At 42.7% G+C, this 103227-nt stretch overlaps 1 protein-coding gene across 5 annotated transcripts; it reads left to right on the top strand.

Moving 5' to 3' along the window:
* Positions 1-224: 224 nt before the first annotated feature.
* Positions 225-103027, top strand: srcin1a (SRC kinase signaling inhibitor 1a). Of its 5 annotated transcripts, none has more exons than XM_051073981.1 (21): positions 225-323; positions 3524-3637; positions 61186-61535; positions 67791-67817; positions 76255-76450; positions 77725-78020; positions 79634-80457; positions 80880-80981; positions 81399-81526; positions 83336-83356; positions 84130-84290; positions 87704-87879; positions 88847-88977; positions 89303-89450; positions 90278-90584; positions 90698-90959; positions 91307-91446; positions 91652-91807; positions 93818-94726; positions 96546-96683; positions 102130-103027. In XM_051073981.1, exons 3-21 carry the CDS (start codon positions 61209-61211, stop codon positions 102133-102135), a joined length of 4455 nt encoding a protein of 1484 aa, XP_050929938.1. In that variant the 5' UTR covers positions 225-323; positions 3524-3637; positions 61186-61208; the 3' UTR covers positions 102136-103027. The 5 variants fall into 5 exon arrangements, with proteins under 5 accessions (XP_050929938.1, XP_050929937.1, XP_050929941.1 ...); XM_051073980.1 differs by lacking the exons at positions 225-323; positions 3524-3637 and adding exons at positions 4689-5196; positions 60186-60215; XM_051073984.1 differs by lacking the exons at positions 225-323; positions 3524-3637; positions 93818-94726 and adding exons at positions 4689-5196; positions 60186-60215.
* The last annotated feature ends 200 nt before the right edge of the window (positions 103028-103227 follow it).

Here is a 103227-nt window from a genome sequence, read left to right as displayed (position 1 = left end):
TAATTCTGCATAATGATTACTGTTACTTTCAGTACTTCGTATATTTGGCTGCAAATATTTTTTACTGCAGCAGAATTTACATTACGTTTTCTGTGTTTATCTTTATTTGACCTGACAGTCGGTACACGCTGCGACATGTATCAAGCGCACCTTTTTAACTGATGCGGTCAGACAAACACCTGTGTCAGAATGGGATTTTTACAGAGGAAATGAACGTCTCTCCGAGATGCTTCGCTTCCCAGGTCAGTGTCTGGGTTCTTCCACGTGTCACCCGTCGGCCCAACGCTCCTTCAAGCCAAAAGGCGAAATACTCACGACGTAAGGTAATAATCAAGCGTCTCCTGCAAATGCCAATATCGATTTTGGGATTTTAAGAATTAAAATTAATTGATCGTTCAAATAAACATGGCGAATAATCAGAAAATCGAGCAGTGCATAGAGGAAGAAGAATTCAGATCCAAACAGTACTACAGCAGGAAAACTCAACTACAAGTAAAACTCCTGCATTCAAAAACTTACCTAAGCAGAAGTACAAGATTGGTCAGCAACTTCTACTTTTAATTATTCAAAGAGTTCACTGTGCAGCCAAATGGCCTTGTCAGTGATATTATGCATTACATTATTGGATGCATAAAATTGTAAGCAGCATTTTAATGTTGTAACTGGTTAAGGTGGAGCTAATTTTGACTACTGAAGGACCATATTATATAAATGAATCATATATTTTGATTTCATTTTAATCTACAACTTGTACCTAGATGGATGTAAAGTAAATAGCAAAGCAGTAAAGGGGACATTGTTTTCCTCTGATGATGTGAATTCCATCCAGTAATAAAACTTAACATAAACAACCAAGTGTGTAAACAGAATAGGCAGTCAATCAGAACAGCCTCAGATTTGTACATAAGTACAACACTTGTGTAAATCTACTCAGGTACATTTCACCACTGTTTATATGTTGTTGCATTTGTTTTGTTTTGGTTGCTCAAAAGGTCACTGCAAACGCAGGGTTGTCTTACACACAGCTGAGCAACAGCTGTATTCTGTGCTAGGTTTGCAAAAAATCCAGCGCTGTCACCGCTTATATCTTATATCTTGAGCTTATATCTGTGTTCTCATGTTCATCTGCTGCTTATCAACACATTTTCTAATTATGTGCTACATAGCTGGTGTTGTAGCCAGCAATGGGCAGCTGATACCCACTACTCACGTACAGTAAAAGAAGCTTGCAGTGTGTTTCCCTTGTACCTTGGTAAGAGGTGCCTTCAAAGAAATGGCCACGCAGCAGACTCTGGCCCACACATAGCAGATTCCGCACAATAGCTGGTGTCAGACTCTGTATCTAATCCGGTTTTTGGCAGACGGTTATTATTGTTCTTTGTGAGTTGGCGGACTGAAAGTGGTTCAGTGGTTCCAATAAACATTTTTCTCTATTCTTTCCACTAGAAGCAGGGTCATAAGTGCATTAGCTGTGGTAATAGTGCTGGATTTTTGCAAAGTTTAAAATGGTGAGATGATTAAATGCTTGTCAGATAACTGGAACAGTCTTGGTTCACTGTGTCATGCAGGCTTAGCGGACATAAAGAGGAGTGATATCAATCATAATGGACATTTAGGCCCATACTTTTACTCTTACTGCTTCTCCCTGTACTCAGAGCATCCTACACACTCCACTGCACTACTCTGACTGAGCTGTGTCATTGGGTAGTGCTCTGAAGGTTACAGCAAGACATATGCAACTGTGTGCATTAGTGCATGCATGTCCAGCATGTTCATGCTGGCTGTGAAGGGAAGGTTGAGAGATGATTGATTTGTCATGACAGTTACCTGACATACAGTACGAACACCTCTGCTCCTGCCGGGCCAGGGTGTCGTGTCTCCCTGCATCAAAGTCACACTGTCATTGACATTCCTCCCCAGCCCCCCCACCCCTAATAACCTGAGAAAGCCAGTTTCCACTGAAGCGAGGGCAGATCTATTGTGCCACAGAATGTGCTGAAGGGTTTCTGGGTCGATGAGCTCGCACATCTGAGATGGAGAGAAGGAAGGAGGACAACCAGGACAAACTGGGTTCCTTTAACTCCTTAGGGACAACCAGAAATTTCTTCCAAGACCATGACTTTAAATCCTGCTAAATGATATTTTAAAAAGCCAGATCGTTCTTAGAACGAGCACCCTGATAATTCACTCTGCAATATGGTCAGCTTCAGAGCCAACAATAAAGCAGCAGATGCCATTTTATTAGAATATGGTGGTGAAGAATGCTCATCAGCTTCACAAAAGCTTACTCAGAAAACTTACTCAGCAAGTTGCACTTCTGTAATGAGCAGCTTCCTTCTCAGGAAAACAAACCCGCAGGCAAAACATACCATTAGCCCTTCCTGATCTCCACTATTGTTTTCTTAAACAATGTATCAGTACTGTGGTAAGCAGTTTCACAAATCATAGCAATTATCTCTATATGGCAATGACAGTGTCCTTTGACTGATAATCCATTAAACCTACCTACTGGTTTGTTTACTTGCTGTACACAGGTATACAACATGAAATATAGCCACACAGCAGTGGTATATAAGGAGTAATAAAAAAAAAAGGCATGTATATTGCCTGTCAAGTGAACATGCTTGGTGTGAGATGTATATCACATTGAAAAAGCCACAACAGGATGTAAATAATATAATCTCAATACAATTTGTATATTGAAATTTATCATATTATAGATAAATGAAATTAATTTTTCTTTTAGTCAACCAGGATCATCTAAACCCGCCACTGGAGTGCTGGTGTAGGATAATACAAGTAATGAATTTAATTTTAGATGTGGGATAAATCCAAATTCAAATACCTGCTATTACTTATAAGTAGTGTGGTGCTGTAGAGCGTATAAGCTGCACCTGTGATGTAATCCCAGGTGTATTTTAGTGATCAGCAAACCTATCAGCCTCCTGCAGACATGTCATTTTGGGCTTTAGGGGAAGTAATATCGCACTTGTTGCCACTTTAAAACTAATTTGATCTCAAAAGTGTTCCAGTCTTGATATGGGATCATTTGCTATAAATAGTAACAAACCCCTACTGGGCAACATAATTCTCCCATCCAGCACCAGCAGTAGTCAGAACAGCATGGCTTTAATTTAGGTCTTTCACTATGTAGTTAAACACATTGTACATTAGTGCGTCCTTGTTCCTCTGCATATATGCGCATTAATGATACTCATTTACATTTTATGCATGTATGATTTCTCTGAATTACATTTAAATCAAATCTCATGCCTCTGAACACTAATTAACTTTTGCATAATGACATCTGTGTACTTATTATTGACAATAAATCAGAACCCATTGTTGTTATGGTGCATGAGGTCATGTTTTTGTGCAGTTGCACACTGGATTTGCTGAATGTGATGACATTTGATCACCAAGCATGTTTGTTTGTGTGGTCTGAAGTAGACACTGACCTCATGGAAGGAGTCTTGTAAACTTCCCTCACCTTAACTTCAAAAATGAATTTGTGCTGTTGCAGGGATTTGTCAGCTCGGTTTTTACCTCAGCTGGACAGGCGCCAGCTGCCAGGCTGATGTATCCTCTCCCTGAAACCGTGAACCGGCCGGACATGACGGACAGGCCAGTGTGCTGCGTAAGTCATGAGCTACCCGACCATACATTATTCATCACTCTCATCGTGGAGAGGCCCTCCATCCTCTTTCATCTCTCCATCTCCTGGCATTTTACTTGTCTCCCTCTCTCTTCTGCTCTTACTTAATTCATCAGCAACCATTAGCTACTAGAACTACTAAGAATAGCCTCACTCTGACAGTTTGACTCTGAATCTCTCTGATCCACAGCACCTGACAGTTTTCTTTGACCTTTCTCTTTGTTCTTGATTTCACTCCATCTGTTTGCTTTTCTCAGTCACTTTTCAGTCATTTTTTGTCCATTGTCCACCATCAGATACAGTATTATAAATGATTGATTTCAGTACGGATCTTGCCTCACTGTGTTTTCATGGGTGTTCTTGAATAGCCAATGTAACGCTTGACTCTGCCCTACTTATGACTGTGATTGTCGGTCACCGGAGTTGATAGTTGCCAGGGTTCAAATGAGTAGTAATTTATGCTTGCGATCAAACACCCAGCAGAGAAGAGCCACAGGCCACAGTGATGCTGAGGTTGCCCTCCTGTGGCATCCTTCCCTGTCAGTCTCACCTTCCTCTGCGCTGTGGTTGCCATGCCAATCCGCTACAACCTCGCCTCGGGCCCAACACGGCTCATCATTAGCTGCTGTTGTCACTAGGGGATATTTCAAGTGTTCTCTCTCGTCTCTCCCTTCCACTCTGTTACTCGCATCACCAGCACCCACCCTCCACCCCACATCCTCCCCCATTCCTGGTACAGTAGATGCTTCGAGCATTTCTCAACCCCCCCCCTCCTCACACCACACCACACACACACACACACACACACACACACCCTGCTGGCTCAGCTGCTGAGCCCCACACAGGACCGTGTCTCTGGACTCCCCTTTATTACCATATCATGAGATGTGCCCTAGGCGTGTAGCAATGCAGCGTGCCGCCTGTGTCTTTAAGAGAGAGAGTATAATGTGTAATGGGGAGGAAATAAGGCATGGAGAGAGCAAGTGTGAGAGAGTGGGTGAGGGAGTGTGAATTTATCATGGGCAAAATTTGTGCTTCATTCTTAGCTGTGTGCTGAGCATCCTTGCACCGGCATGCACAGTCTCCCTACGCTCATACTGTTGAGTACGCCCCTCTCTCTCTCTCTCTCTCTCTCACACACACACACACACACACTCAGGCTCTCCCACCCAACCTCTCCCTTACACACACATACACACACACACACACGTGCTCGCAGTCACACACGCGCAGTGCTGTCAGGAGCGCCACTGCTGGACCACAGCCATCTCACGAAGGAGGTTCCAGCAGAAGGAAGAGAAAGCCAGAGTGAGAGCGAGACAAAGGGAAGGAGGACGGTAGAAGGAGAGGAGCGAATAGGAGCGCGGGGACCGGCACAAGGAAGGAGAGATCCAGCGCTTTGTGAAGAGCAGAAAGCGAGGGACAGGAGGAGGGAGGAGGAGAAAGGAGAGGAAAGAAAAAAAGAGGAGGGGGAACAGGAAACGCGATCACTTTCAGCTGCAGCGGTCCGTGTCGCAGCATGGGCAATGCACCATCCCAAGGCATGTCAACCTTATCTCCATGCATACTTGTGTAGCAGGTATTTTTCTGATTCTGCGTGTTGTGCTACCCAACCAGCTGGCTTGTCCTCCTGTCACACTCTGTGAGAGCAGAGGATGGGGGGTTGGGCTGAGGGCTCGTGGAGAGCGGCAAACGCTTGAGGAGAGCGATGCTGTAAGGTAGCATCAGTTAATGGGTAGTAGGTCAGTAGTGAGATGCCTGGGGGTGGGGGGTGGGTCGGGGGAGAGGCTCGTGGGGATGTTGAAAACAAGGTGCTGGAGGTGCTGGACTGGGTGGAGGCACCATGTGTGGGAGCAGCAAGAAATGGGAGGGAGCTGGTGTAGAGCAGAAGTACCATCAGTGAAGCAGGTGGTGCTGGTGGGTGTGAGCCCGTGTGTATGTGTGTGTGTTTGTGTGTAAGAGAGAGAGAGAGAGAGAGAGAGAGAGAGAGAGGTGACTAGTAAGAGAGATTTTTGTCATGTGTGTAGCTGAGTGCAAAGTGTGAAAGTGTGATTGCATGTTGCAGTTGCCGCTGTCAGCCACATGGACGACCTCTGGGAAGTAAAGCGCTCTGAGGGGTGTGTGTGTTTGTGTGTGAGAGAGAGAGAGACAATAAGATAAGAACCAAAGATGAATAAGACAAATAAAAGAATGTGTTGTATGAAATGATGTGGGGACTAGGCAGATTTGCCTGGAGTGAATGGGGGATGGTATCGCAAATGGATGAGCGGGTGGGTCAACTCCTTTCCTGTGATGCTCTCTATTCCCCTCGGGCCTTTATCTTTCTATTTTTTCTTTTTTTCCAATCCCTTTCTCTCTTTTAATCTCTCTATTTGACTCTCTTTTAAAGTCCCTTTGAAAAAATCCAGTCACAAGCTTTGCTTTGCTTTGAAAATGCTGTGCTTGAAAATGCACTGAAGGTTGGTCTCTGATTCCTGATGAGAGACTGATATATAAATGTCTACATGTGTATGTGTGTAAACTGTATTTCTGCTTACAGTATACTGTATATAAGTGTGTGACACCTGTGTTTTAAGGGGAGAGACTGTGATCTGTAGAGACAAATGAAAAGGAAAGAGTGGAAGGGGTGTGGGGGTTACAGTAAGAAAAGAATTGAGGGGGTATACTTGAGGCATGTTGAAGCAGCCATGGGATTGACAGGCTTCTCTGACAAGTCAACAGGAAAAGTGTCAAGATGCAAAAGGTATGAAGAGAGGGGTGTGGGGGATAGATGCTCACTTTTCACAGAGAAAGGCAGCACCGCACAGCTCAGGGAATTCATCCACCTCCTTTTCCCTCTCCAACTCCTCATTCTCCCTCACCCTTTTACCTCCCTCCTTTTCCTCCTCCCCTCCTCTTCAGCCCCTGCTTGCTTGTCACCCAGGGACAGTCTGGTAGCTTGTGGGGAGAAGGGGACTGAGGCAGGAGGCAGAGGATATGAAAGACTGGGAGAGAATGAAAGGGAGTTCGAAAGAACAAAAGACAAAAAAGGTTGGCTCGTAGACGACAGGTGAGTTGCGATGCTGATGTCTGGCGGCGGAGAACATAATTCTCTTTAACAGTGTTGAGAGTCTAAATAAGGTCATTACTTGGAATGATTGCAGGGGCTCAACAGTGGAATAGCAAACAGCTCTTTAAACTTGTTTGCTTGTGAGCTTGTACGTTTGGTGTAGAATACCGATGCCTTCAACGTGTCAGGTCAGTTTTTGGCTGCTGTGTGAGAGTGACCTTTTGGAAATTCTCATTTCTCCTAGTTGATATCCAAATTCAAATTGTAAGATGCTCTTATCTGTCTCTTTAAACACAGAGGAAATCAGTTTGAGGCTCAGGTGAAGGCAGACTAAAGCTGCAGTGACATGAGACCTTTTACACCAGCCAGAAGTCTGTGTGTGTATTGGATTTTTTTTTTTTTTTTTATCGCTGTAAAGCTTGTCCTTGGAGTTCTGTCTGTAGTCAGTGTCTATTTTAGAGGGATTGACATGGATTAAGCTGAATACTGAGCCATGGGTGTCTTTTATTTAAAAAACAGAAAATAGAGTTGGCTGAATGTTCGAGCAGCGAGTTTCTTTCCTCTAGAAGCAGAACAGTTTTTAAAATTCTCCTGAACAAAAGATTTCCATGTTTAGACCACGCATTATCCAGGGTTGCCATTGCTGTTGGTAGCAATTCAAGACACTAGTTTAACTTAATGCAGCCAAAGACTACTGCTAATTGGGATCCAGCAATTTGCCAGATTAGACTTAGCTTTGCCAAGATGGCCTGTAGAGAAGTATGGCATTTGCATTTTGTAGTCACAGTTTAACTACAGCAAATAGATACATCTTTATAAGCCCATTACAGAGTTGTACCAGTTCACACTGCCAGGCTTAACCATAAAGAATAGATTAAGCAGAGTAGGGCATTAAGCCCAGTATTAGCCCACTGGAAAGCTAATGCATATCGTAGTGTTGCCATTGTGCAGAGACGGCAGATCCTGGTAGCTTTATGCCTCCACGTTATACCTAGTATGCTCAGCTGAGGTTTATGTCAGCGCACATGTCTGTCTATCTGCTGATCCTCTCCGGTGAGGCAAAGCCAGAAGCGTGTCTGCTGAGGGGCCTGCAGTGGCTGAGATGCTGCTATAGCTACTGCACGTTGAAGTGATGTTATACTGTGTGAAAGGAAAATACTGGCAAAGACATGAACGTGGCGAAGGCTGTACATGATGTGGTGAACAATAACACAATGTAAACCCCAGTCCAGAACCATTTGGACTAAGACTGAATGTGACAACCTCTTGTCCACTGAAGCCAACTGCATTTTCTTGCATTACAGTCTGATCGCAGAAAATGTAGAGGATGTTGTCTTGGCATTGCTGCAGACATGTGGGCACACACTCAGTGCAGCTGGGTGGATATTTCGTGGGTGTGTGGATGTGGGAAGATAAACCTTTGTAAACTTTGAATTCAGTCATTTTTTATTATTTTCTGACATTGATAGATTCACTCTTCCATCATTGTCCTACTTAATATCAAACTAATCTAAGCTCTGTGGAGATAGATTTAATGGAAAGAGGCAGATAAATGCTTTTCAGATAGCATAATAGATTTTATTTTCAGACCAGCTGAGCTCCTCTGGTCTGTTTACCATCTTTTCATTTCAAAGGACAATGCTGAGAGCAACAGACAGGTGGACTGTGCCGGGTCACGTCCCCATGTGCCTGTCAGATATTTATCTAACCTGCATGGACAACTTCAAATGATCCACATTACATCCTTTCATTTGTTACGTTTATTTAAGCGCGGATCATATGACAAGTAATAAGAGTTTTTCATAGAAATGCTTATTTGCTAAATCCATAGTTGTTATTGACAGCAGCGTGCAGTCATGTTTGAACCTCAGTATGTTTGTGGAGTCACTGTTTTGTACTTATGCACCTGCTTATTCCCTAGGTCTGTGCAGCACAAAGCCCCATGAATGCCGCTCCGTGATTGGCTGTTGGTGATGCAATGTTTTATGGCAGAGGAGCTGCATGCTTTGAGGGCATTTCCGAAGTAATTGACCCTGCTGGGAATATAGTGTTGCCAGAGTTGTCCTGATGTTAGAAGTAAATCAGAGAAACAAAATAATACAATGAAATACAGGCTTCACACATTCTGGGGCACAACCTCTCGTGCGTAAAACGGGGCTGATGGGGAAATGCCAGACTTCACCGTCCAACCCAGCAGGCTGTTCTGTATGTTAGCCTCGCTTCATGCAGTGTCCTTGTCACAGCAAGCTGTAAATGCACCGGGCTTGAGCTCACATTTGTACAAATATGTGCTTTGCACTAGCACACAGTGGGACAAAGGTATATGTGCAGTGTTTGGGCATTGTACAGCTTTAGTAAAATATAGCAGCTCATGTGAAAAAATGGTTAGTAAAACAGAGCTGAGACTTCAGTCTTCACATTTCACTCAAGAGTCTTGGCATTTTCTCAGGTTTCTCACACTTGGCAAAGATTCTTTAATGTGAACAGAGGTTTCAAGTCAGAAATCAAACTCTTTGTGAAAGGTTTGGCCTTTTACTCCGGGGGTTTGTGGCCGATATGATGAGTCTCTCGCAGCTGCAGTGGTAAGCACACTAGTACGCTCTCAAGGTCATTAATGATTCAAGAGACTGAATATTACATGCATTTATCAAAGATCCTTGTTTTCATGCCACAATTATGTACATGGCAGAGTTTGATATCTGCGCATAATAATGGACTGAATATGAGCAGTCAGGGTTTTTTTTTTTCATATGAAAGAGAGAGATGTACGTATTATAGCAAAATCAGTGCAGTAGTGTTTTAAGCTTAAATAAAATGGAAATCTCCTCTAATCATTAAATTTTGACCATTTCAGAGAAAGATAGATACTGAATTGTTACTGTTAGGAAATCTGTGACCTTATGTCCTCTAAAAGCACACTGGTCACTCTGTTAAATGTTTAAATTATTTGTTCCACTTGTCTGCCATAAAAACACATCAGAATGGTCAAAAATACCATGCTTTGATACATTACTTTTAAAAATCTAAACCTTTATTTGAGGAAAAAAAAACCCTGAAACATTAGGTTTTCTTCATATGAGCAGTTCACGTGAAAAGAGTTTTGTTGTGCCTGTATGTAAATGATTTTACCTCCACCCATGGAGTGGGTGGGTGTAAAAGATGTAATGCTAAAACAATGATGATACAACAAACTGCTGGATCTTTGCCGATATTTATGTCATTGAGCGTATTGAGTATCGGCCATGACACTTGCCCACATTGTGAGGGATACAGATTTTTCAATTTGTGAAAAAAGGATGCTGGTTTGAGATCCGAATTCAGTACACTTATGTCTGACTACTGAGATGGCTGCAGCTGTTGGTTAGAACTCCCAAAAACAACAGAAAATGACAATATAATTCCTCCATAGCAGCATGTACAACTTGATCCTGAAGTGATTACGCAGTGGCTCCAAGAGGGCCAGTATTCATTCTTCATTATTGTCTAGATTTTGCCCCCACTCACAGAGCTCTAGTGGTCACAGTGATCCGCTGGAAAAGTCTTGCTTCCCTAATGTGCTGCTTGAAAGCTCCAGCCTGCGAGTCATAAAAACAACTTGTCGTGTATTAAGGTGTTCTGTTCCAAGACATAACAAAATGGACTCTAAATCAAAAGTAGCTCTCTGCTGGATATTTGAGAGACCAAGTGCTATGGAGTGACTTTGTGCTGGGGCAGGAGAAAAAAGGTTGTTGAAATGTAATAATGAGATTAGCACATCTTGGTTTAAGGAGAAAACTTCAACTTCTCCATTTGCTGGCTATTTGACGCGTTATTAGGTGGTTAAAATGTTCCCTACTAGTAATTACAACACTTCTTCACAGTTTTTGAAGGCAGCATCTGTTTTCTGCTTTGCTGACAGTTGGTACAGTGCAGGTCAACTTGTGAAAATGTAGGAGATAATTAGGTAAATATTCAAAATTGGTGGGCAAAAAAACACAGTTGCTTGGCTTTAGAACTCGACTTTCTTGCAGTAATTAGTGGTCACTTTTTGCCTTCTTTGGATCTTTTAAAAGCTTCTCAGTTGTTGACATTTCAAGTGGAACTGCACCAGTTAAATAGCCAATAGTTAAATGTTATACATTTAACCAGTGTGAGGCTGAGTAGATAATGATAAATGTTTCATTCCTCCTCTCCCTCCACTACTCACCCTGCCTGTGGCAATCAGCACAGACATGATTGACAGCATCCACAGTAATCCTGCTCTCAGTATTTCCAGGATGGTGACATCTTAATCATTTGTATTTACCCAGTGTACTCTTGCTGAATTTACTTATGAGACCTGCCTGTGGGATCTTTTAAGTTGACTGTGAGTATGTGTGTGCATGTAAATTTAGTTTTCAGCTCTGTAATTAACTCAAATAAACACTGATTCACTGGATCAACCTCCTGATTCAGACCTGCTTTACAAGATAACTACTCTCCTAGACTTTTAACCAATATACATATGTCACGGTTTAGTAATGAATTCAATGATTGAGCTTCGTTCAGGTTAATGGAATAGTTTGATACTTTGGGAGATGTGTTAATTTGCATTCTCTACAGCAAATATGAATCTACAGTCAGCCAGTTAGTTCAGTGTTATAAAAAGGGGGAAACTGTCAGCCTGGCTTTGTCTCACTGTAACAAAATCCCCTAAGAGCAGCTCTGAAGCTCACTAATTAACATTTTATTTGCTACTAAATTGGGGTCCTTTCTGCATGCTAACCTAAGCAAAGCTAACTGTCTGCGGGCTCAAGCCACATGTTCAGTGTACAGACACGAGAGTGGTACCAATCTTTTCTTTAACTCTCGCAAGATTTCCCAAAATACTGAACTGTTTTTTAATTTGCACATCATCTTTTTAAAACTTGTTAACAAACAGTTTCTTCCAGTAATTATGGAGCAACATTATCATCCATTTGAAGTTGTGTTTGTCTCCACCTGTTTAATGTTCACTCTGTTCTAACTCTGTTTTTGATCTTGAGGGAAATATTTGACTCTTAAGCTGCTAAATACTCCACTATACTCACCAGCTAGTTTCTACCTGTGTTGGTCTGCTGTTTGGTGCTGAGCAGGTAGTAGACAGTGTGTTTTTAGAGCTTTTTTCCCCACAGAAAATGATGCTATGAGAGCAGTGAGAGTTAACTGCTACGGTAAAGTTTTGGGCCTGACAGCTTAACAATGAGCTGAAACTCACTGTAAAGCTCTGTAAAGCTGAGGGGAGCTGCAGATTTGGGTGCTGATTATCTGTAGGTTCATCATTATCCGTGACAGCTTTCACATTGTCACATCATTTTTACATTGTCATACATTATAAACAATGGGCACATTTTTTTTTTCTTTTAGGCAGAAACAAAAGACCTGCTTCAAAAAGAAGTTTGCATATGAGTCCATTGACATGAATGTTTTGTGTACCAGGACTGTACTTTGTCTGTGCATCTGTACCTTCTAGTACAACTTCTGCACCTCCAAAGCCAAATTAATTCTCCTCTTGAGAAGCAAAGGGGGCTAACATCCAAATGAGCCTCACCTGGTGTTTTGTTGTACCTGAAATAGCAGCATGTATACACTCTGCTTTTAATATTCAGTAGAAATGGGGCACACAGTGTCAGATTCAAATACATCTGCTTCCTCCTTGCACAGGACAGCGGCAGTCTAAACATAGGAGATGCAGATCATGTTGCAGCATTCTCCTTCCCGCAAGGTTGTGTTTTTTTTTTTTTTTTTAAATGTGGACGTGGATGTTTTTGTGGTTATTAAACATTTAGAGCCAGGTGCTTAAAAGAGGTTTAGAGCAAGTTGAGCTGAATCACTTATGAACTCCTGAGTGTAGGATGGAGTGTATTTCATATTGGGGAGAGAATGGTTTAGCTTATATTTCAGATATCTCTGGGCTAAAGACTCATTTTTGGCATCACAAAGAGTGCTGAACTGTGAAGCAACCGAGAGACCTGAAAGAGGAAAAATAGTCACTTTCTAAAAGTTCCCCTAGAAGAAAGAGAGAAGTCAGAGGAAATGTAGTGAGGTGTTAGCGAAGTTCAAGAAGACGAAGCAGCAATAGTCCTCTTTCGTCTCACTTAGACAGTTTCCTCCTACCTTCTCCTCTCATCGCTTCTGATTTTCATTCCTAAGATGCTCAGACAGGAATACAAAGCAGACAGCGCAGGCTCTGATGTTTTTGGGCAGATTAGTCTCCTTCTGCTCCTGACTGGATCCAAATATCCCTCATTTCATTCTGGTCCTGGTCCCAAAAGACTCCCTCACCATCTCCCATTTTGCCCTTCCTTTCTGCTTGGCTCTGCACTACCAGACTAAAGGTTGATTTATCAAACTGCAACGAGAGATTTAGAGTCACTTTGCAAAGCATCAAATATGTTTGCACTGCCTTGGGGCTTGGCTACAATTTAGATTTCCACCCTCACTCTGCCTCAGTCAACATTTAAACCACCATCACATTTACTTTCAGTTGTGTTCTAGTCTCAATCTCTTAAATCGCTGGTTCATTTCGGTATGTCCATATCCTTGTTTGCCTGTTCTGTGCTGCCACTTCTCCATGTGATTGCAAGTCTCTGCAGTAAGAAAGGCTATGCTCTGCTGCAACCTTGTGGATCACTTTTCATTTCCTTCCTCATTTTCCCCACTAGGAGCTACCCTTCTCACAAGGAAACCAATTCCCATGTTATCGCTCACTAATATACATGTAATGACTTGTAACCGGCTGAGAAGCAGATACAGACTTGCATTATCCAGTAAATCCAGCCAAGCTTAAAAAATGATTTTTTTTCTGTAACGGTGGACCACTGCAGTCACAAACATTACATGCAAAATCCATGGATGAGCCCAAACTCACTGTCATAAACTATTAGAGCACTGGGCATGAAAAGGTCAGATCTGTTTTCCCCTGAGACAAACCTGTGTCCCTCTGGTTCGTGCTGATGTGCCTGTGTTTTGTGGCTCCTGATCGATTAGCTGGGTGGCATCCATCTCCTATACATAGTGCATTAAACATGAAACATAGCCAGGGTGCAGCAGAAATGCAAGACAGGCAGGAAAGAGATGAACACTGTTCTGAGATTTTCTTTTGATTATGTGCAGAGAAGGTGTTTTCTGAGCAGCACAGGTGGAAAAGAGACAGGGAGGAAAATCGCTGCACTGAATATGACTGGATGATGTGTTCTTCTGGTTTTGTGCGTAGCCTAGTTATTGTTGCTGGTGGTAGTGACTCACTCATTGGTCATAATTTCAGCAGCAAGGAGAGGAGTTGCCTTCTAATGTTTGACCTTGTTCAATAACAGGAGCTCTGCTGAGGACTGCACACAGAGGTAATCACTGCCAAAGCCAGAGCTCAGCCTATAGGTTATAACAAGGATGTTTGAAGGTTGTCATGGTGTGGATGTGTTCCTTCTGTAAGGCTTGGTTTCACTTTTATATTGTTTCATAACATTTGTTAGGGCTGCAACAAATGATATTTTTTTTTCTTATTTATCATTTCATTCTTTAGTCCATGAAGTGTAAGAAATAACCCAAAAAAATACAAGTTAATTATGAAAAATGTTGTAGCTTAATATCTATAGTCAATAGGATGGTAGATTAATTGACTCTTTCAACACTGTATTTTGAGACTTAAAGTCTCAATATATTCCCATGTTAATGTGGAATAACGTTTATCCAACTTAGCTCAGCATCTTAGCATGCTAACATTTGTTAATTAGGACTTAATACTAAATGCAGCTGAGGCTGATGGGAATGTCATTAGTTTTGGAGTCATTAAATTATAAACCAAATTACTGGCCAGGTTACAAGAAGATGGTGCTAGATGAAAAGTTAAAGGTTCACCAAATTTATAAAAAAACAATCCTGAGGGGAACAGTGTACCAAATGCTGTGGTAAAGCATCTAACAGTTGTTTATACATTTCACTTAAATGTGAACCTCCTGGTGGCGCTAGAGGAAAAGTCACAGCACCAGCAAATTCATTGAAATACATTTTCTGGGGACCATGAATGTTCCAGATTTGTGCCAATCCATCTAGAAGTAAATGGTGAGATATTTCACAGGAAAATTGAAACTTTTGGCCTCTTGTTGGTGTTTTATAGGAAGAGTCAGATGGTCATCATAGGATTCATCCTCTGGGGATCATGAATGTCTGTGCAAAATTTCATATAAATCTGTTGAATAGTTGTTGAGATATTTCAGTGTGAACCAAAGAAGTGGACTGACTGACAGACCTTAACATCCTTGAGGCATTGCAAAAATCATGTATGTACACATGTACTCCTGTAATCATTTGGAAATCAATGCATGCATGCACACAAATGACAGACACCTGACGATTAGAAAGGCTCCTGTGTTTTCCAAGCCCTAAATTTCCTCCCATGGTTACTAGGAAACAAGAGGCTCACAGAGCCAGTTGTGGAGGTGCAGCGAAGAAGCAGACCGACAGCAAGGGGTAACGTGATTATGAGATGTGAGGCTCCAGGGTTAAACGCTATAAAAATGCTAGATGCTGTATGCATTAAAAAGATTACTGTGTCATTCAGTTTGTTGGTATAAGACACCTGTGCACATGCTGCACTCTGTTTTAGATGTAAGCTTTGTTCACTGAGTGAATATATTTCATCGCACGTACACGTAAGCTCACATATTATCTCCCTCGCTTCCCCTGCTCCTACACTCCACAGTCATCCAGAGCATTTCCTTTTGTGTTTTGTATTTGTCCCCTAAAAACATAACTTCAGAGTGTCAGACATTGCAAATTCATGCTATCTCTGTTGTGATAAATGTGTCCACACCCCTAATGACTCTGCTTACCAGTTCTTTCACACTGATAAACAGTGTAGTTAACCTCACTGAGCATGCATGTTGTATCACCCAGCCATACATCAAACAACTGATCTTCCAGCAGGTGTTTGGAAACTAAGTGCAGCAGTCCTGACCTTATAATCTGTCTTTGCGTTGGCACACGCCCATGTGCATGTTTATCTGTATAATGCATGTGTATTTGTTCATTTTTCTGCCTTTATTTTGTTTCTGTGTAGGTAGATCTAGCACAAGCGCTATTATTTCACTCGTTGCAGGGAGGTGGGTGCAGCAGTTTGGCTCTACTCAGCCTGCTCTTTTTGGTTTGGCAGATGTGTTTTTGCTTGGCCAGAAACTGAGGTGGGGGGATTGGCTCATGTTGCAGCTTTCCCCCCTTCTTCATGTTGCCTGTGGGAGCACCACAATGCCAAAGGCCATCATGGTAAAATATCAGCTCCACCTTCTAAATGGCAGCAAGAATCCTGCACTGATGGTTGCAGAGCCGCTGTGAGAAGCTCCAGGGTTTGGCAGCAGGGCTCATCCAGCCCGGCCCACTCCCTCCCACTGAGAAAAAGATGCTCTGGAGATGGAGAGGGGTACACAGATAGGTCGCTGCCTGTCATTCAGACCTCCAGTGCCAAGAATGCATTGATGGATTATGACACAGAGGACCCCCACCCCTCTTACATAAGAGCAGAACACCCAGACTTTGTGGTGGTCATTTCATGTGTTTTTGTGGGGTTTCTTCATCTTTTTGGGGTCATTTCACATCTTTTTTAGTGATGCTCTGCAGATCTGGGCCCAGTAAGCACATTCAGTAATCCAGTAATGTCATTTAAAAAATGAGGGATGGTGCTGGGTGGGTGGTGTCAGAGTTAGGGTCTATGAACATTGTTGTATAAGGTATTTATCATCCATTTATTCTTTATGAGTCTGCTTCCCTGACCATGTGTGACACCCGTTCAGGTCATGCATGCAGGCATTTTCTGGCCATCAGATCATTTTTGCCAGCATCAATCACTGCTCTCTTCAGCACTCACAAGTTTCACTGACACTCACCCTGACTCAAAGCTTCAAATATTCATACCTTCATAGAATTATTAATGCAGCATGCGCTCTGGGGGGAGTTTGTATTTTACAGGTTTCATTAAAAGACATTGTGTTTCTCAGCTGTGGAAAATGCCAGAAAAAGGTTGCTGAGGCCACTGAGGACTTTTCTTTATTGCTTTGTATCTTCCCCAGTGTTGTCTCTGAAATTGCACAGCTGCTTACTTTGTTTTTCTCTCACCTTCTGCGATGTGTCAAGTGCAACTGGAGAACAATGAAAGCACATTTCGAGAGGGGAAGATCATCCTCTGATACAGTTTGAAGCTTTGCTGGGAGAAACGATAATTGTGTGCTTTTCTGTTGACATGTGTTTATATTGCACCGTATACTGTAACATAACAATAACACTTTTGGCTAACTTATATTGCAGACATTGGCATGTAAACATATTTGCTAAAGTAATGCTTTAAAGTGAATAGAGCCCTCTGCAGACATTAGATAGGAGGTGGTTAATAAATGCTGACTCCTGGCTGAGTCCAGCACAAATTGACAAATCCGTTGTAGCTCACTGGGTTATCATTGACTGTCCTGCTGTTTGTCACAGCACAGTGCTTGTTATAATGTAAGCGTATAGATAATCGATGTCAAGTATGGCGATGAAATGTCGAGGACACAAAGTTGCTGTGCCTTTGTAGTTTTGCATCTCCTCACTGAGCATGTGCTGTCTGACTCACTCACACAAACACACACACACACACACAGAGAGAGAGAGAGAGAGAGAGAGAGAGAGAGAGAGAGAGAGAGAGAGAGAGAGAAGGAGATGGAGAGGAGTATCTTTATTTGAAGTTGATCCTTCCTGCATTAGCAGTCTATTCTGGTTTGGTGTGTAAGCACGATAACCACAAACAGTTGTTGTGCAGCATGCAAATGGGGTTCTGTAGGGGAGAGGTCTCACCTTGTGCAGGCAACAAAGATCTTTTTGTGTGTGTTTTACCTGCTTCTCCATGGCACTCAAGTATGTTTGTGTTTGCATAGACTGTAAAATGCTAGGGCAGTAACTAGCAGTAATGATTAGTTGATTAATCAATTAGTCAGTCGGGAGAAAATTGACAACTATTCTGATATTTGATTACTTTTCATGCAAAAATGCCCAATATTCTCTGGTTCCACCTAATGAAATGTAAATATATTTGCTGGTTTTCACCGTTTTGGACTGTAATGACAAAGCAAGACATCTGATAATCACTTGGCAACAGTTTAGATAACTGATTAATCACTTAGGTCATTTTTCAAGCAAAAACATTTCATGGTTTTAGCTTCACATGTGATTGGCCTGTTTCACTGTTTTCTGATGTTTTATAAACCAAATAATGAATTTTGAAAATAATCAACGGATTAATTGATAATGACAATTGCTAATTACTAGTTGCAGCCAAACTGAAGATGTCACCTTATGCTTTAGGACGTTTTATTTGACGTTTTCACGGTTTCCTGATGTTCTATAGACCAAACGTTCATTAATTGATTAATCAATAGGTGTGTCAGTCAATAATGAGAATACTCCTTAGTTGCATGCCCATAAAAAATTCCCAGAGCCTCACGTGATGTTTTCAGATTTCCTCCTTTGACCAACAAACCCTAAAGGTACTCAGTTTCTAATCATATAAAACAGAGGAAAGCTTAAAATCCTCACATCGTAGAAGCTGGAACCAGTGATTGTTTTGGTATTTTTGCTCGATAAATGACTCAAATAGTTTTTATTTCTTCTGCTGATCAACTACTATATTCTTTTCCTCCATATTGGTGCAGATTTTTGCTTGAGCATTTTCTGGTATATTATTTTGCTCGTGCCCCCAAGTGTGAGAGTGTGTGTGGGTATGGGTGTGGGTGTGTGTCCCCCTCTTCTGCTGTTTGTGATAATGACAGCCGGCTGTGTTTGAATGATTCATAGCTGAATACTAATGAGACATGCTGCAGATGTCTTGGAGGAGCCAAGCTGTGCCCTTTAGGTGTCACTCAGCCCTCGGGGATGCTGGTCACCTGCACATCTCGCTCTCACGACTCAAAACTAACAGAAGCTAGAAAATGACAACTGATGCAGCAAGTTCTTAATTTCCTATTTGTTCTTGGGCTTAATTTAACCTTTCCAACTGTGTGTTGTTATGGCAATTTGTGACACTTGCACAATGCATACATGATTGAAAGCAATATGAAGACCAGATTGAAATAGATTAGTCATTTCTGCTGATGCTCTACAAAAGATGAGCTGTCTGGGAAGACAGCACCACGAGATCTTATAGAAGAAGGTCACAGGGAGAAAGAAGCTGAGGGAGGCTAGAGAGCTGTCTAATAACAACAGGGAGCAGCGTTGGCCTTCAAAATGTGCCTTATTGCTCTCTTCCCTCGCTCTTTCTCTCTTCTTTTCTTGTTTAGTCTTCATGGTCAAATATACCTGATGCTGCCTGGGCATAGCATGAGTTGGTATTGATTCCTCTTCCCTCTGCTCTGTCAGTGGGTGTTTGACGCAGGAGTTCAGGGACACATGGGGCTTTGTTGTGCCCCTTTGTTCCTTTTTCCGCAACCTCACTCCGGTCCAGCCTCTCCGTATATCACAGAAATGCCCTATCTCTTCTGTGTGCCGCCCACCTGACCTCAACGCCCTCTGAATGCCGGCCTCGCTGGTGTCACAGTCTGGACCCCACGGGGCCTGCGTGACTTTCCACCAGAGCAGCAGGATGTGCTAAAACCTCAGCAAGGTTTTTAAATGGTGAAGAAAATATCCTAGTTATTGATTCCAGAGCACCTTGGAAATGTATATTAAACAGTTTGAAAACGCAGAAATTCCACAGTGGTCTAATGGAGTTTAAAATGGTTGTCGATACAGTTACTTGAGTTGAGATTAGAGCCAAGAGTAACTATAATATGCTACTTACAGCTATAACCCAGGATATCTAATCACCTCATTCTCAGAGCTTCAAGATGGAGGCTGTAGGTAGTTGTTGAGCACAGCATCGACAGGCAAGCATCACAGTGTATATACAGTTCTGTACTTCATGTGAAGGAAATTAGTGAGGATCTTTGATGGATGGTAATGAAAGTGATGCTTTAGATTTGAAGCTAGTATAATTTATGTTGCTTTAATTTTGCAGCTGAATCAATACTGGATTTTTGAGGTTGATACGTATATTAATATTTTGAGTTTAAGAGGTCATTTAAATTTGATAATTAAAGATTTTTGACCAAATTATGTATTGAGCAATACATTTACAATTTAAAAAATAAACTTGCCAATACTCTGCAGTATGACTGATCTTAACATCTATATGTTGGCTAATAAGGAACAACTAATTATAGCACAGCAATGCCAGATATTTTTCAGATGTTCAGATATTGTCGTATTATATAGTTTGTCCACTAGCAGGCGTTGACAAGTTAATTTGTCAAAAGTTAAGTCAAAAATGTGAATGTAATGGGGTTATGTGAAAAAATTCAAGTTAGAGGGTATATCAGCATATTTTAAAACTTTTGCATATCTGTATCAGCAGATATCAGCTTAGTTAGCTGAATTAAACAAGCTGTGATCTCGCAATAGCGTCTAAGAAATTGTGATGGGACTTATATTTTATAGATAGACTGATTAAGCAATTATTGGTCATTATTTGTCAACCTATATGTGGACTGGGTGCTACAGAGGCTGATTTTATCTGATGCTGGTTTTACTGGTATGGCCCCACTCTCTTAACATACTGTCAAACTTTCTAATCTTTTTTTTTTTTTTTTTTTTTTAATTAATATCATACCAGTCAAGCATCATAATGAATTCCAGTCACTGTTCAAACCCTGCAGACCACTTAAATGGAAGCTGCTGGCGCCAGTCCCCACAGCCTCTGTTCTAAATCAGCCTAAGAGCAATTAAGAGATACTGGGCTGTGACACTTGTATCTTCTTTTCTCAGAGAGTGTGTGTTTTACTGTCTCTGGGAGTTCAAGGGTCGGCTTTTATTCCTCATCTCTTTGCCCCCGTACGGTAACAATTCCTGGCTCTATTGTGCCAAGTCATCCGCCTGGGATGAGAGATGCCTGGGTCTAGTTTTGCACCTGTGCCTCTTTCACAAAGAGCCACGTCTGTCTGTCACTTCCATTATCATAATCATCATACTACACTTTCCTCTCTGACACGTAATCACTTTAATTGGACTGGAGCTGAAAAAGAGGCAATTTTGTGATGGATAGGAGATGAGAGAGGCATTTAGCAGAATTTGTCTGAAAATCCTCTGTTTCCTCTCAAATATATGAATTGGTTTTAGGGGTTATGTCTATGTGTATGTGTGTTTGCATATTATCTTTGGGATTAAGAGGGGTAATTGTCTGTCTTCCTGTAGATTTGACAGCAGGCTTTCGCTGTAGCCATTTTGTGCATGTGTGCAGACAGTGTGACATCAGCCGAGCTGGGGATGTTTCACTGCTCGTTTTTCTCTCACTTATTGCCTGTCACCGGCTTCCAGGGATCTAATTCACTACGCACTACAACTCATGTCACATGACAGAGACATGTTTACTGTAATTCTTAGGTGCCGGTCAGTTCATTTCAGTCACATCTGATTGATTTTAATCACTTTCACTGTCGCACCTTTGGAAACTTTTTGTATTCACCCAACGCTGGAAGAAAAGTAGGTTTGTGGTTACATTACAGCAACATCACTCCGTGTTATTGATCTGCAGCCTTGCTTATTATAGAACAGACAATGGTGCACTATTATTATAACCAAGACATATTGAATAGGACTCTCTGTGCTTCTGTGTGGTTCTGTTATCTGCCTGAAGGATACAATTAAATCTGTACTTTTGAGAGTTCTTGTCCTTAAAATCTCTGCAAAAATCCAGAGCTGATGTTGAGTCTCTGGTTGGTGAAGACCCCCAGAGATATTAGCCTCAGATGTTACCGTATAACTCTACAGTTCATCACGATTTGCATAGACTCTTAGCCCTTAAGGCCCAGCTGTATACACACTGGCCATGGCGCCCTCTGCATTGATTTCAAACTCCGCTTTTCTGGTGGCTTTTGCCCACAAAAGTTAAAGTGATCCTTGATTCCTCAGGACCGTTTCCACTCACCACAGAGAGAAGCAGATATAGATTTGTACTGTCTGGGTTTCTGGCCGCTTTCAGACAATAAGTCTATTCCTCTTGGCAGTGCCCATCGTCTGGTTTGTCCTGCTTTCTCTCCATGGACTCAGCTTTACATAAGCAGGTGTTTGTGTCCTACTGGCTGCTCTCTGCACCAGTCTCCAGGCCTTTTGCTATTAGATTAGCAGATTAGAAAAGCAGTTTAACCGCAAAAAAGTGATACTTGACTGTGTATCACATACTTGACTGTGTGTTTTGTGTGTGTACACGCTGAAAATAATCGCATTGTCACGGAAAGCACCAGGTATTGTGCAGCAGCTTTATCTACATTTTACTGTGTGTGCTTGGTGTTTACCTCATTGTGTCATAATGCATTACATCATCTCCATAAGATTTGACGTGCATATTTGTGTGATTTCCTGCGTACAAATAGTCTGTGTACTGCCAGAATATAAATCTGTGTCAGGAGGAGACTGTTAAACTGAGCATCTTTCTGATGTCGCACATGCACAAACTGTGGACAATGGCGGTGCGCATCTTTGTGGGGCGGAGCAGCTCTTAGCAAGCAATTCTGGTAGCACCTTGGGCCGCTAGCGCTGTCTGCAATCACGCTCCCATTGAGGGCAGCCTTTCATCTCGGGGCCTTTCACAGAAAACCTTTCAGACGGAGAAAGAGAAAGATGGAGAGAGGGAGATCAAGGGAGCGAGAAAGTGCAGAGGAAAGGAGAAGGAAGTGCTTCTGCAGCCCCGAGCGCTCGTCTCCAATCCTGAATTTGAATGGGCATGCTGCTGATGAAGAGCGCAGATGTTGAAAGAATGTATAGTAGCGTATGTGTGTGTGTATTTGTGTGTAAAGAAGAGCAAGAGGTGCTGTCAGTGAAGCTTTCCTATTGTGTGTGCCCACTGTGAAAACTGTCAGCTGGCCTGTTTAGGCCTCTGCTCTATTCTAACTTCAGTGTCTCTTATAAACATAATCGTTGAGGCGTGATGTTGCTATGGGAGGGGAATAAGTGTTGTACCGTTTCAATACAGTACATTACGGTACAGTACAGTACAGCAGAATACAGTACAGTACTGCGATGCATCACTGAGCTGGCTGTAGCTGAGTAAAGCTGTGCAGGTTGAGCTGATGGATAGAGGGTGTTTGCTGGCGGTGCAGGGGGAGGGGGCGTTTGGTGAGGACTACCAGGTGTTCGTATCCGATGGGCGGGCAGTCGGCCAGGTGTGGGTGCTCGGATGCAGGGATCCTGCTGCGGGAGGTAAGCGCATCCAGGCACTGGAATCCATTGCACTTGAGGTTCAACACCAAACACTTCTTTTTGAAAAGCTACCTTTTTTAAATACAATTCTGCCGTTACAGAAACCTCTATCTGAGCCAAGGTTTACACAGCCTGCAGGTTTGAACTATGGGTCGCTCCTGAAATGGCAGCATGGAGTTCAGGAAAACTAGGTGCTTTTTTTTTTTTTTTGAGCCAAAAACTTTCATCTTCCTTTGTTTGCCATCATCAGGTTTGTTAGTTTTTGCTTTGTGTAGCATTTATCTAAAACAAACAACTGGCAAGCTTTGTTGCCTCTCATAAATCATTTAGCCCTACTTTGTCTGCCAAGTGGAGCCTGAGAGAACATTTCACACAGCAGTGTGAAACATTTTTTGCTTTTGGATTCTCTTTGCTCCTGTGCTCATACCCCTCTCTGTCTCTGTCATTACTGTCTGTATGTGTGTGTGTGTGTGTGTGTGTGTGTAAATTTGGTGTGGTCTTTCACGCTCTGGCAGCTTTTCTGTGGAGCTCATTTGATGTCCGCAAGAATAATTTGAGGCTCAAACAGGGGCGAACAGTGGAGATGTTGGTGTGAAAAAGAAAAAAAAAGAATCTGAGCCGTGATTGATCATTGGAGAAGGAATGGGAAAGGGGATGTACAACTTCCTGTTTTCCTCCCTTCCCTTTTAGAGTCATCGTCTGCATCCCTCCCTTTCAAAGGCCAGGATTGTACAGGCAGGGAGGCTAATTAGCCGGCTCCATCCCATTCAAAATGTTCAAAGGGCTTTGAAGTGAATGGAGAAGCAGTGGCTGGAGTAAGGAGTCAGATATCTGGTAGAAAAATGAGAAACCTATTGTATCTTCTTCGATTATCATAATGACAAATGTGAAAGCTGTCACAAGTAGGGAGAAGGGAAAGGACAAACAAATGTCACTTCTTGTACCTCATCCAGTCTCACTACAGTTAGCACCTGTATTGTTGTCAGGTTGCTTCAGTAAGATCAGAATATAGATGTGAATTAACCTCACCTACAGTTCATCCACACAAATGAACATCTGCTAGAGTTTTTAGCTGCTATTTTCTGCATACACAGGAAAGTATGATGGTAATGACTTCCACCTCTGCGGCAAGACAATCAAACGCTGTTAATTAGTTGTGCCACTATAGCACACTCAATCAGAAGGAATTCTTGGCAGCTATGAGCTGTGATAGAGAAAGTCCGGATGTGTGCATGTGTGTGCGCACAGGTTTGTGTGACAGCCCTGACTATTTTGTTAGATGATGATTATGACAATTATTAATCATGATTATCAGCCTTGATGATTAGAGTGGTTGAATTTCATCCTGCACTTTTTGTAGGTTATATCAACAACCTGAGGTATTTTAAAATGAATTATTTATTTAATTGTAATTAATATAGCTGAGAGAATACCCTGAGAGTGGAAACAGGTTTTCTCACATTAACCCAAGTAACCTCCCTGCCACTCAAATGACAGCCTTTTCACAGCAATGTAAAAACCCTGAATTTCCATGACAAAGCATTGTCAGGGCATCAGATGTAGCCGTGGCCTGTTAACTAAGCAGCGAGGAATCCTTTTTCAAAATGATTTTGGAAGAATTAAGGCAACAAACGCTTCAGTTCCCTGTCAGTCATCATCTGGGTGACAGACTGAGAAATGTCCCTTTGTTCGTGAAACAAAGTGAAGCAGGGCAGAGCTAAATGAAAGCGTGATATTTTGCTCCATGTGACAGAAGAAAAAGGGAGAGAGAGGGAGAGAGAGGGAGAGAGATTGGGAGACAGTGGGAGGGATGGCAGGAGTGTGCATGATTGAGATAAGCGACAGATAGATGGGGAGCCAGGCAGAAGTCCTCTCCCACACACTGGGATCCCAGAGATACCTCCCACTGAAACGGTGAAGCACGCTGCAGTTGCACTGTCACGCAAGGACATATGAAGGACACGGACAGAGGGAGAGAAAGAGTGAGGGCGAGAGAGGATGGCTGTACCTCCATGGCAGAGAGCATTCAAACTGACTGAGAGAGAGAAAAAGATAGACCTTTCCCTGCAATCAGTGATACCACAGAAGCTCATGTCCTCCATCATAAAATCCTATTATTGCCCAGTTTAAAGGACGAATTGAGAAGTAATAGCATCCTCTTTTTACTTTTCACAAAAGCACTTTACACCAGCTTTTAAATAAATTCTACTGTACATAGTAATGGATGCTGTGGTTAGTGATGGCTCATAAATATAATTTGGTGTGTCACGCCACAAGGGATGGATAAAACAATGGAAACTAAAAGCATAAATATGAATATCACATAAGAAAGAGGGCCTTTCTCTGCCTTGAGAGCAGATTGATCCTTAACTGTGGTCTGATGATGTTGGACCTCTCTTCCACATGGAAGACCTTCATTCTTTGAGGAATTAGGAGAATGAAAAGCTGTCTTAGTTATGTTTAGATCGGCTCAGACTTTGATTTTAGCTGGAATGTACTAATTGGTATTCAACATGACAATATTCATCTTTGCAGCTGCATTTTGTAATTGGGATTCAGACACTTCAGTGTCAAGCCATTTTTAAAAAATCTTTTATTCACCACCTGCATGCATTTTTCGAGGTCCAAATGCTACTTTGCTAATTTGAATTAAATTGACTGCATAACTTTGTCCATCGTGCACATTTTTATTACAGCAACAGGTGAGAATAGATGTCTGAGGTTCAAACAAATGTTGAACTAAAAACTCATTCATTCTGAAAATGTGGCATCTTTGTAAGCATCTGTTTTTATTTCTTCCTCTTTCTGCCCACCATTCTCTGTCCATTTCCTGCATTACTCTCACCATAATCCCTGTTTAGTGGCTTTTTAGTGATGCTGGTGGTTTTGCTTTAGGGATGGTAAAGTCAGTCTGTCAGTTCAACACTTCTACTTGTATGTCCAAATTGAAATATCTTGACGGTTATTGGGTGGATTATCATGAAATTTGTTACAGACACCCCCAGTGGACAAATCCCACTGTCTTTGCTGATTCCCTGACTTTTCATCTACTTGATCATCTACTTCCCTGTTGAAACAGGATGTTCATACAGTTCATACAGTGGCCTAAAATAGCTACTGTGTGGAGGATAACACCTCTTTATTCAGATAACAATGTGTCCTTTCCTTTGGCACAACTCTAAATTCAAATGTTACATTTACCTGTCCCACAAATGGTACTGCTTTAAAAATAGTTCCCATTTTCAATCATTTTCTTTTCTGGTTTGTAATGAGCATTACTGCCCTATGGGGCTTCTATTATGGCTATAGATTTTAGGCTTGTTATTTCTTTTTCCTGTGTCCCATCCTCCTCCATCTCCACTGCCTTTTCTCAGCGCCGCTCTCCCTTCTCTCTCTTGCATGCCTTGGTAACCGTATCTATGCAGCAAGGTGTGGGTAGGGCCACAGGGGATTTTCTCTGATTGGCATAGATGTTGGCATTTTTTGATCCAGGAACACATTTGACTGTGGACTACAAAGCTGAGTGGTTTTTGCCTGGCACACACCAGTAAGCAAGTTAGCCATGTCTCAGTGGCCTTTATTCCGTGGAGCTGTGCATGAATAAGTCAGCACTCTGCCATGGGTTACTGGCCTAATGAGCCGGTTTCTGCTGGTTTGCATCACACTTCAGTCAGCCTTTTCCCCCTGCAGTGGCACAGGTTGAAGACGCTGGCTAGACTGCGCCCTTGACTTTGCTCCCTCTGACTGGGGAGAATGGGTCCCGTGGGTGGAAGGGCTGAGATATCCCCATCATCCCCACTCCTCACCGAGTGAATCTGGGTCAGACCTTGCGTGACAGACAGCCTGCCGTTATCACCACTCAGACACACAAAAGGGAAAGGCCAAGAGCTGGAAAGTGCTGGAAGGGTGGAGGGAGGGGTTGGTTGAGGGGGGAAGGATAAAGTGCTTTCCTCCTGTTTTCCCTGCGGCAGGGAGACTGGATTGGACCTTCCTCCCATGGGTGCCTGCTCCTGGCTCCCTTTGACACATTCACACTCTGCCATCATCCCTGAAAGTAGAGGAGTAGATGCAGGCATTTACACACATAATAAGATCACAGTGCCAAGCCAGGGGTAGTCAGTAAGGAGATGAGTGTATGATGTCTTGCTTTACTTTCCTGTTGGACTCTCGGAACCGGGTCTTCTTAGGGTTTTGTAAGTGCAGGCTCTCATTTGTTCATTTCTCACTTTAATAGCCTTGACTTGTAGTCATTCTGTGGTTCACTTCATAGGCTGTCATCATCCTGATGCTGAGATGACAAGGGCACGCGCCCCACTCTATTTCCAGACTGTCAACAGATGACAGGGGTCGGGCTCAGACCGAGCTTCGCCTTTCTGTTTCTCACAGTTCTTTTCCCTCAGTGTTCACATCCTCATCCTCTTTTTATTCCACAAATCTGTCTCTCTCACATTTACAAATCTTTCTTTTGATTTCTTCTCCATCACTTTTCAGCCATGCGAAATGTCTCGCCTTTTTACCCTTGCCTCTATTTCCCTCACTCAGTCATTATTAACACTCTGCATGCTCCCTAATTTGTTCTGCCAGTGACACTGATGTGTAGTCAGGTAGAAGAGACAAACAAGGCAAATGTCAAGCCTTTCCCGTGACCTGAAGAATTGCAAGTTGATTATACCCACTTTAGTGTTCCAGGTGAAAACACACAAACGTGCAGACACACAATGTTGTTGCTGTGTGCCTCCTTATTCCAGAGAATGCCCCAATCACATGCATGAATCTCTCGGGTATCCGCTCCATGGCTATAGCTTCTCTGCAGTAACCTGGGAATCAGGTCTCCTGTTTGATATTCAATCAAGGGAACAAGCCTATCAGGGTTCAGCAGAGTCCCATGGAGACCAATGGGATTTATGGAGGCAGATGAGGAATCTCTCGACAGCAGAGAGGAGGATTAAATGTAATAGATGGCAGCATTTGATTGGAGTCCATTAATCCTGACTTGCTGAAGGTCTGGATTGCCAAAAGATGATGAACCTTGAAAGCTACTCATGTTTAAGTTTCATGATAACAGTAAGGTACACAAACATGACTTTTCGGCTACCTTATTTTGTCATGTAATGTGAGGGAGTCACACAAAACACAAATAAATCTCCAAATATCCAGGAACATCTAGGCAGTGGACTTCATATCCAGGGGGACTCTTATGTTTTCTTGTGGTTTGTCAAACAGGATGATCGACAGGTTCACCCCGTTGTTGTTTCAGTTTAGACCAGTAACATGTGGTTTGTTTGAAAGACTGAATTGCAAGTCACAGGCTATTTATGTCAAATCAGAAAAACAGAGCCTCCCTAAAACTGCATGGGACTCGTCATGGGTGGTTAGACTTGAGGAGTCAAATGATTACCTCGACTCCAGGGCTAGGCTACAGCTGAAAGCAGGGTTTTGGGTAAAGGCTGTGAGTTCCTCTTAGATCTGCTGGGCTTAAAGTAATAAATCCACACATCTCCCTTGACAGAGGCCAGGATTACTTGTTCTGTGCCCACCTGTTAACAGGGGAGTGGTTTGCTTTGCTGTTGAGGAGTAACAGGCTGGCATGCTCCGTTTGTGTATTTGTATAAAAGAATTAGAAGTGTCATGAAAGCGAACTAAAACATGATCACTGACATGCACATGAACCTATTTGTTGCTGAGACTCTCTGATATAATAAAAGAAATCCCCTGGGATACAACTGATCTGAGAGCCTGAAACGGTTTCTTAAGAAAAACAGACTCCCTAGTTTGATCTCTGATGTAAGCTTGTGTGAATCAGTGTGCGTGTGTACTGAACTGAATAAGTCTAACTATTCCCTTTCTTCACAATTTTAATGCTACACTGAAGGCTAATGCAGAATACTTCCTATATCAGGCTATTGCAGAGGCATCTTTTACCTCAGCTCAGGGTATCTGCCAATACAGACTCCCAATGAAACACCAATAACTTCTTTTGCACAAGTTTAAAATTTGTATAGCACACTGCGTAAGCTTAATGGGATCATTGTATGTAATGCTGACCCTCAAAAATGTTGTGGTTTCATGGGCTATGCAGCTGCCATGTGGAAACCACAAGAACTGTGATAGGTCAGTTTGGGGTTACTTGTCTGTGTTGTACATGTTTCTTGTGGCAAGAGAAGAGAGGCCCAATATTCTTTTTTCAATAAGACTAATCTCAAATATATTTCATAGCATCCTTGTGGTTTAAGATACCAAACTAAACTGCAAACCCAATGTTTATGAATTAAATACAGTATAATAGACATTTATGGCAGCGCTGCTGAAACACCTTGACAGAAAAGCATGCATCTGGCTTTAATGGCGTAAGAAGTAAATGAGCAGTGGTAATTTGGCTTTGGCTCTTAACTCAGTATGTCAGTCCTGTTGGCTTGTTGAATACCTGGTAGAGCAGAAATGCAGCAACAAAGCTCGAGGCAGCCCTAAGGTCTTCCAGAACATCTTATTTTGACACTGTGGAGCTATCAGAGAGCTCTATAAGGGCCGGAGTGGAAAATGCAAACCGTTTTGTCAGCGGAACATGGTTGTGTTTTGGATTTAGCTCATTTTGTTACAGGCAAAACTGCAGCACTGAAAACTGAAAAAACTTTTTGTCAGCTCTTAATTGCGAGCTGCACTCCTCTGCAGTGAGGCTATGCAGATTTCTCTCCCAGATGGCTGTACTTGTGGCCAGCCACCAGCTGAAGAGACAGAATCTCCACCCACACTCATGGCTTTCTGGAACAGCAGACCTGACCTGCCAGTCCACACGCAAATTTCAAATGCTTTTTTCTCAGGACTCAAGTGCGCACAGAGGTCCTGTACGTACTTCAACATTCAAGGGTAAAGAAAACACCACCTGCACCATACAGCCGGCAGGGCTACCTGTTACAGCAGAGATGGAACAAAATTTCACTTTTCTGTGGTAAGCATACCAATCATAACCCACTACAGACAGTTTGTCGACATGTCCAAGGCTGCCAAATATCACTAAATCCAAGCTCACTGACATTTGCCACCAGGGACCAGGACTTCAGTCAGGAATAACTTGGAACTGTGTGTAGTCTGTGTGAATACATGGAAGTGAATGAATACATGCACTGCTGCCTTCTGCCCTTTTCCGATCTGATCTGGACACTTGAGCAGGTACAGATGTCTCTTGAATGTCCCCCATCTAATTAGACGACCTGAGCAGTCATTAGATTGTCCCTGGGTAACATTTAAAGGGACCATTCATAGATGACATTCTAAGTACAATAGGGTCAAAACAATTCCACGGTTCACAGCCATTGATTAAGAAATATCATTAAAGAGCTAAATGTTTTACAGTTAATGTAATCATAGATCAGGCTGGTGTTGATTAGGTTAACAAATTGGGCGTATGAGATTAAATTAATTTAAAAACATTTCATTCTACAAATCAGACATGTTTAACAATAATCATGTTGTTGTCACAGCCTATTCCAGCTCCCCCACCCCCACACACACAATAGCCAACATATGTTTTTGGGAAACTGACTCATATTTTTGTTAGATATACTGCTGTGAGTGGGTTGATGGTTGACACAGACCCAGGAATGAAGAGCCCAAATTAAATTTCATCAAGGGCCCCCAAAAGGCCTGGGACTGCTCCGTCGAGCAGAGAGGGCACAGCATAAACCCTCCAATATTCTCCATAAAAGACACATTTCTGCCCTCGCAGACAAAATAGAATGAACAATGCTTTCATGTAAAGCACACAAGAGGCGGTTTAGTTTTAAGCCTTTGAATTTTTGCCTGTTTCACTAACGGTAGATTCTCCCCCCTTATCATCGTGTCCTCTGTCTCCCCTTGCCCCCCTGCGGTAACCTCAATCCTCTCTTATGGTACTCTACATTTTTTACATAAGGTATCATCAGATACGGCAGCTCATTACTGCTGATATTTCAACTTGCTGTTTGATACAGATGTCTCTAACTGCAGCCAATTAAATAGCCAATTAGTAGATTCATTAGTGTTACAGTCTCTTTCTCTACACACAGATTATCCCAGTCAACATCTGCACAAAGAATGAACAGAAACTTAACTTTTACAGTGTAAAACTCTTGTCTGGTTGTCTTATTGTCAGCAGAACCTTGTTTTTCCCCCCTCCAAGGACGCCTGGATTTGTGCTGATAAGGTTGAGTAGAACAGTTAAAAAGCTGCTTGCTGAAGCCGTAAAGCCTCTTAAGTAAGAAGCGCTCATAATTTGCCACTCTGGATATATTAATACTACAATGCACCATATCAGTATCGGGGTGGAGGCTAAAGCAATGATGAATGTGTTTAAGTGTGACATAACAGATCAGGAGAGGTGGATGGAGGGTAATGGAGAAGGACAGATTCAGACATACAGTATGGAGGAGCAAGTGCATGTGAATATACACACAAATTCATACACAAAAGCATCAGTGTGGATTTGTGCACTGATTTCCCCCCTCCTCCTGAGTAGTTAAAATTCCTGTCGTCATAGCAGCGGTTTGATGTAGTGGTCCTCTCCTGAATGTGATGGCTGCCAGAGTGAAGGGCAGAATGTTAAGATCCAGAGTACCACAAATTAACAGCTGAAAAGAGGGAGTGACAGAGTGTAGCCGTGACGGTGATGGAGCTCACAGTGCAGTACCACGTAGCCAATAGCCGATCGATATGTCACACAGTCCTGTCTGGCTTCCCGTTCAAAGAGCCGGCCTACTCTCTTTGGATCTCCTTCAGACCTCACTGAGTCTTTGTGTCTTCCACTGCTGAATGCTAATTCGTCCACTGTGCCAGGGGCCCATGTGTGCTCTCTGACGGTCATTAAAAGCTGCTTAGGACGTCACATAACACTGCATTCCATTTTTTTTCTCTCTCTGAACCTTGTTGATGCTAATTTGAATGTGAGTGTTTTTAGTCCTTTTGTGCAACAAAATCTGCATTTTTGATAAACTTTACTGCATTGTGGGGATTTGTGGAGTATTTGTGAAAAATATGGATAAATTTGACTTTCTCAGTAAACTGCAAAGAGAGGCTTTGTCCCATTCACTCTGTGGTAGTTGTAGAAAACACGACGACACCTGTGTGTGGGCGCCCATCCTCTACGCAAGCGTTTAGTGGGTTATTGAAGGATGAAGCCTGCCCTCGTCCTCGTCATAGAACTGGGCGGTCATCAGGGACAGAGGATTGATGGATAGACCTTGAGAGGGCAGCTTCACAGAAGTGCTTACGTAGTACAGCAACATGATTAATGTGGAGCCCTGTCTATATTTGGAAGCGTATGTAACAATGGTGGAGTTTAGTTCTTTTGTGTTGGATAAATAAGGTTCCTTTTTCTTTATACAGCACATTGATTGCTCATTGTGGTTCAAAGAATGACATCCAGGAATTTATTAGTGCTTATTTTAAGGTGTAAAAACCAGCAAACGCTGTATAAAGAAATCAATCGCAAAACTCTGTAACAATTGGATTTTAAAAATACCATTTGCAGTGCAAAGACTCTTTAATCTAACAGTTTGTTTTTCACTTACTTAGAGGGAGTCTGGTGCATAATCAGCAGCTCATTTGTATTTTCTCCCCCTTCTGCACTTTCTGTTAGTGGAATATTCTCTGAATTTTCAACTTTGCAAAGGAAATTCATTTACTACATAGTGTTGTGAATCCTCTTGCAACTGTAAACTTTAAAACCAATCTTGGCTTTGTGGAGACATAAAATGGGAGTCAGAAAATCTTGTTTTTTGTGGTGAAAGTTAGTAAAAACTGATACAGATGTAAGCATGTGAAGTACAGTATGTAGGATACAGATTGTGTTCCGCGTCAATGTAGAGTAAGTTAAATATTATTTCTGTTATGCTATCATTGCTCTTTACAGTCTCTCCTGGAGATGCTTTCAGACCTACATTTTCTTTTAAAATGACAAAATAATCAAACAGCGTGAATCTAGTGCTTCTTCATACAGATTGATTCTCTCAGTGATACACCCAGGATCAAATAATGCGCCTCAGTTGTTTATAAATAGAACAAGCACATTGTGTTTTTCCAAATCTCTCGACTGCTGCTGTTTGCCTGCTTCTCAGAGAATGGTTCATGAGGTTAGGGAATGCTAATAAACAAAAAACCGAGGCCTTCTTACCCTTGGCTTAGCAACGACAGGCATCGTTCACACGTCTTTCTTCATTTGCTTTGCTGTGTGTTGTTGCAGAAGCCCTTAGTTAAGTGAGAGGAAAAGCTGATGGGAATTTCCTTCTGTGAGAGCAGAGTAAACAGACAGCACTGTGATTCACTCGCGGTTGTACATTGTAGCATTTTAAAGAGCTAACATCCCAACATGGCTCTGCTGTCTGTTTTTTGATTCCAGGCGGACAGATCACATCTAATGTTAATGTTACACTGTGGCGCCGGCTCGTCACTGATGGAGAAACTCACCCACACGTGGTGACGAATGCTGACTGACACACATACAGCAGCCAGCCTGGGAAAAAATAAAAGGCAGAAATACAAAAGGTTTTAGAATGTTGGCTTCATCACAGCCTTTCAGAGCGGCTGACTCATTGATGCCACGTCTGACTTGGGTCGTTTGTCACGAGGTGCAGCAGGCGGGGCTGTGGGGCCTCCTGATCACATAACGCTGAGTTATAGCAGCCCCAATAACATTGGATTACTGCAGTGTGGGCCACAGTACAGTCAACAACACCTCTGAGGGATCATCTGAGAGGTACTGAGGGAGAGAGGGTAGATACAAAATCCTAGATCCTGTCAGGGATGAGGGGAGATAAAAAAAAACAGATTAGTGGAAAATACAGAAGAGGGACAAAGTCATTGAGAGAGAACCAAAAGAAGCAGGAGCTGACATACAAGAGTCCTCTGCTTAAAAGTGTAGCAGAGTGTAAAGGGCCATACCCAAGGCAATAATAATGGTGTTTTGTGTGTGTGTGGATAGTTGGGTGTATGTGTGGAAATCCCAGTGAAGGTTGTTCAGGGTCGCTGATGTTCATTCTCCTGCACTGCCTCCAGCTGAGGATCAAAGGAGGGCAAAACTCGGCAAACACATTTTTGAGTTTCTTCTGATTTGGTGTGCTGCCTTCACTCCGTGTCAGCTCAGAGAGTCAGAGACGGCTGGAGCTACAGTATTTCTACACCACTCGCATCGTCAACACTGGGTGCCGACCTAAGGTCAGGCAGAAAATAGTGAAACGTATAAGAAAACTCTTTTTTTTTTTTTTTGTCATTTGTCTCTTCTCCATGATTCAAATCCATTGTGAGTGTGTCAGAGAGATTACCTAAACGATACTCAAGTGTCCTTAAATGAGGCAATCTGGACAGCCCTGCCTATCCATTACTGTTAGCGTCATGATTAGCTTGCAGCCATTTACTCAGCAAATCCATCCATCCTCCCTTTCTTGGCTTTCTTAGCTCTCTTTTCCCTTGCACTTCTGTTGAGCTCCTCTTCCATTTTGTCAGTGTCTAAGTTTTCTAAGACCAGTTCTTATCGGTTGAATGTTTTCTTCAAGCCTCCTCTTATCTTAGGCTCGGGCCTGTGGGGTAGAGAGTTGTCCTGTGTGGCCAAGCCAGGGTATAATGAGACAGATGCTTCTTCCTCAGCAGCCCTATCGCACAGAGATGCCAGCTTCATCCCTCTTCCACCAACTCTTTTTTTATCTTTCCGTGGGACAGACTGTTTACGTGCAGCATCAAAATAAGATCTGGTCCAAAAGGTCACGCTTGTTTTTGCTGTGCTGTCATTACAGCCTTTCTCTCCCTCTCCCCCCCCTCCCTCCCTCCCTCATTCTGTCTCACATCTCGAGATGTTGAAGGCATGGAGTTTGTTGAACCAGAACGAGGCAGCGTTAATTAGCTGCAGTGTGGGAGCAATTCTAGGCAGCAGGCCGATCCCCTCCCACTTAGCCCATAGCTAGACACAAATCACCCCCACACACTCCTGATAGGTATTGCATCTCATCTTTGGCTCCATCAGCCAGCGTGCTGACGCTGCCGTCGCTCTGTGCCCAGTATCAGAATTTCAGATCCTGTCACTACTGGGAGTCTTCTCAAAATCTGAACTGAAAATGAACGCTTTTAACAAACCGTGACGCTAACCAGGAAACTGTACCTGAGTCCCATCTGAATGAGGTGGTTCCAGTTAAACTGTAGCACAGCTTGTGTACAGTCAGAATTTGTATAAGCCACGGCTGCTTTTGAGTGATCCGATCGCGTGTGAAGGAATTTATTTAAATCCCTCAAGTAGCTAAACCCTGTCCACATATTCACTTATAAATACAAAATGTCACAATATAGAAGCATAAGATGCCCTAACTTTTTAAATTTAAGGTCGACACAGATGGTTGCACTCTGTCTGTCGTGACTGCCTGTACAGCGTTGCACATTTTTTCTGCTTAAGCCAAAAAATGGGTATGTTGTTTTCTGGCGATGGAGGTATGCACCAGCATTTTGATGAGAGAAGCATTAGGGAACATGCTATGGATCGAAACAACAGTAAACAGAGAGCAAAGAGCAGAGTAGTCGATGTAGAAGGATGGGAGACATGAACTCAGGTTTAGACTTAAAACAGTGTGAAAAAGCCCTTAGATTCAGTGAATGGAGTGATTAAATCAAATGAACTTTTTTAGCCATGTTCTTTCACTGAGCTGCAGTGACATACCTGTATAAATGGAGGCAACTTTACACAGGATTGCTAGCTTTCCTATATCATGTATTGAAAAGTAGGAGAGCATCCATTCATACATTACAAATTGTACAGCATCTCCCAGGACAAAAACACCCCAAGGCAGAGAGGAAATGTAAGAGGAAGAGGTGTCAAGCGGAGGCAAGATGGTGGGGAAGAAAACAATTTGGAGGGAGATAGATAGAAATGGAAAGATGCAGGACTGTGATAAGTGATGCTGTGTTTAAGAGCTGAGACATAGCGAGCGTTGAGAGGAAGGCGGGTGGGACAGGAGGAGGGAGAAAGGGAGGTGGAGGGACAGTGGAAAGGGCGGGAGAGCTGAGTAAACATCAGGGATGATTGAACGTGATGGAGAGAGGTGGAGACGAGGCCTGTTTTCCAGATGCCTCGTTCGAAAGATAAAGGGAAGGAAGGAGCAGTGGGTTCTCTCTGGGGAAAATGTTCGGAGGAAGGAGAGGAGGAAGTGGGGGAATAGGAATACGGGGTAAACAGGGGGCAAGTAGAGTTCGCTAGTAATACAAGCAGCAAAGAGCTGCAACGGGTGTTAAACAGCTGAAGAGAGACGGACAATATATTGTACCCTTTGTTCCATAACCAATTATGGCCTGTAATGGCCAAATCATTTATTTGCTGATAGAGCATAATTGCACGTCAGAGGGTTTGACTAGTGGTAACTGAGCTAATAAATCTCAGATGATTTACTGCAACCACACAGACACACAAACACACGCATTGCCACACACACTCACTGTGGATCATTTAGTGAACACAAAAAGGAAGGGTGTGTTATCCTATCTACTTGCTGAATCACAATTCCCTCTCTTCTGGAACATTAAGTAAACCTGCAGAGATGCTAATGCAATTACTGCACGCTTGCTCTGTACACAAATCAGAATAATTAAAAGGTCAAAGAGGACACCGTAAGCCATTAATATCTCATCTGTATGTATTTGTAGGTGCTAAATTGCTCTGTGGGTAGAGGGTTGTTTTTCAAAGGTAGAGGATACGCTGTTTTGTTTACTTGTTGTTTACTTGTCCTTGTGAGGCATTAGCTCACTGTGTTAGCTTAAGAATGCACTTTTCCCCCCCCTGTCACTTATCCACACACACTGGCATAAACATACTGTAAGACACACACACACCAAAACACACATCCCACACAACACATACTGTACACGTGCACAGGCTGATGTACAGTTAGTAGTTAAATGTGTGCATGTGTCTCTGCATGTGTCTTTTGCGTGTGAACTCTGTCGGGAGAAAAGCTGCGTGTTCAGCAGTTGTCAAGCCCTATGTGGCCATTGTTAACCTTGCACTGCTCAGCAGGTGCAGCCCTGCATAGGGTAAAATATCTGTGGGTGTCATCCTCTGCTCTTCATTCTACTCTACAGTGAAAGTGGTGGGTGGGCCTTTGTCTCACAATCACACACACTCAGGCTGTGGTTAGACTGCAGATAATGGCAGGTTTTTTAATGACATCCACTTTAATATGTGCTTTTAAACCATATATATATATATATGTACACACAGTAACCAGTGTGTGGCAACGTGACCTCAGTCCAAACAGTCAATCAACATTTCTGCTACTTTAACAAACACTTCAATGTTGCAAATGTTGTTTCGAGAGGGGGGCGGCAGCAATGAGCTGTGAATGAAAAGTGACTGATCCTCTTTAGCATCCGCTCCACTCATAATTTCCGAATTTCTGTCTTTCAACAATAATTAGGTGACCACAGGGATGTCCACAGTCCCCCCTCTGTGCAAAATTGTAATCAAAACTTTATCTGAAGCTAATAAGAGGCTTCAGAAGTCTGAGTCAGACAAATCAAGTGGACATCTTCCAAAGTTGCAGTCTTTTTGGTACTGTCACTCTGCTGCAGCTCTACAGGGAAACACTGTCCGGGGAAAGAAGAAGAAGGAATTTAATATCAAAAAGACTGTAACTTTGGAAGATATAAGGCTGCTGAAGCCTCATATATGCATCAAATATTGTAATACATTTCTGCACAAAACTACAGTCGAATGTGGACTTTTGTCCCCCACCTCTTGCACTGAAAGTTCATAGGAAGGTGTCTTTTGATGGCTAGTATGAAAAGCAGAAATAATACCCATAATTAAAGCCTGTTTCAGTGTTCATATGAGACCTGACTGTGGTTTTGACGGACATGAAAACTGTCCTTTACATGTCCTTTTAAAGGTGCACTTTGGGGATCTTAACCACTAGTAGTACTAAGGTGCAATGTTTTTCCAAATGGCTCTACATGTTGTTTGTATCATGTGTATGCACAAAGACCCACATACACATGACAGACATGTAGCCAGTTTCTTGCTATTTTGCTTATTGACAGTTGGTGGCAGTAACTTGCAAAGAAACAAACAATGCACCAACAAAGGCATAGAAGAAGAAGGCTGCAAGCTGTTAATGTAAATACATTTAATGCCAGAGAATTACATTCAGCAGGTTTGTCAGCCCTCGAGGATACACGCAATGTGTTTCTGGGGAGAAATAACTGCTGACAAAAAAAAATTAATTCTGTGTGATTACGTTTTTGTCCAAATTAATTATTGCAACCAAACTGTAAAAACTAGCCAATTAGTTAATTTTATATTAACATATTAAACATAAGAGTTTTGTTTGATGTTAGTAGTGTGAAAGTGGAACACATCATTACAACATTAATTTGACTATTTTGCAATTTTGCACACATCCACTATGTTATAATATCTGCTAGATTGGAAAATTATAAAATATTAAATGTTAATAAGGTCGCAACCAATGATTATTTCCTTCAATTAATCAGTCATTGACTTTCTCAGTTAATCACTAAGGCTATAAAATATTAGAATATACAGAAAAATGTCTATTTAAAATTCTTAAAACTCAAGGTGTATATATATATTATATATATATATATATATATGTTGTAGATATTATCATTTCAATTTCAAATATATCACACAGCGTAACAAAACAGACAAAAAGTCATGGCCGAGCATTCATTTTGAACCAACCCACACACAGAGAAACACACACTCACTGCAGAGGTTTGTTCTCTACAATACTTTCAGTAGGGGGTCTTCACCCTGAGGGCTTCCTTGACCTCTCGCTGCTTTTCATGAAGGCCGCACAGATCCGGACCAAATCCAACATGTTAATTAAACATTATCGCTATCTCAGAGGAGCACAGAGTAAAGCCTTTCTCCTTCATCCACCTCTGATTTTAACCGTGGTTATTGGTAAGTGTGGTTTCTGAGCTTTTCTGAGTGTTGACGTGGACCTAAGCCCAGGCCGCACTGGTGTTAATTACCGCACCACTCCTCTCGCCTCCCCAGACTGTGATTGGCTGTCTTTATCTGTGCAAGGAAGCACCCTGGGGGCAGTGTGTGTGTACTGTACATACACCACTTTGATGGGGCTCTTTTTATTAGAGCAGGTCGTGATGCAGAGATTGACTATTTTTAATATTCCTTGTGGGCTGTGCGAAGTTATCTCCGCTGGTATAGATTTCAGAGATGGATGAAATTAAATTTAAAGAGTTGTTCTCAGGTTACGTCGAGAGAGGGAGGGAGGGAGATTGGGAGGGAGAAGTGGAGGCAGATGGAGGGGAAGAGGGGGGAGGGTGATGAGTGGAGGATGGGGGAAGTAGGCAGGGAGCGGAGGTGTTGCCGGGGTGACAGGAGAGAAGGATGAAGTGGGACGTGCCAGTGAAGCGTCAGTAATCTGCTGCTCTGGCTAGCTGACAGGATGGGCACACACACACACACACACACACACACACACACACACACACACACACACACACACACACACACACACACTGTCCTGCTCAATCCATGGCCTCCAGCACTCAGCCAGTGTACTCAGGTCCACAGTTAGTGGCCAGCAGGAGGTGGCCAGTCTGCAAGGTGTTTTAGGACCACAGCGAGCCACGTTTTCTCCTCCAAGCCTGGCACGACCACTCAGATCGACATAATGAGGGAAATGGAGAGAGAGAGAGGAGTGAGCGAGACAGACAGCCAGGGACACACAATCAGACAGAGCGAAAAGAGACATGTTCAGAACTGGCAGCCTTACTTCTCTCTCTCTCTCTCCCTCGCTCTCTTGCTTTTTCTGTGTGAGTCTCTCTCTGTGTTTCTTCCCATACTCCTCCTCTCTCCCACCTCTTTCACAATCCTTTTGTCCCTCCCTGCCTTCCCGCTCTTTGATTTTTTATTTTTTTTAAAACACAATATTCTACCTAAGCCAGAGTCCCAGTGAGGTGGCGACGGTTGGGGATGAATGAGGAGATGGGTAGAGGGATGGATTGACCTAGACGAGAGAAAGAGAGTGAGGGATAGAGGGCTGAAGGAGCGCAGATGGAGAATGCTGGGAAACCCTCAGGTGGGCGCTTGAAGTGGTCCCCTCTCCTCCTTTTGTGTGACCCGGTCCCATTTGTTTTTGTCTTTTTTTTCTGTGTCCCCGCTTCCCTCTCCTCACTTTGTTTTAGGGCATCCTTTTTAGCTGCTGCATTTTCTTGAATGCTTGTGGTATTTAATCTAGATAACTTGCAGCACTGAGGGACTCTCTGGATGTGTGTGACAATGCAGTGTGTTTGTGTATTTGTGTGATTGCAGTTGTTGTCATGAGAGTCACGTAGCTCTGCTGTCTGCTTCTGCCTGCCTCCTGTATGTTCAAAGGCTGTGGAGCTCCGTGGCTCCTCCAGGACTCAAGCTGCGGCTGCTGCCGCTGCCTCAATCATGACAAGCTTTTTCACAAACTCTGTCATGGCTTCCCGTGCGCCCTTTGGGACTTTTTAAGTCATTTGTAGCCAGTCAGTTTTGGTTCATTTGATTTCTATTGTTGTGTATTCTGCTGCCATGCTGATTCATATTTGCATGTTTGCGTGAGCGAAAATGTTTTTGCTGCAGTTGAAGCTGATTTGGATTTGCTGTTTGGCTGCTCTGTGAGTTCTGCTCATATATCCCTTATATACCAAGCATGTCAGTTCCCAAGGAGATGTCAGCATGCCAAAATAAAAGCCCTCAGCCAGTCAGTGTTGCAACTCCCTTTTCCAACTATCCCTGTCCTTCTGTTGTCTGCTCATATTTAGTGACAGTGCACGATCCGGGGGAACTAGTTGGATGATGTTACTGGAACAGCTGGGCCAGCTAAACTGGTTATTCTTCATAATTATACCACACTAATGACCTCAGTGACAGGATGTATGTGTGTGTGTGTGTGTGTGTGTAGCCGGGTGACCGTGAAGCTCACAGGACACTGACAAGCGACTGGGACTTCTCTCTCTAGATATTCCTTCATGATAACCTCGGATGAAGAGGACTGGTGAGATGCTAACCCTCCGCCTTCACACTCAGACTCAGCCATATGACAGTAATGAGTGTGTGAATGGGTGTTTTTGTGTGTGTATGTGTCTGTTGGAGTTCTCATTAGCCCACAGGGTTTTGAGTCAATAGAGGCCAACACCTCTCCTCCCCTCTTCTGTTTTTCCCTTCACAGCACACTAAATCTCAAATTAGGGTGAGCATGTATGTGTGTGTATGTAGTATGGAGTCTGTGCAGTGATCCTTGATTTACTACTTGGCCTCCTCATGCTCTCTTGTATTGTTGCTTCTTGAGAAGAATCTTTTTCCCCTGTTAATTAGTCGAGTGAACCTCCAGAGTCTAAACTATTATTTATTCATCATGCCCTCAGTTCGATCTCATCACTGAATAGAGAGTTAATGTCTGTGTGTGTGTGTGTGTGTGCTTGTTTGTGCATTTACGATCAATGCCAGGAGGATACAGGGTTCACAAAGTCAGACCATCTAACACACACACACACACACACACACACACACACACTCACTCTCAGGTGTGCACATTTAGCAAAGCAGCAGCTGCAGAGATTAAAACAAGGCAAACTCTCCCTGCATAAATGAGTTTCCTCATCCACTTCTTGTGAACACACCTACGCTGTTGTCTTCATAAAATGAGTTTAAAGGATTTGAGACAGCTAGAGAATAGACAGTGGGAGATCAAAAGTGAGCAGCTGACACTTGTGGTTGTGCTGGGATTTCTCATGTCTGTGGAGTAGATGCACGTACAGCGTGCCATGTGATGGATCATAAGACAATGTAGGAGTGTGTGACAGAGGAAGCTTGTGTGGCTGTCTTACTTTACTACTACTTTCCTATCGTATCAGATGGCTGATGTTTTTTTTTCTTCAACACATCTTGCCTACAATTATAAGAAATATTTATGGTCTCCAACCAATTCCAGTACAGTCCAGTTTCAATGCAGAGCAGCTGCATGTCACTCAACTCCTGCAACAGCTGCCTCAAGTCTCATGTTTTACCTGTAAGACAAGTTTTGGTGTGTTTGTTCAGCATCTGTGATCTGACAACAGATTTCCACTTGGAGAACTAAAAAGTATGCATCTTAAGATTCACAGTGGAGGGAGGAAGTAGAGGAGATTGCCCCAGATTCTGGTTCAAAAGTAGTTTAACCCACATTGCTGATATTCAGCATTCAGAGCTGAGAGCATCGGAGCAGCAAAAAGAAATGAGTTGTGATTCCACAAACAAAATGCAAGTAAACTGGAGGCAGCCGGAGCTTTACAGATCCTAAATGACCGTGTACTGAACTGAAGTGTTACTGTGTGTGTGGCAATGAAGGTTCACTGCAGCGTTGCTCAGCCTCGCTTCTCTCCAGGCACGGCTCGAACTTGAAACTCAGGATCCGCCCTGTTTGTCACAACTGGGAGGAAGAGAAGCGAGATGCGAGGGTGAAATTGGTCGTGAAGAGAGAGGAGAGACGAGATGATGAAGGACCATGGCAGTAATTCTGAGAGCTCCATCTTACCGCCAAAGTGATGTTTTCTTTTCATATATTCTCTTATTCTTGCAAAGTCGCAGCATCAAGACACGAGAAGTCGACCTCTGGCATTAGCTCTCTGAGGGGATGTGTTCTCTCGGGTGTTCAGGTTATACTTAGAACCTATTACCTCCACTGCTGCACTTGGAAATGTTCTGATACATGATGTTCTCATAAATAGACAGACTGCACACTAAATCACATGAACAACATGTTATACTCTCTTCTTTAGCCATTCGTCCACAAAGAGAGATGAATGTTGGGTGACACTTTGTTTGCCAACAGTGGCGCTTGAGCCCAGTTTCTGTAGTGCCTTTAAACTCACTATCCAACTCTTTGGTCCAGAAAAACTCTGTGTCTATGAACCCACACAAGACTTTATTTGCAAAGAGCTGCTAAATATTAAGTATTAGACATTTCACTTCTTGGTTGGTTTGTCAGCCTGAACATTAAACGGACTAGTCATCTGTTTTTGCCTTCTTGTCTCGGACCAGGTGACTAGTGAAAGTGACCATTTTAAAACCAAATGTATTCTTTTTATAGAATTTATTGTTTAAACCTACAATGACTGATTTTTCTGGCAACTTGGGAGCAATTGAAAATCGCCATATCATCATCTTTTCAAGTTGTTATGGCAAACAGTTGCTCATTTCCTCATCCAGCAGTTACTAAGCAACATTATCATTCATTTGGAGTCATTTTTCTGCCCAAATGATGAACTCTAAATTGTCCAAAGGTGTGAATGTGAGTGTGACTGGTGGTCTCTATGTGTCAGCGTTGTGTCAGCCCGGTGACCCGTTCAGGGTGCACCCTTCCTCTTGCCCAACCCTTCCTCCAGCCCCCAGTGATGCTCTAAAGGATAAATGGTTTAGCTGATGGATGGATCTATATGGATTTTGTCATTTACCAGGGGAAATCAGATATCACTAAACACAGTGACAGTGCTGAGTGAGGTGACCAGATGGAATCATTAAACCAGTCATCAGTAATTATTAGTCAGTTTAAAGCACATGGCTTCAGGTCATGATTGAGCCATAGCTCTGAGCCTCCTTCATTCACTCTCTGTGTTCAGCAACAGCTTTATGTCCTGATGATCTACAGCGTTTGGGGCCAAAGGACCTTGCTGAGGTTAGCAGTGGGTCACTTTGGGGACATAGATTTTTGGAGGATCCAAAGCTGATGATTAGGGAAACTGGATTTGTGGCGCTTGAATTGGTTTGTGTGTGTAGCGGGAGGTGCTGGTAGGAGGGTGACGTGAGGGCAGAGCTGTAGCTACAGGCGCCATCTACAGATGGAAAAAAATGGAGCATTACTACACATCTGCTCCAGTTGGCTGGAGGGTGAGAGGAACAGCAGGTCAGAAACCGAATATAAGCAGATGTCAGCTGGAGACGAGAGCAGTTTTTTTTTTTTTCTAATTAAAGGCAGTGAGTGCCTTGCATTTTTTTAGGCACTGTAAGGAAATAAGAGCAGAGCGAGCCTGAGAGAGACAAAGACGTTGAAGAACATGCCGTGAGTGACTGACAAGCTTTTAAGCGGGAACTCGAAATATCTCAAAAGCATCTAGCGAAGCATGAAGAGCTCTACAGTCAGAACTGGGAGGGAAAGTGAAAAGGCGGCGAAAAAGAAGTGGAGACAGTAAGAGAGAATGGGGGAAGGTTTTGCTTTTGAAATCTTAAAAACAGCCACGTTAAAGGACAGAGTAGCTTTTACAGCATCCGTCAAATTAAGGTCATTTTTGCACACGTGCCAGGCAGCTATGAGGCAAGAGTCAGGCAGTAAATGTTTGTTGACTGCTGACAGATAAAATAGTGCTCTTGTTTTGGGGGGAGATCCGTCTGTTTGTCTCTCTGTCCGTCTTCCGGGAGTTCTCTGGTGAGATTAATGTCCTGCCGTCAAATCCTAGACTCCCTCCTGTCAAACACACGCTCCAAAGCCTATTTATAACCAGACACCCACTCACAAACACTAATGAGTCTCTGGGTGACAAATGGTTTTGGAGGACACCTTGCACACCCCGGCTTCCTCCTCCCTGCACCCACTTCTCCCATCGCTCATCCAGCCCTTGGCCCCAATGCCCAGTTCTTCCTTAAGTTTTTTTTTTTTTTTTTTTGGTTTGTTTGTTTCCCTGTGTGCAAACCACCTCCTGGCCCACTTCTCCCTGCTCTTCCTCCAGTTTTCACTGGGTTTTCAACCCCTTACACCACTGTAAACCATCAATTTGTCTCCTCTTCACCAACCTCTTTTTGCCAGCTTCTGTATTGCCTTTTTCGTCTGTCGCTCTCAAAGTTTCATCCACATCTATCACCCCCCCCCCCCCGCTCTCTCTGCAGCCGCCTTTGTCTCTCAGTCTCCCTCCCCGTCAATCTCCATCTCTTTCTGTCTCTCAGCTAGTTGTGAGTCAGTGGTAGTACTTACAGGATTAGCCATGGGCTGCTCTGCCAAGTGCTCTGGGGCTCTGGGGCAGAACACTTAACAATTGTCAGATTTCAGTTTCATTCATCCAGCAGGTGGCAAGAAGAAAGGGGCGGAACAATCACTGAAATAGAGACATGTCTTGATGTCTCTGTTTATACAAAATGGTGCTGTATTCTCACTTTTTAACATGAGTCCTCCTTTAGCTCCAAAGGCGTGATAGTCAGTCTATGTATCAGTGTCCACAGAGGCAGCTTTCCTGTGGGATAATTGGCAGCATGAGGCCTCGAGACTGAAGGAAAACATCCAGTCCGATAGCCCTTAGGACATCATCATAAATGTCACTTTTACTTTGGTAAATGTTACTCGGTGCCCTGAGTATCAGGGACTGGGAATCATTAGCATGTCTGCATAAATGCCCTGTGGTTATTGATCCCAACTTACAATACAGTATATGACTAAAAATACACTACTAGGCACACTGTGGGAGATATTCTTGTTCATGACTTTCAGCGAGATTAAAAATGCTACAGAGTCAAAAAGTCAATTTTGATCAAATCGTCCTTGAAGTTTGAGTGTCTCTAATGTGTCTCCTGTAAAGTCACATCAGCCAAGGGAACGTATGTTAAATGTTTCGTTGATTCTCTGACAACATTACCAAAGTAAAAGAACAAAGCAGAGTTGCCACAAGAAACATTTGAACTTCTCTCTTTTTTGGTTTGATTGATTTCAAATGCTGCAGTTGAAGAAAAGTGTTGATGTGGTGGCGGCAGCAACATTCACTAATCCTCGTCCTGCTGCAGTAAGCCATTTGGGAGTGGAGCTGAGACATCGAGGATAGTCTTTAAGGGAACAGAGAACTTTGCTGCTCTTTCTTTAACTTTCACCAACTAAAATCGCAATTCATAGCAAAAAAAAAAAAAACCAAACTCCTTTACACGTTTAGGTTTCATTTTCAAGTCAGCACATTAATTTTCATTTAACTGCTCCAAACCTGACCTGCGGTTTGTACTTCTACTCTGTGGGTGGAACAGAGTGTACGCCTGTTTGGTTGTTGTTTATAACACCAGGCTTGTCAGGGGGTTGTTTTTGTTTCTGCAGTGGGCGCTGTGTTGTGTTGGCAGTGACAGCTTGTTAACGTCTAACTCGTCATCTCCTCCTCCTCTTTCGTGCCAACTGGCTGCTCTTCCCTGCTCACCTACAGTACATCACCACAGAAACCCCACGCATCCATCTGTATGGCTGCCCCGCCCCTTCATCCCTCTGCACTCGAACCCAAATGAGATGCTCAAAACACATGCGGCGCCCATGGAGACATGAGATAGAGAGGGAAGGAGGCATGACAGGGAAGAGGAGGAGGAGGGGAAGGGAAGAAGGCAGTGTTGCTTTAAGAGGCCAAAGAATGAGATGATACCCTTAATGCATGTGCACAGAGATCAATGGGCGTGTAATGAGGAAAGGAAAAATCTGCATCCAAACTTAGACACAGACATGATGTGGCATACATTACTGCATGTCCATTAGTGTATAGGCTAATGTGGTTTATAGAAGGACAGCCGATCAGTGATACACCCAAGAGGAGGAAGTGATGGATGAGCCGGATGCGTGTCAAGTCAAGTAGGGTCAAGGTTACACATGAGTACAGTATGTAAAAGGCTTTTCAGAAGCACAAGGGCATGAAATAATGATGCAGAACCCAGAAGATGCAGAATGCCATTATTATAGCACAGTTCTGTAAGTGGAAAACTAAATAAATGATCAATTATTTATCCTGGGAAATGCCTCCCAGATGTCATCTAAACAAGCTCCTCTGCTGCTGTGTGAATCCTTACAACAACAAAACACTTAAAACTTGAAATACAGAAAATAGCCTTTTCCTGTTATTTAGCTGCACAGGGAAAGAAACTGCAGCGTCCACAAAGATCACAACCCTTTGTGTTATTACAGCATTCTCAATAATTCAGTATTTATTGTGGCATGCGTGTACAAGTGCACGGCCCACGTGGACTCATACGACACCAAAAATTTACTGCTGCAGCAGTGAAGCCAGTGATGAACATAACTTACATGACATTAGTGCACTGCACAAAACTTTGTCTCCAGCTCCACAAATAAAGTCTGCTACAGCAAAGCTTCCCTTCCTTCCAGCTCAAGTTTTTTTTCCAGGGGAACTCAACTGAAAAAAGGGCATTTTACTATAAATTGTGGCCCTTAGACCATAAAAAAGAAATATGCTTGGTCTTCAGGCTCACCTTCAGGGAGACCAGTAAAACTGCCTGTTTCTATAGCTAATGGTAGTGTACTAACTTAACTGTTCACACAGAGATCTTTGACTTTTAGTTAAATTCTTCTTCACTTAAGGGTCTATGCTGTAGTTTTTTTTTTCACCAGACACTACTGTATGTTCTTAATTTAGGCTTGTACTGAATATCAACAGGCCATCTTTTTGTATATAGGAGGAACAATTATATATTATACTATATATTATATATTATACTGTTATCAGGGATATGTATTGTTCAATTATATTCAAAGTGGTTCCAGTCTGTTTCAAAGTTGAATCATCTCATTTATGTTTGTTGTATGTTTTGCCCCCAGTGACTAAAACTGATGCAATATTATTATTATAATGTGCTGCCCTGCCATGAACCAACATCTCCCAAAAAGAAAAAAAGAAAAACCACACACACAAAAATACAAGAATGAATCTTTTAATGCACCGTATTACTCACAGTGAATGTAATATACCTGTAGTGGAATTTCTGAGTCTACGGATGGCTTCATACTGGTGTAAAAGTTAAAGTTTTGTGTCTCAGGTAGTGGTGTTTTCTTGCCCTCTCCTCTGTGACAGAGACAAAGAGGCAGGCAGCAGAGGGTGGCAGGAGATGGGAGGCAGAAGGTGAGGTTGCTGTTTTGCAGAGACTCCCAGCAGCCCACTTTGAGATATCCTCCGGGGGGGAATGGTGAAACAAGCAATTACTCTAACACCCCACTAGGGACTGCTGTGTGCCGCTCATCTCCCCCAGTTGTTCCTGGATCACAACAGGTGTGACAAAAACCCTCCCAAACAGGCTGGAAATTGCTCAATATGGGATTTCATCACTGATCCTGTACTGCAGCTTTCACTTTACTTCAAATACAGGTGGTGTCTTTGTATTGGTGACACCGTTTCAACATGTGTATTTTCTGATCTAAGTGTCCTCTTAGATCTGTGTTTTTCTGTTATCACGAAACATGATGTGAACATGAAAGAGATGAGTTTAATTTTGATTCTTGAACTTCACAGCCTTCTACAGTAGAAGCCATTTCCTGCAAGGCAGCCGTAGGAAAATCCACCGCCTAACTCCCATGCTGCGACTCTCCATTTATCTTTTCTCTGATGCCAGTTGACAGAGAGCAGTTTGTACTGTGACACATGACTATCAGCATCATGACACAGATCTGAGCCATGTTGACTCGATAACTCGTAATCTCTGCTGCCCTGCTTGTGCCACATCTGTCACTGGCTGTGTCTCTCACAAACATGCTTGTGCAACCTTTAACTGTGTGCTTGTTGAACAAATGTGCATGTGTGTATGGTGTGTGTAGCAGTGGCAGCTAGCTAACTGCAGCTTGTAAAACAGCTGACCTGTTGCCAAGGCGACCAATCTGAGGTGACAGCCGATGTCATACTCGTCTCGGATAATGACTAGCTGTTTTGATTGATCCCTTTTTATTTCTTTTTCAGTTTCTTGGGGGTAATTTTTTTTTGCCTCTTGCTCTTTTAATTAAAGACAGTTTTGGCAGTAGCATTCCAATTATACTGTCAGGGCAATTCCCATTCAAGAGGAAAATTGCTCATGTTATTCTCGTGATTTGAAGAAAATCAACACTTCTGTCACTGCGTGTGTCTCCCCCTCCAGGTAGCAGACAAGAAAGGCTATAAGAACCCATCTTCTTTTCAAAGAAGCTAAAAAAAAAACCTGTACTGGTGAGGACAACTGTGCCAAAGGAGCAGTGTAACCTTAATATTTTACCTCTAGCAGTTTGGGATTGTTCTGAGGCAATTTGTTGTCCTGATATCATCCCAATACATGCCCTTCAGTTTAACCTTTGCCATTCTCACTGAGGTCTTTGGCCATGTTTCCATGGTCTCAGCTGGTGCTGCATAGTTTTAAGTGCTAATCACCTGGTGCACAGCTACCTCTGCAGCCCATCACACCTGTCACCAACAAACACACCACCTGTGTTGATCAATAACCTCTCTGCGTGCCTATTAGTCAGCTACAGAGGCAGCTATCATCGGCTACTATAATGTTGGGTGTTTTAAAAGTTAAATATCAGGGTCAGTGCATCGATTTCATATCAAATCAGGCAAACCGACATTTGCGAGAGTTAGACACCCATTAAATGATGATGATGTTGCTGAGTGAAATGCAGCCAAATTCTGTGCCAGGGATGCTTTCGTCTCAGCGGCAGATGAACTCCAAACTCATTTTTCTCTGTTTCACTGTTCACAATCGGTTCTGTTTGGCTCGCGGAGCTGAGCACGTCCTCTCTTTAACATTCCTCTTCTCTTTCGCCGCTCTCTCCACCACCCCTGACTACATCTGTTCTGGTAAATCATTTAATCAGCTGATGTAAGTGATGAATGAATCTCAGTATGTAATGCAATTCACCACTTTGATTGATAACCCATGGCCAGAGCCTAACTAATCTGACAGCAGATGTGTTCCTGTGGGAGAGTGCTTGTTAGGTTAGCCTGTTGGCTCTGTCTAGAACGAGAATGGCAGCATGCTAATACTACACGAGGCTTGGCAGCAGGTCTGCCGGGAGTGGAGGCAACAAACTACATGTCAGAGCCAGATCAGTAATCCTGCCCTGTAAAAGAAGTAACCTTAACAGTGCTGCTTCACTAGCAGCTGAGATCCTCTTATTTAACCAGCAGCGATGACAAGATTTACTGCAAATTACACCTCATTACACGATCATTAGGAAACCTTAGGCTCGCAATCTTAGCAGCACAAATCGGGCTTTGGCTTTCACTTTACTGGAATCATATTAGAAAAATAGTAATCTTGTTAAGGGCATTATTTTGGTACTTAAGTGTTTAATTAGAACAACAACAACAACAACAACAACTGGTACTGTAGATGCTGTTCGCAGTTACCTTGCATTTCTACTGGAGTTTAATTCAATAAATAATAGCCAAATTTGGGTGAGGTCTTTAATGTTGGTGGTCAGCCTCTAAAAATTAAGTGAGTATTATCGTTGCTGTTTGGCCTGGTGGATCTGATGAGCTCAGAGCATAGTTGTTATTGGAGGAGGAATTGGATGTAAGTATATTATCTGTAGCTGGACTGTATTATAACAATAGTTTTGTTTATGCCATCTTTTCTTTTTTAGCTCTTGATATAATTTATTTAATCCATTATCCACCCTGTCCGATCGTAGCAGCAAAATAAGACTAGAGAGAAAACGCTTAACTCCTCTGTTCTGTACACATCTTGATTTTTTTATGTTATGTTGTGGCTTTTATTTCACATTATGTCCTCTCATTGTGTATCTGCTGCTTTTTGCCCACAGGAGCATTTTAATAGATTTAGAACTTGAAAGTTGGTTCCTGCAGGACCTTTAAAAAGCCACCCTCACTCTCAAACAGATTTGAGGTTTTGACAGCTCTGGTTTCCTACCGTCAACATGCCTGCAGAGGGCTGTTGTGTAATCAGCCTGATGCTGTCAACATGTTGGCCTCTGGAGGAGGGAAACAGACAGAGGCTATGACCTGTCCAGAACAAGCTTAATGAACCTGCAGTCACTGATGTGCAGCAACATGAAATACCGTCCTATTGTACTTAAATATATTTGTTGCCTGTTTGGATTAACTTTTACTTTACTATGTTTGATACTACGTTTTTGGACTAAAACCCTTTTTATTATTTTAATATTTGGCAAATAACCTAAAAATGGAGCCCCACTGGTTCCATTTATTAAACAATTGATTGGTCTTGGTTCCCAACATTAGCATACTTGCCAGTCTGGAAGAAATGTTGCAAGTTCAGCATCAAACTGCATTCCTTTACTCTCCAAGAGCTGTCATGAGCAGTAGTAAGTAATACTGAATGTTAATTAATGTTTTACCTGTATTTGTGTCACTTTCCATCTGATGAGCATGCTGACCAGCTAGCCCTGGCCTGTCTCATCTTGTAACACCACTTTGCAATAGTGAGCTACTGTAGCATCTAGTCTAACCTCACTATCAATATGAGATGATGAAGAAATAGGATGACCCAGAGTGCATATTCTAACCTTTTGCAAATGCAATTATGGCTGAAGCTCCTGGTAAGCTGTTAATGCTAGTGGTGGCTATGTAGCTACAGCAAAAACTTACATATAGTACCTTTAAAGCTGCAGTGATATATTCTTTTGGTCTCTCAGGGACGGAATAGAAGAGGCTGACAGAAACACAACCCTGTCATATGCCTAGACGTGACAAAACAATTGCATATTTTCACATTAAAGAGACAAGGAGAAATATTAATGTTGCGGCTGAACAGTGAGTCTGAACCATTACGGTAAATTTGTGGGCCATAAAACTAAAACGGTGAACTAAAAGTGGCTAACAAGCTCTGTAGACCTGCAGGGTAGGGTGGTAATTCTCTGTGGGTTCATCAGTGAGTAACCTCTTTCATATGAGTCATTTGATTCATTGTTAATATAAAACATATTGATTCGTGTAACTTTAAGTATGCATTTTAACTACTTTTTATTCCATTTTCCACCATAATTAAGGCTAGACATGCGGGAGCACAGTTCTGCAATGCACACACAAAACAGTGGCACAGTTACGAAAAGATTTATAACTCCCTTACAGCCTTCTTCCTCTGGTGTTGCCCCCTCCTTCATAATAACCCTGCTCATCTCATGAATATGCAGGCGCTCTGTGTATCAGCTCAGATAGAGAAGGCTTCTTAAATCTTCCGTTTATGTCGTCAGATTTTCTTTGCTGCTTAAGCTCCTCGACCAAATTTCACCCCATCAGTCGTATTTCAGTTAGTGGGTGCTCTGCAGCATTTTATGTGCCGACATGCATCTGGATGTCTGCGTGGAAGCGTGTGTGTGTGCATGTGCACTGCTGTTAATAACACAGGGCCTACGGGACAGATAATGACCTATTAGACCTAGGAGATTTAGTATGGAGTCCTTGGCAGCTGTCACAGGGGTATCTCTATTACCAATGACCTCCACCTGAGTGTTTTTCTGCCTTCTTTGTATTCCTCAGTTCCTGCAGCTCCCTCTGTCTGTCAGGCGAGGCAGCGCAGTACAGTAGCTAGAATACCTTTAATATCTACACGTCTCCTTTCAAGTAGGAGCACTTTCCATGTGGTTCAAGTGTGTTCTGAGGGAGATGTGTGAAGATGTGTGAGCGAGATTAAAAGACAGCTGGCAGTTTCTGATTGGGCGAGTGTTTTTATCCACCTGCTGCAGCCACAGTTGGCCTGTTTGCATAATAAAGAGTCACGTTCTCATCCCCTCAGGAAAGACTGGCTTTTCCATCGTTGGTTTGCTTCTGTCCCTCCTATCCCTCTCTCATCCCTCTCTGCAACCACTTTAACTTCTTTGCTCATCAGCAGTAATTTCATCTTAAGAAACAGCTGCTTGTGATGTTTTTGTGTTTTGTTTGGTTCCTACTGTAAATGGGGAAAAACTCTATGATTCAGTAATTCAAAATATTTTCAATAAAAATAATTACAAAATTGTTTCCAATCAAGACAACTGTCTTAAAAAGCTCTATATTTATAAAACACAGTCCATTATTGTCAGAATTCAGTGTGTTCACCTGTGTGTACCACAGGTGATGCTGTTCCCAGTTCCAAAATCAGTCTTCTATGCTTTGTTTTGTTGCTGCTTTCATCACTTGGCTCACTGGCTCAGCAGTGCCCTGCATCGTGCTGCTCTGCTGCATCCATTGAGATTAGCTTGAAGGCACACTGGGCTTTTCTCTCATATTGAAGCAGTACCTCCACCTCTGACAGCTGCAGCCTGAACTAAACGTGTTCAGGTGGATATTTGTGTGTTTTCTGTCTTTCTGTGTGGCTGCGGATTGTTGTTTTCCGTGTGTGAATATTTTGGGGGAGATAACAAGTCCAGTTTGGGTTTTACAGTGTAGGAAAGGGTGAAATAAGGTAGAGATAAACAAATGCAGCATCTCATCTATCAAACCAGGTGTGGTCTGCAGAGCTACCCTCCTGTTGCTGTTCTTCTCCTTGCGTCATTTCACTCTGCTTACAGGAGGTCCACAGTGGTTGCACTTATACTGCAGACAAAAGGACGATGGTGTAGAGTGAGATGGCCCTTAAATTAGAGAACCTGGAACCTAGAAACTTTTTCCCCCCAGCAACGATCTGCCTTGATACTACCATAATAACTCAGCAGCACCAGAGGCTGTTCTGTAACTGACACTGTACTCTGATCTGCATGTGGACAGGGTCTGGCAGGAAGAGACATTTCCAGCAGGGATCAATAAACTATCAGATTAACAATATTACAGTAATAATAATGGATGGCCATTTAGCTTGTACATCTGCAAGTAGTAACAAATATTTGAGCAGTCTGCACATTTCTATGCTCCCTTGTTGTATGTGCCACCCTCTGTAGGCATGTGAATTCCCATTTATTTAGGGTTGATGTTAACATACAATACATGTGGCAATATGCCAAACGTATTACATTTCTCTGCTAGGGGTTGTATTGTCAGCAGCAGCCTCATTCTGATGTTATGGTGACTCAGGCCTGCAGCCCACTCTCTCTGTCATTCATACTCAAAGTGTATAACACCCCCACTTTATTTTATAGGCTACAATATTAACATTTCAGCTAATGGTTAGTACAGGCATGCTGAATAGGAGAAGGTGGCTAAACTCTAAAAATCACAGCTTTCAAGCACCATACAGATTTTTTTAATACAGGTTTTGTAGGGGTTCGGGTCATGCATTTTAGATTAATAGTTGGTTAACCTTGTTCCAAATCACATCCTGCTGTTCCTTCCTTTCAGGTTGCCACTGGTTTCCAGTTGTTGTTTTTGTGTAGTATAAAAATATACTCAAAGAACACTGAAGCCTACTTTTATTCAGTGGACCATCAGGAGGAAGGTCATTTCTCCTTTTATTTTTGTCACAGTTTGGTCATTTTTTCTGAGGTAAGAGAGTGCCAGACTTCAAATCAAACTACACAACATGACAATGTTCCCCATGACAACACTCAAGTCTGCAAATTGCCTTACATAACATTATGACTTGAAATGGCAGCAATTATTGTAAGTATATGTGATTTGCTATAAATAATCATCAAAAAAATCATGCAAAAACACTAGTATAGTGCTGTAAACACTGGATAAAACAGGTGAAGGATAATTTAGGCCACTCTGCATCCCCCTCCATGCAGGTCTTTGACTAAGGCATCTTCCCATTATGAGTGCTGGCACCCTGTGGAGATCTGTGGTTCAGGCTCTGCTGTCAGAGGAGGCGCAGCTCTTTGATGTAGCTCTGTATGCAGGCAGGCATGGATCCTCCACACTATCCAAACATCCTATTTCCCATCTACCATCTCTTAAACCCTATTACCTCAGCCTGTCTCCATCTCACCTCTTATTCAAGGTAGTATCTTCCTCCCCAGTGAGATAAACTGAGCAGCACTGATGTAACGAGGTGTGGCTGGAGCGTCTCCTCCTTCACACCCAGTGGCAGTAGTGTGCTGGCTGACCTGGTTCAACAACAGGCTGTAATTAAGAGGCACTCTCACCTGCTACTGGACTGCTGTTATTCCACAAAAAGACAGCCTGCTTTTACCAGGGTGACAAATGAAACAAAGAGATGCATTATGCTTGCTACCTCCACCTCCCTCCCTCTTCTTGTGTCTGTCTCTGCCACACTTACATATCATCCCCGGAATTTATCCTCCAGTTGAATACACACATTTGTTGTGCACAGCTTCAGATGGTCCCAGAGATGTTACGGTGGAGCCGTAGCATGCTCTAATTGTCTGAGTATGTGCCTTTGTGTATTAACAGACGCTTTTCTGGATCCATATTACTGCTGCAATTTTAACTTGGCTGCTTCCACAGTATTCCCCAGCGTTGCCCAGGGAAACAAAGTTTGTAGGTGGGAGGGTTTGTGGGTAGGAGAGAGACAGATGACGGATAGGCAGGGGAGAGCAATAGGTGAAAAGATGGGCGCGTCACTTCTTATTGTGCATCTTTTAATGATCAAGAAGGCGTTTCCGTCACCTTGTGCGGAGCAACAGATTGTAGTTGTCTCTGTCAGTTTTACATGAGGCTGCTCGGAGCCTTCTGATTGTCTCAGCCTGTTATTACGTCCAGCAGCACAGACACGCAGGCTGACCTCCTTCTGATGGCTGCTTGCTCTCGCCTGCCCAGCCGTCAATTTCACCCCTTTTAACTCTCCTCTCCTGGCACAGCAGTGCCTCACAGATTTTAGAGATTACCTTAATGGAGAGAAGAAAGCAAAATGCACACACCCGCTGGGTTATGTGTCCTTTTACCCGCAGCCTCATAGTTTTAAGTGTATAGCAAGCGCAGCCAGCAAGAACGCTGGGAAGAGCAAGAAAAGAGAGATGGAAACAAAAGTTCCTTTTTTTTTTTTTTAGCTCATAGTCTCTTTTTTGCTGGTTTTTCAATGAAATCCAAATGTCTTCTTTAATATATCCGTGGTAGTAAATTTCAAGGTCTGTGTGAGAGCTTGCAGTCAGTGAGACAAGAGTCACTTGCCAGTCACTTGTCCCTTTTGAAGGATTAGCTATACTAATGTAGCTGGAGTCACTGTTGCAGCAGCATCACAGAGAGTCAACAGCCAGCACAAGAGCTGGTTTCAGTGTGTTAATCTTACAGTCTTTCTAACTATCCTCATACAGCTGCGAGTAATATGGCCCACAGCTGTCATTTTTTAAGGTTTAATGCATGTGCGACTGCAGCCCCCCAGTTGGTTCTTGAGTTGTGACCTGCAGGGTTTTTAGAGGCCTGATTGGTGGTTTTATAGAAGGTTATATTTAATCCTGCCATGCCCCTCTCTCCTTCTAGTTATTTGTTTTAACTGTTCCCACTGGACCGTGTAGAGTTACAATTGCCAACAGCTGTAGGCCTGGCTGATTGGCTTATTTCCTGTTGCCTTAATAGACATGCCGGATTTGCAGTTTGTAGTTCTCACCTACTTCTGCTCGATTTTTTATTTATTTATTTATTTATTTTACCTCCTCCTGCTCTGGTTAATATTCAGCTGGGCTCTCCACCCTTGTGCTGTCACAGCCGGCATCCCACAAGGAGCCCTGCCATGCTTGCAGTAAATTAGGCTGTGTATCAGAGGGAAGAGCTCACCTTCCCTTTCCCAACCATCTGTGTAACAACAGAGCTTCTGGTGAGGACACTGCACTGTCAGAGTAACTTGGACAAAACTAGCTTCTTTAAAAAACACAATTCAACATGGGAGAATAATATTAAGTAGTCACAAGAGTAATCTTTTCCTTTATAGAAAATAGACAAACACAAAAATATAGATGATTGAATGCTTGGATTAACTGCATATGCACAACAGACCACCTGTATGTCAGCTCTCAGCACACACACATCAAAAAGTGCATTTGACCAGATGAACAATATGTTTTAGATACAAAGGTAAAGACATGCACATTGTCACATTAATTTAAAATGAGGAGTGTGCTAAGAGAGCTGTGAGACACACATCACAGTAAATTACATAGTAACAAGGAAACAGTAATGTGTTGGCATTACTAAATTGCCTTTCTTTCATGGCAGGCTTTAGCACCAGAGTTGATTTCTTTAGGTGATTTAAACAGCAGCTCTGAAGTGCAAACACCCTCCAAAGTTGTCTAGACATGATGTTCTGGATAGAAAGTTCTGTTTCAGGGACTTCGTTTTTTTGCTCAATTTAATATCCTTGTGTTTATTTATTTACTGATCCCACTTCATTTCCCTGATGTCTAACAGTGCACAGTCGAGGCTATTCAAATCACAGCTTGAGAAGACCATGTATGCGTCAGAGGGGTGAGACAGACAGCATTCAGTGAGCTGCATTTTAAATAGTGCACTCAAGTAATTACTGTTTCGCAGCCACAAAAATAAACTGTCTGGTGTCTGAGGAACAACTTTAATCAGAATTTTATTTTTATTTAGTGCTGAAACATTTTAGTCAATTAACTGATTAGTTGAGCAAGACAAAAATTACTAAGTAACTTTGATTTGATTTGATTAATTTATTAATTGTTTACACTCATTTATTAAGACAAAATGCCCAAACTATCATATTTCACCTTCTCAGATGTGAATATTGGCTGTTTTATACATATATGATAGTATACTAAAAATGTACAATGGGTATTTTTCACAATTTTCTGACATTTTGAAGACCTGCCAAACTAATTGATGATAAAAATAATAGTTAGTTGCAGCCCTAATACAGACAGTAACAGCAGTTAACACAGTGTTTTCAGAATCCCTTTTTTTTATGTCTGCATCCACTGAAATAATATTTACATGTCTTTTTAGATACTGTATTAATGCAGGGGTAACTCAGGTAGCCTCAGTCTGTATTGTAGCTGTACAGAGCCAATATAGAGTCAACATGTTTGAAGTACCTGTGAATTTAGATGTAGCTTTTAAAGAATCCAGCGCTCTGTTTGCATATGTGCAGTCTGCAGCTTTCTTATCATCTTGGGATACTTGAAGCCTCTCTTATACCTTCCACTCCCTCTGACCCACTTGTTAATATGCCCAAAATAAGAAGCTACTCTGCCTGCCTCTTCCAAATCCATCAAAGCACACGCAATCCACTTTTCCTGATTCTCCATACCGTATGTCTATGCATATGTTGAGCAGCAATTTCTTTCCCTCAGTTGAAAGTCCAGTTCAGCAGGTGACTTTGGAGAGAAAAAAAGTATGCAAGTATGTAGTTCAGGATTTGGCTGTGGTGATACAGAATATCATAATATATATGTGTGTGTTGATAACTGTGGGTGGATTGGCAAATGCATCATGTTAGGGACTGAAATTACCTACATACAGTATATAAATAACCCACTGAAGGCGGTGGTGACTGATGACTCAGAAAGTGAAAAGTTAGGGATGTGGCTCAGCAAAATGAAGGATAGAACTTAATAATTGTGAGGAGAAAGGGAAATTGCTGTTAACTATATTATATGAAATAGTATATTTAAAAAATGCATTTGTCATCTTTGTTGTGCAGGTTCATCTTCAATCTGTGGACCAGTCTTCATTGATGGAAGCAGGTTTTCAGCTTCATCTATTTTGCATAAACCCAGAGAAAGACCAAACTGAGTTGGACAATTTTAATCAGGCTGCATTGGTTGTTAGAAGTTGTTGTTTTTACTCTTTTTTTTTTTTTTTTTGCCTTGCAGTATCTTTTTCTCCATGCAGGTAATTTCTCCTCCCCTGTTTGTCTTGTCTTATCTCTCAATGCCCACCGCAGCGGCTTTTTTTATTCAGTCGGGTTAATGCTCTTGAGTGTACTCTCTATCTGGGCAGTGCAGCCCGGGCCTCATTGGCTGGACTCACAGATCTTATCGTTGTTCTGATTGTGGGCTCCTGTTGTCATTCAAGTCCTCCCATTATTTGGTTGACCAACTGGCTGCACCTTTTCCTCAAGGCTCTGAGTCTTTGTAGTTACAATTTTGCCTGCTGCAGACCCAGACTTTGCTGACAAACATTGCTTTCTTGTGATAAAGGGCTCACCAGAAACCCATCCCATCAAGGCCCTTTTATGTAGGTTTAAATGATGCCGGCGTTACGTGGGCTTGTACAGATTGTTTTGGCTGTCAGTGTTATTGTCTGCCAGCTTATGTGGAAATATATTGGCTGTGAATGACGAATGTAAAGATGAATAACCTGTTCCCATTTTCTATTCTTACTCTCCTGCCCACACAACTTTTATTCCCGCCGTGTTCAAGATGAGGGGCTTTGTGTACAGCTTTGCAAAGTATATTCACAAACTGCACGTTGGAAAGTTTTTGGGCTGTTTTCCAAACCAGTGGTACAAAGAAAATGCACATTTCCACACAACTGAGTTTTTATTTTTGGCAGGTGTTAGCCATTAAATTGTGTAGCATTTTCACTCCTGTTAGGACTTAAAATGTTCTTAAATTGAACTATAAATGTTAATGTATTGTTTTGTTGATGCAGTGTTTCAGTGTCTGTGTAGCTTTATGTTTGTCCAGAGTCAGCATAGCCTACTCAGCTTTTCACTGTTGTTGTGGATGCACTGTCACAGTAGCTTTGCCAGCCATTGTAATGGGGCCCTCGAGTCAGGTCCTTGTCAGCTGATACACAATAAGCTCCAGCCTAATGAAGTGTAAACCAGAGATCTGGGGGGGTGAATGAATATGGCCGGCGGCCTTGGTTTGAAGTGGAGAGCTCAATGCTAATGCTATTAACCAGGAAAGTCAGTCCATTCTGTTTCACCCCTGTGCAGTTTATCAGCACTTCATAATGTGGTGGATGTAAGGGCAAGGCGTTGAAACGGCTGATCACACTCGAGAGCGATATCTCTCTGTGAAATGAATAGAGTGAGAAATGGGGATCACGACGGGTGTGCAGGTTTGATTGCAGCTGCGTTGGAACGATCGCAGACCTCTGCCCTTATCAGGCTTCCTCTGTGTTAAGGTTCGTCCACCGGAGAGCGTTGCAGCCTCCATCTGGCCAGCTTCCTCCTCTTTTCCTCTGCGTTCATTAACAGTCTATTTGTTGCTCCTGCCCCGAGGAGCCTCCCTCTGCTGCTCACTCGCTCAGCTCATCCTAATGCTGCTGATGAGCCTATAATGTACAGATGGTCCACTCCATTCAGCCCTATTAAGCCTCAGTACTTTCTATGCTTTTAGCTTGACTGGTGTTTTTTATTGAAGTGATTGTGTCTTTACCTGCTTAAAATCTCAGGTTTATTAGGAGTTGATGATTAAATGTGTTGCAATATTAAGAAAAATGTCAGTGTAAAAATGCATAGTGATAGTCATTTACCATTCTTCAGGTTTTTGTAAGACACTATTAGCATTCATAGCCATCTCTCCATATGTTAACCCCTATGAATACATTATAATGCATATATAATGCATTAACTAATTGTAATTCAGAGAAAGTGCTATCTTTTCATGATAGCACTTTTCTGATGGTCATGTGACAATGTTCTGGTGTGTTTGCTTGCACATCTGTGCACAAACACACAAATTAACCCTTGGCATGTTTCTCTTCTAGCCAACGCCGGGGCCTGTTTTCCTAAACAAGGTAACTCACCGGGCGAATGGCTCCCTGCTCTTGTTTTCTTTTCCTTTTTTTTCTCTTTTTTTTCTCACGCTTTACTTTAATTTGTTTTTCCAGTCACATATTTTTTTTTTTGTGTAACCATACTGTCTCCTCCCCGGCTGTCTCCCTTCCTTTCTTGTGTGCCTTCCACCTCGGGCTGTGTTGTCTGTCAGTTATAGCACCGATAAAAGGCCAAGGGCTGTCAGAGTGATGCGCCTCCTTAAAAACGGACAGCAGAATCAGTAACCTCCAGAGACAAGAGACAGTGAGAATATGTGAGGGAAAGTAGCAGAGGGTGTCAGGGGATGGAGGGGAAGCTCAGATAGAAGGACAGGGCTGGGTGTGGAGGAGAAAGAGTGCAGAAATGAAAGCAGTGTTCCATCATGTTCCCACCTGACTTTCCAGTCACTCAATTTTCAGTATTTTGTTTCTCTCTGTTTCCTAAGAAAACAATAAAAGCCACTTAAGATGACAAGCAGGCATATCACAATGGAATATCCAGCAAAACAAATTCAGTTTGAGCCTCTTCCTTTGATCTATTGCAGAAGCATTTTACTTTTCTCATTTTTCTTTCCTTCAGAACTTGAAATCAATAATTCTGCAGGGAACCACTCCGTCCTGGTGGCAAATAGTCTAACATCCCATCCCATTTTTTCTCTCTCTCCCTCTCTCTCTCTCTTTCTCTCTCTCTCTCCTGTCCCCTCTGTGCCTTATTTTTTCCACTCTCCTTCTCTCTGCTTCATTTGTTTCCACCTGTGTGTGCCTGCTCGGTGTGTATGTATGTATGTATGTCTCCAACCTGAACTCTTTCTGCATGCTTGCGTGGGTGGTGATTCACCTCCTTCTTGCACATTTTCCACACCTTTCTTCTTTCTTCCCTCCCTTCCTTCCTTCCTTTCCTTCCTTTCCTTTCCTTTATCCTCCCTTCTTCTCTTCTGTCCTCATCCGTCAGATCCCGAGCGTGGTGGCAGTCACATGATCTCGACAGATGACTTGGAGTATCCGCGGGAGTACCGGACGCTGGGGAACAGCGCTCGGCGCTTCTCCAACGTGGGCCTGGTGCACACGTCGGAGCACCGCCACACTGTCAGCGCCGCCCAGAGCCTGGAGGCCCTGACCAACCTGCACAAGGCCGACATGGAGCGCAAGAGGGATGCCTTCATGGACCACCTGAAGAGCAAGTACCAGCAGCAGCAGCAGCAGCTGCAGCATCCACACCACAGCCCACACCACAACCCGCCGTCGCCCTCACCCTCACACGCCAGCATGAGGGGCACGTCAGAGCGGTCTACACGTGAGCAGGTACGCAGTTCACCACCTCATGAGGATTTCTCACCCTTAAGGGGAGTTGTGTTTGCTAACAGCATCTGCTATAGGTAAAAACCCCAATTTTATTGTCAAATGAATGTGTGTTCATTAATTCATGCATTTGATGGGTTTCTTATTGCTTTATTGCCATTTGGAGATAGATATTTCACTTCATTTGATACTCAGTATATGTTTCTTTTGGCAATTAAACTGGTCAATTCTGTCAATGTGGTGACGTCAACAGAAAAATTATGTCACCTCTACACATAGAGAGTCCCATTACCTAAGTGGAGTCATATTTATCATTAGGCAACAAGAACAGTCTCTCATCAGGCAACATCCAGAGTGAAAAGAGCACAATGTGAGTCATTGTGCTCACTGAAATAATTGACGGAGGGTAAATGCATGAGAGAATGCTGTCGGGTGGTCTTTGTGTTAGTAGAAGTTTTCATTAAACTGTCACAGCCAAGCTTTTCTTTGTTTCTCTGCTGGAAGGACCTGCAGAACTTGACATAGAGGGGCAAAGCACACATACACATAGAATTCTCGAAACTCTTGGAGATAATGCTTTTCCTTTGCTTTTCATCTTTTCATCAATATTTTTCTCCACCTTTCTCTCGCTCTTTAGTATCTCACTCACGCACACACGTAGTGGACATGCTGTACTGTACACAGACATGCTCTTTGTGTGAGCGCTGCTGATGTGTGTTTATTGAAAAAAAGAGTAAATTCAGTGAAATGATGTGACAGAAAAGCACATCAGGGGAGATGGGAGAGAATTAAAGGGGGAGAGAGAGAGAGAAAGAGAGAGAGAGGGCGGGTGAAAGACAGGTGGAGTCCATAGTTGCCGTGGCAACCTCCCCCATATATGGCAAGTAGGGATATCGCATTGCAAAGGTCAGGTTGTGTAGAGAAGGAGGAATTGTACAATAATGAAGACAGAAAGGAGAAAGGAATAACGAGTGGAAGGCAGACAGTAAAAAAAAAGAAAAACATTGAAGCAGCAGCTGGAAGAGTGGACAGTCCTAAAGTGACAGGGCATTTTCACTGCACGGGGGAGACAGCAGCAGAGCCCAAGATTCCTTGTCATCTCGTGGAAGTGCCGAGCGTGGACAGTGAGGAAGGAGGGAGGGGGGAGAGGAGGAGCTGGAGAGGAGCAGAGCAGCCAGTCAAGCAGCCCGCTGCTCAATTAGCCAGCACCAGCAGGAGCCAGGCACCCATCTGCGAAGGAGTTAATCGGCTGGTGTTGTAATGAATTAAATAAAGAGTTTCCGCCGCATGTGCTACTGGAGAGCGAGACAGAGAGAGAGGGGGGGGAGGAGAGAGAGGGAGATTGACTGAGGGAGAGGGAGGGAGGGTAAGAGAAGCAGAGGGAGGGAGAGACAGGCAAAAACACGATGAGGATTCGCTGCACCTGACGGACAGCCTGGGATGACTGGAGTGGTGGACAGGCACAGGTGCACTGCAGGTGAGATGGGACTGGAAGCTTGAAACTGAATGCCTGAGACTGTTGTAGAGAGGTGTGTGTGTGTGTGTGTGAGAGAGAGAGAAGGATAAGGATGTGCCAGCTGGGATTAGATTCCACGCCTGTTGTGTTTGTTGTGGTTGTTGTGGTGACGGTGTGCATATGCTCAGAAGGCAGAAGCCCAGGCTAGACGATGGCTGAGTGGACGATACTGTAAACTGTACACAGAGCCTTTTGTGCAGCTGTTTGAGTGAGCGTTAATTTGCTGTGCAGACTAGTGTGGGTGTTTTTTTGTTTTTTTTTAAAGATAGAAACAGAAAGGCTGCGGTAACGTTAAGATGCCAAACTGGACCGGTGGAGGATTGGGGGGGGGGTTAAGAATGATTGAGAAAGGGGGGCGGGGGGTACAGAGAGGATGACGACATGAGAAAGAGACGGGGTGGAGGAGGGGTGGTGTGAGTGCAGCCTGCTTTACATGCAGGTCAGGTAATGCAGCGCTCCACTCTGCGAGGCTACGTCCTTCTGCTGGAGCTCTGGCCAACTCCAGCGTGTGCGCACACACACGCCTGTGTGTAAATCTTTAAATGGGTGTCTTTGTGTAGCCGTCAGGAATGCATTTAGCCCCTCAGCACCAAGTTTAATCTGACGTCTCAAACACAAGTTACTCTGTCTCCTTGGGACTGAAGTATATTAAATTCAACAGGAGGTTGAAAATGACAAGATGTACATTTGAGTTAAGTAGTAGATCCTCATTCAAGAGTTTTGTCTGTCATCAGGGGATCAGTGTGATAATGACTGACGGTGTGAAACTGCATCTTGAATATAATTTCTAATCAGAGGAAATGCATTGATTGCAGTGATGATTGCCAGGACGGGAACTGTTATAGGGAAATGACACAGTCCCTCTCCAGTTTGCCTTCACACCCCTCCCAGTGCAACATTTGCAACTCAAAGTCCAAGTTCAGTGTATCTGCAGCTGTCAGCGGAGCAACGGTTAAAACAACATGAGGTGAAGAATGACTGTGTTTACTCTACCTGAGAACTGTGAGTAAGCCTCATTAAAGCAACAAACAGAGAAACACTGGCAGAGACAGACACACAAGACCACAAATCACTTCTGCACCATTAAAGCCCTCAGAGTCATTTAGCTTTGTGGAAAAATAAAATCATTAACGTTGTCTGAACAAGTGAACGGCAATTATTTATGGCGCACCAATGGTGCCCCTGAGCCGCTGTCATTTCAACAGATTGTCAAGGACAAAGTTTTACTGGCTGGCAGATGTCAGATGAGTGACTGACACACGATGAGGTGGTCAAGGCCGATATGAGTCCAACCTGAAACAACCTCATGCATTATCTTATCCCTGACAGTGACCCACTTTGCCCATGACCTCTCCCCTCTGCTCTGACTGAGAATCAACTCTCTGGCCACCTCCCTTTAGGTCCTATGTGGATGTTTTATAGATTCAGATCTCTCTCTGTACTGACATGCACCCTTGTTCTAAGCTAATGCATTATTCAGATTAGACTATTTAAAGGTTTTTCTTTATTTTACTAATGCATAATGGGGCGTTTAATCTTTCAGACACTGGAGATGTATGGTTTTCTCAGGACAGCGACAGTATATGGCATTTAAAATATATACAGAGCAGCTAGCTAGGAGACTGAAATTCTCCTCAGCATCACATCAAAGAGTTGTTTTTAATAATAATTGCTTTGACATACATTGGTACAGATTTATATGCTATGGGGAAAAGGAAGCGTGGGTTGAGATTATGCCTCACATCGTTCAGAGTCCCACTTGTCTCAGTGCCAGTGAGGCTAGGCACTCCCACTGTTTTCTACCATTTAAATTTATGAAGTGCACAAGTCCCCTCTCCATCAGCCAAACATTACATGGTGGACAGAATAATACTCAATAAAATCTTTTCGAATGAAGGTTATAGTTTTTAGTTTGCAGAGAAGTGTTTTAAGTAGTAGTTTGTAGCGATGTAATTGATTGCATTGTGTTGCTTTTGAGTTCACCTCCAAGTATTAGTCCACCATGATTATATTTTACATTCCTATAATATTTCTATGGGCTACTAATATTCCTAGATGTTACTTCTATGCAAACTTCTAGATGCTAGTTTGGCTACTTAATCTGCTTTTATTTTTTGAGTGCAGTGTTACTGGACACTCACAATGCATTGCACAACAGAAGTGAAGAGCAGTACTCACAGCTGCAATCCTTTTTTCTTCTTGTGAAATTTTATTGACTGTGTCATTCCAAAGTCTGTGTCCTACAGCTACACCAGATACCAATCCAGAGCAGGTTCAGAGTATGCACTGCATACGGAATGCAGAAGTGACAAAATAAAATAAAATAAAAAAAAAAAAACAGTATAAGGCTTGCTCTAAAGTTCAGCATATTTCTATTTTATTTTTTTGTTCAGTATAATTATTGGGAAACAAATCTTTCCAGACTGTGCATTCGCTGTTTGGTGTTGTGGTGAAAGCTCCCTAAAAAATGAGACCCAGCAGGCTTTAATGTTTGTTTGTTTATAGCTAAAAGTGTCACTTTGAGAGAATATAAATCTGCCTCCCCTCCTTGTTTTAAGAGGTGGATTAATGATACAGTCTCCTTTCTGTATTTGGGGTTATTTAGGTACTCAGCAGCTGCAGATTTGGGGTCACATTATTGATGATTATATCAGAAATCAATAGACTCAGCAGCAGCTAAGTCATGTATGTTAATTTATTGGCTCCTCTTGAGTGTAGCTCAATGTACAGTTCATTTAACTTTTAAATCATACTCATTGTTCATCGCTGGGCTGTTTCCAGTCTGCATGGACACTGTGGACAGTAGAAATATGGAATATCTGTGAGTCCATGGACAATTATTTGCTATTCTGGCCACCTTTTATGTTTGTTCATTTTGTTTTGTTACTCTAAAGGTTAAGAAGTAAATGGAAAAAAACAAAACAGTCAGTAGGAGCTGCACAAAGCTGGCTTTTCCACCTCTATATTGCAACTGGTGCACAGCAATTTCCCTCCGGATAAATAAAGTTTCTTGAATCTTGAAAAAAGTAATTGTGGGTGGTGGTAAAACAGCTGCAGGAACACATCTGAAAACAAAAAAAAAAGAACTACTCCTCTGTCTGTGAAGTTTGTCAGTGTCATGCTAAAGTTGTAGTTTAATTTACAGCAAAACAGTATGCTATGAAGGTAGTACATACTGTATACATACTTAGTATTTAGCATGGGATTGGGACACAGACAACAAAAGTCTTCTCTCACTTCCTGTTTGTACAAAACCATAAAATACATTGATTTCTTGCATACTAACTGAAAAAGCTGGATATGTGTGTATGTAGTACATGTTATATACGTACATATTCAGTGCACTATGGATCTCGGGATGCAGTTCTTGTTCTTACAGCCTGTAAATGGCCACATTGTATTGGACCAGATGTTCCATTAGTGTTTTCTTGGCCAGGGACTCATTACTTCCTCGGATTACCGTGATTAGAACACTTCATACGGTATTAAGACCAAGCAAGAAGTTGTGCCAAATTACAGGAAGAAAAGAAAGAAAGAAATAAAGGGGGGGGGGGCATCAAGTGGAAAAGCACTGGAAGAATGGCATCAGGGCCAAATGAGGGAACATTAAGTGAAAGATTGGATTACAATAAGGTAATAATAAGGGAGAATGCTGCCTCTGATGCTTGTGTTTGTTGAAATAATCCAGGCTTTTGTTGAGACAGTATTAAAATGGAAGGCTGATAATGAAAAACCACCAGCTATCATAAATCAAAACTTGCCTGTCACCTCTTCTTCTTCTTTTTTTTTTTTTAATCCCTCTGCCAGGAGAGTAATGTGGGTCCTGTAGAAGCAAGGCTGAATGGACTGAAAATTGCCTGCAGATAAGAATAAGAACTAGAATAAGAGTTTGGATAAGAATTAAAATTCATGAACTCTGCCCAATCTTTTTTTAATTTTCCATGTCATTCTGAGGTATTTCTGGGCCATCAGTGGCTCGGCCTGGTTTTTTACTGTAAGGTAATTATGTTTTAATGGAAATCTTGCTTCCTGAGGCTACCACCAACATGTCAGGACCTCTTCATACATGGCGGAGCGGCGGGCAGGGCAAATGGACAGAGATAGAGAGATACGGCATATGCTGCCGAAAATAAGCAGGTGAGGCAGCGAGGTTCAGATGAAAAGAGCAAGGCAGGTAGATAGAGAGCGAAAGAGATAGGAGAGCGAGGGGAGGAGACAGAGCGGTTCCTTTCCTGTGGTGGAGAAGTCTGGGAGAGAGGCCAACGTCGCAACAACAGAGTGGGCCAGTGTTTGATTCGATTTCACTCTTTTCATTTCCTCCCCCTTTGCCAGCTACAGCCAACAGTGCTGTCTTGTTTCAGGTGTGTTGTAACCTGACACTTGCACCCCACCTCCCCACCCTCCGCATTAACACCAATCACACTTGAAGCGATCAACAATATTAATGACTTTCATAAATGGTCTGTCATAATAGGGATGTGTTACACAAAAACAATTTAGAAAATGCAACTGATAATGCTTTTTTTGTGGAGGATGAATTGGATTTTTGTGTCTCCCTGTATCTCCTCTCCAATCCAATTTCTTCTATGCACCATTTTAAAAAAGAAAATTGTTTTTTTGTTTTGTTTTGTTTTTGTTTTTTTTATCAGTAAACTCAAGCCATTATTAGAGAAGTAAATATCTAACTTTTCTCTTTCTTTCTCCCTCCTCTTCCTCTTTTGTCCTTCCACGAAACTTCCCAGCAACAGCCCAACTACTGGAGCTTTAAGGTCAGTGCTGCGTGTCTAAGTGTATTTGCCCCCCCCCCCATCCATTATGTGTGTGTCTTGTGTTCATGCTGTGGGATCACGTCCGACTCCTCAGGCATCACCAGCCTATCTTCCTTGTCCTCTGGCTCCTGCAACACCCAGCTCACTTGGCATCTCTTGGTTCTTCGGGCAGTGTGTGTGTATGCATCTGTCTGTCTCTGTGTGTGTGTGTGTGTCTGTGAGATTGTGATGCGTGTCAGGTTGCAGCGGCAGAGGTGTCAGGGGTGGCGACAGCTTAAACTTCTCCAGCTCCATTTAATCTGCAGAAGACGATTCTCTCAGGATTTATGATACCTCAGTCAGCTAGCATTAATGGCTAGAAGTCACGTGACCTCGCTGAAGTATTACTCAGACTGACTGAGACATTAAGTAGACATTTCAGACATGCTGCTGAGGCATTCTTGAAACAACGCTTTGACATTAGCACAAATGCTTGAGGCATGGCTGGGCTCCTGAATGTGTTTTATCCACAGGTTGCACAGAGGAAATATGGATTGTCTATAGCAGAGAGGGCCAGCATCGAGACATACTGAAAGTGTATATCACTTATGCTGAATTTAAAGAGTTTAGCCTTAAATGGCATGCATTGTAATATGCACCACTTTGTTGTGGCATTACAGCTCAGAGAGGCAGGAAGGGAGGTGCACTCTTTAAACAGTGCAAATTTAAGAACGTATTGATGTGTGTGTTTGAGGGAAGAACCCAGGGCTTACCTGCGGTGTAGTCTTCCCCAAATCCCTGTTCACAATATCATTTGGAAAGGGTGGAAATGTTACTGAATATCAATAGCCATATGCCCTGACCCATGGGGAAGGCTAAGCAATTTATCCCTCACTCCCACAAGTACTTTAACCTCAAACAAGAGTGATATGAAATGGAATTTAGAGCACTGTCTGTCACATAAATCTATTACACAACCAAACCATTTTAAACTCCGCAGGACTCTCAGGTGGGTTGCAAAACCTTGTAGGTATATGAGCATGAAGAATAAGGCTTTAAATGTCAAACCAGTGAGATTCTGATGTTTTATAATTAGGAATCAAACATAAAAAAAAGAAAGTTTCCAGTAAGACTGAAAATGTTGAGATGCTGAGCTTAAAAGTGATTTGTGATCCGACGTGTTTGAATGTCTTGTTTTGTCCAACAAACTCAAAGTCATTCAGTTTACAATGAAATACAACAGGGAAAAGATAAAAGTATTTGCACAAAGGCTTGAGACTGAGAATCATGATTTTAGATCACTTCAAAAAGTGACTGAAACAATTAGTTGTCAAAACAGTTTCAGATCAGTTTTGTGCCGATCATCATATTGATTAATCTACTAAGCTCACTTATGTTTTGGATCTTTGGAATTTCTAGTAAAGTAAATTGCAGCATGTTTGTGATTCCAAGTACCAACAGCATCTCAGTATAGCTTTACATCTCCTCCCTCATGCTTTTCTCTGGAGCACTTGCAAGAACAGCCAACTGTAGCTTGGTAAAACTATCCAGTAAATGCACCTGAGTTGAAATGTTAAGCAGTCAAGGCTATGTGCATTTCTCCATGCATTGTGTGATTTGATACTTTCACAGTATTTATACAGCATCTTCACCTGCTTTATAATCCAAAAGACCTGGAAATCTCACTTTCTACAATATGGGCCCTTTGATGTTGCTTTGCAGCAGCCAAAGAAATGCATCAAGTGAGGTAGCTTAATCACCCCACAGCAAGAGTTAGAATGTATTTATTGGCTCCACAAGGTGCTGCAGTGGTAATAAACTGTGGAGTGAAACAACCGAAATGGTCCAAGCAGCTACACATCTAAAGCTATTTGTTTTCAGCACACACGCTGTTGTTGACACCTTTTATGTTGACACCTCATCCTGCTCAATTTTCTTCATTTCACACCAAAGCTTCTGAAAGCTGCGTCCTACTCCCTCATCCCACCACCTCTAATCTAAGCTCAACTCTCTCCCTGGATTCCCCTTCCTGCTGAAAATAAACACTAAATGGAACTACTATGAGGACTACACTTCACCCATTTTACACCTCTAAAAAACAAATATTCATATCAAGGATTCTATCAGATAGTCATATGTTAAATACAGACACTTGTTAATCCTTACTAATGAAAAGTACAGGTGAACAATTCACAGTTCAATGTGTCTAAAAGTCTGGAACACGTAGCTTCTCATCATGTTTTGAGGCTACTGCTCTTCTGTTCTCTACTATCAGGAAAGAGAAACATGGCAGCAATCTTAGTTATCATCTCCCCACTCGCAGAGAACGCCATTTTGCTCCCTTTCCTTCTGAGCAAACCGATTGCCTCGGCACACAATTCGCAGCAATTTGGCAAAGCAATTTGTTCCATGCATTGATGACTCTCTGTATTATAAAGAGACAGGACTTTGGGGGGTGGGGGGGTTGAAGGATTGAATGTCCAGGAAGAAGATTGGCCTGAGAGTTGAAAAAGATTGAGAGAAATAATGATACTGGGGTAAGAGCAAGTAGAGACAAACGGATGTGAGAGATGGATCGATTCAGGGAGCTGTTTTCTCCCTCCATTTTGTCAAAGTGAGAGCTGTGAACTTTTTTTGTGTGTGGATAAAGAGCCAGGTTATGGGTGAAGGGAGAAAATGCAGACGCAAAATACTCCAGTGCAGACAGCAAAAGCACAAACACACGCTACCTGGATGCAGCTTTGTGGCCTCTGCTGCTACATAAAGCAACGTGACACAAAGCAGCTCAGTGAGAATCAGAAGCGAGCTCAGGGAGTGGTGGGAGAGGACAAATGAGTGACGGGATAAAAACTGAAGAGAGCGACAGACAACTGGAGGCAAGACAGATGCAAGCTTTTGAGGAAGAGAGAGAAATATGATTAGGAGGAGAAGTGACAAAAGCTCGAGGAAGAAGATTTGGAAAAGATGCAGATAAGAGTGCGAGGATTGTGATTTTCAACCATTTGACACCTGTCTCTGTTTGATTCCCTGGAGCCAAAGATTTCTTTGTCATTTCACACACATAAAGCTGTGATTGACATTTCTGTTGCTGACCTATATAGTCTTACTCAAGGTCCAGTTTAATGTCATATCACTTAACAGGAGGAATATTGCACTCAGAGAAAAGATTAGAAAGAAGAGCCTTACAGCAATCATCATGTGATAAGCCATCCTCTGGACATTTTTAGTACCAATTACCAAACATCAACCTAGATAGTTACAGACTCGCTAGTGAGCGTTTACACCAGGGTACTTCATCTTTATTTTCTCTCCTGCTTTTATGCTCAAGAACATCACGTGATGCTGAGATCTCACACCTTAAATCCACCTTAACTTAAGCTTAACAGACACTGTGCACTTTTATTAAGATCGTACATGGTGTTAACTCACACTTAATCAGCCTTTGTGCTAAGTCAGAACCTGCGACTTTTACACCCCATGCACACCTAGTATTAAAATGTGATCTTCATCCACATATTCTATGTTATCCAGATAATAAACAGTCCTTTGCGTTTTGGCATTTTTAATGTGCTCTTGTTTTCCTGATTGAGAAGTCTTACTTTGAGGTAGCAGTAAATCAACTGTCAGGTGTCAAAACTGGACCTATTTATTAAAAATTGATCTATGTCTGTAGGAACTGTCCAGTTTTGCTTGGACAGTAGAACAAAACACCAATAAGCATCTTGTGTCCTGATGGCTCCAGGGATGCAAATCTTCCATTTTTACTGTTGTAGTCTTATTTCTTTAAATTTTCATCACTTTGGATAACTTCTGATGCAAGAAGTGCTCAGTGGTGTTCACGGTCAGAGTTCAGAGTGAGTATGATGACGTTGTGTTGGTACAGGATGCCGGCTCGTTTACACCTACCTATGATCCGAATACTGCTAGCCAGCCAACCTCTAGAGGCGGTCAGGCAGATCCTATAACTTTCTAATCGCAACACATTTACACCCTGCATTAACGTTTGGGTAAGTTGTCTGAATACAATCAGATCACATTTTAATACCAGGTGTAAACAGGGTCTTATGCTCACACTGTATGGATCAATTAGTTGACCATGATGTGTGCTCTCACACTGAATGCAGACATGGAACTCCTGGTCATTTTGACCGTTCTAGTAAAACTGATTCAGACATGACCACCACATCCTCAACATCCCATTGTCTGACAGCCAGCTCGATGGTTGTTAAGGCAATTGATAAGGTGTCATGACCTCCCCCAAACTGTACATCCAACAACAACAACCAATCTGGCAGAGATTTTACAGATACACTTTTTTATTTAATTGGCCAGGAAGCCTCCATACGGTTTCATTACAGCAGTATGTTGTTGTCCTCTTAAAAAACATTTCGTGGGTGAAGTGCAAATCATTTTCTTTTCAAGTTCACCTTTTGTTGAAGTGAAGATGAAAACACATGCAATTGTCCATGGTTAAGAGGTCTGCAGACTAAGACAGCACTCAGGTTTCAGGTGGAGTTTGATAAGATGTCCTCTCTCACACATGAAAAACATGTACCAAAGCTACCATTACCTTGACCTTAAAACAGAACAGTGAGTGCATGTGTGTGTACGTGTATGAATGCGCTCAAGCTTGCAAGAAATGACATGGTGGGAGGTTGCATTGAGTTTAATGCAGTTTGTAGCCTAAGGTCTGTTGTCAGGCTGCCGTGTCCCGCTTTCCACTCCATTCGCTTCTGTTCCGTGTAAGATCATCCTGTTCCCTACTTGTTCCTCTGTTCCGCCATGCCCTTATAACAGTGTAGAGTTCTCGACAGTAATTGAGTGCTGTTGAAAAAGTCTGGATCACTCCAAAAGAAAAGGTTGAGGTGGAGGGAGGGCGGGCTGGTGGGTGGGACGGGAGGTATAGAGGGAGGATTGTAGAGGAAAATAAGGAGGTAGAACCAGTTTCCCTCAAAGGAGGCTGTAAACACTGTCATGTATAATTTTGGCATGTCTAGCGGGACCAGATGCATGACCAGATGGTGTATTCACATATAATATTTACAATGCAAAATTATTGCAGAGAGATATTTTCGGTTTTCATATCACATAAACCACCAATATGGAAGTCGTTGTTTGGAGGCTGTTTTAACAAGGCAAGCTGACTAAGAGCATATATAATGACAGCTGCAGTAAGCTCTCACGCATTCATACAGTGGGGTTTCGTCACTGTAGCTGTTGAGAGAGTAGAGCATCACTGTCACTTTCCCTACACAGATATTTTTTTTTCTATTTCAGCTGCTTCAGAAATGTAAAATTTGATTCTGCAGACATTGTGAAAAGCATCCTCAGTCATGCAGCACCATATTCTCAATTCCTTTTTCCTTTTTGTAGAAAGCTCCAACTAGGTTATTTAGCCTTGAATTTAAATTCTCACACGCAGCAGTAGAATGAGTCAAGATACTGAAGCAAGGAGTTGCTCAGTGTTTTTCTCTCAGCAGTGCAGAAAAAGAATGAACAGATGTCCTCAGTAAAAATCTTCTTAATGTTTTTGACATGGTGGTCTTTTCAGCTGTTCCCATTCAAACTGGAAGCTGCTGTTGCATTGATGTGCCAAATGAATTTCTGTTTGTTAGTCTTACTGAGTGATTAGGGTGGGCCCCAACAGCTGGTTCCATTACAGTTCCTGTTCCAGATTTGATAAAGACCTGGATTTGTCAAACTCAGAGCTTAAAAAGTGTCACATCAAAACTTTTATCACTCACCTTTTTATTAGCCTTGAGTAGGTGATATTTAGTCTACTAATTATCTAGAAAATTTTAGTTTGTGAAAGTTTAGTTTGACACTAAATAGACATAAGCATAATTGCTTTCTGGCTGAGATTTAAATGAGAAGATTGATACCACTCTTAGTCTGTATGAATTTTGAGGTTATAGCCAGTTAGCCTAGCTTAGCACAAAGGCTGGAGGCAGTTAGCCTAGCTTCCCTCCAAAGGTAACAAAATTCACCTGCCAGCACATGTGAAGCACACTAATTTACATATTATATCATGTTTGTTAAACGCTTACGAAGGCCTGTTTAAGAGTGGGTTGTGTGTCAGACTGTTTCTTGGTTATAACCAGTAACTTTCTGGAGTATCTGCTGGTTGCCTGGCAACTGCTCAGAACCAAGAAATAATCTAATTGTTACCTTTGGGCAGAACCGACATTCCAGTCTTTATGCTAAGCTTAGCTAACCAGCCTTTCACGATAGCGCACAAAGTCTCAAACTATTGCTTTAAATATGAGGTTACTGCATTCATAACTTTTGCTAACCTAAAATTGGTGAAACCTAAACAAAATCTAAGGGATTTAAAGAGATTATAATTCATTAAGAAGATTCACTACTGGATTCAGATCAGAAAAGTGCTATGGAACACCAATCCTACCAAATACGTGCAGTACAATATGTTCACATTGAGTTTGCCCCAATGTCTTTAATATCTCACTGTAGCTGGCCAGAATATGACACAATGCAGTATGTGCTGCTCCTCTGGGCTCTGCTGTAGACAGTGTTGTTGTTCACTGTGGTCACAGTTTAGATAAATGACCCTATTAGAAAACATGGTGGGTGTTATCTGTCAGAATCACCATCCCTCTGCGTGCTCAGACACTGTCTGCCACCACTATCACTGGACACCACCACTATCATTCTGTGTGTGGGTGTGTGTGACTGAATTATGTATGATAGTGACAGAGGGAGCATACATGATGAAAAATAATTTAAAAAAAGGATTTTTCCAGTTCTCATGGGGTTTGGAACCTGCCTCATAAACACACATGTGAAAGGCAAAGCAGCTGATTTAAAGCAAATTACCAGTGATAGTAGTAATCACATGTTACTTTAGTGACTGTTACTGTAGTGCTGCAACAATTAATTGATTAATTAATTGACCAACATTTAATCAGGCAACAATCTCTCTCATTGATAAATGAGTTACATGATTAATTGGCTAACACATTTATCAAGCAGTAAGACAAAGAGTCTACAGCTGTGCAAGAAGCTGTATTTAGGCTTGAGCTAAATGCTAACATGCTTATGTTAAGCAGGTGTAATGTTTACCATGTCCACTATCCTGTTGCTTGTTTTTTTTAACAGTTGAGTTAGCACTAAAAACAAGTTACAATAGATTATAATAGTATTAGACAGATTGAACTATGAATGTCTGGACAAAATCTCACAGCTAACCAGCCAATTGTTGTTGAGAGCCATGCTGCTAGCAAAGCTAGAAATGTGGATTTACTAGTTTAGTTTTTGTTTAGTTGCAGCATTTCTCTGATTTACATCACTGTAAACCGGATGCCTTTCGGTTTTGAACTTTTGGTTTCTTGGAAATTGTGATGGAAATTCTTGTTATTGACATTTTATGGATTAAATAATTCATTCATCAAAAAATCCCTATGTTAAAAGTAATCTCTAGTTGCCCCAGTTTATTGTGCAGCATAGCTTCCTGGCATATTGCCCAATTAACAAAATCACAAATGGATGTACAAATGTGCTCTGTGTGGTGTAGTATGTTTATGAATGAATTCAAACAGCTCACTGCTGTGAGTCAGTGAGCGCAGAGATGGCCCTCTGTGTAACTTCTGTCAGTCTCACATTAATTAAATACCACATTAATGAAAGCCACAGCAGATCCGTGGCTGCAGTTTGTCTCAGACAGAGGAAATCCTTGGAAAGAGGAAAAACTGATCATGGTGCAAGGAGGAAGAAACAGGCACAGCTACTGTACTGTGGCTAAGGATGTGTCTGCCTCTGCCATCCAAACAATCAGCAGACAGCATTCTGGGAGCTCATTACAGCAGCCTCTGAGCAGGAGGAGACGCTACAGTGGTGGGGGATCAGGGAGCCAGTTGAGTGCGCTCAGCCCCAGCTGCACTAACAGTCTTTCAGTAAGAGACGCCTGGGCATAGGCCAGCAGGATAAACCCACAGTGACAGCCCAGGATTTGCATGAGCTTCTCCACCCATCCCACAAGCATTCATTTAAAGTTTGTAGCTGCACAGGGACAAGAGTTTGGATGAGGGCGTGTGGGAGGTGTGCAAAGTCGAGCAAACATGACATAACTTATGCTAAGCTGGAGCACTGTTTCCAGCTTAATTTTGCTCCTCACCCACCGTAGGTGATTCATAAAGGCTGATGCCCTGGAGTGCTGTGCCATTTGAGAACAACTATGTTGTGTTTTTCCTGCTGCAGCATTCAACTGATGTCAGATACTGTGACGCTGGTAATTCTTAGTGAATGACTAGTAGCTAAACCATTGTCAAGGCCTCGTTAATCTTGTTATGTGGTTCATTGTGTGGAGTCTCATTGTGCATTCACTGTCTCTTTTCCGGTTGGTGTTTCTCCATCAGCCCCCGTCCAATCCATTCTCTCCGCCTCAGTTTCACCTCTCAGAAGATGATTGTGTGTCTCCATGTGTGTCTTCTCCTCCCCGCAGAGCCGCAGTCCACGGCATTCCCAGTCGACCCAGTCTGGGCTTGCCGACCAGGCCGCCAAGCTCTCCTTTGCCTCCGCTGAATCCCTGGAGACCATGTCAGAAGCCGACATCCCCCTCGGGTTCAACCGGATGAACCGCTTTCGCCAGAGCCTGCCGCTCTCCCGCTCTGCCAGCCAGAATAAGCTACGATCTCCAGGTTAAGATTTGAAGCACTGCTGGCAGGTTCTGTCACAACATGCTGGCTGGACTTGGAGGCAGATTTGTGGCTGGCTGTTTACTCCATATAGCTGCTGATGTGAACCGCTGTGCTTACAGGGAATGGAAGGAAGTGTTAAACTCTCACTTCATTTACCAAACAGTTTAGTTTAATTGCTCTGTTGCAGGGAACTCGAGAGCAGTCAGTCCTGACTTTACACTTTCCTGCACAGTTAGAGAACTTACAGTATAACAAATTCATCTTTTCGCTGTAGACAGTACATTCCCAGTTCATTCAGCCAGAATGCACGAGCAAACTTTTTCCATGAAGTCTCTGCAGGTATATAATCTCCAAAGTACAGTTTACGATGTTCAGGTAGCTATTTTAGTGACTGTTTATTTAACTGTAATACTGCTCACCTGTTAATCATGCAGGACTGGGGATATATTTATGCGCAACTGCATGAGTAAACTACAGAGTTAAGAGCAGGTTTACAACAAAAAAGGCCTTGGGAGTGGAGAGAGGATTAGTATAGGGCTGGTCCAAGCTCATAAAGACCAAGGTGTGGTGTTACATCAGGTTCAGCGAGATTTAAAAAAAGTGGCTGTAAAACTGAGCAGAGCAGAGCTGCCAATCTTACCACTCCATGTCTCTATACTAACTACTGTCTTTGTTTTCTTCTCTCCCCAACACATGTGCAGTATCTCACTTATTTTGCTTGACTTTTAATCACTGGTCTTTCTTTGCTTTGTTTGTTCTTTTTGTTTGTCCCACGGTGTATGAAGATGAATATTCAGGTTAGTCAGGCGTCAGACTCGTCTTTTCCTATAAAATCAAGCGTTGCAGCACAGTTTTCCATGAAGTGTGGCTATTTTAGGGTCATATAATATTCATTATTTCTGTTGAATTATTGATACAAAGTAAGTTTTATCCTACAAAGTAGTACTAGAGGATTCAACCTGCCTTTAATATCAATCTTTACACCTTAGTTGTGAATTCTCACCCAGCTCCCACAGTCTTATTCTCACATTCAGAAAGAGAGAACTGTTTACACTGTCAGTGATTATTCATGCTGACATCTAATGGTAAAATCATTATCTAGAACGCATATACCAAGAGGCAGAACATTAGGATCATAATTAACAACAGTGTAGCTTGCAGAACGGTAAAGCGAACTACAAGATTTAACAGAATTGCTTTTCAAGTTATTCTCAGTATCCACTCAAGCCATCACCTTATGACTCGACCGTCTCTCCTGTGTCACTCTTATTTAGGCGTGCTGTTCCTGCAGTACGGGGATGAGACACGCCGGGTGCACATTACCCACGAGCTGAGCAGCCTGGACACACTGCACGCTCTCATCGTCCACATGTTCCCTCAGAAATTGACCGCAGGTATGCTGAAGTCACCCAACACGGCCATCCTGATCAAGGACGAGGCGCGTAACGTCTTCTACGAGCTGGAGGACGTACGGGACATCCAGGACCGCAGCATCATCAAGATATACCGTAAAGAGCCCATCTACGCCTCCTACCCTGCTGCTGCTCACCTGGCTAACGGAGACCTGAGGGTGAGAAGGGGGGTGGGGTGAGGAGAGGAGGTGAAGAGGGTAAACTGGGTTATTTTAGAGAAAAAATGCTGTCTGATCTCCTACAAGTCTGATGTTTGACAACTGAGTTGTCAGTGAGAACTGCTATAATACTGTGCCTCTACAAAAGAGGAGCGGTGTGCTTCTTTTGGCAAGGTAATAGTGTTTTTCGTATTTCAATGGTAACTTTGACAGGCTGTTACGGTGTATGTGGGTTAGTAATTTAACAGGTATTCCTCCTGGAAATGTATTTTCTTATCTTCAAGTAGGCCATCTGTTGCTGTGCAGACACCAGAGAACAATGTTCCTCTGTGAAATGAGCATATTTTAACATCCGAAGCTATTTCTGCTTCAGTGAAGATCAAGGAAGCCTGAGGGAAACCTTTTTTTTTAAATTATTTTATACAAAACCCCACTTACCATCTGCATTATTCACACAATACTGAGAACACAACTGCTATTAACGATGCAAACAGGCAGTGAAAAACGATGATTATGCTTGTGTATATCGTGTGTGCATGTACTGTGCTGTATGTTTTATGTTTGTGTGCGTTTGCACACACTCACATGCATGTTTGTGTCTGTGTATGCAAAGGCAAATATAAAGAGACAGCTGATCAACACCCTTAAACTGCAGAGGCACATCTACTTTTTAATGCACCCTCAAACTGAGTTTGATACCAGGAAATCTTACAGGCATGATTTTAAGCAACGCTTTTATTGGGCAACATCAAGAATCATCAAAGTTACCATCATCTTTCACAGTCAATGTGAGATGCTCAGTCCCTCTCTTCTTTATAACTGTGGGAGACTAAACGCAGGCTGCATCTTAACAAGCATCTTGCCGTTAATTTACTCCTGTGCATGTTGCGTGTCTGGTGCTGTCTTGTGGAGCAAGTCACGGTTCCAGCTGTGTTTTGTTTATTTTGTTTCTTGTTTAAGCTGTGCCCATACAGTTTGTGCAAAACAGACCATCTCATATAGCTATGAATATATGTTTATGAATTTGTCCCTGGGTATAAAGGCTCAGCAGCTCAAATTCTTTTGTCATGCTCCAATATTTGCCGTGTATTACATAGTGCCGCATGACAAGGTTAGCTAGAATGAAAAGAAGAGAAAAGGGGATGAGTTAAGCGACGAAAGTAGTTATGTGACAAGGGAAAGCAGAGTATTTGGCTTTTGAAAGCTGCAGAAATGAGAAGAAAAACCATAGCAGGTGTAAATGCACAGCAGGAAAACTGAGGCAGAGCTGGTTTGAGAAAAACATCAGGACATATTTAACAACATGCAGGCAGGTAGAGAAAAATAAAAGCTAAGTAGAAAATGGTGGAAATAAATATACCACTTTCCTGAAAAGAATGTTTTCACTTTGGCACACACAGTCTATTTTCTTCTATTTTAAAATTCAGATACTAAATTCTGCCATTGGCCTTTTGAGAAATTTATTATCTTTCATTGGCGTCTGCAGATTATGACAGCCTGTCCAGTGTCAGTCAGATCTAACTCGTGCTCATGTCAAACTGACACATGGCGAACATGGCACCCTCATGTGCAAATCTCCATGGTAACTTTAAGCCCTTGCTTGTTCATTTCAGAGGGAGATGGTGTACTCCTCCCGCGACTCCTCCCCGACTCGCCGCCTCAACACCCTCCCCTCCTCCACGGCCTCAGCCTCCTCCGGCTCTCCATCCCGCTCACGCCTCTCCTACAGTGGGGGTCGCCCTCCGTCCTTCACCGGGTCCCATCCCCAGCACGAACAGCCCCGACACCCCCACCATCCCTCAGCTGGTCACGGTGCCAACGCAGGCCTGTCTCCTTCACCCAGCGCCATCCTAGAGCGCCGTGACGTCAAGCCTGATGAAGAAGTTTCTGCAAAAAACATGGCGTTAATGAAGAATGAGGGGCTGTATGCAGATCCCTACAGTTTGATGCACGAGGGCCGCCTCAGCATCGCCTCTACCCAGTCTTTAGCTGCCATCGGAGACCCCTTTAGCTTCCCCGTTTCCAGTGGCCTGTACCGCCGTGGCTCTGTCCGATCCCTCAGTACCTACTCAGCCGCTGCTCTTCAGGGGGACCTGGAGGACTCCCTCTACAAGCCTGGAGGTTCGCTCTACTCCGACACATACTCCTCAGCCACTCTGGGCATGGGTTTTCGCATGCCGCCCTCATCCCCACAGAAAATCCCTGACATGCAGCTGAGGGACAGGGACTCATACTCCGGCTCACCCAGCAGAGCCTCACCTGTCAGGCAGACCTTTCGCAAGGACTCGGCCTCCTCCTCTGTGTTTGTGGAGAGCCCGAAGTCGAGGCCCAGCTCCAGTTCAGAACCTCTGTGTCTGACAGCTGGGCCTGGGGAGGGTGGCAGGGCCACGCCTGGTTTTGGTTCTTCGTTGTCTGGACAAGACGCTGACAGTAGCAGGTCAGTACCAGTCTGTGTGTGTTGAAGTATGTTGTACTGTTTAAGGAGGGTCCTGAAAACTCATGAACACAATACTGTCTTCTAAAACTGAAAACAATACTGATTATGTTGCATAAAAAGATAAAAAATAAAAAAGATGATATCACTAGTCAGAAAGTGACAAGTGACAGGGAGATGTCACTGTAAATCAAATCAGGTCAAACCACCAAAAACGATAAGCAATTAGAGTTTTAAGAATTTTAAATGATTGCTTATGTAGTCACAAATGTTTTTGAAAAAAGCTATACTGCTTAAGCTAATGCATTGAAAAAATGCAAAAGCTATTTTTGTGTGCCCAATTGCATCTAATCCAAGTTTTTCAATTATGTCTTCACAAGGACATTAAGTGTTATGTTATACAGTTGTAGCTTTTACTTTTCCAGGGATCATCGTCTGGAGCGTATGGAGGCCATGGAGAAGCAGATAGCCAGCCTTACTGGCCTGGTCCAGAGTGTGCTGACCAGAGCACCAGACAGTGACAGCACGTAAGACTCTCCATTATACCCCATTAACCCTCTAAAACTCACAGACACAGCTTCAGCTCAGACACATAGGCAGTATTATTGACAGGAACAGGAGTAGGCTATTATCAGAGCCATTATCAGTTCTGTAGCAGTGAAGTGGTACATTACTTTGTGTGAGCACAGCACAAGCACAGGGCAGTAAACATTAGCTGCAGGGTACAGCACTATTGATTTACACATTGATACATAGCGGATTCAGTAGATTTTAAGTTTGTCATTTATATTGAACGTTGTTGTCATGGCACCTCATCCTCATGAACAATAGGGGTGCATTAACAAGAAGAGGACTTGTTAATGTAATCAGTCTGATAGTGTCCAGTAGTGGTGCTGTTAGCGTTAGCACTGTAATTGCCTTGCCCTGTGGCCGTTGATCCTCAGGTGCGGCCTGCTGCGTCTCTGCATGATGGCGGGCTGCCCTCCGGACCAAGGGACGGAGTTCTCACGGCCATTACCTTTCTCTTCCAGCGAGAAGACCGAAACCAACAGCGACGGCTCCGCCACAGGAAGTGAGTACATGAGCGTAATCGTGGCCTGTGCATCGCACTGGTACTCACTAGCTTAGTTCTTACTAACACTGCTGCTGCCTTGTTAATCCCTGCACTGTCTGGAAATTCTTCCACTGTTTCTTTTCCTGCTAACAATGAACTGGAATTTACAGAGGATAATGAACTGACAAAGAGGCAATGATGGTGATCTGAATTTGAAAGTGCTGTCACTATGTGAGTGAGGTCAACATGTCCTCAGGCCAGGAAGGTGTTGTCTTCATCTCAATGGTTTAGTTAAGAGCTGTTGAGGTTGCTTTCACACCTGTAGTTCAGTTTATTTGATCCAAACCAGTGAGAAAAAAATCATATGCTGTTTCCTTTTAGCTCTGGTCCAGTTCATGTTCACACTGACTTTGAACTAATGAACCAACAGCTGTAATCGTGATGTTACACAAACTGACAGGTAACTCTTTGATTGGACAGTCTTAATGATTTTCATCCTGTATCATCAGTGCTACTTTAAGCCATGTGTGGAAATCAGATTCTGGTGACTGACAGCAAGTCATGCAGCACTTTAATGTTGTAAATGTGTTACATCATTAGTATTATTTAACTGACCACATGTTATGAATAATGACAAAAGGGTAGACACCGGATGAAGGAGTGACTTGTATTGCAATATAATGTGGGAGATTACAGTTTGATCCAGGACTGTGACTGACAATCATTTTCATCACTGATTAATCTGCCGGTTATTTTCTTGATTAATTTAAACTGTTTTGTGTAGACAATGTATGGAAATTGTGGAAATGGATAATTTGTGTTTGGGGAAATTATTTTGTCTGATCAACAGACCAAAGATATTTATGCACCATAGAACATCAGATCCTTACACTACACAGGCACAGGCATACATTTATTTTAACCGAACCAAACGGATCAGTTGTGAAAGCAACACTCACTGATGAATTAGGCGAGATTTCTGCTTCATTCATCTCTCATTCTCTTTCCCTGTTTCTCCTCTCTGTTGAAGTTGAAGAGTTTCATTCCGAATGACTCATTTGCCATTTGAAAAATAAAGATGACAAAAGTGACGTCTGGTCAAATCCACTTTATAGAAGTGTGACAGAGGTTGTTGCAAACCTTAAAAGGAACAGTGCAATACCAGGGAAAGACACCTGAGTATCGTCAAAAATACACCTCCTAACAGCTCTGGAGCTGTTAAAAGGTGTTAGACAAACAAACAACATACAAGAGCGTAAACAGAACTTCCTTGGCGAGGTAATAAGACAGACAGCTTTGAAGTAGGTGAAAGGTTTATTTTTTCCACTTCTGACTATCTCTCTATTTGATGCATGGAGATTGAATTTGATGTTTAAGTGTATTTTCTCAATATAACAGACTGTTATATATTGAAATACTGACAGGAATAATTTTTTAACACCTGTAACCTGTACATACTGAATGAAACCCTTTATCTTCTTGCTTTTTCTATTACTCCTCTCATCCCTTCTTCTGGTTTCCTTATTTTTTCTACCCTCCTCATAATTTTGTAGTGCACTTTTGGCACAAACGCTGCGTCCATGGCCAGACCTTCGCACAGGCCTGCGCAAGGACACAGTTGTCTTTGAAGCTTTCACACAAATTGATCCTGTGCCAAATGGCTAAGCTATCAATGGAGTCATTTTCTCTGCCGTAGTCAATAAAAATGCTCTCCAGGATCATCATTCTGTAAATATGAACTTTTAAGACTTTCCTCTCCCTTTTTGTCTCTCTCTCTCACTCTTTCATTAATTTCTTGGTAACTGGCTCACTGTTTCTATATTCCAGCTGGACGGCTGAAGAAGAAAGGTAGTTGCCATCTCCTACTCTACCGCCCTTTTTATTTCTCCTATCGGACCTCTCTCTCATGGCTCTCTGCCCTCTGTATGGGTGTGTGGTGTTTCTGGGTAGCTGACGGTCTCTTATCCTCACGTTTTTCTCCTGGTTGGTTTTCTCAGAGAGGGAACCGTCCTTTTTTTCCCTGTCTCTGTCTCTACTGTTTGAATTCCTGCTTGGTTATTCCTTTGGGAATTTCAGAGGGTTGTTTTGTCACAGAGCGGGCACTTCTTTATGAGTGTGTATGAAAGTGTGTGTGTGAGAGAAGAGCTGGGGAGTCGATGGCCATACTCACAAAGCCTCATGTTAAGATAAGAGCATGGTTATCCCCATGTGTCACTATTGAATACACTAATTGCACTTCTATATAGGTTACTAATGGCATGAGCTCATGTTTCTCCCAGTGGGCTATTAGAGTTTTGTGAATATGGCCCTTTTGTTGCATTCACACACTGTATCTGTTCAAGTGTGTGCGCCCAGATTTTTTTTATATGTACATTTCTTTGAGCCTTTATGCTGTGCGTGTGTGTGTGTGTGTGTGTGTGTGCGTGTGTGTGTGTGTGTCTGTGTGTGTGTGTGTGTGTGTCTGTGTGTGTCTGTGTGTCTGTGTGTGTCTGTGTGTTAATGTTTGTACTTGTCATGCTGGCTAACTGCAAATCTCACCGGAGCACAGCACAGCAAACTAACCAATTTGTTTCCTAATGACCTCCCGGTGACCCCCCCATGTCCTGCTCTGTGATTGGCAGCTCATACGCCATCAGCACCTCTAGCTCTGATGCCACCGCCACCCTCTAACATAACCCAGGTGAACAGCGTCGGCCGCATGCAGATGCAGCTCCACCTGCACGGCCTGCAGCAAAATGCCACCGACCTACGCAAACAGCTCACCCAGCTGCGCAAGATACAGGTATATACCATCCTCTGTAAAAGTATATTTAAGTTGTGTTTCTTTCAGACTCTGTTCTCCCATATCACAAAAATAAAGAAGTATTATATTATTCACCATTAGCCATGCAGATAGTTTTAGTCTTACTTGCTCAGGTTTGGAAATATTTCTCAAGTTCAAGTAATTTATCTTTATCCTGCTTTTCGATGTTTTAAACTTCTTTTAATGTAGCTTCAAATCACCAGCTGTCATGTATAAATGCCGATGCAAATAGCATCTGACGTTTGTGAACATGAAGGTCATGCTAGGATGCCTGCTGCCAACTGCTGTTTATTCCCTGGTGTGCGTGTCTGTACCCTCTCCTGTATGGTGACTGAAATACCAGTGTGTTTTATACTGTGAAATGTAAAGAAATGTACAATCCAGGTAATAAGTATTTGGACAGTTGGGTGGTTTTTGTTCTTCAGCCTCTGTGCTCCAACACACTCAATTTGAAATGAAATATTGGATACTACAAGTGCAAAGTCTCAGCTGTAATTTGAGTGGGTTTACATCAGTATTACCTTTTTAACACATAGTACTCAAATTGCAAAGGTTCAAAAGTGACTAGAGACTTGGCTATTAAATGTTTCTTGGGGAACTGTGTGTCGTATCAACAACAGCTCACACAAAACTCAGAATTGATTGAGAGTTGCCATTACACTGAGGTGGAGTTGTCTGTCTGAGAGTTGATATTTTAATGTTGTGTCCATTATTTCATTTCAAACTGAATGTGCTGTAGCGCAGAGCCTGAAGAAGAAAATGTATGTAACTGTCCAAATACTTGTACTTGTAGATTTACATTCCAGTTACATATCATTTACATTGACTTTTCTACTCCTCTTATATCCTATGATCTGCTGTTCTGGTATGCCAATGAAAAGAGAACTTTTTTTCTCTTATTGAACACTCAGGTTCATACGATCAAAAAGAGCTCAATTCCAAGTCAAATACCATAATGTGAGCAGCAGAACAAAAGACAGGTATGAATAGGCAGCAAAGGATGATTTAGAGAGAAAATAGAACTAAGTTAATCACAGTCGATGGAAAAAGGGTTCTAGTCATGTATTTTGTTTTCATACATTTATCATCCCTTGGAGAACGCTGGCAGTTTGCAGGTGCATGATAAAGGCTGACTGCTATTTGCAGGTGGATTGCAGCTTGAGTTATGAAATTATATTAAAAGAGATGTAAAACATTGAACAGCAGGGGGAAAAAGGTTACATTTTCTGAACTAATCTGCTTTACTTAGATTTCTGCCTCCACCCCAGTCAAATTAAGGCAAATAAAATTTAACGTGTGGTGCTCAAAGCAATGAAAATGTACCTTTTTCCAGATACAGTGAGCTGGTTACTCTGTATGATGCACAGACTTGTGAACAGTTGTCATTAACTACTTTCTACCAAAGATGTAGTCCCTGTGAAAAGTGTTCAGTGGATTATCCAGAGCAACTAGGACACTGTGAGTTCAGATGAATTCAGTCATTTTCAGTGCCTCAAGATGCATTATCCCTATTAGTTTGAATGACGTACAGCAGTAAGAATGATTCTTTGCAGGGTCCCCTCTTATCTCACTGTTGATCCATCTGCAGTGTCTGTCTGTATAAAGCAGATGAACTACAGAATATAAGACCACATTATCTACTTTGCATTTGGTTTGCTTTTGGTGCAAAGGATCCACAGAAAATGCCCAAATTCTAGGACATGCAGTCGTTACATTTTTATGATCTAGAATATACACTATCCAGTGTCTCAACACATATATATTCATGAACTGTAGCTTTGATGTTTATTTGATCTTCACTTCAAATACTGTACCTATAGTAAATAACACCTGCAGGTTCACATAGCTGTACTGCCTGACACATTTAGGGCAGTGCACCTTTTGAGGATTAATAATGAAATAGAAAGATAAAAGCTTAGTTAATATTGTTTGTTATTCTACAGAGATACAGAGTGTCGTGATGGATGTAGAATCACATGAAATGCCACAAGGAAGGGTTAAAAAACTGTGGAGATGAGGACCCTATTTATTCCATGTATCCCTGATGCAAGCGCTGCCATGGTTACTGTAGGAGGAGTCAGGAAGAGATGATGAGTTAAATGCTTTCAGAGGCAGAGGAGAGCATTCAAGTTTCTCGCGGGGGGGAAGAGCAAAAAGCAAGCGTAATGGCAATGATGGATAAGAGGCATACAGCGCTTTTTATTTGTTCCATGACAGCAGTCACAAGGGTTTCTTGAACTGGCTAAGCAGTGAGACAGAGAGCCGTGGCACTGCTGCTGTACCCAGAGAGGACAGTTTGCTGTTTACCTGTCCTGTTTGCTCAAGTGTGACCTCGGCACCTGGACACATATTGTTGCCCATGGCGATGGCCAGCACCTTAAATTTTACATGTGGCTCATGAATTATACAGAGGGAAGGTGCAGGAGAGACATGCAACTAGGAGAGAGGAAGAGGGAGGACACCACTGTGAGATTTTTGAAGAAAACAAAAAATATGTTTTTCTAGATATAATGAATAATTCCTAAAATATGTCACCCTATCCTTCGCTTTTAGCCTGCTGCATCTGCATCACCACTCAGAGCAGTATAATGGGGAACACTGGGCAATTTTACATGTTAGCAATATTGTTGTCTTGCTTCACTTCCTGGAACATAAGGCTGATCAATTATTAATTTTTCTTGCTTACCAGGTGCTTTCATCTCAGGGAGTTGTATTACATCCAGTAGTCCTGTAGAATATTCCATTCATAACACTTGAGAGCTGAGCTGAGTTCATGCTCAGTGCCTCCTGTCATAGACATCCTGCATTCCCCTCAGGGATCCCGGCTTTCTGTGTTAAGGGAAATATTATATGCATGTACTAATACGCACACGCACACACACACACACACACACACACGATTCACAGAGTGAACTACTTGGTGCGTTTAGCGGTGCCTTCAAGAACAAGGCATTCAGTGTGAAGGCTAACTCACGAGCAAAGACTGGAAAATGTATAAGCAGTCAAGGATAGAGCAAAATGTTCTTCTCCGATAACAAAGCAGCGAAGGTTGTTCAGTAAAACAAAAGGCCACAGCTTGCCCTCTCAAGGATGGGGCAAAACAAAATATGCAATTGCTTTAAATCACTGTCTGTTTTGAAAAGCCTGAGGCGGCTGAAGTTCTCCTCCTCATTGTCTTGTTGTTATACTGAGATGGCAGCGATAGCAGATTTTGTGACTTCAACAAGCTATTCTCCTGAGGCCACTGAGGCTAACATTGATACAATTCATTTCCAAATACCTGCTGAGTGTACAACATGCCCAGCTGAAGAGTTATATATGTTATCTTTAATGTTGTGTAATGAATGTCCCTCTTTCTGTGTGTGTGTGCGTGTGTGTGCACGTGCATGCAGCTGGAGAACCAGGACTCGGTGAAAACTCTGCTGAAGCGGACAGAAGCGGAGCTGAATGTGCGCGTTGCCGACGCCCTGAGGAAGCAGGAGGATCCTCTGCAGAGGCAGCGCCTCCTGGTGGAGGAGGAGAGACTCAAGTACCTCAATGAGGAGGAGCTCATCATCCAGCAGCTCCAGTCAGTAACAGTATAAGAAGAGTTTAAGAGCACATAGGTGTTAAAATACCACAGCCTCTCATTATAGCTTTAATCAATAATAACAAAAACATTAGTAACAAAAATGTGTTCGTTATTCTCCTGCACTGCCACTGAATGACATTTGGTTGGATGTTCAATATTTAAATCGACAGTTTTATGGTTTAAGATGAGATTTTATCATGTATTTAATAATTACTTTAAACATGACAAGCAATATCTGTTTTATAATTAGATGACTTACAGGGTGACGCAATGGTAGGATAAAATTGTAACTGTAATTAAGCCCGGCATAAGGCAAGATGCTTATTAAGATCTGAAGTGTGAGACGGTCCGGCAGCTAATTGGAGTGACTGCGAAACCAGAGCAGAGAGCTACCTTGAGATTTAATAATCCGATAACTTGCTTCTGTCTCATATGTGGAAATGTTCACTGCAGTAATAATTCCTGGGTCTCCCTGTGAGCGTCAGAATAGTTCCCGAATCTAACTCTGAGCTGTATTTTGATCACAGACTAATTGGTTGAACTGTTAGATGATCTCCCCTAATCAGTGTCTGTCATTCAGCCTGGCTAATGGCCAATTTATTTTGGTTAATTATACATAGGAGTTTGATTCATTACACAACTTGAGGCAGATTTATTTGACATCAAGCCGGACCAGTCCAAAACACTCTCAGCATTAGCGCTGAACAAATTTGACGTTTGTATAGATCCTCTGTTCCTCCATTCACCTCAGTTGTTGCATGAAACTTTTAAATACCACTGTGCACTCCTCCAGTTCAGCTGTCCAGAACTGTCTCACTGTCTGGCTGCCATTTGATTGAGAAACAGTTTTTTGGCAGAAGTTTTACCAAAACTCATAGAATAATTTATGCGCTAAATATTCAGCAATATTTAAGTGTAGCAGGAGGAGTCCCTGGTGTTCAGCCTTCTGTCTGTTCCATCTCAGCGACCTGGAGAAGTCAGTGGAGGAGATCCAGAAGGAGTCATCTGTCAACCACAAGCTCGTGACAGTGCAGGAGCTGGAGGAGAAGGCCACTGTTCTGAGAAAACTGGGAGAAACACTCACAGAACTGAAAAGTGAGTCACACTGGCACATTTCACATTCTGTGTACAGGCAGAAAACACAGCCTTTTACTCTGGCAGACAGTTTATAATGCACTAATTAATCACTAAGGCACTGATTATCTTTTAGTCACCCACAGCCAGTCTGTCAAACATTTAATCAGTCTCAGATTGCCCACATTGTTCATTGTCTTAATGAACTCCCTGACCATTTACAGTTGTCCAAAAATGTTTTGTTTGATTACATTAAAAGGCTTTCAACATCTTTGACAAGTAGAATTGATTTGTTTGTGGGAAACATGGTTGGCTTCCTGTGTTACTCAGCTGCTTTCTCCTGCAGATCAGTTCCCAGGCCTGCAGAGTAAGATGCGGGTGGTGCTCAGGGTCGAAGTGGAGGCCGTCAAATTCCTGAAAGAAGAGCCGCACAGACTCGACGCCCTGTTAAAACGCTGCAAGACCATAACTGACACCCTCGCCACCATGCGCAAGTACGAACCTCCTTCGTCTGAGAGCATCAGTTCATGTGCCCCTGCTTTACCTTTACACCCCTACCACAGAGAACCTGTGTGTGTTTAATACCTGAAACTGTCCTCAGAGACGGAAAAGTTTGAAATATCTTGCAGTGAAATATGTCCAACATTAGCTGACATGGGAACTTGCCCATTTGTAATCAATCCGAGGAAGGCTTTTCTATTTGTACCTCTGCCAAAGAGATTATGTTTTCACCCGCCTTGCTGTGTGTCAGCAGACATATGGATTTCATAATGCGGTGGACAGACAGACCTTGGACCAAGGAAAATTGATTAGACATTGTTGTTGATCCGAATCAGAGATTAATGCCATTAAACCTTTGCTGTTTTTAAGCCAAAACTGTTAAACTATCAGAGAAAATAATTTAAAATTTAATGTGCATAGAAAAAAATATCCTTGATGTATTCAACCTGCAAGTATTAATGTGACCAACTGTCATTATTGGGTGGCACTGAGGAAGGCCATTTACAGTCACATGAATAAAAGCTTTTTAATTTTATTTCGAGTGTGGACTTTTAAAATGTGACCTTTAGCATTCTGTCATCTATCTCCTGATCAGCCTTGTGTCCAAAAAGCAGCTCACTTTCTTAATTTCAGTTTCTTATTTTCTCGGTTTACTCGGTATCTGTGGAGGTTGGTGTCCTTCACAGTGTTTTGTTTTGGTTTTTTTGGCTGTTTCTGGCATTCAGCAACAGTTGTTTTCACTTCAAGTCATGGATTATTCATGCTTTAGTTTGTGTTATGTTTCAATTGATTAATGAATTCATCTTCCATTTCTTGCCAGACAAGCGAATGAGGGCGTGTGGAGGAAGCAGGAGGACTTCTCTAGTCCTTCACTGAAGCACAACGATGACTTGCGAAAGTTTTCAGACTTTGACATTCCCACCAGCCCACCGCTCACCATCAATGACCTTGGGGGAGGCAACAGCCTGTCCAACTGGAGCCCCCACTCCAGTCTCAGCCGTGGCCACGGGAACCCGTCCGGCCCTCACAAGGACAATTATCCTCCTGTTCCTCACAAGGGCAAAGCCCTGGAGGAGCTGGAGCGTCGTGCTGCTGCGGACAAAGCTTTGTCTGTAGAGGTCCGACTGGTAGGAATGGTTGTTTTTCATCTCATTCTACACATCATGTCATAACATTGTCAGGCACCCCCACAGTGGGTGTGTGTTTATAAAATGTTTAGATCCATCTTTCTGCTCCACAGGCAGCGGAGCGGGATTGGGAGGAGAAGCGGGCCAGTCTGACCCAGTACAGTGCTCAGGACATCAACAGGCTGCTGGAGGAGACCCAGGCTGAGTTAATGAAGGCCATTCCAGACCTGGACTTTGCTGCCAAGCAGATCAAGCCCTCCTCCAACACAACTCCCTCTCAACCCACTCAGAGTGGGACGGGAACCCCAGAGCACCGCGCCAACAAGCCCCAGCACAAGTTATCCGGGAAAGAGGGAGGATCCAGGCGTGGCTCTGGTGAGATGGAGAGTTCAGTGCTTCAGTCGGGATCGTTTTCAGTGCATAACTGTCAAGAGGAAGTCTTGCCTCAGTAACCACCATATATTTTTAAAATAATCCAATTAGTTTCGAAATATTTTTACAAGCCCTGCAGGTCATCAGATATTCTCAAGAACATATCCTCCCTAAACTGAACTAAAATATGAAAAAGTGGAGAGTAAAGTTTTAAGAGTTAGTTTTATAAATGCAATAGGTCACTCCACATTGCATTCAGTATTAAGTTAAGTAGTTTATGCACACTACACATTATGTTATGACTAGAACTTTCATTCTAAAGTTACTGTAAGTATTACTTCTTTTTCCAGATGAGCTGACGGTGCCTCGATATCGCACAGAGAAACCCTCCAAGTCTCCTCCTCCGCCACCACCTAGACGTAGCTTCCCATCTTCTCCTGGCCTGACCACCCGCAGTGGAGAGCCCCTCATCCCTGGAAAAAGCATTAAGGTGAGACACATCAAACTCACAAACATACAGCTCTCACACATATACTGTATAATATAAAGTAAGGATACTGCAGTTTAAGTATTTGATTGACAAACACACGACATTTAATGCAACATTCATGTTGGGTGAAATCATTGTGTGCTTGTCAATAAACATGATGCAAGCTTCAGACACTTTAAAAGCCTTTTTGTGTTTGTGATTGTAGAAGTCTGAGTCTGAGGAGACTGAAGGCCAGAAGCCTCATGTAAAACTTAGGAGGACCGTGTCTGAAAACCCTCGTCCTGCGTCTACACCCCCCACCTTGGCCTCTGGGGACAAGGAGGAAGCAGGGGAGGAGGAGAAAATTGCTGCTGAATTGGAGGTAAACTAAAACATGGCTTGTGCATTATGTTAATCATATCCACAATTGGCTGGTGTTTAATGAGAAAACTGTAGTGTTTTTTTTTTGTGTGTGTGTGTATGTTTCATTCACAATCTGCTGGCTTTTGTGCACTCACATAACGCACAATGTGTGTGCAGAAATGCTCACCATCATCATTACCACATGTTCAAACAGCAGGTGCCATATGTTCCCCTGCCTGTGGCTGTGGGAAAGCCCAAAGATCACATACTGCTCAGTCACACACATCATCACCCAGGGCTCACAGATCACAGCCAGACAGATGGACCCTCATGGCTGCTTGGACTGTGTTTGAGATGGCCTGCCTGAAATTTGATGGAACGAAGAGTCAGCAGCATCTGATTTTGATTATTTGGTGGTTGTTGTGTTTCTGTCCTGTTATGATGCTATGTGAATCTCTCCTATTCCCTCCCCAGCTGTTTGAGAGAGCCCCTCTTAGGCTCTCCATGCCCCCTCCCAACTCCCTGCCTGTTAGCCCTAGCAGCAGGCAAAGTGTACCCCCCTGCAGACTGGACCTGTGGCCCTCACAGGCCCCAGGCACTGAGGTAACACTCTGGCTGACCCTGAGTGCTGTGGATTAAACCTCTTAGACCTCAGTCTCTGTTCCTCTTAACCCCTTTACCACACGCAGAAACCCAGAGCTACTGCTCGGCCTCTAGACACATCCACTCATGCACTCCTCTCGACTCTTAAACCTGAAATTAACACAGCAGATGTTACCTCTTTGTTTTTGGTGTGCACTCATTCTTGGCTTAAGAATTCCCAAGTGAAAAATATGCAGAATACAACAAAGCCAAAGGCTTTTTTCACACTAAGTTACCATGTTTTAAATTGCATTAACTGGTTCAAACTGGTTTAGAGATTATGTAACCATTCACAGCATAATTACTTGATAGTGTTTTTCCAATTTTGAACAGTTTTACACAACTTGAAGTCAAAGCTGCATTAGTCATATATTAGTGACTCTGGGGAGAAAAACACTGACTTACATTTCCACATCCATACCAATGGATTATACTGTATTGTAAAGTTGCCATGGCTGACATGTCAGCTAGCAATTACCTACACTTAGGAGAGAAAAAGAGTAACATTAACACTCATTTTGAACTCTGTCACAGGCCTACTGATGAATGTAAAACCAATATCCACTCTCTTTTAGCTCAGATTGGTTTTTAACTAATACCTGAGGAATGTATCTGGATCTTAAGTTTGCTTCAGCTAGCTAGTTGCTAATTTTGTCTGTCCTTTCTTGTTGGACAGGTAGCATGCAGAGATTTGTTTTGCTTGAAATACAGCTGCATATGTTACTGACAGCAGTGAGACTCAATCATGAAGCTAATGTGTTCTAAAGTCAAACGTATGAACTAAATAATTCAAAAAAGCTCCAAAGCTGTTATGTCTAGAAGACCTGCAGAACTGGGTGATAATTTCATGTGATTTTGGCGACAACCTTTTAACATCAAACATAATTCTTCCATTGATTCAACGTGAAGACTGAGAATATTGATTCATGCATATTTAACTTTGTATAAACCAATTAATCACAGTGTTAATTAACAACAGTCAGTCACTTGCCTCAGAAAACACAATTGCAACCTTTATTGAAACCATTCTTGGTGCACAAACCTACTCCTAGGTCCTTTTATATATATGAATATATCAGTGCTTCACAACCACATAAAGTGTTCTGCAGTGGGTTCACAATAGATGTTGTGTTGTTTTGAGTGTTAAAGTCATTAATGTTAATAGGAAGTTATCTAGAAACACATTACACACAAGTTGCTAACTCTGTTCTCTCTCTCTCTCTCTCTCTCTCTCTCTCTCTCTCTCTCTCTCTCTCTCTCTCTTTAGTTGTGCTTGGTTGTCTTATTATGCATCATCAGTCTCACTTGAAGTTGTTGGATTGTGCTAAAGCTATTACCAGTTCAATGTGTTTGAATTTAAGCGCTCAAGTGCTCTCCTCATTTATAGGGAAGTCGCTCGTCTCCTGTCCCCCACATCGTGTTGACAGAGTGTTTGCCAGCTTCGCCTGCTAGCTCAGAGGATCCCGTCAGAGATTTAGCAAACTACTCTGTGGAGGAGATTCCATCACGAGATTGGACGGGCCATCACACAGTCTACGAGACTCAAATTTCAAGGGAAAGGGATTCATTTGGAGGCTCTCCTCAACAAGAGCGAGAGCAGCATTTTTTTAAACAGGAGCTTGCCCTGCTGTTGACAGAGATGGAGGTGAGGGTGGTGTCTCCTCTTGAGGCCCAGGAACTCAGCAAGACTGTAGGAAAGGTTTTACAGACTCTGACTATCTTTCCACATACAAAAGAAGTGTCTGAGTCCAGGCTGGGTGATCGACCACTCCTAGTGTTCTTCAGGGAGGAGATGACAGTCAGAGAGGCCTACAGGCTGTTGTATTCCCTTCTGGAATCATCCAAGCCAGTGCCCAAACCCAGAATAAAATCCTCCTTTCACTCTTACCATCAGAGCTCTCTGGTGGAGGCTCTTAGAAGAGGGATAGAGACAGGGGACAGGATACTGACACTTCAGCACAACACTGAGACTGAGATGATTCCTAAGCCACAGCAGAGTTCAGTTAACAGTACTCTTGAGTCCACTGGGTCAGCTGGCTCTGTGGACAGCCTAGCCAGTCGGAAGAGAACGGCAGAAGATGTCCGACGCAGCACCTACAGGAGGCTGGACAGCTTGGAGGAGACTATTCGAGAGCTGGAGAACACCTTGATAGAGATCAGTGGCCATCCAACTGATCTCTACACTGGGACAGCCATCAAAAGTTCTCCAGCACAGGTGACTGATAGTCCAACCTCAGAGACCAAGAAACCTCCAGTCCCACCCAAGCCGTCGTCTTTGAACCCAGCATCGATCCAGGTTCATTGCTTACACCTGCTGTGCAGACTCCTGCTTTGAAGCAGCATGCCCTATTTTCTGTCTTCACTTCTTCTCTCTGGGTGATTGTTGGAACTTCACTTTCAAGCTTCTGATGTCTGCTCCCTGATTAAATCGACATCTAATTGTATTTGTGATCAAAAATATGTAGAGGGGACAGACAACAGACTTCCTCCTGTCTTGTCTGTTCTGTGATTAGTGCTGGAGCTGCTGCCCTGCTGAGCCGAGGAGTTGCTAATTGTTTCTTGATCGATCTGTCCTAGCAGCTGTTTTCAGTCTGTAAACCTGGCCAGTTGAACATTTCTGTTACACCAAACAGGCAATAAAAAGTTGCATAGCTAATAGAAACATTTTAAAATTTCTCTTCTTCTTTCTCCCCCTTAAGCTTTATCAAATCAACCTGTCCTCTCATCCTTGTTTTACTTTGAAATCAAGTCTTTCTCTTAGAATTTTGGGACTGTATGGGGCTATGTACATTGTGCTGTATTTAAATGCATGAATGCATATTTTATGTACTGTGTACATCATAACTGCACACACCAAAAATGCAAAAATAACAAGCAACTTCATCAGTCTTGTATCCATTATCACCATTATCGCTAGTTGACTGATCCCAAACTTTTACGAGAACAGAAATCTGTCTCCTCTACAAAAGCCAAAATCGCTTCTAATACACTTCTTGTTAATATCTATTGAACATGTGTTTAACTCGATTACCAGATATTGCAAGTAGCTTCCTTTCAACTCCCCTCCAGCTGACCGTAACTCAACAAAAGATGTGATAATCAAAACACGTATTGCGTTGCTGTATCAGCTGCCACTTCAGTTAGGTGTCTTGACAGCTCACGTAGTATTCCCTGTTGCTCTGAATGTAGCCTCCCACTCTTTTGCAGGGCAGGGCTTGCAGTACTTTGACAGTCACACTGTCATGGTGAGTTTCAGCCCTCTGATGTAGAGCCAGGGAGCACTCCTGTGGGCATGGATGAGGATTACAGTGTCTTTGCACATTATTTCATCACTCCAACTTCAACCATGTTCATCATTCCAACATGACCACCTCTTCCTGCTCCTGTCCAACATTTGCTGGTGTGCTCCCCAGATTCACACTAATAGGCGATCTGCTTTCAAGCCCCATTACAGTTCATGTTTTAATTAGGACATCAGAATGAGAATTCATCAAGAATTAAGTATACTGTAAATTCTTTATCTGAATGTCAAAATAAAGCTCCACATCAAGAGAAGAATGGAGGAGGGAAGACAGGCAGGAATCACTGTAGCAGAGAAAGACTGGCTATTCAAGACTACTACAGTTAATCTTTTATTAGTTTTCTTTTGAGCTAATATCTCTGTGTGCAGAGGAGGCACAGCTGGATGGAAATCTGACTGAATGCGTATTTGTTTTTATGCGTATTAGAGACAGTTGACGGAGTAACTCAGCAGGAAAGATCATTAAGCACACTGCCTCGTGGATCCTGCAGTGAGACTAGGCTACGCAACGTCAGTTTTGATGCTGTATTTCTATATTCTCATCTTTGTCATTTTCTACTGATGGATGGTGAGACTCTGTGAAGTGGATAGTTCATTTTTTTATCAGCTAGGAGCTCTGATCTTAAAAACCTCATTGGTCTCAGGAGACAGGCTTGTTCGCTAGAATCAGGCTCTGTACGGAGTTTACATGTGTCTGAGGCATAAACTAAAGGCACTGAAGAGGAGAAATGAAATATATGACCACATACTTTGTGACCATAGTCTGATTCCCTCTTCCTCCTCTCCTCTATTCTCCTCCCCTCTCCTCTCTCAGGGAGGGAATAGCTCCAGCGTCGGCAAGGTTCTCCACTCCTCAGCTGCCTCTAAGCTGAAGCACCTGCAGCAGAACAGCACAGACAAGACTAAGAGTGGCAAAAGAGAGGACTTCCTGAAGATCCAGGGCCAACAGCAGGTATCATCTTTATATTTAGCACTGTCAGGGCCAGTGCACGCTTGATCTGGCAGCATGTGTGCAGATGGGACTGTACGGTACTTTCCACAGACTCTCAGTATTGGTTGCCTTGTATGGTAGAGGAAGCTCAGGCCATTATTTTTTTAGGTATTTAAAGAAGGCTTGCACATAATTGGGGTATAAAAATCATAAAAATGAAGATGATTATGGAAAGACATTGCATATTACTATGCCCTCAGTCTGTAATTGGGGCAAAGAGAGGCAATGATCCATGTCTATTATAAATCGAGATAGATGGGACAGAGAGTTCTTTGGATGTGGAGCAATATTAAAAACTAGTAGAAACAAAATTTGTCATTGAGGTGATGGCACCTCCTCACAACTTCAGCATGCCTTCAAAGTTTTATAGAATATGTGCATCTGAGTCTCTGTAAGCTGACAAAGTCTTCAGAAGTACTGTGCCGCCCGACTGTATTTTCCACACCAGATGAAGCATGATTAGGCCTTTACCATTTCTCTTTACCCCCAAAACACAGCAGCATGTCCCCCCACCACATTCCACTCCTCAGCTTACAATTATCAGATTGTGTAAAATACTGCAATAATAATGATGTTGGAAATCTTTGATGGTGAAATTGCATTATTGTGATGGCTCATTATCATGGGTTTGTTGAAATAGATCAAAAGTTCCTCAGATGTGTGTCCAACAGGTTGAAGTGGTGGATTAGTGCTTCAGTTACCTAAACAGTGTTTTAATGCCTGACAGTCTTTGAACTTTGAAATTACTTGACCTGTTTGTTTTGAGTACGAAATCACAAAATTTAAAAAATATAGTTAGTTCTTCACAAGCATTTCATTTCTGAAGTCTGGTACAAAGTCAAGCATTAATTTATAAAACTTTTTAAAGCCCTTCTCTATACATTTGTTGTTATACATTTGCCTGATAGCTGGCTCTACATCTTTTTTTTGGTTTTAATTTGCTAGCATTTTAGCACTTTAACGTAAATAAAGGCTGGACATAAGGATGCTAGATGGCCTCTGGAGGCGAGGAAATTGAACTGTTGAAGCATGTCAGTCCAGTAAAGCCAAAAGAAGATTTCTGCACCATGCCTGTGCACAGGGGGGAAAAAAGCTTAATGTCAATGTAATTTGAAAAATAACAGAAGCAGTGAAGTGCACCTAAACCTCCATATAGTGCACAGAATTTGACAGACCATTCAGACACAAATGCAGTCTTGAAGAGTGCAGGGAAATGAATGTGCAAGGCACAGAGGGGGAGATTTGAGAGATGGGGGGAGTAATGAGGCTTTGGTTGCCTCAGACTGTGAGAAGATTGGAAGGAATCTCTGCAGTGCAATGTAATAATCGCCCCTTGAGTCAGTGGCAATCACTGATTATTCAATATGAAGAGGACAGTTCTCTTTCACCGCCATTAAGTCTGTCACTTTTCCTCTTCTTTATGTCTCTCTTTCCTTCTTCCGCTTTCAGTACTCTGCAATTTACACACGTTGCCCCCTTTTTCCTTTTCACTTTTCCCCTGTCAGCGTCTCTTATTCCCGGTGATTTGGAAGCAGAGTGGATTCCTACACTTGTCTAATGAAAGCAAAATTAATCCCATTATTCAGTATGACGCTCACACACGGCACCCTCTCTTTGTCCACAAACTGTTCAAAACAGTCACCGTGAAATGACGCTGTATGTGAAAGAGTGGACACTCAAAGCTAATTGTCAGCATGGGAAGTTGGTGCCAAGCTTTTTTAAGTGTGGAAACATTACTGCAACTGCATGAAGAATAACTAAAAAAACAATAAATGAACCAGGTGACCTAAACTGTATTCACAATTTGGCAATAACAGAAATTTGTGGCATTTTGAAGTATGAAGTGTGAAGAGCTGAGAGGTCAAGTAAGCAATTAGTACAGCAGTAGGTGGAGGTTTGAAGAGGTTTTGTCATTAAAAAAAAGCCCAGGACATTCATTAGGACAGCGCTCTCCATAGACAACTGCAATGTGGTTGTGTTAATCTAAACTTGTATAGAATCCCATAAAATAAAGCATATATTATTACAGCTGAATTAACTAGCATCCTTAGCTTCGTAACAGAGTTTTAAAGGAATGGCCTTTTTCAAAAGTCGGTTTTTTATTTCAAAATGGCATTTTGCCCAATAAAATTTATTTTATGCCAATTTTTGTTTTATGCTTTTCAGCTAATAACATCTCAGATTTATCCAGTGAGCTCCTGTCAGCTAGAGCTCAATAATATCAAAGTAATTGTGAATCTAGCTGTAAATAAACACAGACCTAGACAATCAACGACCATCTCCTTTTGTTTTTTAAGCTTAACAAGGCAGCACATATTACCTAAATAGCTGGCTAACTAGCTAGTGGGGGTTGTGAGCTTGGATAATTACTCAATATCAAGAGACTGTGATAATTTCATGGAGGTTTAACAAAATTATTGGTTCATTTATTTATATTACTGATTTATTTCATAATGTTTTCTTTATTTAATTTTGAACACTCTCCATAAACTTGAAGAACAAACTCTGTTAACCATGCAGTGTCATGTCCTGTGGTATGAGCTCAGTGGGAAAACAGCAACACAAATATTTTGACACCCTGCTCAAACCTTAATGAAGTCACGAAGCTGAGAATCAAGCACTGAGTTGCTGGTTTCCACAAGCTGTTACATTTGAAATGGCTCCTATGTTTGGTCAGATTTCTGGCACCTTCAATGTCAAACCAAGAAAACAGCACAGATCCTGACAATTTAGCTTACGCATGGATGAAGCAAAATCTGTCTACTAAATCATTTTAAATTCAGGATAATGAAACAGCTGAACACGGACTATGCTGGAGAAACACGCTGATTATCTGCAGTTCATTTCATCAAATTATCAAGTCGGCTGGCTGATTTGCATTCAGGCTTTAAGAGCTAATTAGAAACTTTTGCCGACTCTATACTCGCTTCACCAAGTGTTTTTTTAACCTGTCATTGACATCAGGCTTGTGATCTCCCTGAGGAGAAATCCTAATTATATCCACTAAAAAATAAAATCAGCTACTTTTTGGCAACTAAAAATGTAAGCGGGTTATTTTTAAAGAATATTTTTGTGCAGAATGTTTAAAATCAGTCTCAGTCATTCAGTAAATCATCCCTATTTGAGGCAGAAACTTCCCCTCATCCCACATTTTATCTTTAAACCCACACCTGCTGATCACACTTTTGACTTACTAATACTGTTGTTCTAACAATCAGACGTGCTCACCTTGGGTGACATCTCTCCTCGGCTCACAGCTAAAGGTAAAGGCGTCTCTTCTCTTAAACCTTTCCCTGGACGTTACTCCCCCTAAATGTAACCCCAAACTCTTCCCCTCCCTTCAGCTCCCATTGGTGTTTTAGATGGTTCTCTTTTGTCTCCTCTGGCCAAACGATCATTGACATTTCTAGGACATTTTGAACAGGATACAAACTCAAGGAATGAGCACAGTATTTTGGAGTCTACCAATGGTCCTTCCACCCCCAGCTTATATGTTAATGTTAGGTTTACTGTAAATATATAAATTCCTTTAACGTTAATGGCACTATCCACACAGTGACAGTTTGTACCAAATCAAATTAAAGGCAGCTGGTGTTCATTAACAAAGCCAGCTGGAGGGACAGTTGAACATTGTTAAGACATCACTGTGTACCCTCTGTAGTCAGCTAAAACAACATGCACTGGCACCATTTCTTGGACTTATGTGGGTCCTGCGTTTAGCATTGCCAATTTCAAGTTACTCTGTTTAATTTTTGGTTTCATCAAGATTAAACATGCTGGCTGAATGAACTTGCCTCGACCATTGCATTCAGCTGATCATTAACTTAGGATTGTTGGCTATGAATCCGGTTGGCCAATCAGCCTTGCCACCCCTGACCACATTGCTTGAAATAGCCTTGCATATAATGTGGTCCAAATGGACTTGATCATCAGAGCAAAAAAGTGTCATAAATGTTCACTTTTTCTTGCAGAGCGAGCATCAGGTTCGTTGTCAGTCTCGGCTCTGATGTTATGTGTGTATTAATTGCGGGTGTTAAAATTAACAGAGCCTCTCTGATGGTGAGCTGTGCCGCTGTGGCCAGGCTTCCATGTTCACCAGAGCTTCACTCTGAGGTGTTAGAGCATTACAGGCATGAGGATCCTTCAAATCAATGTGCTGGATAAGAATAGACAGTTCAAAACCACAATTTCTCCCCGTTTGCTTTGGCACAGATCAAGGAGGCCATGACAATGTGAATCACTTTAACGCCGCAAAACCCTGTTTCATTTTCCCATTTGGCCTCTTATTACTTCTGGCAGTAAAACAGGCTAATTAAAGGTGCTGGGCATGAGGTGGAGGTTGTGAAGGCCCATCCTGGGAGTTAAGTCGTTTGGCAGGAAGCTCTGAGTGCGTGAGATGAAGGGCAGCCGCTCCACCGCACTCACAGACCAGAATAAATGTGTCGGCCAGGCTTGAGAGGAGTTCCTCGAGCAGAAGGAACGGCCCCCGCTCTCAGGGGACAGTTGGCAGCACAGGCTCTGGAACTGCAACAGAGCAGGTGAAAGCCTCCCAGCAGCACAGTCTAGACTAGCACACCTGCTCTCCTTTCACACAGAACTAATCCTCGTAATCCCCATTCAACCACCTTTTAAAACTTTTACAGTCACAGCAAAAACTTTTCTCCTGTTGCTTCTTATAAAAAGCATAAATAAAACCAAAAAATCAAAAGACAGGTTTGGCTCTTAAAAACAGATTCTCGCTCTTATCTCACCCTGTCACATACATTTTGCTCGGTCTGTTCCTTGCACATAAAACATACAAAGTGTTTTCTGTCAGGTGCATTCAGCTTAGCCCCACTTGTAAAAAGAAAGACAAATACTGTACATGTTGTGAATGTGTTGCCCACAAGTCTCATATGTTGGAACAGTGCCACCTACTGGCTGATTCCAGCATTACATGAAGGTGTGATGCTGTCTGTCCATCAGAATATTTTGCTTTTTTTTAATGAGTAACAATCATTAAAACAAATGTCAAAATAAGGGCAGTCAGCGGTTTGATTTGCAGTTGTCCACCTTCACTGTTGCGCCCTATGACAGAAGTTGTGTTTATCAAGGGTTTGGTCATCATGTGTAGATGGCAACCCCTTTCGTGGCTTGCCTCACACATGCTGATATCAACCTGAATAACGATCTCCTGTGTTTGTCTCTTGTTCTGTTTCCACCTCTCCCTCACCCCCTCCCACCTTTTACCCCTCCCCCTCCTCCACTACATGTTTCTTCTGACACTTGTTCCTGCGGCGCAACCTCACCCGCCCCTCCACCCGGCGTGAACCCGCGCCTCCACCCGGCGTGAACCCGCGCCTCCACCTGCACCACCCGGCCTGCTCACCCCCCACCCCCACCACCTACCGTACCCGTGACCCTGCAGCAGTGAGCAACCTGTCCGTGTCCAGCCTCTTCAGTTTCCTTCTCCTCATGTCTACCTGACTACAGAGCTACACACATCCATCTACTCCCCTTGTTTTTAACTTTATCAGCTACCTTCACATCTCCAGTGTTTTCTACAAATCTACACTGAACCCCACTCTGTGTGCATTTGCAGATGCGTGTCAGTGTGTGTGTGTGTGTGTGTGTGTGTGTGTGTGTGTGTGTGTGTGTGCGCGTGTGCGTGTGCGTGCGTGCGTGTGCGTGCGTGCGTGTGTGTGTGTGTGTGTGCAAGCATGCGTGCACGGGCATGTTTGACTGTAATGGTAAGGGAAGGTGCTGCAGGGGACAGTGCCCAGCCACAACCAATTTTAAGACTTTAATTTTTCATGAATTCCCCTTTGACACCCTGAAAAACCTCATCTCTTTACCTACCCTCCCCGCTTCCTGTCTCCTATGTCCCTGCTCCACCTGAAGGCCTTGGGGACCAACAGCACCAGTGGCAGTATTGAGCCATACCTCTCTGGTATCAAAACAGGCATTTTCTCAAGCCGAGTGCCGTGTCCTGCAGCAGCGTTTGCTCCCAGCCTGACAACCTCCTCCAGTCAAGCGAAGGCCCTGCTGGCAAGCCTGTCCGCCTCTGGCCTTAGTGCCGAGGCCCTGCTCCTCTCCTCCACCCTCCGTCAACACCGGCTTCTGCGCGAGCAGCGAGCCTCCTCCTTGTCTTTGCCCAGCAGCCAGTCCTCCTCCTCCTCCTCTCCTCTTCCTCTTCGCCCACCACCCCTACTTTGTCCCTGTCTCCCTCCTCTCCCACCCCTCTGAGTTCCCTCTCCTCTGCGGTTCTCAAGCCCAGCGGTCGTAGCTTTGACAGCTCCAGCCTCAACAGCTGCAGGGAGGGTGGCTGCGAGCCTGTGAATAAGGACCTCACCCCCAGCAACTCTCCGTGATGGAGAGGAGGAGGATGAGGACATGGAGGAATGCATTTCAAGCACCATCACTTCATGAACCATAAAAAGAAAATTCCAGCGTTTTTTTATATAATTTTTTTTCAGAACTTTTTAGCTTTTTCTTCTTTCTCCTCTCCACTTTTGGCCTCACTCCA

The sequence above is a fragment of the Lates calcarifer genome, linkage group LG11 (assembly GCF_001640805.2).
Source record: "Lates calcarifer isolate ASB-BC8 linkage group LG11, TLL_Latcal_v3, whole genome shotgun sequence".
Taxonomy (NCBI): domain Eukaryota; kingdom Metazoa; phylum Chordata; class Actinopteri; family Centropomidae; genus Lates; species Lates calcarifer.
The sequence above is the reverse complement of the archived record's forward strand: the minus strand, read 5'-3'. Positions and strand labels throughout refer to the sequence as shown.

Excerpts from the sequence above, each read along its gene's own strand:
- srcin1a (XM_051073980.1), top strand. The coding sequence starts at position 5,175 with ATGGGCAATGCACCATCCCAAG. Across the intron at positions 83,357-84,129 it reads TGGACGGCTGAAGAAGAAAG|CTCATACGCCATCAGCACCT; the intron begins GTAGTTGCCATC and ends TGTGATTGGCAG. Across the intron at positions 90,585-90,697 it reads TGTCTGTAGAGGTCCGACTG|GCAGCGGAGCGGGATTGGGA; the intron begins GTAGGAATGGTT and ends TCTGCTCCACAG.